General features: G+C 41.8%; 2 protein-coding genes across 2 annotated transcripts; both read left to right on the forward strand.

Moving 5' to 3' along the window:
- Positions 1 to 1044: 1044 nt before the first annotated feature.
- Positions 1045 to 1492, forward strand: LOC119802572 (ubiquitin-conjugating enzyme E2 L3-like). The gene has a single exon (XM_038313575.1). The coding sequence runs from the start codon at positions 1045 to 1047 to the stop codon at positions 1456 to 1458; it is 414 nt and encodes a 137-aa protein (XP_038169503.1). The 3' UTR covers positions 1459 to 1492.
- A 26597-nt stretch (positions 1493 to 28089) lies between these two features.
- Ptar1 (protein prenyltransferase alpha subunit repeat containing 1) lies at positions 28090 to 74399 on the forward strand. Its single transcript, XM_038333865.1, has 7 exons — positions 28090 to 28220; positions 38144 to 38313; positions 48274 to 48340; positions 51054 to 51158; positions 52770 to 52983; positions 63467 to 63756; positions 65657 to 74399. The coding sequence occupies exons 1-7, from the start codon at positions 28135 to 28137 to the stop codon at positions 65997 to 65999; spliced, it is 1275 nt and encodes a 424-aa protein (XP_038189793.1). The 5' UTR covers positions 28090 to 28134; the 3' UTR covers positions 66000 to 74399.
- The last annotated feature ends 69780 nt before the right edge of the window (positions 74400 to 144179 follow it).

Here is a 144179-nt window from a genome sequence, read left to right on the forward strand (position 1 = left end):
GTTTCCCTTACCTGTTTGATTGCTTTTTCTTGTTTTTCTTGTTTTTCTTGGGTATCTTTGAGAGATTTATTTATTTCGTCTACCTTTTTGTTTGTCATCTCCATTTCTTTATGGCAGTTTTTTACCTCCTGTTTAAGGTCCTCTATTATTTTCATAAAGTACTGTTTAATGTCGGTTTCTTCTATATCTTCTGGGGTAGGGTGTTCAATTCTTGTTGTTTCGGGATGTCTGGCTTGTGGTGATGTCATGTTGCCTTTCATGTTGTTGGAGGAGCTCCTGCATTGGCGCCTGCCCATCTCTTCCCCAAAGAACGATGGATCCTCCTGCAGACTGTCAGGTCCCCTTGCAGGCCAAGCAGCTCTCAGACAAAGGCCTACCTTGCTCCGGGCAGTCAAATGAAGGAGGGGACCTCCCACCGGCCTGGGTGCACTCAATTCCAGGTCCCCAGAGCCCAAACAGGCTGAGCTGTGGGATTTTGTGGCCCCAAAGACGGGAGGATGAGGCAGGGGGAGGGGGGGAGGATTCTGGGTGCAAGCTGGGAAGGGACAGGAAGAGAGAGGCAGTATCAGGGGAGAATAACCCCTGCAGGAAGAGCAGGAAGTGTGCTGGTGGCAGGGGGAGTTGTGGAGAGTCGGTGGTCCCTCTCCGGCCGCGGTTCGGGCACTCACTCCTCACTCACCCCAGAGAACGATGGATCCTCCTGCACACTGTCAGGTCCCCTTGCAGGCCAAGCAGCTCTCAGACAAAGGCCTACCTTGCTCCGGGCAGTCAAATGAAGGAGGGGACCTCCCACCGGCCTGGGTGCACTCAATTCCAGGTCCCCAGAGCCCAAACAGGCTGAGCTGTGGGATTTTGTGGCCCCAAAGACGGGAGGATGAGGCAGGGGGAGGGGGGGAGGATTCTGGGTGCAAGCTGGGAAGGGACAGGAAGAGAGAGCAATATTTTCCTTCTGGTTGTCAGTCATTTTCACTGTAATAACTAAGTAATTCATTTTCCTCTTTAAAAATATCCAACAACGGGGAAAGCAGCAGCACCAGATCCAAGATGGCGGCCAGCAGGAGGCTGATGAAGGAGCTTGAAGAGATCCGCAAATGTGGAATGAAAAATTTCCATAGCATCCAGGTTGATGAAGCTAATTTGTTGACTTGGCAAGGGCTTATTGTTCCTGACAACCCTCCATATGACAAGGGGGCCTTCAGAATTGAAATCAACTTTCCAGCAGAGTATCCATTCAAACCACCCAAGATCACATTTAAAACCAAGATCTACCACCCTAACATTGATGAGAAGGGGCAGGTCTGTCTGCCGGTAATTAGTGCTGAAAACTGGAAGCCAGCCACCAAAACCGACCAAGTAATCCAGTCCCTCATAGCACTGGTGAACGACCACCAGCCTGAGCACCCACTCCGGGCTGACCTAGCTGAAGAATACTCTAAGGACCGTAAAAAATTCTGTTAGAATGCTGAAGAGTTTACAAAGAAATATGGGGAAAAGCAACCTGTGGACTAAAATCTGCCATGAGTGATTCCAGCAAGTTTGAGCAGAGCCCCCGAGCAGTGCATTCAGATACCCCACAAAGCAGGACTCTGTGGAAAATTGACACGTGCCACCACCTGGCGTCCACTTGTGGCAGTTACTAACTTTCTACAGTTTTCTTAATCAAAAGTGGTCTAGGTAACCTGTAAAGAAGGATTAAAAAATTCAGATGTTCTAAAAAAAAATCCAACAACAGTATTCATTGGTCTTTTACTGGATACCATTTGTTAATTGATGTATGGGCTGTTCTTATACTAAGAATTCTTATTTATGTCATGTGTATTCCCACATTTTTCCCTTATTTTATTTGTAAATATTTTAGATTTTATTAACATGTAGATAAATAGATATTCTATCAATATGTTTATGTTTTAGGCTTTAGACTTTAATGACATGTTTAGAAAGACTGTCCCATCCTCTGAAATGTGTTATAAATACCCACTAAATATCCCCCAAAGAATCCCAAACTTAGTTTTAAGTAAATGTAGGATTTCTGTATGTGTATTTTAAGATTTAACATTTAACTAATGAAAACTTTCCAAACACCAAACAGAAGTTTGCTTGATGCTCCATTAAAATCAACATGAACAACAATGACTTCCAACAGTGCTTTGCCACATCGGTAAGACCCCTTTCACATTGGTTCACTCCACCTCACCACAAGAAAAGTCCAGGGGAACTGAACGTGATGGGGAAAGCGGCAGGGGGCAGAGCCAAGAATGTGCCAGTTTCATCTCATTGGCCTTCTGTTGCTCAGGGTGTTCCTAGCTGTAAGTGTCACCTGTTGCAGGAAACACGGATACTACCAGAAAATTAACAACTGTGGAAGGAAGGACTGAAGGGAGAAAATAGTAGTCATTGCTCTTTCTCAAAATATGCGCTGGTGAAGAAGTCAGCTCTTAGGACTCTCAAAACAATTAAGTAGAAACACCCACTTAATCGTCACAAATGTAATGTATGAATTCAATGGGAGAGAAAGAATATTCAAAGTGATTTATATCCACATTAACCAGAAATACACACACACACACACACACACACAGAGAGAGAGAGAGAGAGAGAGAGAGAGAGAGAGAGAGAGAGAGAGAGAGAGAGAGAGAGAGAGAGAGATTGGTATTTTTGCTAAATCTGGTGGTTTCAATGAGAATGCCCCCATAGGCTCAGATGTTTGAGTACTTGGTTCCCAGTTGGTGGAACCGTTTGGGATGGATTAGGAGGTGTGTTCATTGTTGCAGGAGGTGTGTCACTGGGGCAGGCTTTGTAAATATCATTTCCTGGCATGACAATGAATACAGCTATAGCTATAGCAGCAGGGAGGTAAACTTCGTGACCTACACAGCCTCCAAGGAACAAGAAGTCCTGGAACACACAGCACAAGAAGAGAAGAGGAAGAGAGAGGACCTTGGCTGCTGAGGAGTCCCTGTCCTACCTCAACCCCCAACACTGAGCATCTTCCCTCACAGTTTCCATCCTAGACCCCCCAGAAGAATGAGAGGGGCTTAGGGAACCCTACTCTCTTGAATACCATCCATAATGTTTGGTGCCCTCCCCAATCTAGAAAATGTAAAGTGAAATCTCTTTCATTCATATTGATAAATATCCATGGGATAATGCTTTTTGTAATTTTTTAACTCAAATTATGTGACAAAAATTAGCATATGTTAAACCAAGTATTGCTGGAAGCATTCCAACTATTATCTTAGTTAATAAGCACAATAAACCCTCAAAATATTACATTCATTTTATACAAGAAGAAACGGAAGCTGTTTTAAGAAGTGATCACAGATTTGTAGAGCCTGTATTTGACACCAGGGCATCTGCCCCCAGAGCCTTCGTTCTGTAGAGCAGCCAACACAGCTGCTTTCATAAGAACTTAGGGAAGCAAACCTCAGTCAGTCGTTTGGTGACATTGAACACCTCACCTTTGCCTGGTGTGAATAATTTAAAAAAATAAAGCATGCTATAATGAGGGGGGTGCAGAGGGATGGAGGGAAGGGAGGCAGAGAGAGAGTAAGAGGGGGTAGGGAAATTAGTAGTGATTCCAGACTACAAAATAACTCATTATGAGTTGTCTGAGCTTTTTCCTAATATGGTTGAGACACAGCTCAATATGATGACTGAGTGACATGCCTGCTGGCTTTACCCAAGGCTGTGACCTAAAGCAAGATACCCTTACATTTATTTGTACAACTGCTCCTCTGCAAACTGCAATACACTAGAAAATTAAGTTACCTCCCTGGACACAGAGAATCAGCCTTGAGCATCCTGTCTAACTCTTCAGCAGACAGGAATATTTACAGATACAAGTTCTCCCATCTCAACAATTTGGAGCCAAGAATGTGAGTCAAAATATTTGACTGATGTGCGTTTCTATTTGTTATTAATACATTTGCTTCTGTTAATACTTCCTTTTCTGAAGGACTAGTCCAGACTGAAGAATGAGCCACTGTTCATGCATGACTCCAGATGGCAAAAAGAACCATGTTCAGGGTAAAACAAAGCCATCTGTGGTGGTCCCTGTTTCCTTCCTGTAGACTGATGCTTCCTTTTTTCTTTTCTTCTTCTTTTTATTTTTGTACTATGATTGAACCTGGGGCCTTGTGTGCTGTAAGAAAGCACAGAGCTATATCTTCAGTCCTAAAATTATCCTTTTAATGGTAAAGAATTAAAACATGTAAACGTATTTCTTCTCCCCTGGCTATCTTCATCAAAACAAACATATGTAACCTACAGAAGTTGTTCATTTATATGTACTTTTTTACTTTTTGATGAATTTTCATGACCACACATCTGATTCTCTTTCAAAGGCAAGATGTAGTGATAGCAAATTATAATTTTAGCAATTCTATATCAATTTCTTTTCATAGAAAAGCTGAGAATCTCCTTGTGGGCTTCAACATAATTTTTCTTCCAACTGATTTCTATGAAGACCTGAAAATGAAGAGTGGAGGATGGAATTATTAATTCCTGGTTCTTTACCAGTGTAGTGGAACTGTCATTGCTGAGAAAAGCTCAGGGGACACAGTTCATACAGAAACTGACACTTGGAAAACCAAGGTTGTAGACAGAAGCTGCTCATTTGTTCCCGGCAGCTTAAACCTGAAATAATCATACAGAAACTATATTATTTAAATCACTGTTTGGCCAATCACTTACGCATATTGCTAACTAGCTCTTACATCTAGAATTAACCTATTTCCATTATTTTATATTTTACCACAAGGGTTGTGGCCTACCAGCAAAATTCCAGCTGGCAGCTTACATCTTTCTCCTTTGTCAGCTCCATGGCTTCTCCTGACTCCACCTTCTTTCTCCCAGCATTCAGTTTAGTCCTCCCCATACTCCTCGCTCTATTACAGGCCCAAACAGCTTCTTTATTAACCAGCGGTATTCGTAGCATACAGAGGGGGATCCCACATCACCTCCCCTTTTCTGTCTAAATAAAAAGGAAGGTTTTAACTTTAACACAGTAAAATTACATATAACAAAACAGGTATCAAGCAAGAATTACAGTTACAATACATATAAATATATATTATATAGTTTATCTTTTATTGTAACTAAGGAAAACTATAATTATAACTATCTATTCTTCAACTCCATCTAAGACCCCAGAAGGATATAATATTACCTAAGTTAACAGGAAGTCCATTATAAGCAACTTCCAAAACTCTAGAATTGACAGAGACATTGCGCTGCCTGAACAGTCACCCAAAGTTCTTCTGTAACATTGGGGTATCCATCTTCAGCCTACGGGCCCATCCAACAGACTTTTCCATGAAGCAGGAAATTTCAAAGACAGTTCTGCCTATATTGGCAGTTTGTCAGTCACTTTCTTCTGTGTCCTGCAGAATGTTTGGCAGACACTTTCATGAAGCAGGAACCCCAAAGGATTATTTCACCTTTATGTAAGTTTAGCAGTTATTTCTCTGTGGATCCTGTGTGTCCAGTTTATATAGCATAACATCAAGCAGTCCAGGCAAGAGTAGTTTCTTGCACAAATGGCTAACTAACTCCATAAGGAGCCTCTTCGATGCCCATCATCCTCTTGAAGTAGATTGGTGCTTCTAGAAGCAGATGTGTCTCATTGTCATGAAAAGTCCTAAGTTATAATATTTTAAATGCCATTTTGGAAGATCTTTGAAAGCTTTGAAGAATCCTTATCTAACTGAAATATGTTTCTATATATCTAGAAAACCTAATTAACATGACTACAAATTTGACCATTAGAGATGATTATCTATTAGCCTATATTTCTTAATTACACATTACATTTTAAATGAACTACACAATCACAATACCTTAATCAAGAGGAGAAATATATATACAACAAAATTGCCCTAAAATTTGTATCAGTAGACCAAGATCCATATCAATACAAATTGTTCATATCTATATCACAAGGCAAAGTGGACAATCACTCAGATTACACTTTAAGGAGTGTGGAAGATGGCTCAGCTAGAAAAATGTTTGATGTATGAGCATGAGGATCTGATTTCAGACCCTCAACACCCAAGAGAAAGGCAGAAGTGCCAGCATATGTCTCTAATTTCAGTACTGGAGAGGCAGAAATATGAGGATCCTTGGAGCTTGCTGGCCAGGCAGTTTAGCCAATCATTGACCTCCAAGTTCAGCAAGAGACCCACTCAAAAAGTAATGTGGAGGGAATGGAGAGATGGTTCACTGTTCTATCAGAAGACACAGGTTTGGTTCCTAGCATTCATATAGTGGCTCAGAGGCATCTCTAATTCCAGTCCCAGGGGATCTAACACCACTTCTGGCCTCTGCTGGCACACACACAGACACACAGACACACACATACACACACACATATGGTGCACATATACACAAGGAGGCACACATGTACACAAATAAAATCTAAAAGATCAGGAAGGTACAATCAAGGAAGGCACTCAACATCAACCTCTTTTTTCCACATTCACACACACACACACACACACACACACACACACACACATAGGTATACCTGCACACTCATGCACACAAAAACACACACACACACAAGCGTGTACACACACATAAATTCTCACACACACAAAAATTAAACTGAATGTTGGGTCAGTGAATGACTAGATGAATTAATGAAGTAGAACTAAGATTCTTTAATCTATCTCCTGACTTCTCTTGGCTCCTGAGAAAACATATTACCTTGTCACTTTGGCAGCCTACGGTACAGGACAAGATTTTTTCCAACTATGCATTCAATAGAGGGTTAATATCCAAAATATATAAAGAACTTAAAAAAAAAACTCTAGGCATCAAGAAACCAAATAACCCAATTTAAAATGGGGTATTTATCTAAATAGAAAAACATCTCAAAAGAGAAAACTCAGATGGCTGAGAAAAAAATTAACAAAATGTTCAACATCCTAAGCCATTAGGGAAATGAAAAACAAAACTACTTTGGGATTTCATCTTACACCTGGCAGAATGCCTAAGATCAATAAAACAAGTGACAGCTTGAGAATGTAGAGGAAGAGGAGAGAACCTTAACCCATAACTGCTGGGACTGCAAACCGGTCCAGCCACTATGGAAATCAGTGTGGCGGTTCCTTAGGAAGATGGGAATCAGTCTACCCCAAGATCTAGCCATACCACACTTGGGCATATATCCAAAAGGCAGTTCTTTCTACCACAGAGATATTTGCTCAACCACATTCATTACTGCTGTGTCCGTAAGACCCAGAAATTAGGGAGCTGGAGAGATGGCTCAGTGGTCAAGAGCACTGACTGCTCTTCCAGAGAACCTGGCTGAGCACCCACATGGGCCACTCATAGCTTTCCGTCACCCTAGTTCCTGTGTGGGAGATCCAACACCCTCACACAAACATGCACGCAGGCAAAACACCAACACACATAAAATAAAAATAAGTAATAACAAGAAATTATAAACAATCCAGATGGCCCTCAGCAGAAGAATGAATAAAGAAAATATGGTAAATTTATACAATGAAATGTTTTATCTGTTAAAAAGTAAAATTCTCAGGTTAATGAATGGAATTATTTAAAACAAAATGAAGCAAAAGCATCCTGCATGAGGTATCCCAGACCATAAAGACAAGAAGAGAGAGACTTGAGGCCCACTCCACGAGATGGAACCCGTAACACACACTGCTTGACTGACCAAGAACCAGAGACTAGTCATCCCAGTAACATAAATAAAATCAATTACTACTGTTAAAAAAAAGTAGCAGTAAAATCACTCTGAATGATTCCACTATACTCATAAATCAGTGCCTATTCATCCATCATCAGAGAAGCTTCCTCCTGTCGCAGATGGGAACCAATACAGAGAAACACAGCCAGACATTACGCAGAGAGTGAGAGACCTTGGAACACAGTCCAAATTGAAATGTTTCCATGAAAACCCTCCTTTCTCAGGGAGCCCACGTGGAAGAGGAAGCAGAGTGTAAGAGCCAGAGGGGATGGAAGTGTGTTTGTTTTCTAATGAAGGACAGACAAGGAGTGGATCTGGATGGGGGGGGGGGACTGGGAGGAATTGAGGGAGGGGAAATAATAACAGGATATATTATGTGAGAAAAAAATCTGCACTCAATAAAAAAAAACAAAATAGAGATAAAGAGACAGAAAAAGAAAAGAAAGAGCATAGAATAGGGTTGACATAAGAATGGCTAAGAATGTCTGAAAATTGATGACAAACACAGACCACAGAAGTGAACCCCAAGTAAGATATCCTCTCTCTCTCTCTCTCTCTCTCTCTCTCTCTCTCTCTCTCTCTCTCTCTCTCTCTCTCTCTCTCTCTCTCTCTCTCCTTTCTCTCTGTCTCTCTCCTTTCACACACACACATGCGCACGCACACACACACACACACGCACACACGTGAGCCCATGCAGGCACACACAGTAGTTATTTCCTATTCAAACTATAGAAGATAAGCAACAGAACATCTTGAACGGAAGTAAGTGGAGTGCCTTATTTGTAAGAGGTGGGAGGCTAAGAAGTGTGTCACACTGCTCTTCTGGAGTGATGCTACAGGAAGACAAGACAGATAGCAATGATACAATTAAAACTTGCCAGCATGGAACTCAGCACCAGTGAAGTGGTCCTTTAGAAAGAGAAGCTTTGTCAGACTAATGGAAATTGGGGCAATTTGTCATTTCGAAAGTTCTTCAGAGGGCAGTAAAATTACACAGACTGAGAACTTGGGTTTGTACAAAGAATGGATGGGTCTTAGATAAAAACATACAAAATTAAAATGAATCATTTTCTTACACTTATCTGAAGGAAAAGTATATTCAAAACAATAATGCCACTATTGTATTTAATAATTATCACTCGTAAATAAGAGAAATGAATAATAGCAATGTTCCAAGACATCAGAGGAAGAAGCTAGGCTATCATTGCTTTGAGATATTTAGACCACTTTTGAAGCCCATTAGCGTTCTTTGGGAGTAAAATTTGGTTAGCTGTAGATGAATATCTTTACAGCCTGGGTGGTACCTAACGCAGTTTAAAGAGGACAGTTGATATGCAGTGTGGTTTGGGTTATATCTATCCCCACACACATTTTTTATGATGAAGCCCTAACTCTCAGCCCATCTGAATTTCAGTGTTTTGAAGAAAGGGCCCTTAAAGAGGTAAGTGAAAATGAGTGCACTGCATGAACTCTGAGCCAACCCGAATGATGCTCTCATGTGAGGAAGAAATTCAGACACAAGGATCCTCGGGACATGTGTGTGTACAGAGAGGAAACTCCAATTGAGGGCCCAGCAAGTGGGTGGCTGCCTGGAACAAAAACGCTTGACTTTGAAGCTTCCAGAAATGTGAGAAAAAAGTACGCTGTTATATCATATATCACACTCAGTTTTCAACAGAAAAGTATAAAGCATGCTAAAAGGAAAGCAAAAACCAAATGAACAAAAAACACAAAGCAAAACAACAGTCTGAAGAAACCCAGCAAACACCAGAGCCACATGCAGTGTGGTTGGGAAAATTGTCTGGAATGAGATGGACGTGGCTACCCAGTAGCCTCATGAGTACACTAAAAAACACTAAGTTACATTCTTTAAAAGGGTGACTTTTTTTGGTTGTGATTTATCCCAAGATTATTTTAAAAGACATATATTTATTGATAATTCTTTCTAGTGTAGTTTCTATACCTCATATGGTCTTCCAGCTTGAGAAAAAAAAACTAATGGATTACAATGAACTTACTAATTTGTAACCAATGAACAATAGATTTTTGTAATTATGGTTCTCTTCTTATTTTTTGCCACCCACAACATTAACAATAAAGAATAATCATGTTTGTTTTTTTCTCAATAAATACACACTTGATATTCTCCTCATGTAAGAAATTGCACTATTTTCCATGATATCAAAATGAATTTGACAACCCCTCCTAACTTAGCAAAAAAAAACAAGGATTTGCATAAACAAGTAACTGTAAAATATGCATGCTGGAGGCAGAGGCAGGCGGATCTCTGAGTTCGAGGCCAGCCTGGTCTACAAGAGCTAGCTCCAGGACAGGCTCTAGAAACTACAGGGAAACCCTGTCTCGAAAAACCAAAAAAAAAAAAAAAAATACCAATGTCCTACTGAGTACAGTGAAGTTCGAGGTCTCAGGAGAACACTTCTAGATGGGGTGATTCAAGAGGGCTTTAAGCTAGAGGTGGCATTTTAGTTGAGGCTTTACTTGTTTACTTGACAAATATTGACGTTCTTTTTTACATTCAAGTTCTGTGCCAGATGCCAGGAGAGGAAAATTTGTATCAAATGTTCTCTCATCACACTATCTGATAAAGACTGGGGGTATGTATGTGAAAACAGATATGTATGTGCATTTATGAAGGTATATATGCATGCATGTATGGCCAAGGTAAAGTGATGGGAACAACTCTGAAAAATAGGTAGATTTCAGCAAAAAGTATAGACCTGTTCAACATCTTCAGAAAACCTTTTAGAAAAAAAGTCCAAGTGACAAAATGTGGACTCTGGGGTCCTTGTGATCAGGCTTCTGACTAAGGTCCTAGGAGACTTCCTCCACGTGTTATTACATTTATACTTCATGTCCTTCATTCCAGTTGTCCTGTGCTTACCACTTTTCCCTCATAAACTATTTAATCTAGCCACGCATCCATTTGAGTATGAATTGACAGTATACTACCTGCAAGGCGAGAAATAGGGAACATAGCATTGACCAGTCTAATAATTCCAACTTCTGTGTTTACATTCTCTAGGACAAAGGTATAGACAACTGCACTATCCTTCTTATTCCATATACACAGATGCCTATGTGTACTAATGAGGGAGTTGAGTCCTTCATTCCTTTAAGGACTTTGGTTGTGTGTACAGGAAATAGCAAGTACTCTTGCCTTGCCACATGTGTGACAGAGGAAGGAAGATAGGCCCTTGTAACCTTCAGGGCCTTGAAGCTTAGTGATGTTCCTAAGCACACCCCAGGATTTCCCCTGAGGAGAAAGGGTAAGTTGCTTCATTTTATGGACTCTGTCACTAAGACGTGCAAACCCATCTGAATTCTGGCTATAACATACTCTCGTGGCATTCTTTGAGTCACTTATTGAGTAAACTATAGTTTTGAATGATTTTTCAGAGCAATTGGAGACTCTGAAGCAGATGTAACTTTGTGCAAGCTGATCTGGATCATGTAACTCAGCACACCAAGCAGCACTTGAAACAGCGGGTCAGAATGTTCACACGGTAGCAAATAAAAATGGCGTAACAATACCCTCAGGAGTTTGGAGAAGCCAGTCTCTGTTGATAAGTATTATTCTTTTGGGGGAAGTGCTGGCCTTGCTCCTGTGCCCTTGGAACTGAAAACCTGAGACATTAGGTGAGCATGTGATTGATCTAAGATGTTACTTGGTTTATGGGGCAACAGCGCTGTAAGCAGGATATACAAGATCACTTCAAGCAGTTTCTGGAGATACAAATAGCGTGTGACTCAGACATCCAAACCACTTACCTCTGCTGTAGTTACATGTCTTTCCCTGTCCTGTTCCTTTCCCTGTCCTGTTCCCTGTAGCAGCATGGAGAATTTCCCAAGACGTGTGACTAAACATGCCTAGTTTCCAAGTAGTTCTTCATACCCAGTTGGTACTGCATTTCAGCATTTTAGCATACTCATGGCCTTAAAGAACCAAGTAGAAAGGAGATTCTCCATGTGAACATTAGAATTTTGTGTCTAGCTGTCCACTCAGATTGGAAGAAGGCATGACCAAGAGAGTTATCTACACTGGTCTATAAATAGCAGGAAATAGTTTGGTTAGCCAGAGACTATGGTAAATGTATGAAAAGTTATATAGAAATTAGTAAAATTTAGAAATTGATAGTGTTTGGGAAAGAAGGATGTCATGATTTGATGAGAATGGTCCCTACAGGCTTATAGTTTTGAATACTTGTCCCCCAGTTGTTGCATCTGTTTGGGAAGGGTTAGGAGTTGTGTCCTTGCTGGAGGAGGAGTGACATTGGGGGTAGGCTTTGAAGCTTCAGAAGATGCCATTTTTTTTCTCTCTCTCCGTTCCCCTTTTCCTTCCCCCACTTCTTCCTCTCCTTCTCTGCCTTGTGCTTAGGAATCAGAATGTAAGTTCTCAGCTTCGCTCTAGCACCATGCTACCTGCTTGCCACCATGACTCCTGCCAGGATAGTCACAGACTCTAACCCTCTGAGACTGTAAGCCCCAGATAAACTCTTTCTTCTCTAAGTTGCCTGGGCCTTGGTGTCTTATCACAGCAATGGAAAGGTAGCTAAGTCAAGAGATAATGAAAAATGTCTTTGCATGTGAATAGATTCTGAGGGTTAGTTTATATGAATTCTGACCAAAAGGTATCCGCTGCAGAAAAAGTTGTCTATGATCACGGGAACAAAATGTTGCACTTATGACTAGAGCCATAATGGATAATAATTATCCAATGGGCTCATGAAGAAAGTATTCAAAAAGATTATACCTATCTTCAAAATTATGGGTTTTACCCCACCCCAGAGTGCTCTAGCTGTTTGCCACCTACTGGTAGGTGGCCAAGCTTTCAGCAGCAACAACCAGGGTATGCCAGCATGCCACTGGACTGGACTTGCTACAACATATCTTCCAAGGTGGGAGCAGCAGCTGGACCTGTCCCTGCTTCAATTTCTTCTTCTCTTAATGAGTCCTCGTGGCATGCCATTAACACTTGTAGGAGGTCATATTATCTAAAGATAACAGAGTCATGCTTTATATCCAACATTCGTTTCTACAATGTGCTCTTCACACTCTCCAGTGGGACTGCTAGGGCTGTTTGACCATTTTAACGTTGTGAAGTTAAAGCCATAACCTTATCTGGCCTGAGATTCCACTTCCTTCCTCTTGGGAGCCAGTTCCCATGTATGGTGTTCTAAGGTCACAACGTTTCAAATATTTTTTCCAGAAGGGTATAGAGTACTAGACCAGGGCTTCTTCAACTTTTTCCATTCGTAATCCCTTTTTTTGCCTGAGAAAATTTTAGTGATTATATATGGAAATAAAACATATGGGACTGGAGGCATGATTCATGAGTTAAGTGAGAGTCTTTACTCTGTGATGAGGACATGCATATAACAAGCCAGATAGCCTCACAAATGCCTGTCTGTGGACCCCCAGACCCAGAATTTCTTGTAAATGACTTGTTTTCCTCTGCTCTGAGAGGCCTGCAGCTGCTCTGAGCATGAGACCTTGATGGTAGGGGAGTGGTTTCTGGTGAGGCCTGCAGCTGAAGGATCCCGAGAGCTGGGGTGTGGCCAGAGCCCTATATAAGCTGCTCCTGAGCACAATAAAGCTGGTATTCTTGTATCAGGCTGACCCGTGTCCCCGTGTCTCTGTCTGTCTGTGTGTGCATGTATGTTCTTAAGTCTCCAGCCTGGTTCCCAGCTCACGTACCGTAGAGCATAGAGCAGACATTGCGTTTTCCACCCGTCATCCCAGCTCCAAGGGGAGGTGAGACTAGAGGATCACCGGGGCTTGGTGGCTTCCAGTCTGGCCAAGATGTGAGCCCAGAGCTCACTGGGAGACCCTGCCTCAAAGCAGAAGTAGACATGACAGAGGAGATCACCCAACACTTTGTTCTGGCCTCCACATAGGCATGGTGTGCACACACCTGCACACAGGGGCATGCACTCACACGCAGGTATCAATATACATGTAAATAAAAACAAATTTTTAGAAAGGAAATATTTACTGGTAACAAATCAAATCTTATATATATATATACACAACTTTATCATTTCTTAAATATGAAAGTAAATTTACATACTAATGAAATTTGTTGTTTTTTCACATAAATAATTAAATCTTGCTGAGGGCTTGTATCATGGTTCAGTGGGTAAAGGCACTGGCTGTACAGATCTGATGACCTGAGTTTAATCTTTAGAATTTATGGTAGAAGAAGAGATTCAACTCCCAGAGTTCATCCCTCGAACTCCACATACGTTATGTATACACACACCCAACAAATAATAATAGTTTTTTAACTCTTTGATAAATATTGATATGAAAATAGTAGAATATCTTCAAGATTTTTCAGGATTGATTGTAGGAGGGGTTTTCCTGTACTGATTCCCTGCTCCCAAATAATTGACACAGAGGCTTAATATACATTATAAATGCTCAGCCAATAGCTTAGGTTTCTCACTAGTCAACTCTTATGTGTAAATTAACCTCATAGTTGTTATCCATGCTTTGTCACATGGCTTGGTACTTTTTTTAGTGCCATCTTGAGTACTAATCTCACTCCCTGCATATGCTGACTGCCCTCTCTCTCTGCCCCTCTTTATCCTAATATCATCAGTTTGATTGTTCTGCCTAACTTTATTCTGCCTTTTTATTAACCAATGAGAGTAATGCATATTCAGAGTGTACAGAAGGATTATTCCACAGCATCTCCCATTTTTGTCTAATTAAAAAGGAAGGTTTTAACTTTAGCGTAGTAAAACTGTATATAACAGTTATCCAGTACAGTTACAATATCTAGTCTATTAAATTTGACAAATTTAAAGGAAATACCCTATTATCTATCTTATCATGGTGAGTCTAGTGTTTTACATCTAATTTATCTTTCTGTGATAACTAAGGAAAACTATAATTTTAACTACCTAGTATTAAACTCCACCAACAACCCCCAAAGGGTGAAATGCTACCTAATTACAGGGACATCAGGCTATCTTGACAATGTCCCAAAGTTCTTCTCTAATGTTGGGGCATCCAACTCTGGCCTACATGTGTAACATATCTGATAGACTCTCCTGTGAAGCAGAGAATTCTGAAGGACTGTTCAATCTTGTCTTGGCAAAGGTTGGCAGTAGCATTTTTTTCACTCTACTTGTCCAGTGTGAACAGTAAATTGTCAACAATGAGACAAGTTTCTTTGCCCATATGGCTAGTTTTTGCTATATAAGAATCAATCTCCATATGGAGTTTCTTTAGTGCCCATCATCTTCTCTGAAGTAGATTGGTGCTTCCAGGAGAAGACATGTCTCACTGTCATGAAAAGTCTTAGTTTATTAAACTATTAAATGCCATATTCTGTAAGTCTTCTAGGTGTTTGATGACCATCTATCTATCTATCTATCTATCTATCTATCTATCTAAATATATCTGGGTCTAGACCTTGACTGTTATACGTGACTATTAATCTGTATTTTTAATTATGCATAACATTTTTAAATGAGTTGCATAAGCACAACCCCAACAAGAGTTGAAACATACATTCAGTATAACAAAATTAACTTTAAATTTGTATCAATATACAAAAATAATATATTTATATTTCATATATATGTATATATGTAAGACTAGTAGTTGTTGTTTTGGTTTAAAGGTAGATCCAATAGTCTACCCTTTTATCCTATCATTTCTATATACCCACCTCTTTCTTTTCAGATAGAGATCCTTGAGTCTAATCTCTTTCGTTCACCTTTTATCATGATAGTTACCAATAACAACCTGTAAGCAACCCCTCTTAAATGATAATAAACATCCATAACCCATTTTTTTTAGATTGTAGGAGTAGTTTTCTAGACTGCTTTGAATTATCTGTGGAGTGTTAACATCTTTGAGAGAACCTTGAAAAAAATCACAATAATTGTTAAGTCTTGCCTGGAGCATGGAGCAGTCTGTGAAACTGGATAATCTCAGCCAACAGCCTTGAAGACTTTTTAGGTGCTGGATTACCTGAACAATCTGTGTTGGGTTTTTTGTTGTTGTTTTTTGCTCTCTCTCTCTCTCTCTCTCTCTCTCTCTCTCTCTCTCTCTCTCTCTCTCTCTCTCTCTCCTGTGTGTGTGTGTGCGTGCGTGCGTGCGTGCGTGCGTGCGTGCGTGCGTGCGTGCGTGCGTGCGTGCGTGCGTGCGTGTGTGTGTGTGTGTGTGTCTGGTCCCCTTGTTCTGAAAATACATAAACTATTGAAGGCAACATAAATATCTGCATTAATACAAGTACAGACTGTGTATTGTACACAGTCAGTCAAAGGTTTTTTGTTTGTTTGTTTTATGCTTGAGCAGGTAAAATATACATCATGTAGTTCTTCCAGGTTTTTCTTTATGCTTGTAGTCAGATTTTTCAGGCGGTCTTCCTCAATCAAATCTAATCCAGATTAATTTGAAATGAATTGTTAGCCTCTCATTTCCTGTGAAAATTAAAAGATAACCTCTCCCCCAAAGCAGCACATCTTTTAACTTAAATTTTGAAGTCAAGATATTTAAAAGATATGTAGGTTAGTTTAATCTAGCAGCTTAATTTTTTTATTTATTTACTTAAATAACATTTTCTTTCATTTATTTTACATATCAACCAGTTTTCCCTCCCTCCTCTCCTCCTGTCCCTTCCTCTTTCCTACCTACCCCCTCCCCATCCACTCCTCCTCCATCCCCATTCAGAAAGGGACAGGTCTCCCATGGGCTTGCACAAAGCATGGTGCATCAAATTGAGGCAGGACAGAGTTCCTCCTTTTAAATCAAGGTGGGGCCAGGAAATCCAGCATGGGGAACAGGTTACCAAAAACCAGCTGAGCATCAGGGAGAGGTCCTGCTCTCATTGTTAGAAGAAGCCTTACTAAAAGACCAAGCTACATGACTGTCATACACATGCAGAGGGCCTTGGCTGATCCCATGCAGGTTCCCTGACAGTTGGTCCAGAGTCCATGACCTCCCCTGAGTGAGCTCAGGTCCACTGTATCTGTGAGTTCCCCAATCATGACCCCCCCCCCAACCTGGCTGGTACAATTCCTCTTCTCTTTCTTCCTCAAGACTCTCAGAGCTCAGCACAGGCTTGTCTGTGGATCTCTGCCTCTGCTTCCACCAGTTACTACATAGAGTATCTCTGATGGCGATTAAGGAAGTTACCAATCTAATCTAGCAGTTTGCAAATAATGAAAGTTTAACTTCTTCCTTTCCAATTCGAATTCCCTTGATCCCCTTATGTTGTCTTATTGCTATTGCTAGAACCTCACGCACCATATTGAAGAGATAAGGAGAGAGTGGACAGCCTTGTCGTGTTCCTGAATTTAGTGGGATGGCCTTGCAGTTTTAATACAGTATCTCTTAGCAGCCCCAAAATTTAAAGACAACACAAAAACATACAGGATCCAGACTCACTGTCTATTTCTCATCTTTACATGGCTTTTTTCTTCTATATTACTTTGCTCCCTTTTTAAGGACTTTATTATTTTAAAACTATATTTTCTTTTTATGACTGTCCACACCTTTCCCTTTCTCTCCCAAGCCTATGTATATTTTTAGACACATTGTAACCCTTTTAGAGTTTTTTTAAAATTTGAATCTGTCCTTTACTGAGCATCTGTAACCTTTTCTGTCTGCATGAGCAAAACTTAGATCATTGAATGTTAGCAGCTGGCTCCTTGGTTCCCTAAGAGTCTAGTCTTATGGCAGTGGTAAAGCCAGCTCTTGGAGCCATGTTTAGTGCCCCAACTCTGAGATGTTTCTGGATCTATGCTATTATCCAGCAGTGTGTCACCTGCCACTCAGAAACATCATTTAAGTGTTTGACAGCAGGGTTTCTCAAATAAGCTGCCTTTTTTTGCCTTTAGCACTGAGCCAGGAAGTGTCTCTTAAAGGGGCTGTGCCTCTGCTCACTGCCAGCAAACAGAGCCCACAGGAGAAAAGACAGTTACCAAGAAGCCATGTCCGACTCCATTTTTGTGTGTTTAAAATCCTTTTTGAAGCTTTGTTGGGTTATATGTGGAAATACCAGTCCTATACTGAAACACCATGTGTAGGCAGAGATTTCCCATCCTGACTGCCTGCTAACCAACACAGAGGCTTAATTTTAATTATAAATGCTCAGTTGATAGCTCAAGTTTGTTACTAGCTTTTACACTTACACTATATTTCTTATCCACGCTTTGCCACATGGCTTGGTATCTTTTTTTTTTAGTACAGTGTGTCCATCTTGCTCTCTCGGTCTGCTGGCCCCTCTTCATCCTCAGTTTGATTGTCCCACTTATAGAACTTTATCCTGCCTTGCTGTAGGCCAATCAGCTTCTTTTTTAATTAATGAGAGTAATGAATATTCACAGTGTACAGAATCAATTGGTTAGTGTTTTAATCTTACAATATTAATGCTGAGAGCTTGGTTTTGCATAAATACATAGTATAAAATGGTAGACATTTATTTACAGACACTTAAGAAATTTTTAGAAATTCTATCCTAATCACAAACCAAATTTTACTTGCCAATTTATTTTTAATGAAACTCAAGTCAGAAATTTCAACATTAATTTTTAAAACCAAACATTGTTGCATAATGTAACACAAAGACAAAGTTGGCATGTATGGAAGAATAATGGCGGGGAAGTATTAAAAGTCTTTGTTTTCCATGATCCAATCATTATGCTCCTGTAAGAGTAGAAAAGTTAATTTCAGAGTACAAATACCACAGTTCATAACATTGACTATTCTGAAATCTGAACTGGGCCATTTCAGACACTGTTGTTGCCTGGTGGGATGGCATGTGCACCGCAGAGAACATGTGTTATATGTTCAGAAACAAGGCCAGAGTGAAATCACACAGTACGCCATGACAAGCACCACCAGAAACACTTTGTGTTCATTACACATTTGACTTTGAATTAATGTTTGGTTATTGTATATTCAGAAACCTACTCTTAAAAAAGTTTTCAGAGCCCCTACATTCAGTTTTGTGATTCTCTATGGAGTTGTGACTCCCTATTTAAGAAGCTGGGCTCCCACAAAGAATACCACAACACAGGACAGGGTAAAGCCACAGCCCTGGACTTCCAGGTTATTTGAGCCTTCAGTTGACTGCATTCTTAGCCACTTTCTGATTGCAATTCCAGAACCCTAACTCACTCTCACCGCAATTGGTCCGGGTAAGGAGGCAGGCCTGTGAGAAATGTTTCTCAAGTCACGAAGCTGAGGTTCTGTTGTTACACACCAATAGACAATGTGATGTATAATCTAACTGAAGCTCCCATTTACAAGAAAAGGACCAAGAGAATAGGCTTCACGAAAGTAGGATTCGCTGCTGGTGATATGTACCTGACACATGAGCAGCTTGCTTAATAAAACAGTGAAATTACCAAAGACCCAGACCGAGATGGACAGCACAGCGTGGCTCGTGGTGGCATCCTCCACGGCAGACAGGCAATCCAAAGCACCATCCAAGACTCAGACTGAGATGGACAGCACAGCGTGGCTCGTGGTGGCACCCTCCACGGCAGACAGGCAATCCAAAGCACCATCCAAGACCCAGACCGAGATGGACAGCACAGCGTGGCTCGTGGTGGCACCCTCCACGGCAGACAGGCAATCCAAAGCACCATCCAAGACCCAGACCGAGATGGACAGCACAGCGTGGCTCGTGGTGGCGCCCTCCACGACAGACAGGCAATCCAAAGCACCATCCAAGACCCAGACCGAGATGGACAGCACAGCGTGGCTCGTGGTGGCACCCTCCATGACAGACAGGCAATCCAAAGCACCATCCAATGCACAATACCATCTTTCCATAACCAGATTCCAGGTGTCTAAGGACCAAGAAGGGCTGACTTCTTTTTCACCACTACTCCTAAAATTGGATAACTCATTTTTTTTTCTCAGCAAACTAAGAGAGATTTTCTATTCTGGATTGTCAACCTGGGACGATTATCACATACTCAGCACCATTGGTCATTTTAACACCCTCCTTTGTAAAACAGTGGGGGCTCCTAGCAAGAGCATGGGATTCTGGAAGCCAAGAGAAGAGATCATTATTCTCCAGGAGGTCACTGCAAGCAGAAGCAGAAGTTTCTAAAGATTCATAAGTTCTTCAGACAGTGTTGTTGGGAGCCCTCTCCCCCGAGTTTCTCAAGGTTTGCAGTATCTTTTGAACAAATTAATAACATTGATTTTATCTCTATAGGCTGAAAGTAGGTGATAGGTTTTCCTGCCTTTTGCTCCTTTAGCTTCCTAATGGTAGGTAAACCTCAAATGATGAGTCTTAAAATAGTCTTACTTAAAATACAGAGTGAATTCTTTTTCTTTGACAGGACCTTAACCAAAATACTTAGGACCCATGAGAGAGTGTGTGTATATATGTGTGTGTGTACGTGTACATGTGAGTGTTTATGGTGCATGCATAGGTGTTATGTATGTATATGCACATGTATGTGAAGAGGTCAGAGGTCAATGTTGGGTGTGGTCCTCCATTGCTCTCCACCTTACTTTTCTAGGCAGGGTCTCTCACTGGACCAGCCTGGCTGTCCGATAAACTCCAGCTCTTGGTTCTCTCTCTACCGTATTCAGCCCCTTTGAGGGCTGAGGCTACACATGAGAGGCACAGTGACTAGGTCTTATGTGGGTGCTGGAGATCTAACTCAGAGTCTCACACTTGTGTGGAGGATGCTTTACTGTCTAAGCCATCCCCATAGGCTACCCCCCCACCCCTGCTATTAATTTTTGTAATTCTCCAAATAGGCCAAACTAATGGTTGGTCCAGAGAACTGTTCACTATAGCATAATAAAGAACACCAAGGGCATAGAGAGAAAGAAAGGGTGGGAGCTGGGTAGTTAGGCTCCATTTTGGTAGTCAGACATCAACCACCCAAATCTGAAATCACTTTATGAACACTCTAAGACTGGAGAGACATAATTTGGCCTCTTTGGATGCTTGAGACGTGCTCAGTAAGCTCCCTTCTTCTCCAGCTTCACATAGTCTTCATACGACTCCTGAAGCCTCTCCACAGCTTCTCACAGTCCGGGTCCTTTCTCCTTTGGTGGGTTTCATCTTAAATCGTATCACCAAGTAGGCTTTTTTGACAGCCCTGTCAAAAGCTATACACTTTTCCACACTGGTATCACATATAACTTGCTTTTTGCCTTTGTGTCATACATTAAAATTTTTATTTACAAACTTGTCTGTTTCTTGACTATAGCTATCTCTTCCTAGGCACATAACAGCCACAGGAGCTGAGCACCTGTTTCTGTCACCATCCGATACCCAGCAGCTACCACAGTGCTTCAGGCTCAGGAACAACTCATAAAACCTATGGAATAACTAAGCAAAAGTGCTTTGAGTCGTGTCTCATACGTCAGCTTTGCCACTGTTTTGGTTTTGGTTTTTTGTTTTCACCCCGAGGACTTGGAGGATGGGACCATAGAAATTACAGAGCTTAAAATCAGTAGATGTCAAGTAGGGGATTCATCTTTGGCATGCTTTCCTAAATCTCACACTGTACATCTCTACAAATGTTATACTACAAGTTGAGAACATAATTCAGCATTTAACAGGGAAAATCAATCATTCTTATAGGTAACTTTGACTTGATCTTAGTGTCGATGCATCTCAGAGGTGATTTAAAATATGGAAATAGGATGAAACAGAAATGAGGTACATTTTTATTACAATAGTTCCTGGGTTTTTTTTTTGCTTGTTTCTTTGTTTGTTTGTTTTTTTGAATGTAGTACACTCTTTACTTTTAGTCAGATACCAAAGACTGTAGTGGTTTGAATAAAAAATGTCTCATGGTCTTTGAAATTTGAAACTTGCTTTGCAGCTGCTGGTGGTGTTTGGGGTGGCTTAAGGGTGCAGTCTTGTTGAAGGAAGGACATCACTGGGAGTGGGCTTTGCGATGAAAAGTCTCACACTACTTCTCATTCTTCATCTCCACTTCCCACATCTAGTTCAAGAGCTCTGAGTTCTCAGCTCCTGTTCCTGCCACCATGCTCCCTCCTTGTTACCATGCCTTCCTTCTGCCATCATGGACTTGTATCCCTCTGGAACATAAATTCTCTCTACCCTAAGTTCCTTTTGATCATGGTGTTTTATCACAGTGACAAGTTACTGAACTTCTACAGTGAAATTAAGCCTCTAGCCACCTTTACAAACAATTCAGTTAAGACTTACGGTTTTCCTCTGTCAGTTTTGTTGAACAAAACTATTTAGTCATTTATTTAAAAGTCATGCAACTAAGAAAAATCCTATGACAATTTGGAATCTTTTATATACGAGAAGCCCGTATTGCATCGCATTGGGAGAGAAACCTTTCTCTCTAGCCATTTCCATGTGCAAGTCTTGGATCGGCTTTTTCTCTCTAGACATTTTTCCTTATTCTTTCCTAATGATTACAGCAGGGGTCCCCCTGAGCCTCTGTGGTAAAAGGGACAAAGCAAAGAAAAAGGGTAATTTGGAACTATCAAACGCCAAGGGAAAAAGAGTCATCTCTTGGCAACAAAACCATTCATGTTCCCAGTGTTCTCACTCTCGTATCTTCATGAATTCTAATGGCAGCATAAATAGGTCTCTTAAAGTCATCATTATTAGCCCCTTGGTAGCATTTACCTACTTTTTCAGGTTAAAAGCACACTCTGTGAGACTGCTTACACTGTAGTGCGATATCCTTTGCACATGTTAAGCTGATTCCAGATTAATAATATTTCACTTAGTCTTCGTTTACTATTATTGTGTTTAATACTGATTGGTGAATAACACTGCTTTCCTTATTTACAGACATAAGCGATCTTTTGTACAGTGGTGCCTCTCTGCTTAAAGATGCTAAAACGTCTATTGTATTTTTATTCCAACAATTGATCTAAAGATGTGTCAACCAAAGAAGATAACAATAGATGGCGTTAGAATTCTCCACCATTTTTGTGGTTTTTTTTTTTTTTTTTTTTTTTTTTTTTGAGATAGGATTTCGCTGTATAGCAGCCCTGGTTGTCCTGGAACTAGCTCTTGTAGACCAGGCTGGCCTCAAACTCACAGAGATCCACTTGCCTTTGCCTGATTGCTTGGATTAAAGGCTTGTGCCACTACTGCCTGGCCATTTTTGTGGCTTTTTAAAAGTATTCCTTATTCATGAAATCTGGTGTTTGAGAAAATAAACTAAAACACTCAAACCAAGGTTATCCACAAAGCATCTCTACATTTCATGTATATGTTTCTAATACTGTAGTTATCTTTCTTCCTTTTCTCTAAAGTCTAGTAAAGCCTATGAAGACAGGTGTTGCTCCCTTTGCTTTGCTTTTTCCATTGATTTTTATTGAGCTCTACATTTTTCTCTGCTCTCCTTCCTGCCTCTCCCCTCCCCTTCAACCCTCTCCCAAGGTCCCCATGCTCCCAATTTACTCATGAGATCTTGTCTTTTTCTACTTCCCATGTAGATTAGATCTATGTATATTTCTCTTAGTGTCCTCATTGTTGTCTAAAGTTCTTTGGGTTGTGATTTGTAAGCTAGTTTACTTTGCTTTATGTTTAAAAACCACTTATGAGTAGGTACATGTGATAATTGTCTTTCTGTATCTGGGTTATCTCACTCTAAATGATGTTTTCTAGCTACATCCATTTTCCTGCAAAATTCAAAATGTCATTTTTTTCTGCTGTGTAGTACTCCATTGTGTAAATATACCACATTTTCCTTATCCATTCTTTGGTCCAGAAGCACTTAGGTTGTTTCCATATTCTGGCTATGACAAACAATGCTGCTATGAACAAGTCCTTGTGACATGTTGAGCATCCTATGGATATATATCCAAAGTGGTATTACTGCGCCTTGAGGAAGGTTGTTTCCTAATTTTCTGAGAAATTGCCACACTGACATCCAAAGTGGCTGTACCAGCTTGCATTCCTACCAGCAATGCGGGAGTGTTCCCTTTACCCCACAACCTCTCCAGCATAAGTTGTCACCATTCCTACAGGTGTAAGATGGAATCTCAGACATGTTTTGCTTTGCATTTCTCTGATGACTAAGGATGTTGAACATCTCCTTAAGTTTCTTTCAGTCATTTTAGATTCCTCTGTTGAGAGTTCTCTGTTTAGGTCTGTACTTTATTTTTTATTGGATTATTTGTTCTTTTGATGACCAATATCTTGAGTTCTTTGTATATCACACCTCTGTCTGATGTGGGGTTAGTGAAGATCTTTTTCCATTCTGTAGGCTTTTTTTGTTGTTGTTGTTTTGTTTTGTTTTGTTGACTGTGTCCTTTGCTTCACAGAGGCTTTTCAGTTTCAGAAGGTCACATTTATTAATTGTTTCTGTCAGTGTCTGTGCTACTGGGGTTATACTTAGGAAGTGGTCTCCTGTGCCAATGCGTTCAAGTGTACTTCCTACTTTATTTTCTATGAGGTTCAGTGTGGCTGGCTTTATGTTGAGGTCTTTGATCCATTTGGACTTGAGTTTTGTGCTTTTCTTGTATTAAAAAAATAGATAATTGATATTTTATATTGTTTGCTGATATTTTGTTCTTCTGATTCTTTGCTGATGAGTTCTTAGACTTTAGATTCCTGGAATAAGGAAGAGGGCCTAGGTTTAACTTATATCACAATGACAATGTTGTTTATCATAAATAAGTATTTAAAACTTGTTAGGGGAGGCTGCTCATTCATTCCCAGCTGCCCAGACCTGAAACAATCACACAGAAACCATATTATTTGCAATACTGTTTGGCCAATAGCTTAAGCTTATTTCTAGCGAGCTCTTACATCCTAAACTAACCCATCTCCATTAATCAGTGCCTCACCACAAGGTCGTGGCCTACCAGCAAAGTTTCAGTAGGCTCCAGTGGAGGCATCTGTTCCCAGCAGTGGCTACATGGCATCTCCTTGACTCCGCCTTCTTTCTCCCAGCATTCAGTTTAAGTTTCCTGCCTACCTCTACTCTGCCCTATCACAGACCAAAAGAACTTCTTTATTCATTAACCAATAAAAGAAACACACATACAGAAGGACTTCCCGCAGCTAAAACTGAACATTTATTCTTAGGCATGGGGGCAATGTTAAGGAGTAAACCCACGGCATCACACACGCTAGGCAAGCACTGTTTCAGTGAGCAGTGTTGCAAACCAACACTCAATTATTTTATTTTTAGACAAGGTATCACTCTATAGCCCAAGATAGATTGGAATTTGCTATATAATCCACTCTGGGCTTGAACTCGCAATCCTTCAGTTCCCTTTTCCGTGTGGGGATTATAAGAATGCAACACCACACCTGGATCAACCCTTACTTGCTGAGGTGATGAAATAAGTTTCCTATGTTAGTAAAAAAAAAAAAAAAAAAAAAAACAGCAATATTATAAGAGCACCTTTAGTACTATATGAGCTTTGTATAATGGTATCACAATGTAGAGGTCAACTCAAAATAGATTGAGTACACAGTACCAGAGTATAATGTAAGTAGAATAATAGAATAAGGACATGACCAGATTTCAAAGTCATCTTCATCTCTTCCCCCAAATCATTAAAAGTAGTCTAGTATCCACTCTTGTTTCTTCTAGGGCCCAACATACACATCGGGACTTTTGTTTTATAGAATTTTGAGTATCTTATAAGTATGTATTGTATATGTCTATTTTTCTTCTTTTCAATTGCATTATGTTCTGTGTGCATGTTCACATGTACTTGCTTGTGCATGCATGTGAGGGTCCCTGGTTGATACTGGGGCTGTTCTTCAATTGCTCCTCCATTGTCTTCTTTGAGGAAGGCTCTCTCATGCAAACCTAGAGCTCACCAATTCAGATAGTCAGGTTAGCCAGCTGGCTTTAAGAATCTTCTGTCTCTACCACCCAGAGTTGGAATTACAGACGGAACACAATTCCCGTGTGTCATTCAGATAGTTCAAGTGCACCAGCCCCTAGAACATATATTTATAGGTCCCACTTATCTCTACTAATTCCATCAAACAGAGATAGCCATGATTAGCCTTTTCAGTTTATAGTCTTCTAGTCTGTTTTAAACAAAAGAAGTCTGTACAAGTCTATTACAGATGTACTGTTTTTTCCAAATAATTTTACTTCTTTTGGATTCAGCTAACAATGTGTGGAGCTTGCTGATAAAGAGGGCCAACTGCATAGTTCTTTAGTTATGATGTCATTTTTTGATGACGAGGTAATATCTTCTTATGGAATTTAGCCATCATTTAGGAGTTTTAGCTGAGTGTGTGTATGTGGCTGTGATACAGGTGTGAGTTGTGGTGTACACAGGCCAGAGGACAAGTCACTGGATTTGCTTTTCCCTCCTCCTCTGCCGACTTCAGGGACAGAACTCGGGTCTTTGGACTTGCATCATTAACATTTCTACTTGCTGAGCCCTCTCCTCGGACCCTCACCATAATCCAACCAATCTTCTATCACTGGGCACTTGAACTATTTGCTATATATTTCATTATTATATATTTGTAGTACCCTCAATATAAATCTTTTTAAAAAAATCTTCTTAAATTTCATCGCACAGTTCTCATATATTATTAATAAGGGCTTGTGATTTTAAATTATAAACGTCTTATGATTTCAGCACTTATTGATAAAATTGAGTTGGATCATCATTTGAACATATTCCAGTTCTAAACATTTAAGTTCTATACATATTAGAGCTGTAATAACTGGGTGAGATTATTTTCAACACTCAGAACCACAAGGCACATAATTCACAGTTTTCATATGCATACAGAGGGTGGAGGAATGACAAATACAGAACCATACAGACATATTGTCTTCCTGGAACATCAGTTTTATTTTGAGATTTGGTGGAATCAAGCTTGGATTTTTCTCTTTAAATGCAAGTACATTAGAAAAATCCTGTTTCTCAGTGTGAGCCTTCAGCTCTGCTCTCAGAAATCAGGACTATTCCCTACTACCACTAAGGGAAGAATCAGGTTCCGACAAGCAAAGGCAGGTATATCAGCTTCCTAAAGCCATCAGAAGACAGCATTATATTACTCTTTAAAAAAAAAATTAAGGTGTGTATGCGTGCGTGCATGTGTCTTCCCACAGAGGCCAGAAGAGGATTGTTAGAGTTACAGGTGGTTTTGCAGTCTAGAAAATAGTATTCTTAGTTGCTGAGCCGCCTCTCCAGCCCCTTTACATACTCTTCCATAGGGCTCTTGAATTATTCTCGGCCCAGAGATCTTAACACACTCTGATCAGTTCACTGCTTCTTCCTAGAACTTATTAGAGAGTAAGTCAGGCTGATTTTTAAAGCATCATCAACAGGTCCAGATGTCTTGCTTTCTACAATTTTGTAGACTTTCTCTTGTTTCTTGATCAGGACGATGACCAATGGTAGTTTGCTTGGTCAAAGTTTTTTTTGAGACAGGGTGTCTCTGTAGCTTTGGAGCCTGTCCAGGAACTAAACCAGCTCTTGTAAACCAGGCTGGCCTTGAACTTACAAAGGACCTCCCGCCTCTGCCTCCCGAGTGCTGGGATTAAAGGCGTGCACCATCACCACCCAGCTCAAAGTTTTGGCTTTTAAAGATCCAAGCGTCACGCAGCCTAACCCGGCAATGATGACCTTGAATTTAACAGCCAGCTGTTTCCACCTCCCAAGTGCTGGGTGGGCTCACAGTTACAGCTGGGCACACCACCTTGTCAGGCAAATATTTTTAAACAGATACAAACTTCAAGTATGGGAAGAACACGCTTGGAACAGAAGGAGAAAGAGGATGAGGAACAGATATATAAACATTTAATCACAACATTTTAAAATCCACATGGAACAGAGTGATTCCCTAAGTTATTTATTTATACTTTATATTCCAAATTAACTCAGCCATCACCAAATACATCAGAAACAAATTGCCAGGGCCTTGCTTATGTATGTATGTATGTAGTATGTATGTATGTATGTATACTCCAAATTGACTCAGCCATCATCAAACATTGTGTAAATCAAGAAAAGTTTATATATTTTTTTTTAAAACGGATCCGGAGGGTAATTTTTTCCCCTTTACATTCTTTTTCTTTGCTTAATGAATTACAAAGCTCTAATTAAAAGGGTTACTTTAAATTTCAGAAACACACGTGGCACAGGGATGCAAAAGGAGGTCAGTAACAGGCCTCCTCCCGGGGTGGGCTGGCGTGGTCCTGTGGTCCGGAGCTCCCTCGGAAAAGGCCCCCCTGGCCCACGCCTGCTCGGGGAGGTGCGGGAGGGACCCTCCTTCCTCCATGCCAAGCGCACCAAAATTTAATCACACTCAAGGAGCAGAGAGTGCCCAACTCAGCAGCGAAGCGGCCCTCCCTGACCCGGAAGTGCTCGGCGGCCTCGGCGAGGACGCGCCTAAACCGGCGCGCGCGCGCCCCCGCGGAACTCCCGCCGGCGGCTGGGCTCTCCCGGAGGCGCGCCGGATCGCGGCGGCCGCCAACATGGCCGAGACGAGCGAGGAGGTGGCGGTGCTGGTGCAGAGGGTGGTGAAGGACATCACCAACGCTTTCCGCAGGAACCCGCACATGTGAGTCGCGCGTCCTGCGCCGCCGGGGTCGTCGGGGGCGGGCCGGTGCCGCGCTCTAGTCCACTCGCGGCTGCCGCTCGGGCCCCACGCGCGCTTCCGACAGGCGGAGCGCGGCTGGGACTGTCGCGCCGGGCCAGCTGGCCGTTACCAGGACGCGTGGCGGGCCGGTGTTGGGAAGCGACCTCCGAGAGCCACGTCGGAGCGTGGAGTTTCCTGCCCTGCCGGGCGCGTCCTGGGAGTTGTGACAACTCTTCTCCCGGCCGCCCTCCGCCTGGGCGCGCTTGCTCCGCGGGCCACCGCTGTGGGTCTCTGTGCCTCGCAGGCGGCTCTCGGTGGCATCCCCTGCGAGACTGTAGAGGGTCACCCACCCCATCAGACTCCCCGCAACCCCCTTTCAGGTTACTAAAGTTGACTGGGGGCTGCTTTGGACTTTTCCCCTCACTTGTCACAAAATTGCAAAGCTAGTCGGATGTAACAATTTTTGAAGGTGACCTGGGTGGATCTCTCCTAAAGCTGTTGCAAACTGGATACTTTTTATCAGAAGCGCGTCGGAAGTTACAGACGAGCATCTTTTGGCATTCTTACCCAGAACTCTTGCCCTCTCTAAGTTCACTGAAGGACTGACATATATCTCCTCCCTTTCCGTTTACTTGTTATTCTCTAGGAAGACACTCTGAAGATTTTCTTTATAGCACTCTACCCTCAACGAATGAGAAGAAAACTACGAAACAGTTACCCACATCAGTAGACAGAAGAATCAGAAAGAAGCAAGAGTGTAGCCCATTTCCCCTTCCCCTCTCTCCTGGGAAAACAAACATGGGAGTCTAGTTTTGTATTATTTTTTTCTTTGAGTCTACAATTTATTTTTAATATTCTTTATCTTTTTTAACTAGAGCACATGGATTATTTTTAAACACTTCGGCCTCCTTCGCTTTTCCGACTAAATGAAAGGCCAAACCTACATTTTAACAAATTGTCCTTTTTCCTCCAAGGTAGTGTTCATAAAGAATTTAGCCGTCCTCGGATGGCCTGCTCCCTTGTGGCAATTAGGGGCTTAAAACTGTACTTCACTAAAGACAAAAGACTGCTGGCCTCAAAAACATACCTGCCAGCTCTGACCGCTCCTAAGTCTTCTTCCTTTCCTCTTTTGACTGTTGACTTGTTTCAGAATGAATGTTTGGAGTGATTTCCTGGCAGTAGCCATAGTGGCTACTGGGCCTTTTAAAGAATGCTTTGAAGTCTTGTGTGTCAGTCTTTGAGGCCCTTTTTGAGAATTCCAGCCACAGTGCGAAGAGACATCCTTAAAAAAAAAGTTGGGCAAATGAAAGGTTTATTTTTCATTTTTTTCTTTTCTTCCAAATGAAATTATAGCAAAGGTTAGAGGTCCAATATAGTAATCACTTTGATTTCTCATCTTCGACGTAGACTAAAATTATATTTGGCAAAACTAAGATTAGGCTAATGGGTTAGGCAGATTGACTCGGTGCCATATGGATCAAGTGTCTGTTTTTCTGGATCACATTTACCATAACTCTTAAAGGGCCCCTTCTTCATATTTTTACTCTGCAGTCTCATTAATATATACTCTATCAAAACTTATCATTATTTGTAAATATTTGGGTCATTTGAGATAAGAAAGTTTAAACTAAGTTGGGCACCTGAAATAATGAGTTATGTAAACTGTGAACATTTAAATAGCTCAGTTCATTATATAGCATTTTCAGTACACATTCCCTACAGTAGAAGTGTCTTCTAGCTATCATCTTTTAAAATGTCTTGTATGTTGGACCTTTCAGAAGTGCCGGTATGTCTTTGCTCAGTCTGGCCTTTTTAGACTCAGAAAAGCTGTTTGTCTAGTTTTTAAATAACCGATGTCTGTCTTTAAGTTAGCATTTAGTAACAGTATTTACAAAAGTTTTTCATTATTTGCCTTTTATTTTCCCTTTTTCTCCAGTGTGAGATAGATTGTTCATTTATTAACATCTACTTGCTTGAATATATTGACTTTGTTTCTGTAGAAATATCTACCTGAAGCAGCCAAAGGTTCAATAAGAACTAAGAATGATGTTTCTATCAGGTATGGATTGGTTTTCCCCTGGCTCCGTGTCTTCTTGGTTTGTAGGGCTAATGAGAATTCAAAGCACTGGAGTTAACCTCGGTCCCTCCACTTCTTGCCAGAACACTTTGCAAAGTGGAAAACACAATACAGATATTGTTTCGTAGGAGACTGGGAATCCTATTGGGTTCCCTGCAATTAGTGGTTTGACCCAGAAATATTTATTACCATGAGGTATAGACTGTGCCTTAATGTGAAAGGCAGCTATCTACTGTACAGCCTAATCAGGCCATCAGGTTAATAGTCTCTTATTCAGCAAATTGATTTGTTTTATTGAATATCTACGTTGATTTGAGGAGCAGTAGGTACCGTATTCACGGTATGAGACAAGAAGTACAAATATAGTTTGCACTGAAGCCAAATTTCTGGTGCGACTGAGCTGTGCATCTGCTTTATTGACCATGTGTAGCTGTGGAACACTTGGAGTGTACTTAATGTGAATGAGAACTGAATTTTTGAGTTAAAGCATAATTATACTCATAATAAGTGAGTACTATGTTGTGTAGTGTGGTCTTAGTGGAGACCTAAGACCTAACCTACATGAACAGTAAATTAACTCTACACTATAGTTCTTAGTGAAGATGTGTTTTGGAAGAGAAGAGAGACTGGGTGTGTCCTAGGGGAGGCAGCTTTTAACGCAAACATCAAAGTCTAGGTAGGACTTAATGTATCAGAAGAAACTGGGAGCAATACATTGATCAAAAGCAGCAAGGTGTGATTGAAAAGATTCTACAGGAATGGGTTATAGAAGTCCTTGACCGTCTGGCCTAAGTGTTGCATTCATGTGTATAGAAAAGAACACTCCCATTTGACTGGCAAAATGCTAGTCTGGGGATAACTGTACCGGGAGCTGAGCATATAGATTAGTGCACAGTTGAGAAAGGATTCCTTAATGGAATTCAGACCAGTCAACACACACTTATAAAAGGAGACAGAAAGGGTAGGAGTGGTATTATGAACAATGATACCCGGGAGACTTTATTTGGATTACAAGGTCAAGATAGTTTTCTCAGATAGAGACACAAGGAAGGATGCCCATCTCATCAGTAGGGAGGCCCCACAGAAAACTGTTAGGTCAGGGAGTAATACTGAAACACAGTTTAAAGTTGCCTACAGGTGGAAGAATATGAAACCACAGAATATAATGGTCTTATACATGTTTTTTACACATTTAAATCATAGTGTAGTTTTTTTAAAAAAATTTTGTTTAGAATTTGAGGCCTGGATTTGAACCTTGTCATTTGCTAATTTGATATACTTAGATAAGACTCTCTTACCTATAAAATGAGGCAAAGATTTCTTTTTTACTGTAAATTATTACATAAACACAGAATGTGGCATGCAATAAACAATAAATGTCAGTTCCTGTCTCCTAAATAATGTCAGTAATAGTTTAAGTAGTACAAAAAGTAATCTTTAAAAATTAGTGAGGAAGCCTATTAGAGCTCTGAAATATCTTCAATATCAGTCAAGTTTTAATTATTAATATGCAAGTGTCAATTTCTGTGGGTATTTTTCTTTTGGTGATTTTAGAAAGAATTTCAGCATATAAAACAAAAATAGCTATTCATTAAAGATGTTTATAAGATTTCTGAATCTGGGCCATTTTCTATTCAGTTATGACACTGTACAGCGTTCATGTTTAGTATTGGGGAAAATGCATCCTGCTTAGAAGCAGAAAAGTAAGCTGTAGATGACAGTTGTTGTTTCTGCAGCTTACAGACAAGAGAAACTGCTGCACGTTGACATCCATGTAATGGGAACCCTGGACTCCATTGGCTGTCCACTGTGAAGTGAGACCCCAAACCCCTGCAGTGAAGGTGCTGATCCATCCCATGTTGCCCGTGGAGTAGTCCGTCACAGCACCTACAGTGAGCCTTGTTGTGCCTGTTTGAGAAGATTAAAACTTGCTGCTCCTGACCTCAGTTTCTTCAAAAACCCCTTAATTTGATCATGCACAGAATATTTACCTGAGCAAATGGTTAAATACAGGACTAGAAACTTAAAATTATGGGGAAAGGAGTTTTGTGGTAGTGAAAGACTCAGGAGCCCCTCATAAAGGCATTTTCAAGAGGAATAATTGGAAATTATCTGACGCTTATAGTTATCTGTAAGCATTTAAAATATCAATTATGTAGGAAATCTTAAATGTTAACGTCTAAGTTTTGTCAAAAGGCTATGTACCATGTGATTTCCCTTTTTTAAAAATACTTGACAAGGGCAAAAAGACATATACTCAAGCATTATTAGCAGATTCAGGCTTTTAGTTTTATTTTTCCTGAGTTTTCTACATTTTGGGTATGAAATTGTAATTTAAGATGGAGACCCTGATTCTTAAGATAGCTGCTAGTAATGCCGACTTCCTGTAATCCCATGAAGCTCAGTGGACCTCATCTGATAAAAGGAGAGATGCAAGAAGAATGAGCTTCCTCCTCTCATTTAAAAATGATTAGAATTCTAAATTGCCTGAAAAAATTAGACAGTAATCTAAAGGAATAGATACAGAAACCTAAATTGAAACATTCTGTTCTGAAGCTTATGGACCACATATCTCTAAAGAAAATGCTGTAATTTTTTAGAAGTAACAAAACACTGTATCTTAGGGTCAAATAACTTGACAAAGGATTAAATTTTTCTCCTTGATCACCTTCCTGGACCTGGGGGGAGTTGGGAGGACCTTGGTCTTAACATAGAGTAGGGAACCCCAATGGCTCCTTGGCCTGAAAAGCGAGGGAGGGAGGGTATGGAGGGAGGGTAGAGGAGGGAAGGAGGAGGAAGAGGGGAGGAGATGAAATTTTTTAAATAAAAAAAAAAGAGTCTGCATTTTCTAAGCAGCTGCCAAAGGTGGGTAGAGTGTCCCCTAAAACTACTAGGAGGCATAGACTGGGACAGAAGTAGTCGATACAGAGGCCATGAAAATATCTGTATGCTAATGAGTTCTTCTCAAAAGAGGAAATAAAATACTCTTCAAGGAAAAAAAAAATTTTTTTTTCTCCTCAGCCTTCTATTGCCCGCTAACCAGGAAGCTTGACATTGACAACCTCAGGCTGTTAAATGAATTGATAACCTTTATCTATGCCTAGCACTTCATAGTTTGCCACATTCTTCACCTTTGGTTTTCATAACAAACAAGAAGATATTATATGTCTATATTTCAGATGAGCGGTCCAGAGGCAAATGACCTAACACACCACACTGGCCATTGGTGGTAGGAGGGAGACTAATTAGTCAGGGGCTGTTATCAAGGCTTTGTCTCTACACTACTGTCTCTTTTCATTCATTTTTCTTCAAAGGTTTACATCCTTATGACTCTTTCATTCTCTTTACATGGAAATAGGTGTCAAGTTTCACTGTATACAGTTTGAAAGCTGAGTACACTCTGGCCCATTTTCTTTACTAGAGATGAAATAGAGTCTACCCATTTTCTAATGGGGAGAATGAGGTCTGCTAAGGCTAAAGTTGCATGTTAGATGACCTGTGCTGTTCTCGGTACAGTGTATTACAAAGAGCAGAGGTGATATTCTCCTGGAATGACCTTTGAAAGCTGTGTAAATGTCAATGAGGAGCAAGGATGACCATTCATTCAAATGCAGTTACTGAGCACTGCTGTCCCCAAGGCCCTTTGTTTTTTGAAAGTTTCTAGGAAGGGTAGCCTGCCACAGTAGTGGGGTGTGTGTGTGTGTGTGTGTGTGTGTGTGTGTGTGTGTGTGTGTTTTATAGATGACTTTGTCCTATAATTTAGGCACTAAATTAGTACTTGGACATTTTATATCTAGTACAACTATAGTGAGCAAAACTTGTTTTTAACATTGTGAGTTTAAAAATCCTCCCAAACTGTATATCCAGAAGCTGGGATTCTTTTATTCTTGCTAATGTAACATTTATGTTTTTAGCTCCTAGAATTCCTTGAAGTGTTACAAGTAGTTATTAGATCTCAGAGAACACAATCTCTTGAGTAAATTGAGGGGTTGGCTTTTTCATTTGGTTTTGCTAATTTTAGGTTATTCATTTTTTTGTTTGTTTGTTTGAGACAGGATCTCACTGTGTAGCCCTGGCTGGCCTGGAATGTACTATGTAGACCAGGCTGGTCTTGATCCTCCTGCCTCTGCCTCTCAAGTGCTGGGATTTAATGAGTTATTTTTCTGTTCTTAGGTTATTTCCTAAAGTGTTCAACTTCTTATAGCACAAATATAAGCACCAGGAAACATCAGAGGTTCATATATTAACCCAGTGATTGGGCATGGCTAGTTGTGCTTACAGTGCTGTAGATGGGTTTGGGTTCTGAGGACTAAGGGCAGATGCAAAGGCATGCTTTGAAAACTTGAGTATTGACTTGAGGTGCTCTCTCAGGATTTTCCCCACAGAGCCTCCTTTGCACTACAGGAAGAACCAAGTGGTAACCTTTTATTGTAGTAGATGTGGACATGCCACAGAGAAATTCTTAGAAATCTGTGGTACTTGGTTTATTCATTTTTACGTTATCAGAAACTAAAAGTATGCAGTATACTCTGAATTGTTTTTCTATGGTGATGGCACTAGTGTAGTGCATCTGTATTAACAGAGACCTCTGAATCTACCTGAGCATGGTGTTTGTAGACCCCAGAGTCTTCTGGAGCTGTGATTACTTTGCAAGGAATTTGAGTGCCTTGTTTATTGACAGATCCCTGAGTCACTAACAAAGTGGTCAGGAGAGACTGGGCTGCCTCTGAGCTGGCCAGTGGAGAGGCTCTTCTGGGCAGGTCTATTTTAGATGTATGTTTCTAACTTGTGGTGACTGGGCTGCCTCTGAGCTGTCCAGTGGAGAGGCTCATCTGGGTGGGTCTGTTTTAAATATATGTTTTTAACAGAAGAGGACTTTCTTACAATCTGTGATTAAACAGGCTTGTCCCATTTTTATATCTATGAGACCTCTGTCTTCTTGCCAAAAGAATTCCAAGGACTTAAAAGGCACTGTCACACATAAATTCTGAAGATCAACTTTTTGTTTATTTTTTCAGTTTATATTGGCAGGGGAAGGGAGACAGCATCCATCTCATGTAGTTCCCACTTGATATATAACCCAGTATGATTTTGAACTTCCAGTTAGGTTACTTTTACACCCCACCCCCTTCTCCCCAGACAGGGTTTCTCTGTGTAGCTCTGGCTATCCTGGAACTCATAGACCAGGCTGGCCTCGAACTCAGAGATTTAACTATCTGCTTCTGCTTCCCATGCCATCCCTGCTTCTGCCTTTCAAGTATGGAGATTGCAGGTGTGTGCCTTTGGGGCATATTGAGGTGGTACTTGGGGTCAAATCCAGGGCTTCGAGAATGTTGTGCAAGCACTCTACTGGTGTAGGAGGTCCTTCTGTTTATATGTTGCTTTCATTGGTTAATCAATAAAGAAACTGCTTGGTTTGTTAGGGCAGAACTTAGGTAGGCAGAGAAGACAGAACTGAATGCTGGAAGAAAGCAGAGTGAGAGAGCTTCCATGGAGCCACCAGGTCAGACATGCTGAATCTTTCCGGGTAAGCCACTGCTACGTGGGTTAAATCAAGATGTGAGAGTTAGCCAATAAGAGGCTAGAGATAATGGGCCAGGCAGTGATTTAATTAATGCAATTTCTGTGTGGTTATTTCAGGTGTAAGCTAGCTGAGCGGTTGGGACCAAAAACAGGGCCCCCACTCTCCTTGCAACACTCTACCTATTGAGCTGCATCTTCAGCCCTGTTCTTCTTCTTTTTTTTTTTTTTTTTTGTGAAGAAGAGATGTGGGACTAGAAAGATGATTCAGTGGTCACACACGTTTGCTGCTCTTTCAAAAGACATTTCAGTTACCAACATTCATGTCATATCCAATGGCTCACAACCACCTGTACTCTAGCTCTAGGGGATCTGGTATCTTCTACTCCCTGGGGTACCATCACATGCAGTCTTTTTTACAAAATGAATAAGCAAATTTTAAAGATAACTTCTAAAAAATCTCTCTCTCTCTCTCTCTCTCTCTCTCTCTCTCTCTCTCTCTTTCTCTCTCTCTCTCTCTCTCTGTGCGTGTGTGTGTGTGTGTGTGTGTGTGTGTGTGTGTGGTGTATGTGGTACTCACATGTGTTTTTGGATGTGGGAACATAGAAAACATAGAAGCCAGATAAGAACATTTGTTATTCAGATCTGTCATTTTTCAGCTTATTCTTGTGAAAAAAGGTCTCTCACTGAACCTATCACTTTATTTTTGGCTAGTATCACTAGCCGGAATTTCTGGCTATTCTCCTGTCTTTGTCCCCAACAGCACTGGGATTTCAGTCAAGTGTGGCCACAGCTTGCTGTACATGGGTGCTGGGGATACTAGCTCATCCTCAGGCCTCTAATTCAGGCATTCTACTTGCAGAGCCTTCTTTCCAGCTCTCTATTATTATTAGAGCCAAGATCAGAAGGTGCTTATTAATCAAGTCTCTGTTTTTAGTGCAGATTTTCAAGTTAAGGTGGATTGACTGACTATATTCTGAAATATATTTTGCATTTTGATATTTTTATAATAAGGATGTTTTTTTAAAAAAATTCAGCAATATAGAGAGGAAAGTTGAACCAAAAATTTCATAGACAAACTTACATTTATTAATAATTTGCTTCTGTTCCACATATTATTATAGCAGGCAAATATAAACACATTGATTTGCATTCTTAAAGCAAAATAATTCTATAAAAATAAAATTCTTCCTCATTTATTACCTTCGTTTCTCAAGAAAAATTCTTGATGTCTTTCCAAGGAAAATTTAATGTATCTAATACATTTTTTTTTTTTTTTTTTTTTTTTTTGGTTTTTTCGAGACAGGGTTTCCCTGTAGTTTCTAAAGCCTGGAACTAGCTCTGTAGACCAGGCTGGCCTCGAACTCAGAGATCCGCCTGCCTCTTCCTCCCGAGTGCTGGGATTAAAGGCGTGCGCCACCACCGCCCGGCTTCTAATACATATTTTAAAGAAATTATATAAACGGCTTTTTCATTGTGTGCATTTTGCTTAGTCCCCATATTCTTGGCAGGTAGATGAGTATGTGCAGACCTGCATCATTACTCAGCGGTTACCACGCTGCTGAGATGTGCTTTCTTTGCCTGCATCATGACCTTAAACGATGGATTGTTTCCTGTCTAGCTGCAATGTAGTGCCTAGGGTAGTGTAACTGCAGGGTCGGGTAGCAGTATGTGCTCTACAATGCTGAAAGGTGTTTTCAGATTACCATCTAAATACAAGCTGAACTTTGACCCCTACCTGTAAGGAGGCTTGCAGTGTACTGTTTTCTCTATACTTCTGCTGTTATCAACAAACTACATTTTAAAAAATTATTTTTTGTTGCCACAGTTCCAGTATATGAGCTTAGTTATTATCCCTACCCCCAAAACAGGTTTTCTCTGTGTAGTCCTAGCTGTCCTGGAACTTGCTTTGTAGACCAGGCCAGCCTTGAACTCCCAGAAATACACCTGTCTCTGCCACTGCTCCCTAGTGCTGGGATTAGAGGCATGTGCACTACCACACCCACCTAAAATTAAACTTATAATTTTTTGTTATTTTTGTTGTTGTTGTTATTGTTTTGAGACAGGGTATCTCCGTGTAACAGCTCTGACTGCCCTGGATCTCACTCTGTAGATCAGGCTGGTCTTGAACTCACAGAGATCCACCTGCCTGTGCCTCGGGAGTACTAGGATTAAAGGTGTGCCGCCACCACCCTCATAATTATATTCTTAAAAAGAAATGTATGGGGTTTTTAAAATACCTTGAGAAATTATAAAAAAATGTAAAAGTCAGTATTATCTTGTTTCTTTTTATATTTTACATATTTAGAGATGAAATTGGCCTGATCCCATGTCCTGAAGCAAGATATAACCGGAGTCCCATAGTCCTGGTCGAGAACAAACTTGGTGTGGAGAGCTGGTGTGTCAAGTTCTTGTTACCATATGTCCACAACAAGCTCCTTTTGTACAGAACAAGAAAGCAATGGCTGAACAAAGATGGTGAGTATGAGCCTGTCTTCCTCCTCTGGGAGGAGCCCTGGCCTGGGGTTTGCCATTCCTGGACTCTGGTTTTTGCTCTCCTCTGCACTGCCTGAGTAGGTGTTCAGCCTCTGTCAAATGAGAAGCTTAGCCTTGATTATTAGTGTTTCTGTTTGTAACCACAATGATTAAAATGGAAGTGTCTCAGGCAGGATTCAAGCAACCTGCTGCAGCCACAGCAGATTTATGTGTTAGTATCCTGAGGTCATTTATAAGATTTTATTTAAGGATGGCATCCTTTAATTAAAATTTTTAAAAAAGTTTGAGCATCACCAAAGAGTTTTCTAGTTCCTATAACTACTTGATTTCTGACCCCTTACCTTAGCATTTTGTGGAGATCGGAACGTTTTTCTGTGGCAGTTCGAAGGAGACAGCTGCTCCTGGTAGCTGAGTGTGAGCCCATCTGTGGCTCTCTGCTGTTTCACTGAATCCCAGTTGCAATCAGGCCTTCTGGATCTTAGTGCCAAAATGAGAAAATGAAAACTCAGAAAGGAAGGAAAGCCTTGGCCTTTGCTTCCCCCGTTGCCCTGCGGCAACTCTTTAGAGTACTGGTGGTCCTTAACAGCCGTCCCACCTGGGCTCTTTAGCCAAGCCAGCGTTTCTTCCAGTCCAGCTCTGGCTGCACAAATTCTCCTTAGCCTTTCAGACTCACTTTGGCTCTCATTTCTGGGCAGTGCTCACCTAAGATCATGTTCTCTTCTGCTTTTGTAAAGCCCTTTCCTCCCCTCGTGCAGCAACATCCGCAGAAGGGCCAGTGCACCTGCCTGGAAGGTGGTTTTCAGCAGACCTTACTTTCTAGACCATTCCAGTCAGCAGCTCAGTAGTCATTACCAAGGAGCTGCTCTTACCAGAAGCTGCTCTGAGGACCATGGGCAGAAAAGGTGAATAGCACATTTCCTTTAGCTAATAAATTTCAAGTTTAGTGTCAGAAAGCCTCTTTAGGAGACGTGTGTCACCAGCTGTATCACGCCGGATTTCCCTGAGTTTTTCTCAGTATTGTCCTTAAAAGACTGTCCAAATAGGTCAATAGTACCTTTTCCTATGTGGACCATGTCATAGTCTGAGCTTAAGAGAAGTGTTTTCTGTTTTCCCTGTGACTTGTTTCATTTGATTGGTCCTCTGATATGTGTTTCTAGTTCACAAGTGCTGTCTAAATTTGGTGTGATGTTAATGGCATGACCTGAGTCTAGGACACACGCTTCAAACAAATGTAAGGGGATTTGGCTTTTGTTAGACCTTCTTTTTTGTTCTGTCACCATGGCATGGGCTTCAGAGAGCCATAGGACTCCAGCAAGTTACATTTAGCCAGATGAAGCTGTATTGTTTTTATCCTGGCGTACAGAAGTGTGACTCGGCCATTCTGGTGGGGCACAACAACTGTGTCAGAGAGAAGACACAGTAGGAGTTTAAAGACCAAGTCTAAGTTGTCTCATAGCATTGTACTTTTCCCATTTGTGTACCTGTGCTCAACCAACCTTTGTCTTGTGGCCATGGAGTCTTCTGTGCATTTCAGGTTCTTGTGGGCACCGTACTGCAGACTATGCCATCTTTTTCACATGACTTCCATCTTTATAGCCCCATAGGACATAGTAATCTAAGGCTTGGGCAGGAAAGGGAGCATAGTTCAGTGCAGCATCACAGACCGCTCAGGTCATATTGTCATATTGTCAGTAAAAGAAGTAAATTGTGCTTTGATGCCAGAAAATGCCAATGTCAAAATATTGTGCCAAATTTATGAACTAAAACGTTTAGGATGCAGCTGAATCTTTCTAAGGAAAGGTAAATTCAAACTTTTTAGGAAAATGCCATTTTTTTGAAACTTTTATTTTCTAGAAACAACTATGTGTATACAAAGAGCCAAAGGTAGAAAGCTGATAATTTAGAGAAGTGTTTCAGTGTCTAATTGATTTGGCCAGAACCCTGCAATAGAGTCCTAACTCATCTTCAAAGGAAGTCAAAGCAGGAACCTGGAAGCAGAAGCTGAAACAGAGCCCATAGAGGAATACTGTTCACTGGCTCGCTCTCCGTGGCTTGCTCAACCTACTTGCTTTTTTTCTTCCTTCCTTCCTTCCTTCATTTTATTCTCTTATATTTTACATCCCAACCAGTTTCCCTCCCTCCTCCCCCCAGTCCCTTCCTCCCAGCTCCCCTCTCCCCCAGATCAGCTCCTCTGCCACTGTTTCCACTCAGAAAGGGCAGGCCTAGGCCTCCCAGGATAGCAGCCAAACCTGGCGTATCATGTTGCAATAAGACTAGGCACATTCCCTCATATTAATAGCATGCTTTCTTATATACCCTGGGACCACCTGCCTAGAGATGGCACTGCCCACAGTGAACAGGTTCCTCCTATGTTAATTACATTTTAGCGAAGTTCACTACAGATTTTCCCACAGGCAACTCTTAGGGAAGCGTTTTCCCCAACTGAGATTCCCTCTTCCCAAATAACTCTAGCTTGTGTCAAAAGGACATGAAATTACCCAGCAAAATAGCATTAAAAGCCCTGAAAGGGCAGAGCTCTATCCAAAGCATTATATATACTTAAGTGTACCCTTCTGCATTTTTTTCTTCCTTGTTTCTTCTTCTGGCAAGACTTCTATTTCTCAGCTGGGCAAATGCTGGTTGATCCCATTGCAGGCTCTTCTGTAATTCATGTCCTTCATGCCACTAACCTGTCACTTCAAACAGCACCTTCCTACATCCCATTTTTTTCCCTCTCAAAAATTTTCTTTAAATTTAAAATACAATTATATCACTTGCATCTTTCTTTCCTCCCTCCAACCCCTCTTATATTATCTTCTTCTAATTGCATTATACCCCCTGCTCAAGTTTGATGGTCTCTTTTTATTATTACACATACATGCATATATTATTACTACATATACATGCATATACATATATAAAAGCCTTTTGAGAAGCACTTTTCTGAAATATATCTATCTGCTCATATCTTATTTCATGATTCTCTCAGAGCCAATTCAATATTGAAATTCTTTAGGTGGTATTCAAGGCCTTTAACCATCTGTTCTGTTCTAAAGCCTGATTGCCAGTGTTACAGCCACTCCATATTTGGCATCAGATTGCAGGTTCCTGGCCCCTAGACTGATATTTATCTACAGTTCCATTTCATTTGGCTTATATGTTTCAAAACCTGTCCTTAACTAGTTGTATAAGTGTTTAAAAGCAGGATAGAGTTTTGAATTTCTGTCCTTATTTGAAAAATCAGTTGGCCTCAGTCTTAAGTTTCTACCTAGCAACAGTAGTCTACAGTTTTCTTAACTGGGCAGGACTGCTGGCTCCTGTAACCTCTTCATGCTCATCAGACACTGAGAATAGTGTCACCTGCAAGTGATCATTGTTTTGCTGCATTTGTGACACTCATTTGACTCCTATAACCATTTGTATTTGTAGTATTTAATCTTTATTCCAGCCACAATCTACACCATTCTGTTCTCAGACTTCATTGCCTGATACTCCCTTATTTTGCCTTTGTGTTGTGGTCATCAGCCTGGTTGCCAGTGTTAGCAGACTGATTCCACACTCATCCCCCAGGAGGCCTTTCTAGCTGTTTCAGGAAGCAGCAGATCTCTGCATTCTGTGGGAGTCCTTTGTTTGGGTGACTTTCATAGTGCTCACTCACCATAGTATACTGTAGTTTGTTACTTAAACATTTTTCCTGCTAGATTGTGGGATTATGGCTCTTACTCAGTACTTTCAAGTGTCAAAGTGTTCCTTGTCCGATTAGCAGGAATTCTTAGCTTAGTCCACCATTCAGGGTCTGTGTACTCTTTAAATAGCTTTAACTTAAGCTATTCCTTATATGCTATTGAATATATTTTGGAAGGAAAGTAGTTTATTATCTTGAATTTATTTAGTTTTAGATGCACAGAAACCATTCTCTGTCAGAAGAGTTGTTAAACCTGGACTATGACTAGAATAGAGTCCAGCTAGGAAAGTTGAACCCGACTCTGGTAGAGTCTGTATGTACTTTTCTTGTTCTAGTTGGAATTTAGCTACTTCCCTGTGTATGATATACCCAGATTAATTTTCTGCCTGTGAGATGGTGATAGATTAGTCATACATTGGAATGTGTATACTAAGCATGTATTTACTATTTGTATCTCAAGAGAGACCTCTTTGATTCCAAGAGTCTGCAGGACATTCAGTAGCTCATGGCTTCTGGGGAAGGCCATAGAGGAAATGGTCTGTAGTCGGTGACATTTAGAGAGTGAAATCATTACAGTCAACTGTTACTGACACATGTTTATCTTTAGAGCTTGGTTCATCTTTCCTGTATAGGACGAAGCCTTTGCCAAAAGTGTGCTAGCATCTGCTTTGCTGGAAGACAGACCTGAAAAGCCAGAGCATCAGCAGTCTGAGGTTAAATTACTTAATCTCTTTCTTCCTTTCTTCTTCCTAAAACGAAGTGCTGACTGAGACCTCAAGATTTTCTTGTGGATCTGATTCTTGCATTTGTAGCCTAGTTACTTTGTCTTGGTTGGCCCATTCCTGCTTCTTACATTATACCACACCCCTCCTCACTTCTTGGCCTAGAGCTTGACTTCTGAATCAGGAAAGATGAGCAGTTTGAGAAGAGGAGAAAACCCGGTTTAATGACAGCTGTCCAGGCTGCTAGTGTCTTAAATCCCAAAATTCTTATATGCTGCTAGGTATCCCTCCGCACAGTGGTCACTGCTCTGCCTAGATTCCTTTACTTCCTACTAGGTGTCCATTCTTAGTGCTTGTAGAACTGACTAGGATGTGCAAACTTCATAATGAAAATTAACATTCAGAATTTAATGTTCACCGTATGTCAGATAACCTGACAGTTCATGCTTTTAATCATTTAACACTTCTGTGAGTAGTTCTATTGTGAACCTCATTTATAATGAGAAAACCCTAAAGCACAATGTGGAAGGAGACTGCTCTTTCGTTTCCCTGCTGCCCAGACCCGAATAATCACAGAAACTATATTAATTATAACACTTTGGTCTGTTAGCTCAGGCTTCTTATTAACTAACTCTTACATCTTAAATTAACCCATTTCTATTAATCTGTGTATCACCACAAGGCTGTGGCTTACCAATGGTAAAGTTCTGGTGTCCTCCTTCGGCAGCTACAAGTCATCTCCTTGACTCCACCTACTCTCTCCCTCTATATCTCTTTCAGCCTGGCTATATTCTGTCCTGCCATAGGCTAAAGCAACTTCTTTATTAACCAATGGTATTAAAACATTCATAGCATACAGAGGGGAATCCTACATCATCTCCCCTGTTCTGTCTAAAAAAAAAGGGAAATTTTTAACTTTAACATAGTAAAATTACATAAAACAGGTGTCAATCAAGAATTACAGTTACAATATTTAATCTATTTGTATTTGGCAAATTAAGGAAAACACTATCATCTATTCTATCTTTGTGAGTCTAAAATTTTATATCTAATTTATCCTTTAGCATAACTAAGGAAAACTATAATTATAACTATCTAGTCTTCAACTCCACCAAAGACCCCATAAGGATATAATATTACCTAAGTAAATAGGAAGTGCATTGTAAGCAACTTCCAAAGTTCTCGAATTGACAGAGACATCTCACTTCTTGGACAGTCAACTAAAATTCTTCTGTAACATTGGGGCATCCATCTTAAGCCTATAGGTCCATTGTATTCAGCAGATTTTTTCCATGAAGCAGAAAATTTGAAGATCTGTTCTGCCTTGTAATGACAAAGTTCATCAGTTGCTTTCTTCTGTGTCCTGCAGAATGCCCAGCAGTTTCATTCATGAAACTGGAACTCTGAAGGACTGTCTCACCTTTAGGCAAGTTCAGCTGTCATTTCTGTGGGTCTTCCATGTTCATTTCATGTAGAATACCATCAAGCAGTCCAGGCAAGAGGAGTTTCTTGCCCAGAAGGCTAGCAAACTTCATAAGGAGCCTCTTCGATGCCCATCATCCTCTTGAAGTAACTGGTGCTGCCAGAAGCAGAGATGTCTCATTATTGAGATAAGCCTAAGTTCTTAGAACCTTTTAAATGCCATATTCTGTAGGTCTTTGGGATGCTGAAGATTATCTATCTAACTGAAATATATCTCTATATATTTAGAAAATCTAACTAATATAATTAAAGGTTTAGTTATTACAGATGACTATTAATCTGTATTTCTTAACTATATATTGCAGTTTTAAGTGAGCTGCACAAACACGATACCTTAAACAAGAGCAGAAATACATATACAATGTAGCAAAACTGACCTTAAATTTACATTAATAGATCAATATCCATATCAATGCCAAGTGTTCATATCTGCCTTTAAATGAAAACAAACATTTATAGACAATCATTTTGGGAATTTGGGCATAGTTTTCTCTAAACTGCTTCATGCTGTTCATTGGGTGAAGTATTTTTAGGATTTATGGAGACCTTTCAGGGAGATGTTGTTTCTTCAAACCACATTAGCCTGGAAGGAATTCACAGGTTCTCAACTTCTGTGTACACAAAAGTAGAACCTCTTTTCTAAAGCAACATATCCTTAGACTCAAATTTTGAAGTTAAGATACCTTTATGTTGATTTAACTTAGCAGCCCCCAGAAACAAATGTCTCTCTGCAGTCAAAAAATTCAAAGAAAACACAAAAATATGCATAATCCAGATGCTCTGCATATTTTCCATCTTTATGTGGCTTATGTTTCCTTACTCCTTTAATCTATGGCTTTTACTGCTTTAATCTGTATTTTATATTCTTTGTAGTCTTTTTAAAGACTTCAATTCTTTTTATAACTGTCTTTACTCTTTTTCCTCTCTCTCCTAAGCTTATGTACATTTTTAAGCATTGTGTCTTGTTTAGAGGTCTTTTATGTTTGAATTTGTTCTACTGTGTATCAAAAATCCTTTTCTGACAAGGAGCGTTTTAAGATGGTAAGCAGTATGGTTGCCGCAGCCCTGGTTGCTGGCTCCACCTCTCTTGGTCTTTCAATATGGCGGAGGTACATTTACCACCAGCTTTGGGACTGCTGGGTAGGAGCTGTGTTCACCACCTCAACTCTGGGAAGCACTGTGCAACACATAAACCCTTTTGGTCTGAGTAAAAGCTAAATCTGCCATGCAGCATGCTACATGGCCTGGAAATATCTCTGTGAATGGCAGCAGGAATCCACCATGCTTTCCTGCCTGTGCACACCTAGCATACACAATCCAGGTGCTTTCCCAGGCATGGGTGCTGAGCAGCAGGCATGCTCTCAGCTACTTCCCTCCTATCCCCTAGCAGGCATACAAGCACCCAGATGTGAAGTGTGTAGCTGGCCATGCAGGTTAGCCCCAAATGTATGGGCGCCATTTCGTAGAAGAAGACTGCTTTCGTTTCCCAGCTGCCCAGACCTGAAAAATCACACAGAAACTATATTAATTACATCACTGTTTGGCCAATTAGCTCAAGATTCTTATTAACTAACTCTTACATCTTAAATTAACTTATTTCTATTAATCTGTGTATTGCTACAAGGCCGTACCTTACCAGTGGTAAGGTTCTGGCATCTGTCTCCTTGAGCATAATGAGACTGATTTACTTGGGTGTTTGTTTTGCCCAGAACTTCCAGGAGGTGGTAAAGCAGGGCTGTGATCCTAGCAGCTGCTGTCTCTAGTAAGGGAAGCACTACAGTGATGAGCCTTCTTTCACAGCCTCTCACGGATGTGTGGGGACCAGTATTGAATGTGTGTGTTTATTAGCTCTGCCTGTGCTGCTGCACAGAGGCTTCTGTCTCACTTTAGGAAGTAGAGGAGGAGAGTTGCATTAAACATACAAACAGATATAACTCTCATTGTATATTTTCTGTACTATAGAAAGAATCAAGGGACCGAGAGCCAGTTTACTTAGGGCGTGGAACAGCTTTTGGGACAATCACTGACATCAAAGAACCCCGCAGCTTCCTTTTCACATATAACCCTTCCCATGTGCTGTAAGTGTGTTCTGGGTACTGATGACTGTCTTCTGAGGTTAGGAATAGAGCCAGTTTCAGTGGGACAGCAATTGCCTCTTTGTGCTGTACTTGTATTGTGCTGCATAGTGTCTCAGAGCGTGCTGTGCTGACATCATACTCTCCACAGTCTGCTGTTCCTTTACCACTGCACTCACAATCCCATGGGCACACTAGGAAGAATTAGTCATAGCTTCTCAGGAAGGCCCCAGGTGGTATATGCCCTTTGTTTGCCCTCTCCAGCAAGAAGATAATCTTATGAAGGGTAAGATGAGGTCTTACTAGAATTATATCAGTTCTTTGAGTCCTGGGACTATTTAATCCTTGCTCATTGTTGATACTTAGAACATTTGTGGAATTAAGTGAGTAGTGATGTTGAGCATTATATTAGTTTCCTTGGCAAACATTAAATTAGTGCCAAAAGCTATTAAAAAAGCAAAAGAAAAAGGATATGAATTAGATTTTTTTTTTATATCACAGCAAGCTTGAACATAGGAACTTGCAGTAGGAAAAATGTGGGTCAGAAGTCAGTGTGTGTAGTTCCTGCTTTTCAGTTTTTGAATGTTCAAAGTTATCCATAGCAGTAGAATCATAAATGCTGAACAAATGCTAATCTTATGTCATAATAGAATAGTAGTTAACTGGGCCATTTATAAGTATATACATGAGATAGCTATGTGTTTTCTCTTATGTTCGAAGTTTACCTTGTACTAAGTACTTCAAATGCTTCATTTATCTCTATAGCCAGACACTTCATGTGCAGTATAATTGATATGATCAAAGTGTCAGGTATTAACCTTGTGACATACTAGTTGGTTAAAACTCCAGATCTCAGGACTGGAGAGATGCCTCAGTGGTTAAGAGCACAGACCACTCTTCCACGGGACCTGGGTTTGATTCCCTGCACCCACATGGTGACTCATAACTTTAACTCCAGTTCCAGGGGATCTGATGACCAATTCTGGCCTCTGCAGGCACCGGGCACACAAGTGGTGCACAGACATAACACAGACAAAGCATCCATATACATAAAATAAAAATAATCTTTAGAAAGCCTGAAAGTTTCATTTTCCTGCTGTAAAGTTGAACAGAAATGACTTGGCTCACGTCTCTGAGAATGCATTGAACTAATGTGAATAGAGCATTTAGTGTTATACTGCCTCCCGCAGTGCCGCAGAAGGTGTAATGACAACTTCTATATTATATTCACGTGGTATTTAATATCACTGGTGCCATTACCTACTTTACAAATATGTCTCTAGATCGGTAATAGCAATTCTAAGATTCTCTCCAATTTTACTAACAAGAAAGTATCCAGATTTCATCAATTTAGTTTTTTTTTAAAAAGCAGGTTTATAGAGTTTATTTGTATCCATGTGTAGTGAGTATGAATAACCTATCCTCAATGAAGTAAAAATAGTAAAGAAAAATGAAAACTGAAGTATGACTTATATGACATTTATAATACATATGATGTATTTTCTGGAAAATAGAACAGTAAGTCTTTAAAAACAATTACTGTACTTTTATCATGTGCAGAAGAAAGGGAACTTTTTGCAGCAGAACATAAATTGGTTTAGGGGTGATTTTTCTCTCCTATTTTCTGAAAATTTCCTAGTTAGTGCTTGAGACATCTAGTAGAATTAAATGAATGGTGATTTCAAAATTATTTCTTAATGCAAATTAGATTACTGTCAGATTTCCTAAAAGAATGGAAGATAAATTATTCTCTATGGGCATACTGTAAAGTTGTTAACTTTACAATAATTGTACAGATCCCAAATAGAAGACAATCCTGAGGATAACAGACCCAGCACTGCCGCCTTAGGAGAGCATGTTTCTTATTGAAGTTAATACGGCCTGGATACAGGTTGTAATGAGAGTGGACAAGGACCCTCGAAGAAAGCAGGCTTTGACAAGCAAGACTGTGCTCCTAACGTGGCTTTTTTTATTTTAGAATTGATAGATGTCACCTGCACCCTGCTACTTCTCAACCCAGACTTCACCACCGCATGGAATGTGAGGTATGCCATGTTCTTCAGTGGTAAAGGGAAGCTTGCCCAGACTTCTGAAGGCATAGAGCCCTGTGACCTTGTTAACTACTTGAAAATGAAATATAAACCATTTGTCCATAGCATCCAGTGTTTGCTTCTTATACAAATTCTTTATAATATCTCCATGACAGTTCTAACACATGTACTGTACCCCTTATAACTGTCTTTTCTGTAAGCATTTTTCCCTAAAATATAGATTGTCCTGCTGAATTATAGTATACTGTTTGACGCTTGCTTTGTTTTCCTCCCTTATGTGGGGATTACAGGCATTTCATATGATTGGTTGAACTACTAGGCATTGCTTGGGAGTTGAGCTGCACTGTAGTGAAGGGAGGTACGTGGGATAAGGATTTAAGGCCCAGACTTGTGGTCTTCATTTACCATAACCATTGTGATGCTGCGAGACAGCCACTTAAAATGTCTGACATTCAGGGCTTGGAAGAATGATTGCATTTGATTAACTCAGACAAGAACGTTTTTTATTGAAGAGTTTTTTGTTTTGCTTTGTTTTGTTTTGTTTTGTTTTTCAGTTAAATGACCCAAATGTGTATATGAGCTCCTATCAACTGGTATTCATTAGACTAAAACAGGTTCTCTTGAAGGAAAGTAGGCTGTGATTGATAAGGAAAAGTGAAGTCTGTTGAAGGTTCTCAATTATTTTAAAATTTCCCACAGGATAGGGCCATACAAATTATAATTCTTTATCACTAGAGATGATTTAAATCATATTTTGCTTAACTTTCTGTGTGTTTTAAACAAGGTCACATTATACTGAATTTTATATTTATAATTGATTTTTAAGAATTTTGGTAACTTCCATCATAGACATTTTTTTGAGATGTCTATGATTAATAGTGATGGTTCTGATGCTCTGAGCATGTTCCTACACCTCTCTGGACTTCACTCATCCCATCTGTTGAATTAGGATATTTGATTGAGCCGTATGAAACTGTCTGGTCCTAGTCAAAGGAACTGTAGAAATGGCTTACTGGAGAAATGGCTGAGTCAAAGGCCAAGGCAGTAGTCTACAAAATGGGCCTAGAACATCTGAGAGCGAGAATGTAAGGAAAGAACCTTTAAAAATAAAATGCAGTTGGAGCTGTTGAAGGGTACAGGGACCAACTGAGAGAACTTCTGGAAGTAGAAACTGGAATAGCATTCAGTCCTCTCTGCATACCCTGGGAAGATGCATTCCAAGGCCCTGTGCCTTCAGACCTGCGGAGTGACTGCTCACTGTAGATAGCACGGCACACTGGACAGAGGATTCACATCCCGAATCATGCAACATGAGATTTCATCAGATGCCCAGAGCTACTTGTCATTTAAGATTTAGAAATTGTTTCTGGAATTTTCCATTTAAAATGTTCAAACCATAGTTAACTGTTGTCTTAGTTAGGTTTTTATTGCTGCGATAAAACACCATGACTCAAATCAGGTCAGAGAGGAAAGCATTATTTCAGCTTAGAAGTCTCTCTCAGTCCTCACTGAGGGCAGTCAGGGCAAGAGCTCAAGGAAGGAACTTGGAGGCAGGGACTAAAGCACAAGAAATGGAAGAACACCGCTTTTGGCTTGCTTCCCATGGCTTGCTCAGCCTTTCTTACTCAGGACCTGGATAGCACAACCCACAGTAGACTGGGCCCTGCCATAGCAATCATTAGTCAAGAAAAATCCCACAGTCTTGCCCATAGGCCAAGTTTATGGTGGCATTTTTCTCAGATAAGATACCTCCTCCCAGATGATCCTAGCTTTTGCCAAGTTGACAAAAACTAACCAGCATGATAATAAACTGTGGCAGTGGTTGGTTTTGTGTTCTGGGACAAGAACTGGAGATTTGCATATCTATTGAGTTACAGATGGTGTCAGCGAGATGATTTGAGACACACACCCCAAGCCCCGCCATTCCAGCAGTGCTTCCCTCCCCAAGATTGCACCAAGATTGCAGATACCTACTGTGGTGCCTGGTTTTTGTTGTTGTTGTGGGGTTTTTGTTTGTTTGTTTTATTTTAAAACAATCTCTTCTAATTTTACATACCAATCCCAGTTTTTATCCCCTGCCCTGCACCTTCCTCCCACCCAACGCCCCAGAGTAGGTAAGGCTTTCCATGTTCCCATGGGGAGTCAACAAAGTCTTTGAGGCAGGACCAAGGCCCTCCCCCCTATTTCTAGGCTGTGAGCAAGGTATCCCTCCAAAGAGAATGGGCTTCAGAAAGCCAGTTCAAGTACTAGGAATAAGTCCTGGTCCCACTGCCAGTGGCCCCATAGACTTCCCCAGCCATACAACTGCCACCCACATTCAGGGGGCCTAGTTTGGTCCTATGTAAGTTCTCCTGCTGTCAGTCTGGAGTTAGTGAGCTCCCACAAGCTCAAGTCAGGTGTTTCTGTGGGTATCCCCATCATGGCCTTCACCCCTTTGCTCACATGATCACTCCTCCCTCTCTCCAACTGCACTCTGGGAGCTCAGCCCAGTGCTCTGCTGTGGCACCTATTTCTATGTGACTTCTGGGGATCCAGCTCAAGCCCTCCCACTTACGCAGCAAGCACTTCGCTGGCTGAACTGTTCCCTAAGCCTCTCTTTTTTGTTGTCCATTCTTTAATAAGTCTTGGTGATTAACCATGAGATTTTATTAAAAGCAATAAAAATGATTGAATATAAAATTAATACTTTTTTCCCCTTTTGTTACAGGAAAGAGCTCATCCTTTCTGGCACTTTAAGTCCAATTAAGGATCTACATCTGGGAAAATTGGCCTTAACTAAGTTTCCTAAGAGTCCAGAGACATGGATTCACAGGTATGATTGACAGGTAGTTGTGTATCCCTGTTCAGTATTCAAGATCCCAGCTTATGAAACACTGTTGTGTTTATTCAGAAGTTGAATTCTAAAGTCACATTACTTACACTTGATTCTAAGAATGATTAGTTGTTACCTGAGTATCCATGGTACCAAGTTTGAGTTTTCACATTATAAAATGTGAGCAATAATTATACTTGAGCCACAGAATTTGTAGTTGAGTGCTCCTGAAGAGCCGTATACAAGCCCTACTACAGTGCCCTGTACATAGTAATTGCTCAGTAACGTCTGTTTTCGCCCATCTGTAGCAGTTTCGGAAATTGTATTTAGATGCTTAACTATAATACATGGTCTTGTGTTCCTAGTTAAAAATAAATTTAAATTTTAAAGGAGGCTAAGGGTAATTGAGGTGATTGGTGTATGGGCTAAGTGAAAAACTATTAAAATCACAGTGCAAGGAGCATTTCTAGGGTGAGAACCTGAGGCAGTGAGAATACAGGTACAACTCTGGAAATTCTTATTGGAAAGCAGGCTTGTCTGAGATCTCACGTAACTCTGCTCACCTGTCTAAATGCAGTGGTGTAGCCTACTGCCATGGTGGTCATAGGAAGTTACTCTCAGGAAGGTTGTCCCAATTACACCTCTAACATTTCTCAATTGTGAACATTGTCGGGGTCCTACACGGGCTTAAGGTGTCATGACTGTAACCTTTGCCTTTGGCTACCATTATAAGTTGGCTTTTAACAAACCATGGTCAGTTGTATTTTCTTCCTTACCAGAAACTGGCATGGTTTGCCCCAGAAAGCCGCTGGTATTGAGGTGGCAGTGGGGGCTGATGCCAGTAGGCTGATAGTAAATACGCATCTCAGTATTGAGGGTTTGTGATTTAGAAACAAATGTGTTTTGTTGTGAAACTTGTTTAAAAACAAAATGAATTTTCTTACTCACCTTTGGGTTGGGAATTTCTTAGTCTGAAAGTATGTCCATAAAAATATAAACTGATTAGAAATCCTTTCTGTTGCTTTTGACTGAAATGTATGGTATACGTAGACAAAAGGAGAGTCTGTGACTGAGGACATTTAAACCTTGATTCTTCAATGTCTTTTCTTTCCTTCTACATTTTATGCTGTAATATCAAAATTCTGCTTAATGGAAGCAATCAAAATGAAACTTTGTTTGCAACAAATGCAGATGAGGCACACACATATAATTTAAGATACGAGTCTGCTCCCTCATGCCATAATCCACAGCCCGCCCTGTGCCTAACCCACCACGCACACGCAGACTGCTCCCTGTAGATTCCCTGACCAAGGAGATTTTGGGAGTTGTCATTTTGGAGCTAATGACCTCTTTTTGATAGATTTTAGAGTTTTAGAAAAGTTTCTCTTTCCTGTTTGTCATATTCATGTCCCTTCTGACTCGTATTCCTAAGCTGAATTGAATTCCAGAACACAGTAGTAGCAGGTCCCTTGATCAACATCCCCATACCCGAGCTTATAGATAACTATTATTTTGCATCTCTGTATGTGGAAACTAAGAACAAGGAAAATGAATTGTTTTCCTCTCTCACTTGTATTCTTTCCTCCTCTTTCCCCCATGCCATATTAACAGGCGCTGGGTGCTGCAGCAGTTAAGTCAGGAAACTTCCTTGCCTTCTTCTGTGGCCAAAGGAAACTTAGGAACAGTTCCTGCAGAGAGGACACAGCGAATACTACAGGAAGAAATGGAAGTCTGTGGTGAGGCAGCAGGAAGATATCCCAGCAACTATAATGCCTGGTCCCATCGCATCTGGGTTTTACAGAATGTGGCCAAGCTGGATCTCAAGGTAGGACTGTTATTCTTTCCCCATGGCTAACCCTGACAATCCACCCTTTAGATCTTTGTAGTAATTTATCCCTGAAAGTCATGTTCCAGCAGCCCCAGAGGATCAAGAAAGTTTTGTTTTCCAGAGAAATCCTCATAATTACAGAAGGGTTTACATTCCCCACTAGTGGAGCTTAGAATGCTGGTAAGGGAAATACATTGCTAGACCAAAGGCATGGAGAGCCAAATAGGAAGAGTCAGTACAACTCATTAAGATTATTAAACTGCTTATAATTGAAATTATTCATGATGTTCTCTACAGGCATTCTTTATATCCTTCACTTTTAGAAAGGAAAGGAGAGAGCAGGGATAGACTTGGCAGAACTGTAACTCACCTTGGGATTGCTAAGATGTCAGAATGACATCTATGACACCCAGGCCTATGATGTCAGAATGACAGTAGGATCTGCACATAAGTTCTTTTCCTTAAGTTCAGCATGGCACTCACAGCCTATCTTTTCTTCTTTTTTTCTTTATAAATGGGGAGTGGGAGTATTTTTCCAGAGTATTTTGAGGCTTAGCCTTCACCCCAGTTGAATCAGTTAGGACATGTAGTGCTCATCCATCAGAGAGACAGCCCCCCAAGTTCCTTTCTCTGTTTCAAAATTATTGCCATTTTTTCTTTACTGTTTATGGTATTAGGATTCCATAAGAAAATTTGGTGCTGTTCTAAAAGCTGCCCAGGGTTGAGGCAATGAAAAGAGGTGAAGTTGAAGGTCAGCGGGCCCAGTGGTGATTTAAGCTCCCAGAGAGCCTCCTGCAGTTGTGACCTACCAGCGGTGTCCTCTTCTCTTCCCAGTTCCCCTTTCTTCCTTGTGTCCTAGTGAGGAATCCTCCAGGGTAAATACATGTAGTGTGGGGCTGCAGGCAGGCCTGCTTTTCATCCTGCCCAGCTCCGGGCCACCGGCTAGCTTATACCCTGCCCGGCTCCTGGCCGCCAGGCTCCTACATGGCTAGCTTTACACCCGAAATAATTACACGAAAACTGTATTCTTTTAAACACTGCCTGGCTCATTAGTTCCAGCCTCTTATTAGCTAATTCTCACATCTCTTGCTTTAACCCATATCTAATAATCTGTGTAACACCACGAGCGGTGTCTTACCGGGAAAGATTCAGCACGTCTGACCTGGTGGCTGGCTTCATCGCATCTGGCATCTCTCTGAGGACGCATCTGGCATCTCTCTGAGGAGAGGCACGGCATCTGACTGAGCCATCTACCTCACTTCCTTCTTCCTGTTCTGTCTACTCCACACACCTAAGGGCTGGCCAAGGCAGTTTATTAGCCAATGAGAATCCTCCATCAAATACAGTTGTCACTTACAGGGGGATTCAAGCCAACTCTTACAGAGAAGTAGATCTCTCCTTTTCTGTTCATACAGCAGGGTTTCGGGGGGGGGGGTCCCCAAAGGAGTCGGCAAAGCAGAGGCTTAGAGTCAGATCAGCCTGAGTTCCTATTTGAGCCCTACATGGAAAGTAACTCTTTGAAATTTTATTTTTAAAATAAGGGCTCTATTTATTGTTTACCTTGAGGCCAGTGTGAGGATTGCCTGAGTTATTATGCTGTGAGTACTGGGTTTCTTTCATACAGGTTTCTTTCTCTGTCCTCCCACCAGTAAAAGGGGAAATGAGCAGCTGGTGTGCTTGATTGGCTCTGTGTGGCGCATTCATGAGAAATGCTTTAGCTACCATTTAGCTGTCATTCCTAGCAGCTGCCTTGGGTCCTGGGCTGGTAGTAAGGATCTCGAGCTTTACCCTCCTGCAGCTCTAGTGTGGAGAGCCACCCACAGTTAGTCAGAAAGTAGTGGAGGGGTGGGGGAGCTCAAGGTCCGGTTGGGAGGACCACGAAAGGTGAGTTTAGAGATGTACTGGTCCTGTGGAGCGTGTCAGGGATATGGAGTACTGCGGCTCCTCCCTCTGCTCTATAGCATGAGAGTGGGGTGGAGCCCTGGGGGAGAATTGGCCAGTGAGATGAAGTGTTTGTGGAAGCCTTCCTGCTGGCCCCGACCTTTCAAGGCTATCCTCATAATATCAGAGACATGGGCCAAGGTGAAATTCCTGGTTGAGACCATCTTTTGTTAAATATATAGCTAATTGATGAGGTTTTGACTCAGCTGCCTGGATCTCCTTCTGAGCTCACGTCCAGTTGCTCCTCCCTGAGCTGCCCTTAGGAAGACTTGTGGGCTTTCCCATCACCGACACCATTGCACTAGCACTTCTTCCCCTTTTTCTGTTTTCAGTAAAATGTACTGAATTTTTTATTTTTATTTTTTAATCCTCTTTCTGTTGTTATAAGCCTTTGGGTCCAACTGGAACATGCTCTGTGCCTTGTCTCTGAGAGGAAGTAGTTAACCAAAGCACCATCTGTCTAGACCAACTTAGAAATGTGTATAAGTTTGAGTGTGATGGTGCACACTTGTAATCACGGCTACTCAGAAGCTTGGGCAGGAAGAGCACGCATGATGCAGTCGGGGCTACATAGCGAGTTTAAAGATGATATGGATGGGGACATTAGTGAAATCTCATCTCAAAATAGAAGTGAGTGGGTTAGAGAAGAGATAGCTGAGTGGATCAGCACCAGACTCAAGCACTAGTTCAGGGGTGGGGAGACATTTTAAAAGGAAAGTAGATAAAATGGGCTAGCATTATTTCAAGGGTAGAAAGTTGAAAATAGTATCTTAAAGCGCGAGATATCCAGTACTGCCAAGAAGATGACACTGATCTCTGTAAGTCTTAATAAAAGGCAGTGGGATCACATTCAGATTTTAAAGTAGGTAGAGTCATGGTAGTTGTGTTTCTGGACGTCATCTTAAACAGTAGCAGAGACAATGTGTATGGTATGGTAGGTAAAGGTGTAACTCAGTGATCGTACAGACCTAATTTTTATTCTAACTGTTCTACCAATTTGCTATTTAGCCTCAAGGAAGCTACCCAGCCTCTCTAACCACATGTCCCTGCCTATGAAAGGAGTATGATGTAATTCCTCAGCAGCTGCCCTGCAGGTTGTCCGGTGGAGTGATGTGCATTGAACAGAAGGATCCACATAGAGTGGTAGTCATCATGCTCTTCCCTACTACTCAGTAAACACTGCCGTTAAATATGAAAGCATTTATAATTGTAAAAATTAGAAAGACTTGCTCGCTGATGTGAGGGAGTCATTAACATTACAGTCCATCACATGATGGAGTACTTTAGTCTACTTAAGATCATACTTTATTAGATTATTTAAACAAAAATGTTTACAGTAGGTTATTGGCATAAAAGTAAATACAGTGTAAACTTTACACAGTTTTAGGATGTTGGCGTTTAATGAAACAAAATACTTTTGAGTGGTTGGATGGAGTCTGGAATGTAATTAATGTTTCCCAGGTGTTCGTCTGTACACATAGTGTTGTTATGGTTTGGTTTTTTGTTTCTTTGTTTTTAGTAAATAAGCATAATAGTGTTTTGGTCTAAAGATAAGTTAGAGAGTAACAGATGATTAATGGTGCTATGGGATAGAAACATGATGTTTTTCTTTATGTTTTATGTTTCTGTGCTTAAATAAACATACTTTTATGTGTTTAATAATTTTAAAAATTATTTTTGAAGGGGAATAGAATAGTATAGATGAACAAAGTTTATTGTGAGTAGCCAATTAAAAGTTGATTATCATTTAACTGAAAAATCGAGATGTACAAATGTCTGATAAAGACACAAAAGACATTTGACATCATCCACAAAGGAAAAATGCGCATCATAGCCACGACGAGTGAAACACTGCTCATACTGACTAGAATGGCGATAGCAACGGCGGTGTGCAGAGGGCACTGAGGATAGGGGAGGCCATAATATGGCTAGTAGGAATGTAATCTAGGGCCATCACTTTGGAAAACAGCTTCACATGAGAAAGAGAGAAAAACATAGAGTTACTGTATATAGGAGGGGCCAGGTAGAGTTAAAACCAGTAGATTTTATTCTTGGGAGGAAAGGATGGCTATTAATGCTCCCACCATCCTATTATGGAAAATTGGAGGCATGTTCATACTAAATCCTGAGTGAGAAAGTTCATAGCCTCAAACTGTTGACTATTCAAATGTGTACCATATGAGAAAAAGAAAATCAAAGGTGACGCCTTGATAAAATGCACTGTTGACCATAATAATGGAATGAGATACTGGAATGCTGTGTGATGTAGATGAATCTCAAGACAATTAAAAGTAATCAGATTCCAAATCATACCATATCATTCCATTGTCCTAGTAAGTTCAGATGGCCAAATTTTATTGAATGCCTGAGACTAGGGAGGGAATGGGAAGTGAATCCCCATTTATGCAGGGGCATGTATATAAAAGCATTTGAAATTAGCAATAATGTCTACATAGTTCTAAATATACTAAAAATATTAATTTATTTTTCAATTTCAAAGCTTGGTTTTGAAGTTGATTAGAAAACAGCTAAGAAATTAAACAGACACTATGCCATTATATATTTAACTATGTTGAATAATTAAAACATAGAAAATACTTTATTTTAATATATATATATATATAAATATATAAACTCCAGAAATAAATCATATATATATAAGTATGTAAAAGTTCCATTAATAACCATTAAATATGGCATGCCACATAGAAGAAAAGAATCTTTGCTCAGTTTGTGCTGACTAGAAAAAGTTAACTTTTTAAAAAATAATTTAGGTCTGTTTATATTTAAACTGAATTGTAAATGGATTTTTTAATATGAGAGGAAAATAGAGACCTGGGGGTTGGTATGCTAGGTAAAACATACCATGTAAATATTGTATGATTTCACTTTTCTGTGGAATGTAAAAAGCTTGAATTGATTGGAAGCAGAGTAGAGTGGCAGTTGGAAAGTTGAGGGTGGGACAAAGACAGGAAGTAGCTGGTCACAGTTAGGAAGAGTAAATAAGCCCCAGAGATCTCACACAGCGCAGTGGCCAGGAGTCTGATATCCTATGTAGGGTCCGAAGTGTGTGCTCTGTGGGGAAGAGCACTCACTGCTCTAGTAGAGGACTGGCGTTTGGTCCCTGCACCCATGTGGTGACTCACAGCTGCCTCTAATACCAGTTCCTGGGGCCCCGACACACTCTTCTGACCTCCCCATCACGGAGCACACACTTGGTGTGCATCTGTACAGTCTGACACAAACATAAGTGCAGACTAGACCCCAGCCCCATCCAACAGGTAAACTAAAAATTTCTAAATTTCTAAAACTGATTGGGCATGCACAGAGTTGTATGTGTAAGAATATCACTCCGCTGTGAATAGAAACGGGCATAGCTGTGCACTCGACCTGAGGATAGGATGGGGTGCTGTGCAGTCGTGCAGTACTGAAAGGCGCTCTTGCAGAAGGCTCAGCGCTTTGGCAGTGACCTGTCAGCTGCCTTTCTTGTTATTGTGACCAGATACCTGACAAGAAGAGACATGTGGAAGGAGGGTTTTACTCATAGTTCTGAGGGCATGTAGTCCACCATGGAGGAGAAAGCATGGCAGCAGGAGCATCAGGCAGCTGGCCACATTGTGTCCTCAGTCAGGAAACAGAGCCAGGTGAATGCTGCTTTTCAGATCACTTTCTTTTTTTTCATATGAAAAAATGAACTAAATTTACTTTTCATTTTACATATCAATCCCACTTCCCCTTCTCCTGCCCTCCACCTCCCCCCTGCCTATCCCCCATCCACTCAGAGGGGGTAAGGTCTTCCTTGGGGAGTCAACAAGGTCTGGGATACCAACTTGAGGCAGGACCAAACCCCTCCCTGCCATCAATGCTGAGCAAGGTATCCCACCATAGGGAGTGGGCTCCAAAAAGCCAGTTCATGCACCTGGGATAAATCCTGGTGCAACTGCCACCCTCCCCACAACAGATCAAGCCGCATAACTGTCACCCACATTCAGAGGGTCCATTTTGGTCTCATACATGTTCCCCAGCTGTCAGTCCATAGTCCATGAGCTCCCCCTACCTAGCTCAGGCCAGCTGTCTCTGGTTTTCCCCATCATGCTCTTGATCCCCATTGTTCATATGATCCCTCCTCCCTCTCTTCAACTGATGGAACTCCAGGAGCTCAGCCCAGTGCTTGGCTGTGGGTCACTGCATCTGCTTCCATCAGTTCCTGGATGTAGATTCTATGATGACAGTTAGGATAGTCACTAATCTGATTAAAGAGGAAGGCCCTTTCAGGCACCCTCTCCAGTGTTACTAAGAGTCTTAGCTGGGGTCATCCTTGTGAATTCCTGAAAATTTCTCTAACGCCAGGCTTCTCCCTAACTCCATAATGGCTCCCTCTATCAAGATATCTTGAAAGATATCTCTTTCATTTCAGCTTGCTTTCTTAGGTCTGGGACCCAACCCACAGGATAGTTCTGCTCACATTCAGGATGGGTCTGCCCTTAGTTAAATCATTATGGAAATACCCACAATAGCAAATCCAGAAGTGTATTTCCACACTGATTGTAAATCCAACTATGTCAGTGAAGATTAGCCATTACTAATGTGGTTATAACTTAAGCAGAGTAGAATCAGTTCAGAAGTCATCTCCTTGTAGGTTAATATGTGCTGTTTTTTCCTGTTCCTCCATATTATTACTGTTCATAGTTGTGGTGGCATTTCATTTGTATTTTAATAAATAAAGCTTGCCTGGTCAGAGAGTAAAACAGCCCCACCGGTCAGCCTCACAGACCAGGCAGTGGTGACACACACCTCTAATCCCAGCAGCCACACTAGTTGTCCTACAAAGTGGGCGGTGCATGCCTTTAATTCCAGCCCTAGAGAGGATTATAAAATAGGAGGAAACAGCTCTCAGTCACAGTCTGATTCTGAGATTCCTGGAGGTAGGATCGCCATTTCTGACTGAGGTAGAGGTAAAGGCCAGTGGCTGGCTGTTTTGCTTTTCTGACCTTTAGGTTGAACTCCAATTTCTCTCTTTGAGTTTTTATTAATCACGTTTCACATAATCATTTTTACCACGGAATAAACTGGGTTTACTTCATCTTGTAACTCTCAGGTCACACTGTCACCAATGAAACAGGGCAGGAAGTCAGGCAGGAACCTGGAGGCAGGAACTGAAGCAGAGGCCATGAGGAGCACGGGTTTGCTCCTCATCGCTGTTTACCACCCAGGACCACTTGCCCAGAGGTGGCACTGCCTCCCATGGGATGGGCCCCCCCACATCAGTCATTAATCAAGACCAGTACCCCACTTGTCTATGGGCCAGTCTTAGGGAAGAATTTTCTCAGTTAAGACTCATTCTTCTTAAGTGACTCCAGCTTGTGTCACATTGCAGAACCTAGCCAGGGCCATCACTTGTGTAACCGGAGACAGTTATTAGAAATGTGTATGACTACTGGCATGTGTGTTCTCAGTATTTCATTTTAAACCAGCCAACCCCTCTGTTCTGTTTGTTTATTCACCTTTTATGTGGACGCTGGAAAAGAATAAGGACAAGGAAGGTATATTCAAAAAAGTTTCATTTTGTCAGTACCTGACACAAGTCAGTCCTTTGTGTTTTTAAAGTCACTTAAAAGTAATTGCTATATTTGTTTTTAAATCATTGCCTGCATACCCTTTTATTCTAATTTTTTAAAGGAAAAAACATAAATCAAAAAAATGCTCTGAAGTTCCTTGTTTCTTCTTTGACTTAATATGCATCTTAATAGAACAAAAGAAGAGTTAGGGTTTCTGTTTTTCCTTTAAAAAGTTTTAATCTGGGATATACTCATGCACATGTGTGAATGTAGAGGCCAGATGCTGATTTAGGGTCTTTCGGTTGCTTTCCACCACCACCTCCCCCCTCCCCCCTGTCTCCCTCCCTCTCCTCCCTCTCTCCCTCTCTCCCTTCTTCCCTCCCTCCCTCTCCCCTTCTCTCTCTTTCCCTTTTTCTCCCCCCCCCCCCGCATGTGTTGTATACATGTGAGTGGATAGATAATGCAAGCACATGTCTTCTTCTCTTGCTCTGAATCTTGGTACCTGGCTGCAGGATCTGCCGCTGTACTGGAAACTCATGTGAGTGGATAGATAATGCAAGCACATGTCTTCTTCTCTTGCTCTGAATCTTGGTACCTGGCTGCAGGATCTGCCGCTGTACTGGAAACTCACCATTCTGGGTGCTGGCTGGCCAGTGAGTTCTTGGCATCTTCTTGTTTCTGACCCCCAGTGCTGGGGTTATAGGCATGTGCAGCCATGCCTCACTTTATTCATGGGAACTGGGAATTTGAACTCGGGTCCTCATGTTTGTGGAACTAATGCTTTTGCCATGGAGACATGGACCCAGCCACTTCCTTTTTGAGATAGTCTCTCACTGGACCTGGAGCTTACTGAAGTGGCTAGACTAACCAACAAACAAACCTCAGAGATCCTCCAGTCTCTGTCTCCCTAACACAGGGATTGCCGATGTGTGCCCGGTGCCTAGCTTTTCTGTGGGTGCTAGAGATCTGAACTCAAGCCCTCACACTTGTATGACAAGCACTTCTCTCATGGAGCCATCTCCTCAGCCCCTTTAAGATGGTTTTTAAAATAATTAAAGTGATCTTTATTGAAAAAAATTCATTTATGTATTTCTTTTGTCTCAATGTTAAATAACAAATAAGCTTTTTTTAAAATTGAGAAATATCTAGTCAGCACAACATGATTTTCCATGTTGCTATATACATTCAGTTTAGGTAGCTCTGGTATTTTCAGTCCATATTGAGAAGCCAGACCAGCTTCCACCGATGACTCACACTGTCCTACAGACAGTGGTCCAGTTCATCATCATAATAATAACCTTTAAATGATATTATTCAGATACAAGCTCAAGTAGAAATGACTCTGGTTTTGTTCACTCTGAAACCAAATTTTTTCTTGCAGACTTGCCAGCTATAGCTTTGTAAATAAACTTAGTGGCAGTGATTGAACCCATTAGAAGTTAAGGATCCAGCTCCCAGAGGCTGATGCAGAAGGATCATGAATTCTAGGCAAGCCTGAACTACATCACCAGACCCTGTCTCAACAAAAATTCAAAAAGAAAAAGAATTTAAATGAGACATGACAAACTTTAAAATGGTAGACTTTGCCCATCCAGACTGGGAATCCTAGTCCTTGATACTTGCCACTGCCTTCATTCATTCATGAAGCATTTACATATCTGCTCTGTTGCTAGCAAGCAGAAGAGAATGGAAACATCAAGTTTGTATCCTGTACAAATTTATTGTTGTATTAAAAATCAAATATCCTTACAATTTAATGATAATGAAAACACATGCAACAGTTCTTTCTGTAAAAATGTACACGTATTGTGAGGCTTCTGAAAGGAAATATTTCTTCTGAAAAAGAAAAGGTATGTGAGACGCGGGGAGAGGATCTCGGTACAGGAAAAGCATTTGCTGGAAACTTTAAAGCAGGTAGAGGTCATTTGGTGCATTCTCCCTGCTTTAAACTTTCCAGCAAATGCTTTTCCTGTACCGAGATCCTCTCCCCGACTCACATACGCAGTGGTGCACACTGCCTCTGTTGCTCTCTGCTCACAAGTGCATGGCCCTTTCCTTGGCTTGTCTGACAATCGTCTGTAGAAGCCAGGGATGGTGACTCACACCTGTCATCCCACCACTTAGGAAGCTGAGCAGAAGGATCACTGCTAGTCTGGGGCCAGTCTGGGCTACATAGTGACTTCCAGAAAGTCCAAGTTACAGAGTGAGACCCTGTCTCAAAACAAAACCAAACCCCAACAACTCCCCCGATGGAACATGTCAGGTTGTGATGGTATGTTTCATTGATGATAGCCACCTGTCCAAACCAGTGCCAAATAATACTGCTTCACAAATCAACTTTTAGCATTCCTTTTGAAATTCATTAGTTTGTAGTATTATGTTTTAAATACTTTAGAACCTAATTATATCTCATCCACTCAGTACCATCAGTTTGAGGCAAAGGGTGACAATTAAGGCCCTTGGGAAATTCTAGTTTTTGTACATCATAGTTTGTGCTTAGCCCTAAGAATTCAGAAGTGGGAACAAACAGACACAGTGTGTGCATTTATGTCATTTCTTGTGGAAAGCATTTGGAATCCCTTACTGAAAGTATAGTGCATATTTATATGAGTAGGATGAAAGTTTTAAATGTAATAAGAATCAAAATCACCTCTTAACTGATGTTGTATATTCCCCTTCCCCAATAGTATTACTTATAACTACCCAGAAATTCATTAATTTTGGTTTTCTTTGTTGGCCATTCACAGTGTGATAAGGTAAAATGAAAGAATGTAAGTCCTTAAACTCTATTCTCAAAAAAAAAAAAAAATTCTCACTTTATAAGGGACAAGGGAGGCTCACATTTATTCAGCTTCCAAGGGGATAGCAGGTGGGACTTTGTATTCAGAGATTGGTGACAGTGAATCAGCAAGAGCACAGGTGGTAGTGCAGAAAGAAGGCCTTTGTAAACGCTCTTCTCACTTCCCTTTTCTTCCTTCAAGATCCTTCTTGATGAGCTATCTTCTACGAAACACTGGGCGTCCATGCACGTTTCAGACCACAGTGGATTTCACTATCGCCAGTTTTTGTTAAAATCTTTGATTAGCCAGACTGCAATGGACACTTCTGCACTGCAGCAAAACTCTTTGAAAGATGAGCCAAAAGATGAAGAAGCAGCAGCTTCAGCAGAGGAACCAAGGATAGATCTTACCCAGCTCCTAGAAGAAGAAGTGGAATTCTGCACAGATCTTATTGATTCCTATCCAGGACATGAAACCCTTTGGTGCCATAGGTAAGAGAGAGAAATCCACATCCTGTGATGAACTGGCTGCAGAACCTGTTATATCTGACTTCTATCTGTGAACGTGAATATGGCTCCCTGGTTTCCTGATTAAGGAAAGGGCTTTTGTTCAGCATCTCATCACCATTGTTAATATGAGGTTTCTCACATGCAGCTTTGCCTGTGGTTTAGATTCACACTTAAGTACACAATAGAATGACTTGTGTTACTTCCAAAATAGTATAGAAACAAAACAAAACAAAACATAAAAATGTTTCATGACTCTTTGTAGATCCTGGCAATTAACGTATCAGGGATGTAATACTGCCATGTGTTTTTAAGAAAAGTAAAACCTTTTAGATCATTTTGATGCAGTTAGGATTGAGACTAATGATTAGACCATGAATATCAGGTAAGCTTTATCTTTTTCCCTACTCTCAGGATCTGCACATTAATTATCTAAGTATAATAATAATCAGAAAGGCCAACAATTTTATTGACCTGGGATTTGAGAACATTTGATACTATAAATTTCATGCTGGAATGAAGTCCAGGCGAGTTAACACTTTGCTTCATTTATTTTGGATCTTTATCTATTTGGAAGTGTCTCCAACTTTATAAATCTAAATTCTACTTCAGACCACAGGATTCAGTCTATAAACAAAAGACTTGTCTGTGCTAGGTAAGGATAAGGATTGTAAAATATATTTCCTGAGTTACTGAGTCCCCACCCCGTTCTCCAGTCTAGTCTTTCTCCTGGACTGCTTAGCTGGTCTGTTAGCTATAGTCCACACTGAGTACACTCAGAAGGCAGACATTATCTTTCATTTTTCTTGAACTTTCATGAATAGACAATGGTCTTTTTCACATAAAGTCTTAAGACTGTTGTGCTAGCGACTTTGTTGCTCTGTTGGACCTCATTTTCGCAGTAGCAAGGCACAGAGAATTAAGACATTGATAGTAAGACATATTAAGACCTTAGCCCTTGAGTGAATGATGAGATGTAATAACTTAGAACCTCATATGTCATGTTATAGTTTGTGTAGCAGATGTGTGTACCGTTTGGAGATTATGCAGAGCAGTTTTTGTTTTAACAAGCAATTCCAGGTGATAACTGCTCTTCAGAGATTCAAAACAGAAGTGTCGTCTTTTATGTGCTTTGCTCAGAGTCTAGCATAGCTCTGCTGAATACTGATATGGAAGACGAAAGCAGAGGTTTAAGAGAAAGCTTAATTAAATAAGACCAACTGCCACAGGTGTGTTCTTCAAGCTTTAAAAAAGACCAGGGACTGGTGGGATGGCTCAGTGAGTAAAAGGCGCCTGCCAACTAGCCTGATGGCATGAGTCCCATCCCTACAACTTGGAGCATAGAGCTTGGTGAAAAGAGAGAACTGACTTCTGTACCCACACATACCACACACACACACACACACACACACACACACACACACGTGCGCGCACATGCGTGTGCATAAATAAATGCAATAAAAATGTCTTCAGAAAGAACTAGATAGAGGCTATGAACTATGCCTCTAGTATGGATGAATTGTTTAATGTACCTTTTTTCTGATTACTTCAAAAATTCTAAATAAAGTTGGTATTTTGTTTTGTATGATTATTTATGGATATATTCAGCTTTTACTGTTTCTAATTCATGTTAGAATAGAACTGAAAACACTGAGTTGAGTAAATGTTTATTGGGAAGTCTTTACAGCAATACTATTTTCTCACAAACCAGTAGCGAGGATTGAAGCCCTGATCTTTTAAGTCGTTTTTCTCTTCCCCCACACAGCTCTGGATTATGAACTGGGTGTTAACTAATACTTTGTACTTTTAAATTATCGACTTCTTTTGCCTAGAAATCTTGATTTTTGTGATGATGTTCTTTCTTCCACCCCATCCCTCATCACAGGCGGCATATTTTCTACCTTCAGCATCACTTAAATGGCAAGTGTCCTCTCAACTTGACTCACCTGTCACCTGCAGACTGCTCTGGGGGTACTTTGAATGACTTGCACCTGATTCCAGCAAGCCCTCAACTATCTCAGGCAATGGAAGTGGACGGACTGAATGACTCTAGCAAACAAGGCTATTCCCAGGAAACCAAACGCCTGAAGCGGACCCCAGCTCCAGACTCTCTAGGCCTAGAGATGGAGCACAGGTTTATTGATAAAGTATTATCCACTTGTCGGAATGTAGAGCAAGCCAGGTATGCTAATGCATACAGGAAATGGCTGGTGACTTTAAGTCAGTGAAAGGTGTGGATTCATCCTAAGAAATCCCCTTTTAGTGCAATATTGCTTTCCTTTCTCAATGCCATAGCTGCATGGACTGACTGGCTAACTCTGGATTCTTCATCTACAGCTTAAAGTCTGTAAGAAACATTTTGTTTTATTTATTTTGCTCAGAGCTGGCATTCCTTTGGGTACAAAATAACTGTATAGTTCCTTCTTGCTAAACAGTGAGTCTTAAAGTTTTCCTGTTTGATTCCATGCCCTTTATTTTAATATTTGGGCTTTTCATTTGGTTCTTGAGATTGGTTCACGTACCTTTACCCACCTCAGTTCAGTTGCTACATAAGCAGTTCCTTTAAAAATTGAAATTTTAAGTTGCAGTTCAGCTTAGGAATATTCATAGATGTGCAAAAGGACTTGCTCTAATTGCAGTTTTGAGAATAAAATGGCTAGATGGATGGATATGTGCAAATGTAAGCCAATTCTTTTTCAAGAATGTTCTCCAGTTACCGACTAAGAGAACCAAAGCCAGGAGTGTTAGGATTTATATAGAAAAAATGCTTCCGATGTAATCTATTTTTTAAATGATTATTTAAAAGAAACTAAACTAATTTAAGAGTTTATGTAATTGTAGTACTGGAAAATTATTTTTATTACTAGTTTTGATAGATTGTTTTTACCTCATATTTGGTATATGCCAAAACAGTAAGTCAGCCCTTATAAAATAAATTCTTTTTTAAAAAAACCCAGAAATGCCATTTTTAGTTATTACTACTTTTTCCTTCTAAAGTTACTCAAGAAAAGTGGGAGAAAACTACATATAAATGTAGTCCTTTCTTTATAAAATTTAAGTTTCTAAGACTATACTGGATAAACTGCAGTTTTTGTCAAGTGGCTAGTCGGAGTTTACTGGCAAAATCTAGGGAGGAAGGCTAGTTTTAAGCATTAGTTCAATTTTTACTTTTAAAGTTAAACAAAACACTTTGATACTAAATTCATCAGGGATAAGTACCAAAGTCCACATTATAGCTATATCTCAATAACAAGGGCTGTGTTTTTCAGGTTGGTGAAGCGGGGTGGGAATGGGTCTAATACCGTCTCTGTCTCTCTTACTATATCCACCCCTTGGGATGAGCCGTGATTCCTCTGTGTGCATCCCTTCTCCTTATCTTACCAGTCCACTCCCTGCTTTCCATCGTTCACTGTTCCATATTCTTTTCTTGTGTGTCTCTTTTTCAGGGATGCCCACTGAAGCTATTATCTTTCCTATGTCAGTGAATTTAATACCTAGCTATAAACACAGGAACTATGAATAAAAGGTGCCCCTCTCATAGTCCCTCCTTTTAATGGTTGTCTTGATTAGGGTTTCTATTGCTATGACGAAAGTAAAAGCAACTTGGAGAGGAAAAGGTTTATTTCGCCTACACTTCCAGGTAACAGTCCATCACTGAGAGAATTCAGGGCAGTACTCAAGCAGGGCAGGAACCTATAGGTAGGAGCTGATGCAGAGGCCATGGAGGAGTGCTGCTTACTGACTTAACTCTCCATAGTTTGCTCATTTGGCTTTCTTTTAGCACTCAGGACTGCCAGCCCATAAAGTGGCACCGCTCACAGTGATCTGGGCCCTCCCTCATCAATCACTAATTAAGAAATTCCTTTGTAGGTTTGTTTATGGCCTGATCTTATGGAGGCATATTCTCAACTGAGGTTTTCTCTTAGACGACTCTCGCTTGTATCAAATTGACATAAAACTAAGGCAGCACAATGGTGGAAGCTGTCTCTTATCCCATATATGTGCAAAACGTAAGCAGTGACGGCAGAAACAAGCGCCGCCGTCATGTTTTGCATGGTCTCTCACTCTTGGTGCTGTGTGGTGTAGGTGGAGGACAGAGGGAAAGGCGAACTGCTCGTGTCACTCTGGTGGGAACTTGTCCTTGAGTTAGGCACTCTGTATTAAGATGCTAGGGCATCATGGTATTATTGGGTGGCAGACTGCTGAGCTGAATGAGGAGGCGCTTAGGATACTAGAAAAAAAATATTCTGCTGGCCCCAGTAGATAGAGCTTACTTTCTTGGGGCAAAGTTATGTATACCATTTTATAGTATTTAGATGATAAAAATACTCAACGTTGTTAACATAATTCCACAGCCTTCTATTTACAAAGCATAGTTTGAATCATCAGATACCTCAAGTTCTACATGGGTCTCTATAGGAAAACAATTACATGTTGTTTAACTTCCCTGAGATTGAGTAGAAATGACAGCAGTTATTGCTGCCGAACCCTGTCTTTACCCGGTATTACCTTTCTCGACAGCATCCTTTTTAGTTTCCGAAGTAATATGGCTTACATTTGATGTTGTTTGTCAGGCCATGAGCATAGGCTATGCTGTATGAACATCTGCTAACTTTTTTTATAGTGTCCCATTTCTTTTTATATCTTCTACTCAGCTTCTTGGTCATCTTTGGTGTTAGCCGCCTTCTTATGTCCTCTAAGGCTCAGCCCACCCCTTCCTGAAGCTGTGGAGTCCTCTAATATACCGTGGTTTCTTCTTCCTAATAAAGTAGAAAGTAGGTAGCAAAAATACAGATATCTAAAAGATACTGTTTCTGTGTGGCTTTTGCTACATTATGTCTGAAATTAGCATTTTCAAGAGTTTGTTCACAGGACTTAGGATTTCCCTGTACGTTTTCTCTGTTTGGCATTTACCCTCTCTAGCAAGCTACTGTGTCTTTGACCAAATGAACTAACGCCATAGAAAGAATCCGTATAATGTAGGGTTTGTTTAGACACATTCTTCTGTACATATGTTGCTGTTAAAACAAACAGTTAGTTTAGACTGAGACGTTTCATCTGCTCTCACCACAACCCCACCCTACCCTTTTTAAGGCTGTGTATTTTGGTAATTGTATTTCCAGGTTATATCATATGCCTTGCACATAATAAGGACTTAATAACTTTTTTAAGTTGACTAATTCACTCTTTGAAGAAGGGAAAGATTGATCATAAATGATGGAATAATGATCAGGAAATTAATGAGTTATAAGTTAGTGATGTGGGCTACCTTTGTTAATACTTAAGGAGAGCTCTCACATGTAAAATTAGTGAGATTTAGATTTGCTGTCTTCATTACCTTGTTTAGGCTTGTTAACTCTCAGCCATGAGATGGAGCTCTAGAATTCTGAATTCTCTTAGCTGTTTGTCTACACTAAAGACTCTCAGTGTCAATAAGATCCACTTGGTAAGATTACTGTTTTCTTTCACTAAATGATGTTGAAGAGCAGACCTTGCATACAGAGCCAGGGGCACATTTGAGCAGATGGCATAATGCTTGGATTTAGAGACTTGTTGATCTGCATTTGTATGTGAGTCATCCTGATCCCCAACTTGAACTGTGGGCCTTCTAGGTACTCCTGGAACCTGCATGAGCCATTTTTTAAGACTAAGGATTTTATATCCGTTACTATCCCATATTACTTCTAAAGAAATTCTGGGCCAGACATTTCTTACTCTTGGGGCACAGTTCTAACTTAAGCTATATGCTTCATTAATTCTTTTCCCTTTGTTTTTGCTGGTGCTCAGGCTCACATTTGTTAATCAGTCGTAGAGTTAAATGTGTACAGATTATCACCAAAAGCCACTTAGAGTTTCAAATAAGGGCTAAGTAACATACAACGTAGAAGCAAGCTTTTGAGTTTATATGCAGCAGTCTGTAGAAAGCATGTGTGGTAGACATAGTCATTTAGCTAATGTTCAGATTCTCTCAGTTCCGTGTGTGTGTGTGTGTGTGTGTGTGTGTGTGTGTGTGTGTAGAACTTGTTACAAATTGTCCATCTTGCAGTTTCTCTTACACAGCACAAGGTGGTGTCTGACATGGGCCAAATGTAACTTAGGCATGGAACCACCACCATACAGGCATCTCAGTTGGCTCCCTAAGTTAGGGGCGATTCAGTTGTAAAATGAAGAATCCTTTTTTTCCCCTAGAAAGCTTCTTGGGTTTACTATTATTTTGCTATTAGAAATTTTTTAAATGCTTGATTTAAAAATTTTTTAATATTGTAAAAACCATATCTTTTGTCTTAAATAAAACTGCAAACCCTAGCAATATGTATGCTCCTCCACTCCCAACACACGTGGTCTGTAATGAGCGTCTACTTATTAAAGCAGCGTGTGGGGGTACGAGGAAACTTCAGGAAACTCAGTTTCATAGAAACAGTGAGTAAGAAAAAGCCGCCCCAAGAATTCCACATATTGTCACATAGTGTCTTTTTAAAAATAACTGTATAATATCTTAACTTGAGTGCCTTTCTTACTTCAGTGTGGGTTACAAGGTTATCTTATACTGAACTCTGTGTTTAGCTAGTAAACAGGATAGAAATTTTATCAGACAGCCCATTATAATGCAATGAGATACTGACTCGAGAAGATAGGATCTTGTGATTTATATTTCATTATTGGCACCCTACAAAGAATCCCAAGACTTAGAATTTGTTCTTTCCCTTTGTCAACTAACATTTTGAGTTTTGGAGGCATCATAACTACAGGGCCACGTGCACACAATTAAACCTGTGCATTCTGTGCTTGAAGGGAAGCAGGCAGCACACCAGTGCACCTCACAGCAGGTGGCTGTCCCCAGTGACCCTTTGCCTTATTCGGAAGAGCCTTCAATAGCACTTGCTAACACCAAAAGAAAAGTGGTAAATGCTAAAATGAAATTTCAAATTTTATGTATTTGTGTAGGGAAGGGGACGGTAGGACCATCATATTTCATGATAGCAAATAAATTTTCTTTATAGTAAAAATTCCAAAGTGCTTTGCAGAGCATTCTTGAATAATATATCTCTAATTATGTTGTGTTCATAACTGATGCAGGAACAAATGTCTCCTGTGTGGATTTAGGGTGTGAGGGGAATTCTCAGGCTCTCAGCTGTGACTTCTTTACCTTCTCAGGCCATCCCTGTTACTACAGAACCGCCAGAGACTATTGGCTCACAAACCCAGGGCAGTTGATTTGATCTGTGCTTTCCGAACAAGAGCATAGCCATAAAGCTGGCCCTGACATTTAGTAGTTGGTTGTTGTTCCTCAGGGTGTAGAAGATTTCATCAATTAGAACAAAATATTATATTCTGTGGCCAAAAAGAAAATGCAAAATATGCTAAATACATTGCTAGCTATTGAGCGTTAGTATGCAAAAGCTAATACATGCTGTCTTGCTGTTTGTCCTGTAGTTGTATTGTGAATGTTACCATAAATGTTGCCCATTAAGAGAATTTCTGTGTTATATTTCCAATTTGGGGGAAGTGGAGAACATTATATTTTGTTTCAGTTGACTTTCTCAGCCTTTAAAAATCATATTGAGGAAAATAATTACTATTGTTTTGCAAATTGACAGCTGTTTTGCTTCCTAAGACTTCTTTTTCCCTGCATATGTGAGATGTAAGATGCAGACATGTTCAGAATATCGCATACTGCCTTCATGTTATAGGAAACTAGCATGTCAGACTGGTAAATATTGGAGAGGAATATTAACATATCTCTCTCTTAATCATTGTTCACATTCTTAGTTTTGGGTAAAGTATGCTACTTTGTATGAGAAATACATTATGAAATTTAAATATGTAAGGAAAGATTGTATAACATTGCAGCCAGAGTTGAGGATCTTTTTAGGTTTCTAAACACACATACACACATCTAAAGAGATCTGGAGCCTAGGTCTACATGATTTTATCCCATTAATTTTTATATTTGCTCAAAGTATTCTTATTTAAGGTAATTATCCCAATAGACAGCTTGCTCTAGCAAAGTTGGAAACTGACTTAAGTGTCCACTTGCCCTATCTAAATTTTGTGAAAACTGTTTGATTAGGAGTTTGGTAGTTTATAAACCATGTTATTCTGCTTTTCTTCCATCTCCTTAAGGAATCAGCCTTTATTTCATGCCTAGCAGTCACTCTCCTCAAAGCACTGCTCATGTTTATAAAGTGACGAATAATACAAATGATGTTTTGGTGTTTTGGTTTTTTTTTTTTTTAATGTGCCATGGGGAAGTATATTAACATCAATTCACACAACTCGCCCCTGGAAGCATTCATTCATTTATTCCCATATTTAATGTCATGTATTTGAAGCAGGCAGCTTTTTGTTGGTTAAAGAAGTGGTACAGATGAGAAGTACTTAGTCAGCTATTGCTCTACCATCAAACTAAGAGCTCTCACCAGGGAGACTGTTGCCATCTCTTCACTGAAGAATACATTTGTAGAGCCATGTGTTGGACACTGGAAAATGTTATTACATAACATGAATTATTACACTTGTTTGTTTAGGTGCAATTAGAGACATAATAAAAATATTGTTTAACAGAACCATAGTATGAAGACAGGAGTTATAAAAAGCTGAAGCAGTAGCATGTTGTGCAAGACACATTTAATAAATGTCTTTAAATATTGGCGGTTAAACTCTTTTAAAGAGAGCTTGTGGCCACCTTCTACAGCCCCCGTATGTAATAGCATATCCTGCACTTCCCAGCAGAGGCCCCTTATTCCACCCCAATTCTCAGTTCCTTTCCTGTGTCTTAAAAGTGATAATGATAAAATAGGAAGTTGGGCTGGGTGACTTCATATAATTTTCTCAGAATATGTTGGACATGAGGAAGAAAATTTTATCAATGATACTGTAGTTTGAGGACCTATTCTGAGTTGACCTGATGCAAAAGATTTAAACAAATATTCCTACCTGAACTGTGAGGAAGCAAGTGTGTAGTGTAAGTCTAAATGGCTTTGCCTTCGGTGGGTGAGCTTGCTGACGTGTGACTGTCGCTGGCTGATGTCAGCTCTACTTTTGGTGTGTTTTGTTCTAGGAGAGTAATAGGGTGTACACTATACTAGATCACAGTACTGCTTCTGAGCCGGAAACAAACAAAAGATGAGGTATTATAAGTACGCCAAATAGTTATCTACTATTACAGAAACAAAGAGAAAGACTTTAAAAGTACAGCAATGTCTTTTTTTAAACTTGGGGTTTTGTATGCTAGTTCATTGCATCGTTTAACATTATAACACTGAGGGACCTTCACTGAAGAAAAGGATCTCAGATAGTATATTCTACTATTAGTTTACATTGCTTGTAGATTTTCCAAAAAGAGCATCCAATAGACTGCAGTTAACAGTGGACGCACTGCTCTGACTCATGGTGCAGCATCGGATCCTGGGCATTAAGCATTGGTTAGGCCAACTCGTTTTCTTGGAGACAGTGTCTTCACTGATAGTACTTCCTGTGCTATCCCAGTCTGCATGGAAGTTCCTTTAGCTCTTATGTATCCACAGTTTTAAAAGGATTAGATCTCTTGTGAATTCTTTACAGTTAAAATGTATACCCTGGAGGGGAATAAGAATAAATTTTATAAAAAGGTATGTGCAAAGTACACTTGTGGTATTTGGGAGTTTAGTATCCCAGACTGATTAAATTATGTTAAATTCTAAAGCTATCACTTGGACTTTTGGCTAAGATTAAATGTAAATTCTAAGAGTAACATAATCATGTATTGTTTATGACTGTGGTATTCAATGGAAATGTAATATGAACCAAAACGAAATTATAATTTTCTAGTAGCAATGTTTAAGAAGTGTAATTAACTTTAATAAAAATATATCTTATTTAACTTAATCTATTAAAATACTATTTCAGCATATAATCATTATAACAAAACTAAGGAGCTAGCCGTCTCCTTTCTTCTCTGTATATTAGCCTTCACAGTTCAGTGCGTCTGGCCGTGGGTCAGGTCCTCGGGCTCCACGTGTGGCTAGGTGCTGCTGCATCAGCAGTGCAGAGTTCCGGGGCGCAGCGCACGCATCTGTTTAAATGTGGAGGTGACAAGTAGACATGACCTTTCAGTACTTTATGGATTATGTAGGATATTTAGAAAGATATCTGATGGAGTTTTCCTTCATCTTAATTTAAGTCTGCTCTAGAAATTGGATCAACCTGATCCAGTTTGCCAAGCATTTTTTTAAAGAGGAGGAATCCTGTGCCATGTGGAATACCATAGTCACTGTCGTGGGTACTGATGGTACGGTTTCAGTCTTCATTACAGTCCATCCTGTTCCTTAAAAACAATAGCTTAGGTTGCATGCTTACTGTGTATCTGTACCTGTTTGTTTTCTATTATTCTTGTTGTATAATGATGTATATTAACCAGCAGCCCTAGGATTCTAATCTATGCAGCCGTCTTCTGGAACATAATGGTGTGCTTACTAAATTATGATAAGTGGCAGAGAAATAGGATGAACCATTTCTTTTCCCATTAGATTTGTTCTTTTAACATGGAGCCATGTACCAAACTAGCTGTAAATTACTGTATTTCTGTAGACTATGGAAATGGTGTTGTCTTGCTGATGTCTAAGTAAACTTTACCTCTCCTAAAACAAGTGCCACGTGTGATTGATCTCTGTGCTTGGTAAACTTGGCAGCGTCAATCTGCCAAGACATCCAGTTGAAATGCTCTGATTGTGTTAGGTGGGTGATGTATATAGTCTGAATGAAACCAAGAACTGATTATGTAATACAAATAATAGAACATTAAAATAATAGGATTAAAAAAATCAAACTTAGAGAAATTACATAATTGTCTTTCAAATATATTAACAGTGACAGATTGACATAGGAAGTCATTATGACCATATATATGTATACACACACATATATATATTATATCTTCAAATGAAGATAAAGTGAGACATTGCTAGTGTTGCACCCTATCTTGTCTCTGTATACTATAAATTAGAAATTACTTACACTTGATGAAGAACCCAATAGATGGACCTAGAAAAGTAGGCAGTGAAGTAAATACTATATGTACTCAGATTTTAAATATTTCAGAAGGGTGTTTTATGTTGAAGGGCATTGTTAACAGCAAAGGTTATGTTAGTAATGATATACTATTAATTATGCATATTTTGTATAGGAAACAGGCTGTGGAGGATTCTTTGATTTTTGTTTTTTCAATCATTCCAAAGAGCTATAAACTACTTAAAAATGCAGGGTGTTTATTTGTTTGTTTTAACTGTTATGATAATGAAACTTATTTTTGTTTTTGTTTTTTTTGTTGTTGTTGTTGTTTGTTTTTCAAGACAGTTTCTCTTTATATCTCTGGCTGCCCTGGAATCTGCTTTGTAGACTAGGTTGACCTTGAACTCACAGAGATCTGCCTGCCTCTGCCTCCCTGAGTGCTAGGATTAAAGGCGTGCGCCACCACCACCCAGCTGGAAGGTAACTTCTTAAAGACAGTCTTAACATAGACTAATAGGCAGATTGTATGACTATGACAAAATTAGTATTAGAAAGGGTGCTTCTGTGGGAAATCATACTGTTTAACAGCATGTTTCTCCAAGTGCAAGACTAGCCCTAGTAACAGATGTGGCCTGCACACTGGCCAGCTAAGTTAATGTAAGGGTCCTTGGCCATTGGCCTGAACTTAGCAGACACAACATTTTCCTAGAACTTACAGGCATGGCACTGTGTTATTTTAGAAAGATGCAAGTGGCACAGCACTTGTCTCCTAGGCACTCCTCCTAAGCCAGGCTGGGCACCAGCTTTAAGCAACAGTGTTCTTGCATGAGAGACACCCTATTGCTTGCCCTCTCTTCTAGGCTTTAGAAGAAAGCAATGATTAGCCTGTGTGCTTCTACAGGATGATTCTTCAGTAATATTAGCTTCTGGGATAGAATCTACGTTTAGTAACAAAACACTCATATTCACGGAAAGCTTACATTGTATGCTTCATATTCCTCTCAGAGTAATTACATACTGAAAGGTTGACCTCCTGTCTCGAGAGCTAATGGGCTGTCATGTTTTGGTGTTTTGTTAAGTTGCTAGTGATCTCAGTAGACACAATTTGGAAAGACTATTAGAAGGTCATTAAAGAAATGGGGTTGGTAAAGCTTCAATAACCCACTTGTTTTATTTTGTAATTTTACCATCTACTTAGATCCCTGGGGGAAAATAATCTCCAATTCTCTGGACACATCTGATTTGCATCCGTTATTTGATGTAAGTCTTTATTAATTCAGTGATGCCATAGGGAAAAGGGTGGAAGCATTCTGTATAACACTTACTAGAGTAGGAAGTTACAAAGCCCAGCATCAGGTTGAGGAAATTGCTCTTTTTCTACATACTTACAAAAATAGAATGCATAGTTGGACAGGAAGGGTCTCATACTTTAACTTTTGGAGTAAACTATAAGCTGTCTATAAAGTAAGATACTCATTTTTTTTTTTTTTTTTTTTTTTTGGTTTTTTCGAGACAGGGTTTCTCTGCAGCTTTAGAGCCTGTCCCGGAACTAGCTCTTGTAGACCAGGCTGGTCTCGAACTCACAGAGATCCGCCTGCCTCTGCCTCCCGAGTGCTGGGATTAAGATACTCATTTTTTAAACAAATTTAAAAATTTATTTCCAGTCATTACAGAACTAACTTGCTGAACAAGACTAAAATTATGTTGAGGAAAAGGAGAATTGTTTTAAGTAGAGTAAGGAAGAAATCCAACTTAAACCAGAACACTGACGGAAAAGGTCTTCAGAGTGGCTTAAGAAAAAGGATTAAAGGAAAAAAACACCTTCAGAAAGCAACATTGAAATTATCAATGTGCCCAATGAAATTAATAATGTAGAATTATAAAAAAGAAGTTGAGGACTGTAGGTATACATACAAGCAAATACACCCATGTGTGCAGACATGTGCACACACATGCACACACACCCATGTGTGCACAGACACATGCACACACACATGCGCACAGTTCTATTCATGTAAAGCCTTAAGAATAGATGCTGACGTTTAAGAAGAGGGCAAGGAGAAATGGGTTGGAAAGGTGGCTTGATGACAGAACTCACCGAGCTTGATTCCCAGTGTAGGACAACTACAGCCCAGCAGGATCCATGCACTCATGTGCACATAGCCTCCAGCCTTACACACATACATGTAATTAGAAATAAAATTTTAAATTCCTGAAGATAGTAGAAGCCTGACCAAGCCTGGAACAAGATGAGAAACAGAGAAGTTGCTGGCTGGTTTTTGTGTCCTACGCATACATTGATAATGGCTTCGCAGACATACTGATACATAGATAGCACTTTTCTGATGAAGTAAGAGAAAATACTGACAAAATTAGGCTACCATACTCAAGATTAAACAACATAGAAACTATCTTTCCAGTGTTTTGCTCTACAGATGCAGTACCATACCAGCTCCAATGGATTTTTTTTCACAGACATTGGCAGGTATATGGAAATATGAATATGTTCACTATCTTGATTGTGGTATTGGTTTCTACAAGTATATAAATTTGTAAGGACATACTGACTGTGTATTGTGAATATGTTTGGTTCCATTTATTATATGTCAGTTGTACCATAAAACGTAAACACAATATAAATATTCTATTGATAATGGTTTGTGTAAAGTAGGTACTGCATTAACAACTATGTTTACAAATGTAAATAGCAATAAAAAAGATTGAGTATAGCTGTAACACTTTTCTAAGGATTTTATTGTTTATATGTGTGTTTTGCCTGCATGTATGTATGTGTACTGCATGTGTGTATTATCCCATGGCTGGCGGATTTGGAGCTGGGATTACAGATGGTTAAGCCACCTTGTGGATGTTAGGAACGGAATCTGGCTCCTCTGAAGGAGCAGCAATTGCTCTGCCATTGACCGATCTTTCCATCCCCCAGCTGAAAGTTTCCCATTAGAGAGAGAGCTCACTGTAAATTCTCAATAATTAAACTATGTTGGCATAAGGATACTAGGTAAAAAGACTAGTGGAACAAAACAAGAGTCCAGAAATAGCCTGCAGACATGCGGTTAGTTTTCTCCTGGCCAAGGCACCAAGCCATGTTATTAGGCAAGTTAAAGGATAACTATTGCTGTGTCCTTATGGAAAGGGGATCTTTTTTTTTTTTTTTTTGGTTTTTTTCGAGACAGGATTTCCCTGTAGTTTCTAGAGCCTGTCCTGGAACTAGCTCTTGTAGACCAGGCTGGCCTCGAACTCAGAGATCTGCCTGCCTCTGCCTCCCGAGTGCTGGGATTAAAGGCGTGCGCCACCACCGCCCGGCTGGAAAGGGGATCTTTAATGACCACCTTGATAAAGACAACTTTAAAGAACCATGATGTGGAACAAACAACCAAGTCCAAAAAACCATAAAGAAATAAGAAGTAGATCTGCTTTTCTGCAGAGACATGCTTCTTCCCACCTTCATGCTGCCCCAGATCCTAAGAACCTACATGCGAATCTAAGAGCGACTGTACATGGCATGTGTATCAGCTACTGCTGCTGTGTAGACACCACAACCAAGACAACATCTAGAAGAGTAGATTTCTGACATAGAGCTCCGGACAGAGTGGTAAAGGCTGTTGGCAAGCTGCTCTCAAGTCCTGCCAATTCAAAGCCAAACTTCATTTTTTTGATAGTTTTGTTTGTTTCATTTTGTTGGTTTTGGGTTTGGTTTGGTTTGGCTGATACGAGCTCCCTTTGTAGTCCAGGCTGGTGTGCCAGACCATGCCTAGTGTTCATTTAACTATTTTTTTTTTTAATGAAACCAAAACCTAAGTCAGCAATTCCAATAACAATTCTTTTCAATCCAATGTTTTGACACAATACTAAGACTATAAAGGTATAATTCTTGCATGCTGGAGAATGATAATAAGGAAATATTAAACTTCATTGTTTTCTGTAACTGTTGTTTCTATAAGAGCAGAGAACTGTGTGGATAACAAAAGGCACAGGGAACTCCATTTTGAGCTGTGGTGCTTGAGGCAACACTGGTCAACTCTATGTTATGTCAATGATGGCCACTGCATTGCAAAGCTGTGATTCAGACCCGAGTCTAGGGGCGTTGTTTAATGAAACCGGCCAAGCTTTGCCAGGAACACAGGACTCATTACTTGTTTGATTTTGATTTGACTGTTGCATATTCTGAAGCCTTTCACTGTTATGACTCCCATAGTTACATAAACCCATAAGGGATTGGCACCCATAGTGTAAGAGAGGCCACATACAAAGATCAACTTACACATTTTAGGGATTTAAATGAATCACCTGGACACTACTAAAGTGGAGATCCATAACCCTAAAATCACAGACAACCAAAGTAAAAACAGACCAATGGGACTGGATACAGCTAAAGTGCTTGTCAGCAAAGGAACCAATGGAGTGAGGATACTGACTACAGAATAGAAATGTCACACAGATCTCACCACCAAGATGATGCTATTACAAAGTCGAGTCTTTGAGAGATAATTGTCAAGTGTGTTCTCCAGTTCTGCTCTCATAATCCAGATAGTGCTAGTACGAACAGGCTTGAGGAAATCTGGTGGTCTTTATAGCATATGTAGATCCTGCCAAATCAACAGTCACTATTAACCGTTGCTACTCCATTCACCCTTTAAGTTCACATCCAAGCACGTCACTTTTAAGCCATAGTCTTCCACCTCTTGTACCATTTTTCAGTGCAAGGTGCATTTGGTCCAACTTCAAACTATATGGAAAGTCTGTAGTAGTTCTAATTCAAAAATCCAAAGGCCAATTGCCATCCAGAACTCAAGGCAATCTCTTCACTCATAAACAAGTTACATGCTTCCAATATATCAAGACACTGAAGTTGACACTAGGTATCACAACATGAAATCTGAGAAGCACAGAACAGAGTAGAATGAAGTCGCAGTGAGGGCATGGGAGCAGTAACGGGGACATTGTCAAAGGATATAAATTGTCAATTGGGAAGAATGAGTTGAGAAATGCTGAAGAAAACCCAAACTGAAGTGATAAACTAAATAAATCAAATTAAAAGCCTCAGTGAAAAGCCTCACCAACAGAATGGATCATGTGGGAAAAAGTGAGTTAGAAGGCAAAATTAATTGGATCATCAGTAAAAGTCAATGAGAAGTTTAAAATAATGTCTGAAGAGAACATGGGAGAGCTTTGGGATAACACCTGGTTTTTTAACAGAAACATTTAAAAGCAGAAGGATCTGGGAAAATGTATTCCAGGCTTTGACTTCAAATTATCCAGATTCAGGGTGGGTCTTCAACCTCAAATAATCCAACCAAGCCAAAAATAAAAAAAAAAAAAATCTCTTACAGGAATACCCAGATGCTTGACTACAGATGTAGTCAAATTGATGATGGCTACAAGTCACAACATTATACAACAATTACTCAGCCATCTTTTCATGAGATCAGCTCATCAGAGCCAAAGGCATTGTTGCAGGTTTAAACCAACATGCAAGACATTTTGGAATTATTACCTTATGAATAAAGTGGCTGTTTCTTGCTGTATAATTTCTCACTGTAGCTATTCTTCTGTTGCAAATTTAGGATTTATCTCCCACAAGTCAATGCTATTTGAGCTATGTGTAAAGACACACAGTCAAGAACCCTGCTTCCTGCTACCAGGTATTTCCTCCTCTCTCCTATGTAAACATAGAGATCTGCCTTTTTATAATTATCTTTATTGGCAGGCATTTGGTCAGTGTTTAGGGTCCAGGAAAAAAAGCATTCCATTTAAGACATTCCCAGATATACAAGGACAGAATTACTACATGCCCAAAGCTATTAATTCATAGATGCTCACATAGGACATAAAATACTAAATGCCGAAAGCTATTAATTCATAGCTGTTCACATAGATAGAAAAAATAACCATGCTCTGGTTTTACCTCACAGATAAGAAAAGTGATGACTTCAACTAACCTTGCATTAAAAGATTCCTAACTCCTCATCTTACCTTCACCTCAGTTCACTGGTCACTTTAGTTCAGCTTTACTGCTTGTGTCTTACACTCAGGAAAAAATAATTAACTATCTCCCCACAGCCTGGAGGAAAACAAACCTCCACTAGAGCCCCTGATAAACATCAAGCCCACCCCATACATGATCTTAAGCAAAGATGTAAACTTCAGATCCAAAAGGCCTTTAGAACTTGCTAACATTTGACAAAACTACTAATGGACCAAGGACCATAAACTTCCCTTGTCTGTTTACATAGGTTGCCTGGTTACTTATGCCTGCAAGGTTTTGTGGGTCCTCACAGCTGGATAAGAACAAAGAGAGTTAGCCGGGCGGTGGTGGCGTACGCCTTTAATCCCAGCACTCGGGAGGCAGAGGCAGGCGGATCTCTGTGAGTTCAAGGCCAGCCTGGTCTACAAGAGCTAGTTCCAGGACAGGCTCTAAAAAAAAAAAAAAAAAAAAAAAAAAAAAAAAGCTGCAGAGAAACCCTGTCTCGAAAAACCAAAAAAAAGAAAAAAAAAAAAAAGAACAAAGAGAGTTAACAGAAGTAGAAACAGAAAGAAGCTGGAGCAGAAGTTAGAGCAGAGGTGTCCCATAAATTAGCAGAGGAGGAGGGGGAGGGGGAGGAGGAGGAAGAGGAGGGAGGGAGGGAGGGAGGGAGGGAGAGAGAGAGAGACAGAGAGAGAGAGAAGAGAGGAGAGAATTGGAATTAGAGTTGAGACAGAATTAGAGCTAAGAAGTTACAGACAGGACAGAAGAATTAGAATGGAGAACAAGAAAAAAGAATAAAAAGACATGGATAGAAAGAACATGTTATGAGTAGACTTCTTAACCCTCAGATTTTAGTTCCTTTCCCTTATTGTGGCATCTCTTTTTTTGAACCCTGAGAGGAAGCCTTCAAAGCCAGACTTTTAAGGTTTCCAATAGGTGACCAAGATTAGCCATTAAAATTTCAGTGCTTGTCAAAATAATCACACCTTCTTATGCCAAGTTTAATTTCCAAATAACCAAGTCATAATTATGCCTAACATCGTATAGTTATCCCACATATAACTTCTAATGCAATTATCCCACCTTGGGCCCCTAAGCAAGAACATCAGCTCTCCTGAGGGAAACTTCTGAAGAACCAGGTACTACATGGATCAATTAGTCTTTCAACCTTGTGCCCAGGTCACATGGATATAAGGTTGTATAAACATCAGGACTACTGCAGATACCCACCAGAGTTTCCTCTGCTATCACCCTTGCCAAGCATAGTTTACTATCTTTCTGGTCCTAGTGTGTGTGTTCATGTCTACCTCTCCTCTATGGCAGATGAGACTGGCCAGTAGGGTGCCCTCAGTGGACTGGAGAGGCCTCAGGATACCCCCTCCAAAATATCACGAATGTTAATCCATTATGCCCAACAAAACTATCTACTAAAATTGAATAAGAAATAAAAACTTCCCATTATAAAACAAATTAAGAAAATTTATGACCATCAAGCCAGCTCCACAGAGACTGCTTTAGTTCTGAAGAGAAGGATAAGAGGTCACAGGGAATAAGCAATGTCATAATAATTAATGAAAAGAGATTTAAGAAAACACAAAAATTAAAATGTGATAAAAAACATACACATCTTTCAACATAACCTTAAATAGTGATGGATTCAATCCCTTAATAAAAGGACACAGAACAGCAGATTATATTAGAAAACAGAATTTTGTTGTAGTTATTGTCAAAACATAAAGCAAGATTCCGATGGAGGAGTGTCTATGTGTTACTTTCATTATTAATAAAGAAAACTGCCTTGGCCCTTTAAGAGATAGAAAATTAGGTAGGCGGAGAAGACAGAACAGAATGCTGGGAAAGAGAGGGGAGATGCCATAGGCAGTCGCCATGTTTCTCCTCTCCGAGATGGACGCAGGTTAAGATCTCTCCTGGTAAGTGATCCACCTCGTGGTGCTACACAGATTACTAAATATGGGTTAAAGCAAGATATGAGAATCAACCAATAAGAAGCTACAGATAAAGAGCCAGGCAGTATTTAAATGAATACAGTTTCCGTGTAATTATTTTGGGTAAAGCTAGCCAGGTGGCGGGACACAGCCCGCTGCTCCATCTACAAGATTCAACAAATCTAAGAAATAGAAATAACATCCTGAATTCTCTTAAACCACAGAGGAATAAAGCTAGATATCAATTAAAAACTAAAGAAAGTACACAAACTCATTGAGACTAAACAAGAAACAATGATAATTAGGTTAAGGAAGAAAAAAGAAAAATTAAAAATTCCTAGAATTGAATGATAAAGCACAGTGTGCTCAAATCTCTGGGACACGATGAAGGCAGTCCTAAGAGGAAAGTTTATAACACTAAGTGCCTACATAAAAACTTGGAGACTTCTTAAATTAATGACTTAATTATACACCTGGGGGAAACAAAACTAAACCACACTCCCAAACAGTAGACAGGAAGCGATAATCAAAGTCCAAACTGACATCAATGAAATAGAAATGAAAGAAAAAAGGAATCAGTAAAATGGAGAGTTGGTTCATTGAAAAGATTAGCAAGATTGACAAAAGTTCAGCCAAACAAGCCAAAAGAAAGAGAAGACCCCAGTAAATAAACTCATAAATGAAAAGTGAGACATCACAACAGACACAGAAAATTTAGAGAATATAAGGATATACTGTGGAGGCCAAAAAATGCAGGCCCATTTCCGCCTTATCTGAGAGTCAGAGAGTTTGAAGACTAACAGGCTTAATTGCACCTTCAAATTCAGGAGGCTGTTGCCTGTCTCTTTTGAAGTTAAGATAGCTCAGTGCCCTTCTGATGGGTGGTCAGGATAGGCAGATGTGCTTCTGATCCTTTCTTTTGTAACTATGAGGTCACCTAGGGAAGGGCAGTCTTCAGCATACACGACCTAGAGTAAGTGACTTAGGGCACCTCAGCTACCTGGATGACAGAATGCTGAGGATTTGATGTCTCAGAGTGATAAGGTCCCAGACTATGTGAGTTATTCTTTGTATCATGTTAATAAAATCTTTTGTTATCTTCTCCCCCAGTTTACATTGGGTATAAAAACTATGGAAAAATAAACACAGGTGATTTCCAGGTTTCAGTAATCCCTGGAATACCCTCCCAGTACTGACTTATAGTTTCTGTCTTGTTGTTCTACACATCTGTTGAGGCCAGTCCTCAACAACTTTAAAAGTCTATACTCTAATATTGTTAAATCTAAATGAGATGGATGAACTTTTAGAAATATATTGTCTACCAAAGTTAAACCAAGATGAAGTAGATTATTTAAATGGATGCATAATGACCAATGAGATAGAGGCACTAATGAAAATAATCTCGAAACTAATAAAAAAAAACCTGGGGTCTGATGGATGCAGCAGCACAAGGTTCTATCAGACCTTCAAGAGCTAACACCAATACTCCCAAAATAATTCCATAAGAGAGGAAAGGAAGAAATGCTTCCAAGCTCTTTTTAATGACGCCTTAATACTAAAACTAGATAAAGACATTACAAAAAAGAATTATAAACAATTTTCCTGATGACAACAAACACAAAAATCTCTCAATAAAATACTGCAAAGTGAATTCAAGAACAAATCCTGAAGATAATTTACCATAATCAAGTCAGCTTCATTCCAGAGATGCGGGGATGGTTCAACATATAAAAAATCAATAAATCTGTAAATGTAATCCACCACATAAACTCAAGAGCATAAACCATATAATCATCTTACTAGATGGGGAAAAGGTCTTTGACAAAACCCAACATCCCTTCATTATCAAAGTTCTGGAGACTTTAGGGATATGGGGTGACATAGCTCAACATAGTATAGGTAATATACAAGAAATTAAATCAGGAACAAGGAGGACTCCTACTCTCTAAACTCCTGTTTAATATTGCGTTTGAAGTCTTAGCTAGAGTAGTAAGATAAAAGAAGCAGTCAGTGGAGATACCAATAGGAAAGGAAGTAGTCAAAGTATATCCAAGAAATTTAATTCAAAAGATAAAGGATGCTAAAGACTCAACCAGTAAACAGATACAAGTTATAAATACATTCAGCAAAATAGCTGGGTAAAAAATACATAAAACTCAGTAGCCTTCTTATACACCAACAAACATACCTAGAATGAAATCAGGGAAAGGATCATATTCTCAATAGCCTCATAAAAATATATCTTGGGATAAATGGAACTAAAGAAGTGAAAAGCTTGTGCAATGAAAACTTTAGTACAATACAAAAGAAATTGAGGGAGATACCAGTATATGGAAAGACCTCCCCAGTCATAAATTGATAGGATTAATTTTGTGAAAACACCTACTAAAAGCAGCTACAGATTCCATGCAATCTCCATCAAAATTCCAACATAGCTCTTCACAGAAATTGAAAAAATAATCTCAAGATTCATATGAAAACACAGAGAACCAGGACAGTCAAAACAACCCTGAATAATGAAAACCCTGGCAAAGATATCACCATCCTCAATTTCAAGACATACTACAGAGCTATAGTAATAAAAACAGCTTGGCTCTAACATACACACCAACCAATGGAATGCAATTGAGAACTTGGGTATAAGCTCACACCCCTACTGTCACCAGCTATTGTTTGCTCTTGGGTTTTGTTTGTTTTAACAAAGAGGCCAAAAATGAACATTGGAGAAAAGACATGATTCGTCTTCATTGAATTATGCTGGACAAACTGCATGTCTGCACGTAGAAGAGTGAAACTTGGTCTTTATCTCTCCCTTTGTACAGAACAACTACATATGGTTCAAGGACCTCGGTGTAAGGCCTGATGGCTTGAATCTGACAGAATAGAAAGTAGGTTATGCTTCAAATTATAGGCACAGGGGAGAGCTTTCTGAACAGGACCCCAGAAGGGCAGACATTAAGACTAATGATGGACAAGAGACCTCATGAAACTAAAATGCTCCTATATTGCAAAGAACTCCATCATTTGAATGAAGAGGTAGCCTACAGAATGGAATTAACTTTCTACCACCTATACATATGAAAGAGAAATGATGTCTAGAATACACAAAGAGAAAAAACAAAATTTAAATACCAGGAAAACAAATAATTAATAATGGGCATGTAATTAAACAAAGTCCTCAAAAGGAGAAATGCAAATGGCAAAGAAAATAAAATGGTTTAAAAATGTTCTACTTCCTCAGGCATCAGGAAACTGCAAACTAAAGCTGCTTTAGATTTCATCCTACTTCAGTCAGAATGACTGAGAATATTTTAAAAGACAACAAACGCAGCCGGGCGGTGGTGGCGCACGCCTTTAATCCCAGCACTTGGGAGGCAGAGGCAGGCGGATCTCTGCGAGTTCGAGGCCAGCCTGGTCTACAAGAGCTAGTTCCAGGACAGGCTCTAAAACTACAGTGAAACCCTGTCTCGAAAAACCAAAAAAAAAAAAAAAAAAAAAAAAAAAAAAAAAAAAAAAAAAAAAAAAAAGACAACAAACGCTGGCATGGATGTGGGGAAGGAACATTTATTCACTGTTGGGTGGGATTGCAAACTAGGGCAGCCACTGTCAAAGTCTGTATGAAGGTTCCTAGAAAAGCTAGGAAAGAGCTAACATATGGTCCAACAAAACCACTCTTGGGCATATACACAAAGAATTCTATATCCTACTGCTAATATGCTTGCTCATCCGTGTTTGTTGCTGCTCTATTCACAATAGCATGAAAATGGAAACAGCCTGCATGTCTATCAAATGAAAATGTATTGTATTACACAATGGAATATTGTTCATCTTAAGAAGAAATCCGACCTTTTGTTGAGGAAAGAAAAACATGATTCACTACAGTTTCTTCATGACAATTTTTGTTTTTGTTTTCTTTTTTAATGACTGCTTCTATGTAAGAATAATTAATACTTATTATAAAAGTTTCAAGTACTATAACTATATAATGGAGAAAGTGACTATCACGTTAGCTGGGTATAGGACTCCAATTTTGGGGGATGCATAACATTTTAAAAATAGCTATCAAGGCTGGGGAAATAGCACAGTCAGAAAAGGGCTTGTCTTCCAAATATGTAGATCTGAGTTTGACCACTTTAAACTCATGCAAATAAGGAGAGAGAGAGAGAGAGAGAGAGAGAGAGAGAGAGAGAGAGACAGAGAGAGAGAGAGAAATAGATATAGACACACATTTTTAATCCTAGTGCTGGGGAAGATAAGACAGGCAGATCCCTGGGGCTCACTGATCACCATCCTAGCCTATTTGGCAAGTTTTATGTCACTAAGAGACCGTGTTTCAAAAAATTTTTTACTGTGTTTGAGGAACAACACACAAGGTTGTTGTCTGGTCTCTACATGTGTGTATGCACACATGCATGAACACCTGCACAAACAGGAACACAAACACGATGATGAGGATGATGATGATGATGATGATGATGATGATGATGAGGAGGAGGAGGAGGAGGAGGAGGATGGGATTAATTTAAACATCCTGTTTTTTTAACTTGAGCTTTTAATTAACAGTATACAGTAGTCAGTTTTCATTGTAAGAATACATCTGTGTTATAGTATTCCTGTTTCACATATTATAGTTTGTTTAACCAAATTTCTTTTGCTAGCCATTTGTGTTACTAATTCCTCATTGTCAGCAATACTATATGGAATATTTGCTTGTACCCTTGAGTGTTTGTGTAACACCTCCACAGGTTGAATATTTTACAATCAGCACATTGCTCTTACCTGCCTTTGCCTACTTCCCTGGGGCTGGAATTGGGGTGTTGCTGAGCTGGCTTATGTTGTCTATAATGGCCACTACTCCACAATGAGGGCACCTGGCTCTTTATATCCTCAGCAATATGGAGTGTTACCAAGTTTCATTTTGTTTGGACCAATTTAAAACACAACACTGCATTGTTTTCTTTGCTATTTTGTCATTGAAAAGGTTGAGTGGGCATCTTTTCTTCAGCCTGATGGCTGATTGCCTTTCTTCTAGAAATTGACCATAGTCCTCTGGTATCTATGTTTCTATTTGCTTATCTCATTAGCTGTTCTTTTTATGGGCAGGAAGGGATATAGCCCTTTGTTATGTTGAATGTGTATAATTTTCTAAGATCTTACTTTTTGTTTTCATTTTAGTAGAAAATTTTTTAATTTTAATGTCATATATATATGAAGAAATGATTTTTCCATTTCAAGATTATAAATAATATCCACTCCCCTTTTTTTAAAAAAAAAGTCTACGATTTTACTATTTTGCCTTGTGTTTGTTTGATTTTGGAAACAAGGTGTGCTGTGGAATAATCCTTCTGTACTCTGTGGAAATGTGTTTCTCTCATTGTTAATAAAAAGCTGACTGGCCAATAGTTAGGCAAGATTGTTGGGGCAGAGAGAATTCTGGGAAGAAGAGGGGCAGAGACAGAGGAGCCTCTAGCTAGAGGAAACAGGACCTGTAGAAAATGAGGTAACAAGCCATGAGCTACATGGTAGGACTTAGATAAGAAATATGGGTTCATTTAAGTTGTAAGAGCCAGTTAATTAATAAACCTGAGCTATCAGCTGAGCATTTATAATTAATAAGAAGTTTCTGTATGGTTATTTGGGAACTGGCTGGCAGGAGCCAGCTGGTGGGTCAGGGCTCACTGCCCAGACGCAGGAGAACTCTCCCTACAAAGGTGTTGCTACACAGCCTCACCTGGCCTCAGCTTCACAGCCCTCTTGTCTTGCCTCTATAGTGCTAATATTAGATGCTTAAGTCACCATAAGCAGCTTATTTTTTTCTTTTTGAAGGTCCTTGACTGTATTTTGTTGTAAGAATTAAGAGATAGATCTATCTAGCCTTTTCACAAATGGCTTATTAGCTGGCCTGTTACCACATAGTCAGTAATCCACCTACTTCTTACCAAGTTGAAATGCCATATATGTGTGTATTTGTAATATATTCTTATACTGCTATGAAGTATGGTTATTGTTTAAAAAACTGACTGTCCAATAGTAGGGCAAGAAGAGACTGTATGAGACAGCCTGGCACAGAGAGAATGATGGGATGAGGAAGGGCAGAGTTAGGGGAGTCAAGAGAGACAGCAAGCAAGCAAGTAGGTTATGTAAAAAAAAATGAGGTAATAAGCCCTGAGCCCCGTAGCAAAGCATACATGGAAATATGGGTTGATTTAAGTGTGAAAATTAGCTAGTAACAGCCCTGAGGTATCAACTGAGCGTTTATAATTCATATTCAGTCTCCGAGTCAGTTTTTTGGAACTGGGCCTTCAGAGAAGAAAATATTCACTTACAATATCACCTTTTGTGTCTGAAATTTATTTACCTCTGCTATGGAACCAGATGGTAACCCTTTAAAAATTGTGTGTGTGTGTGTGTGTGTGTGTGTGTGTGTGTGCGCGCGCGCACATACTTGTGCACATGAGTTTGTGCTCACACTTAATGTACATGATATGTGGGAAGGCACCTGAGGAGGCCAGAAGAAAGCATTGGATCCCCTGTAACTGCAGTTACAAAGGCAGTTGTGAGTTGCTAGGTGGGTGTTGGGAGCAAAAGCCAGACCCTCCGCAAGACCAGTTAAGTTCTCTAGACCCCCAAGCCATCCATCTCTCTCCTCTCTCTTTCTGTCTCTCCCTCTCCCCTTCCTGTTCTCTCTCTCCCCCCTCTCTGCTCTGTCTCTGCCCCCCCCTCTCTCTCTCTCTCACACACACACACACACACACGAGTATGTGTGACCATCCTTATGCTAGAGAACCAAGAAGCTGCTGTCCTGGAACTGGACATCTCTCTACTGCATGTAAACTTCTCCCCTACTTTATTTTTAAAATGAATCATATCTTAACATGGCTAACATATCTTAACAGTGTCCTTCTCAAGCCCACATAAACATTATCTACCATTCTTCATCCTGATTTTTTAAATTAATAATGTTCATGTCTTAATGTCCTTGATCAGTGAATTCACCATGATAGTTGGACAGACTTGTATCCCGAGAGTGCCGTACATAATCCAGATTGATCAAATCAATCTAAAACTACAGAACTTTTCAAAGGCACAGTGAATATAAATAGATGTTTCAATTCATATTAAGAAGTGAGCAAGAATCTTGTTTTCAGCTGGGAGATGGTGGTGCACACCTTTAATTCCAGCACTAGGGAGAGAGAGGCAGACGGATCTCAGTGAGTTTGAGGCCAGCCTGGTCTATAGAGTGAGTTTCAGGATACCCAGGACTGTTATACAGAGAAACCCTGTCTCAAAAAAATCAAAAGAAGAAGAAGGATGAGGAGGAAGAAAAGGAAGAGGAGGAAGGAAGAGGAGCAGAAGGAAGAGGAAGAGGGGAAGAAGGAGGAGGAGGAGGAGGAGGAAGAAGAAGAAGAAGAAGAAGAAGAAGAAGAAGAAGAAGAAGAAGAAGAAGAAGAAGAAGAAGAAGAAGAAGAAGAAGAAGAAGAAGAATCTTGTTTTCCAGCCAGTGTCTAGATTACAAGGAAAACATTCAACATAAAAAAAAAAACACATTTCAGCTTCAGCTTAAGGAAAAATGACGGATGACTGAAGTTCCCACAGTTCCTTCTGTGCACATTTTCTGCAGTCCACTTCCTGCCATATCACATGTGTGGAAGACTTTTCTGTATTTTCATTTACTTTAATATGGAGGAAAGAAATCAGCCTGTGTCTCATAATCTAAGGATGCTAATGAGATCCCCTGTCGCACCCAGAAAGACTCCATTCTGTGCATTTCTACATGACTCACATTGCCATGTCTCACTTGGCCATTAATGTCCAGAGTCCACAATACTTTTTAATTATTTATTTCTTATTATTAGGGTGCTATATGTATGATTGTGTGTGTGTGAGATGTATGTGAATGTAAACATGCACATGCCATGTCATGCGTATAGAGGTCAGAGGAATTTTAGGATCCATCCCCCCCCCCCACTGTGGCTTCTGGGGACATCTACCTTGGGCTGTCTGGCTTACACTACACATGCCTCTACCACGCAGTATTTTACTGGCCCTAAAGTACTTTTGATGAGCCACAAAAGTGATTTTTATTCCTCTTTAAATTAGAAGAAAAAAGAAAGTAGAAGTTTAGGCCAAATAAAATGTTTTATCATATAATATTCTATATTCCTCATTATACCAACAGTTTTAAACATGTAATACAGCCTTGCCGAGCCCTCAGAATCTTTCTTGCAGAGGCACACTGCTAAGTGTGGGAGATTCTCCCTATTTCCCATCTCACAAATAAAGTCCATAAAAGCCTCACAAACATAAAAACCCGAACCTAGACAATTCAGTTGACATCTAGAATCTGAATATTGTCTGAAAAGCTTTTCTTGTATATAGCAACCGCTGTTTTCCTCTGAAACCAATAATCCATGGAAGAACCTAGGGAAAACTTGATTTATTACTGTATAATAAGTCAACATTGACCCCCACAAAGCATCCATAGGGAAAAAAATGTCTCAGTACAGCTTAAAAATAACACACTGTAAGAACCACAAGGGGTTCCTCTTTGTTCTGTGCACAAAAAGGTAAAATGTATACTAGCTACTTCTTGAGAAACATGCTAACAACACAGCCCTCCCTGTCAAGAAAGCCTCACTGCTTCACAGATTTGAGATTTGTGCTACACAGCTCAGTGAGACTCATTCCAATTTTATTTCCTCAATCAGTTCATAGCACCATGAGGATGAGAATAATCCCCAAAGGGCAAGGACGGGTAGAAAGCCACTTCCCCGATCTCACGACATGCAATTCCTTAACCTATCAGACATGGTTACAAGTGACTGAAAATCTGTCAGCACTCAAAAGGTTTCTTGGTTCCGTCTCTGCTCCTGCACCTCCCCACCTATCTCATTTGCAGTGCTTGGCTGCATGGGGGCTAAGATGAAAGTGTGCATTGAAAATGCAATCCATAGCAAAGTGGACCTAACCTAGAAGCATCTCCATGGAGAGACTCAATAAGATAGGAGTTGGAGGTAGTAGTAGAAGGGAGATAAATTCTGAGGAATAGAAGTATAAATTGTGCGTACGTGTTTGTGTTGTATGTCTGTGTGTCTATGAGTGTGGCATGCATATGTTTGAATGTGTGTTGCATGTATATATAGTATATTTGTATTGTGTATGTTCTGTAAATGTGTATATAAGTGTGTTGTGTGTATAGGACTATATGTGTTGTGTGCATGTCTGTATGTGTGCATGTACGTATTAGTGGGTTGTGTGTATATGTTGTATATGCATATTGTGTTTGTGTGTATGTGTTGTATGTGAATATGTATGTGTTTGTGTGTATGGATGTGTATTTATATATTGTATATGTGTATCATATGTGTATGTGTTTATGTATATATGTGCATGTATGTGTGCATATGTTGTGTATATATGTTATATGTGTATATTGTGTATATGTGTTATATATGTGTATTGTGTATATGTGTTATGTGCATGTGTGTCCTAAGTTATTAAGACATTTAAAATGCCATATTCTGTAGTCTTTGGAAGATATGAAGTATTCCTATCTAACTGAAATATATGTCTATATATCTAGAAAATCTAACTAACATGACTACAAGCTTGACTATTATCAATTATTATTCATTAACAACCTATATTTCCTAATTATATATTACATTCTTAAATGAACTATACAATCACAATACCTCAATCATTATTAGATATACATATACATATAACAAAATTGACCTTAAATTTAAATCACTAAAGAAAATCCATATCAATGCAAGTTATTCATATCTATATCATATCTCAGTTGGTAGAGCATGGGACTCTTAATGTCAGGGTCATGGGTTCAAGCCCCACATTGGGCGCCATTCTGTAGTGAGGAGCTGCGGGCAGGCCTGTTTTTCATTTTGCCCAGCTCCCACACAGCTAGCTTTTCACCCGAAATAACAACACACAAATTGTATTCTTTTATACACTGCCTGGCCCATAAGTTTCAGCCTCTTACTCACATCTTGACTAACCCATACCTAATAATCTATGTAACACCATGAGTGGTGTCTTACCGGGAAGGATGCAGCATGTCTAACCTGGTGGTTGGCTTTATGGCGACTGGCTCAGAGAGGAGAGGCAGGGCAATTGTCTGAGCCATCTACCTCACTTCCTTTTTCCTGTTTTGTGAACTCCACCCACCTAAGGGCTGGCCAAGGCAGTTTGTTTATTAGCCAATGAGACTCCTCCATCACTGCTGAGATAAAATGCCCAATGAAATCAACTGCGGGGAGGGTTTATTTCGGCTCACAGTTGTAGTGTTGGGACAGAGAAGTCAGGCAGCAGGAGACAGCTGGTCACGCTGCACACACAGCCAGGAAGGAGAGTGACGGCACAGGCACTCAGCTGCTCTCTCTAGTCCCCAGCTCCAGATCCACCCACCCAGCCTGTAGTGATGAGCTGTGGGCCAGCTTCCCGCCGCCCGGCTAGCTTTACCCAAAATAACAACACACAAATTGTATTCTTTTAAACACTGCCTGGCCCATTATTTCTAGCCTCTTATTGTCTAATTCTCACATCTCTTGCTTTAACCCATATCTAATAATCTGTGTAACACCACGAATGGTGTCTTACCGGGAAAGATTCAGCATGTCTGACCTGATGGCTGGCTTTATCGCATCTGTCTCCCTGAGGAGAGGCACGGCAGTCTAGCTCAGAGAGCCGAGTCATGGCGATTTATTAACTTAGGAGAGGCATGGCATCTGACTGAGCCATCTACCTCACTTCCTTCTTCCTGTTCTGTCTACTCCACCCACCTAAGGGCTGACCAAGGTAGTTTCTTTATTAATTAACCAATGAAATCAACTCAAACAGAAGACCTTCCCACATCACCAGCCATGGGACCACTCACATTGGGAGCACTCTTCTCACTTCTGCCAGCCTCATCAAGAGAATTCTTTACAGTATGCCCAGAGGCCGAGACTCTAGATAGTCCCTCAGAATGTTTGCAGGTTTGTCTCCATGGTAATTCCAGATTCAGTGATGATGGCAACCAATAGCAACCATCACAATGAAAGAGAGAGATGGAGAAAGGGCAGAGAGACAGGGGAGACAGGGGAGACACAGGGAAAGACAGGAGAGAGAGAGAGATGGAGAGATCTTCCTTGGCTCTCAGAGGAGATGAAGGTCTGTAAACATTGCCCGTATACTACTTACCATTAATGCTTTCTCAGAATCTTTCACTTCTAAGTCAATAGAAGCCAGAAACCATTGGACCTAATAAAAAATAATTGGGAAATTATTTTTAAAACAAAATCATTTTGATCACTTTGAATGACCAAATGGGATAATTAGAATGCTAACTAGTGAGTCCATAAGCCACACAATATTTGAGGATGTTTCAGAACAGGATCCAGCAAGGGATACAATGGGCACTAAGCTACTACTATCTTGCAAGGCTCAGGAACTATTTTGAGAGGTGACACCATGGCACTTGGGATAAAGTCCCCCCCACACACACACATGACTAGAGCAGTGATTTTAGCATGCTTTGGTATCTCAGCATCGCCCCAGAAACAGCACCAATGAGCTCTTCTGTCAAAAACGATCAATGGTGTCCTATTTTTTCTTTATTTCTCTACAAACTACTAAAAGAGGGGGAAAAATTGCTACTAAAATTCTCCTCCTGCAATTTTAAATTTTGATCCTGGACATATTCCTTATGGTGTTTAGTACTGCTATTCATTTTCCTGTTTTCTCTTGTGCATATGTGTGGTGTGTATATGTTCATCCCAATCTGTGCAGGTGTGCAGACAGCTCTGGGTATACACGCAGATAAAGACCAACGGTCAGTGTCCAGTGTCTTTATGGTTCCTCACCTTCCTTTGTTTCTCCACCAGGTCTCTCAGTGAATCCTGAGGTCATCTATTTGGGTAGGTGAGACAGTCAGTGAGCTCAAGAGATGGCCTGTCTCCCCTCTCTCAGCACTGAGATCACAGACATCCGCTACTGTACTCTTGACCTTAGCTTTATGTGGATGCTGTGGGCGGACACTCAGGCCCTCGTGCTTGTGCGCCAGACACTTTACTGAGCCTTCTTCCCTGGCCCCTTCAGTGCCTTTCGTGAGATGACGATAAGGCTCTCATCTGAACGCAGACAGGGGCCGACAAAAGGATGAAAGCACTGAGCACTTAATTTCACAGCTCCTTATTCTGAAGGAAATGTACCCTGGACTGTACTGTTATATTTTATAGTGAACACAAGGCCATATTTTCTTCTAGTAAAGTTGTCCCTGGTTTGTAAGAGGTATTAAATATCTCAATATTTTATGGTACTCCAACGAGATGGGCATAATATCCAGGTACTTTATAACTGAAATAAATTTGGAAACAACCAAGAGTTTAAGCAAGTGTGAAGCAGAAAGAGCAACCAACCTGATAACCTCTTGTCGCCTTATGTCCCAGGGTCCTGTGAGCCTACGAGGGCTGCAGACAAATGCCCAGATGACGCAGTGAGAGCAGCATTATTCTGATTCGTTTTACATGTGCAAAAATCTGTGGGAGCAGGGGTGAGCGTGGGGGCAGGGATCTCTTCTATGTCACCATGTTGGGAAGACTGACAAAAAAGCATGGTTGTTACAAAGTCCCATTCCAAATCCTGGCCTGAGGTCTGGGTGTAAATGGAGGACTTTCCAAGTCCAGGTCACTGTCATGGCTCCGGTCTCTCCCGCATGCTGCTCTGGGGAGCTGTTGCCACTGAGTGAAATCTCTCCACAGGAGATAAGTCTCCCCTGTTGGCTGACACCAGGCCTCAGTCTTTGCCTTCTGCCAGCACTCATTAGGAGCAGGGGAGTCCCAATTTCCTGGGGGACTACTGTTTCAGCAGTCTGATAGCCAAAGGAAAGGGTACAGGCATCTCTGTACACTATTCCCATTGCTGTCAGACTGCCTACATGAAAATGATTTCTTGAAGTACGTGGCATTTAAAATAAATCTTAGAGGCTTATTAAATTGGGAAAATTCTTTAGCATATGAAATGTCTCCGTAGTAATTTTTATGACATTAATTTTATACCAGAATTTTCATATATACATAGTGTCTTAAAATATCTTACATGCTGCACTCCAGTCAGGGAAGGAGGTAGGCTTACTGCAGACCTTGACTCCCCCAATACAAAGAGGAAATAACCCTACCATCTTGGTGAATTCTTATTGTATTAGCATTTTGATATCTTTTATTCTGTGTATTTGTTAAATGCCATGATCATTCATCTAAAGATTTTTGTTTTTGTTTTCCTTTTGGTTTTATTATGTTTCTTATTTCCAGAGACAGGGTCTCACTGTGTATCCCAGGCTCGCTTCCATCTTACTGGGCAGAACCCACGATCCTGCAGAGATGAACCACTGCCCATGCTCAGCTGCTAGGTTTGATGATCAGAGTTTTGTTGTTGCTGTTGCTGTCATTGTTAAAATGTGAATGGAAACATTTTTATGTTGTTCTAAACATAATCTGTGAATTTGGTGGATTTTTGTTTTGCTTTATGGGAGATGGCCATGCTATGTGGCCCCTGCTGCCTGTGACTCGGGCTCCTCTTGACTCAGTCTCCTGAAAGCTGGGATTATAGGTATGCAGCACCATGATGGAGGAGAATTATCTGTCTATGTTTCTTTCATTGGTTAATTAATAAAGAAAACTGCCTTGGCCCTTTAAGAACAGAAAATTAGGTAGGTGGAGTAGACAGAACAGAATTGTGGGAACAAGGAAGTAGAGTTGGGGAGACGCTTCAGGCAGTCGCGTGGTGAGTCTCCATGCTGTTCCTCTCCGAGATGGACGCAGGTTAAGATCTCTCCTGGTAAGGCACACCTCGTGGTGCTACCCAGATTACTAAATATGGGTTAAAGGAAGATGTAAGAATTAACCAATAAGAGGCTGAAACTATGGGCCAAGCAGTGTTTTAAAAGAATACAGTTTCCGTGTAATTATTCTGGTGTAAAGTTAGCCGGCAGCCGGGTGGCGGGACGCAGCCCCGCCGCTTCTCACTACAGCACCATACCCAACTGTGCACCTGTAAAGTCTGGATAATATCACACTGGTCCCTGTAACGATTTCAGTTGGTGTTCCAGTTCACTTGTGGCTTTATGACAGTTAGCTTCCACTGCCAGCTCGATAGGGCATCTGTGAGGCACACTTTTGAGTGTGTCTGTTAAGGTGATTAACTGAGCAGGAAAATCCCTGAAGTAGGCAGCATCGTGGGCTGAGGGTCCACAGTGAATCAGAAGGGGAAAGGGGAAGCAAAGCAAGCAGAGCACCAGCATTCATGTCTGCTTCCTGACTGTGGACACAATGTGACCAGGCACCTCCCACTTGTACTGCTGCGACAAGACTGTGTCACTTCAAACTGTGAGCCACCATAAGCTGGTCCTTCCCCCAAACTGTCCCTTGACAGGTGTTTCATCCCAGAAAGGTAATGCAGACCTCAGGCCTCCGCTTCTGCCTTTCCCTATGACAGGTAGTGGTGTGCAGAGAAGTTGAGGCTTCGTTCCCTTCTGGCTTTTCTCTTCTGATAGCTAGGTTTTGTTCTTGCCACTCCCAGTCAACCAAGTGACTTGCAAGACTCGGAGCTGATAGGCCAAGGTTAGTCGATGCTGTCTATCTTGGGGATTGGTTTGTGTTTGTGCATAAAACCACGTCTTAAAATCTGCCATCTTCTGGTGACATTCTTCTCTCAGAAACATCACTTTGGAAGTGGATTTACTCCACAGAGCACGGGGGCATCTCCTAGTCTGTCAGCTAAACACAGTTACGATACAAAATTATGGTTGGAATCATAGTGAGCACCTTGGATGTGAGTCACTGAGTCTGACCTTCTTGGGGATTACAGACGACACGTGATGCTGTGTGTCCAGGGCAGGACTTCCACCCAGAGGAAAGTCTGATGAAACAAGAACTGGCATATAAGGGCAAGTCTGTGGATGCTTAGGATGCATATAGTCCATAATTTTATTTTATTCGTGCATTTTAAGTGCTTTGACAAAAATATCTATTTTGTACAGTAACTAGACAGTTTGCTGAACTATCAAATACTAGCAAAACTAAAGTCAGGGGAAAGTACATTACCAAGGGTTATTCTGTGATGTCCTGTATATAGTCCCAGCTTTTAAGACCCAAACTCAAAGACTATGACAGGAAGACACTAGTCACCTGAAGACATCAAAATCAAGGGACGTCAGAAGAGGTGTGCACAGTTTGGGCTATCTAGAACCACATCAAACCCCAAAAGATATGCTCACATAACTGTGGGGCTCTAATGAAGTTATTGAGTCCCATAACCTCAAGGTGTCCGCTGTCAACAAGAAACCCAAGCAAGCAAAATATTCTAAGTGGTAAGTAGTACTCAGACGGTAAGACAGCTGGGCTCAGGGCATGCTGGTGGAGCAGGGAGCCTCAGGAATGGTCCTGGACAGACTTGCTATTCAGGAGCCACGGGGAGATACTCCTGGATTTCTGAAATGTGAGGCTTTAAGTTGGCATGCACAGACTTGTGACCCACAAGCAGCAGGGGATAAGGCTTTAACTTGGGCCCAAGTCCCTTGGCACCCTGACTACCTATTGTGACCTGCTACAATGGCTGGCAGTTTGCCAGTATTTTATATACTGCCCTTTGAAGCAGGGAACAGCAGTTTTGACTTGTGTTAATAGCAGAAGATGGGTACAAATATTGGAAGTCCTTTTAAGAGTATCAATAATAACATGCCAGTAATGCAGACCCAGGGAATCTATAGATAACACGAAAGGAAAGGTATAATATAAATGCCACATAGGCCCATACATTTCCTACACTGAACTACAAGTGTGGTTTTGAGCTTCCTGCTGAATGAGGCACAGGGACGCCATCCAGAGGGAACAAGGATATCAACGTTTTTCATTGAAGATTCCCATACATAAACACTTGACAAATAATTGCCAGTCACTTTGCTGGCAAAGTGATTTTACACATTTGCGTTAACCTGAACCAAGGCCCTGTGATATAAGACTGAGGGTAAAGTATTAGTCAAGCAAACACCATCTCTATCACTCAGAGTTTGGTGAGAATATCACACACCGGAGAAAAAAAATTAAAGAAATGAGCTGGCAAACCAAATGGTAGCCAGCTAATGCACCTTGTTGTAGTTGGTTCTCTTGAAACTGCTATGACAAAATGCCCGACAAAAGTGACTTAAGGAAGGAAGCCTGCCTTGCCGTGGGAACAGGCATGGCAGCCAGCATCCTGTGGTGGCTGGTCATGATGAGCCCATTCTGAGGAGGCAGCATGAGGAGCGCAATGCCTGCTCCGTTTCTCCTTTGTATCCAGTCTAGAGCGGGTCTGTGTAAAGGTGCCGCCCACATTTAGGGTGGGTCTTCCTGCTCAGTCAAATCAATCTAGAAATTTCCCCAGAGAGGATCTCTTAAGTGATTCTAGAGCTGTCAGGATGACAAAGATTTAACCACCACTGCATCAAAATGAGCCGTTCACCAAGGAGCTATCTATACTCTATTTAACCCAACGCTTAACGAGATAAGCACAGTAAATCTGCAATAAGGAAACAGAAACAATTACAGAAATGTATTCTGAAATTGCCCCCAAAAGGGATACAGATGAAAGCAAAGGCAAAAACTAACAGAACTGTGAGCTTGAAGACACACCCAATCCAAGAAGCACTCACCAAGTCAGGCAGGGCAGGGGATTGGACCTGACTTGGTGTTTTCCTGCCCTAAACTCTCTCTCTCTCACTCTCTCTCTCTCTCTCTCTCTCTCTCTCTCTCTCTCTCTCTCTCTCTCTCTCTCTCTCTCTCTCTCTCTCTCTCTCTCTCTCTCTCTCTCTCTCTCTCTCCTCTCTCTCGTCCCCTCTCTGTCTCCCCCTCTCTCTCCTCTCCCCTCTCCTCCCCTCCCCCTCCCTCTCCACAGAGCTGCTTCAGGTACCTATCACCCCGCTTGCTCTTGCCTGATCTGATCAACCCCAACTCTCAACACCCTCTACTGCCCTTTTTTTGCCTCAAGAAGTAAAAGCTGTTGACTGCCCTGCTAGAGGCCGCTGTGCTCAGGCCTGCCTGGGGAGATCCTCACACCTTCCCTTCCTTCTAACTGATCTCCTGGAAAGGCTTTTTCCTCGGGCACCTCAGTCAACATCAGATTCCCCCTGCACGTCGTCGGCAGATGGAAAGCTCACAGTTGCTCACGGCTGTGTAACATTTTCCCCAGGGTGCTATGAGTTCTGGAGAGACCAGGACCCCATCTGGCTTTCACCCGTGAGAGTATCGTTACTGACCAAGCGAGTAGATAATGAAGGTTACAGGACAAACAACAATAGTACATCCTTCTAGTATACGACCGTTTTCTAAAAGATACATAGGGGACAGGAGAAGTTACGGTCTTTGTTAAAGCAGAGAAAATCATTATGAAGTAGAATGTGAAACTCATATGAATTTTAAAGCTAAAAAGAATTCTAGAATGCTTCAGGCTACACCCGTAGATATTTCTGGGAGTACAGTGCTCAATATGGAAACACCGTGCAGTGATAGGCTCATGTCTCCTGAGGTCGGATAAGCAAGGCTTTTCATCTTCGTGTCACTGGATGAGAATATGTGTACAAAGAGGGCCTGGAAAATTAAAAGGTTTCAGGGGAATAGGACACCTAATTCTTAAACTGAGAACTCTGTCCGAAAGAGAGGGAACGATGTAGCTACCACACCGCCTATTACACGTGAGGCTAGCGCCAGAACCCAGCCTCCACCGCACCCCCCGGGGAGCCAGTCCAGTTTTTCATTAAGGCACAGACGGCACCTGCCACCCGGTCCCTGATGGAAAGGGTCCCCACCCTCCTGAGATCCCAGGCATATGTCGAGCGCATCAGCGGGGCAGGACTGGAAGATTGAAGCTCCTAGCAACCGGCACCGAGAAGCCAAGAGGACCATTTCCCGACCCCGCCTTCCAGACGCTTTCAGGGTGGAGCGGGACTGGGCAGCGCCCCCAGTGGGCGGCCAGGCGGCCAGGCGGCCGCCTGGTGCCGCTCGAGCCCACGCGGGCGCCCCCTAGCGGTCACACGCCGCCTTGCGAGCCTTTCGGCGGCGCCGCGGGGTTTCAGACCCTGAAAGCGGGAATCACTAACAAGACACGCGCAGCCGTCCACGAGTCTGCTCAACTCCGTGTCCTAAGTGTGGCCAGATTCCACACGCAGAGGTCGGGCCCGGGATGCGCGTTAGGGACCTGGGACTGGGGACGGTTGAGGTTCCCGTGGGTCCCCGCGGGAGGCAGCCACGTAGTCCCCTCCAGGATCCCGGCCACGAGAGGGAGGGACTCGCGCTCTGGATGCAGGCGCGGCCACGGCGAGGGGCGCGGACACTTCGCACGCTCACGCGCGCTCGAGCAGGACTCCTGCGCCGCCGCGTCGGTCCCGCGCCGCGCGCACACGCGGGTGGGCGTGGGAGGCAGGGGCGCTGCTGCACGCGGCGTGCGCGCGCTCCCCCTGCCGTCCGTCGCAGCCGCCCGGCCCCGGCGCGCGTCACGAGGGCGAGCGGGCGGCGAGCAGGGGGTGGGGCCGCGGCCGGAGGGGCCCGAGCGGCTGCCGAGCTAGAGCCGGAGTCGGGCGCGGGCGGCTGCGGTCCCGGTGGCGGCGGGGGAAGATGGTGGCGCTGGAGGCGGGAGCGACTGGAGAGCAGCTTTATTCCCAGGCTTGGCACGGTTGCTGTCACTAGCGCCGCCTGCTCCCGCGGGCCCGCGGACCCAGCTGTCAGGCAAGGTACCACCGCCAGGGCGGGCTGGGTGAGTGCGGGGCGTCCAACACCCGGACGGAGCCCGGTTGCTCTCGGAAGGGCAATCCCGAGAGCGAGGGGAGCTGCGTGGAACAATAGTGCGGATGAACAGGGACTGCAGGCTACATCCAGGGGGCAATGCCTGGAGCCAGCGAGGCGGGGGAAGGGTGTGTACCAGAGAGATGCCAGGCGTCCGGTGCGCGCTGAGATACCCGGCTTTGAGAAGAGCGGGCCTGATGACAGTCATGGCAGGAGCGTGTGTGTGTGTGTGTGTGTGTGTGTGTGTGTGTGTGTGTGTGTGTGTGTGTGTGTGTGTGTGTGATAGCAGTGGGGATGGAGGTGGTGGATCCGAGGTGTAGGGGATGACATTTCCAGGAATCCCCGCTAGGATCCCTCCTCTCTGGCTGACTGATGATGGAAACCGCGAGGTGGGCAGGATGCACTTGGTGTGTGAAGTGTGGAGGGAAGCAGTAGGGTAAGGCCGGGTTTGTAAAACCCCATGTAAGAGTGAGTAGCGTGCAATTGGATCCACGCTTCCCAAACTGCGCCCCACATCCAGCGATCTGCTTTTCCTGACTTTGATGCCAGCAGCTAACACTGTGGGACAGTGTTGGTTATTTCGACCCTGCAAGTCCGAGCACATACAGTTTCTGTTCTGCTTCTGGTCTTGGGTGTAGGGATTCTCGCTTCCCCTTTCCTGACCTCCTAACTCGGGGATGTGGAAGTGAGCATTTTGCGGTGAGGTACAAGGGAGGAAAACGGGATGATGGTTACACCTTTTGAGACTGCGGGTGTCCCTGGTTCTGAAGGGAGCACTCCTGATACTTCCTAGCCCCTCCTCAGTCGGATCCCTGACTGCCTGACTCTGCAATTTCTATTGTTTATCTCTTGTCTAACCTAAAAAGAGGGGTGTTTAATGGTCATCTTCCTCTCCCCTTCCCACAACTTTTATCGCCAGACTCTCTTCCACGTTGCCATACTGAAAACCTCTTTGCTGATGGGAGGGTAGTCTTTGTGTTGCTTCTTTTAAAATGAATTCTGGAGGTGTGTAAGGGGTGGGGTGGGGGCTTTAAAAATAAATGAAAGAGATTGGGAGGGCGGTATAAACGAGGAAAAAGCCCATAGCGAGAGATGTCTTACGCTCTCTTGGGCGTTTCTCCTTGGGAAACGGGATACTTAATTTCTGCTAGTATACACTCTCAGTTTTCACAATGGTTAGAAGGTCCATTTAGGAACTGAAATCTCCAGAGACCTATGGCGATAAGATCTCGGGTCAGTGAAGTCCCCGCTTTCCTTCCCAGTGCTGCTCACTCGGAGGAAATTTGGCAAATGTCCGGCTCTCCGGTGATGTCTAGGAATCCGGACACCAAAAAGCACCCAGAGTCTATGCAGGCTTAAATTTCTCTGCGTAATAAAGATAGGGTTGGATAAAAAGAGAGGAATTGAGAAGGCATATTCATGTGTGTCCACTGCAGCCTGATTCCCCTGGACTCTATTTCTCCTGCAGTATCCATAGGAGCAAATGCACCTTCATGCTAATAGTTCAGTTCTTATTGAAATTGCTTGAGTGGATTAGCCTGCTTAGAACACATTTTACCATCCCTTAAATTCTCCTGAATTGCTGTCAGAACCCAACGAGGCTGCCCTGGGCCACTTTGAAAAGCCTATAATAATCAAGTCTGTACAAATAAACGTACAACACATTAAGACCAAAGATTTCTCTTTTTGTTCTTAAATTTTTTAAAAATTTTGGTCTTTGGCCAAAGGTTGCATTATCCTATTGATAAAATTGAAAATAATAAAACTAAGGCCATCCACATAAGAGTTTTGCTTTTCATTTATTGTTTTTAAAAATTAATAATGATACATGGACCAGGTGCCCCGGAAGCTGTCAATATAAAGTAAATTGCCCTATGTCCTTCAAGTCAGTCCTTCTACAATTTTAACATGATGTTTTTGGATCTCACCCAAGGTTTAAAGGGGGATTTATAAAAATGAATTTTGAATCTTAGTTCTTTATTTTCTTGTTGCTTTGGCCATATTTCTTTCTGATGGATGTAAAAGTCATTTAAGAGGTTTTGGTTTCTTTATAACAAAACAAAAGTTACCATAGCTGTATTTGCAAGTAAAACATATATGTAAATTTCTTATAAGAAAGCTAAGAGTATTAGAAATTACCAAGGTAAATAATAACCTGATTAGAGAAAGAATTACACAGCAGCACAATGGATAACTTGAGAATTTCTGATTTCTTTTCTCATGTAGATGAGATGGTTTTTCAAACGTCATGCCCTGCTTTTCTAACGTTTGGTCTGGCGAGGTTAAAGGTACAGCTTAAATCTGTAATTCAGGTTGGTAAATGGCCGTACCCATCCCTGCAGGCTTCTGCCAGCCATTTTTTGTGCATGGATGCCCTTTCTTTCCTTAAAGTAGCTCTAATGTTTTTCTCTTCTATTATGAGCTTCTTTTTAAAAGTTTGATTTTTTTCAGAAGATTCATAAGTCAAGGACATTTGAAAATTGACCTGTGGGGCCGAAAGAAATAAATGATGGTGCCACGGGGAAATTGGGCTTTTATGCTACAAGGAAGAAGAAATCCAGAGAACAGCAAGCAGTGCAAACAGTCTTGTCTTTTAATAAGTTGGGTGGTGAATGAGAAGGTGCTACATCACAGGGATGGCACAGCAGAGGGAGGGCACCTACTTCCTCAGCCTGGGCTATAAATCAGTTCGGAGAGAGGGAGAGGGAAGTGGGAGGCTACATTGATAAAGTCTTAAGATGGTGGGCCACACCAGGGGGAGCATGACTCCTGAGATGGAAGCAGGGAACTAAGATGGAAGAAACAGGAGGGCATGTCAAGACGAGGAGTAGAATGGCAAAAACTTGTGGCACTGTGGAAAACGGGCGTGAGTGAGCGAGCGGTCATCGCCTGGCAAGGAGGCTCCTCTATGTTTGAGTTTGTAGAGGGAGCAACAAACCCTACACAACTAGGCTTTGACCGCTACTTAACTTTTGCAATAGTGAGCATCCAGTACTGATAATTCTCCATGGAAACGATGCTTCCTTTTGAAATTGCCTGAATTGTCTGAAACCCCATTTGCAAGCTTTGCCATGAGCACTTTCTCTTGTGGGTCTTTGAGTTAAATAAATAGGGCTTCTGATAAAACAATGGAGAAAAACAAGGTTTTCTTCTTAAAGGTAAACTTTTCTTATATATTACAGCAAGGTAACGGCCTTTACAGTGAAATGTAAAGTTGATTTCAAAACTCAAATATAGCACCTTACCCAACACAACACCCCTCGTACGTATTCAATAGATCTTTGTCACATGAATTTATGAGTAAATTAATTTGTTTTAGTGACTTATATATAGTCCCCGAGATCTGAAATTTCAGAATTTATTGCTACAATGGATGTCCAATGAGTTGAAATCTATGACCTGTAGATAATAGATAATATTCATACCTGATACATACACTGATCTTGAAAATTGAGGACATTGTTTTCTGCAAGATACCGATGCTTGCTTGAGATCCTTGAGTATGACGATTCCAGACAAGATTATACAACTTTATTCATAGCTAATGATAATTTTGGGGTTCTAATGATGACGTTTGCTTGTGCTTCTAACAAATCTTTATCAAACACCCTCTCTGGGTAAGGCTCACTGAAAGGGTAGAAGTGGGATAGGGACTGGGAAGAGTCCCTAGCACCACAGAGCTTGCAGTGGGAGGAGCCTACAGTGAAGCAAATAGGTGACACTATGTGTCATGTACGAATAAGAATAAAATGCTGGGAGAGGGACTAGGCAGGTGACACTATGTGTCATGTACAAATAAGAATAAAATGCTGGGAGAGGGACCAGGCAGGTGGCTCAGTGGTTAAAGTGCCTTCCTGTGCAGGCAGAAGGACCAAGGCTTGGATTCCCAGACCCTAGCGTATGTCAGGTGGGTGTGGCAGCCAGCCTGTTATTCCAGCTTCAGAAGACAGAGAGTTTCCCAGAGCATCCAGAGAGATGAGCCACAACAGCAGCCTCTGGGATTGATTAAGAGACCTTGCCTCAAAACAACAGGGTAGAAAAGCAGGACAATTCCAACATCCATCTAAAGCAGCCCCGTGCGTGCACATGCAAGCATGCATACATGTACATACATGTCAAATACATAAACACATGAAAGAAAAGAAGGGGAAGGAGAATAAACCAGGGAAGGCGATACAGCGGGACAAGGTAGGGGGTGATATCATATTGACTAGCCAGAGAAGACTATAAACAGACAGAGCTGGAAACGGGGAGGGGCTGAGCTGTATAAATGTCTGTGGGAAGGGCTGGAGGTGGGACATGCTTTGCAAGGGCAGCAGGGAAGCTCGGTGGAGTTCTGTGGTTTACCTGGGACATATGGCGCCCCACCCGATTGAAGGAGTCACCACTTAGAGAAGCATATGCTTTGCCTTTCAGTATTAAATCTGTCATCCACAAGGCTCAGTCACCATGTACCAACTGTACTGACCTGAGAAGCAATACTGGGCTTCTGAGACGGTACATGTTCTCAGCCAAACATGTTAATACTAAAAACCCTGGAGAGCGACTGTGGGTAGCGATCACATGCTAGTCTGCCAGAAGCCGTCCCTCTGCTTAGAGCATTCTAGGGTTGAATCCTCTTTAAATGTGGTGTTCTCATCTTTTGCTTCCACACTTCAAGTCCTATTTGAAAGTGTGAGGGCTTCCAGGCTAGACCTCTGTTTTGTTCTAGTGGCTAGACCCCATAACCCACAGGACAGCTCTTTGCATTCATAGGCGATCAGTAAGTGCTCACTCCTAGTCCTTGAATAATGAGTCCAATGATTTTCACAACCCACATATAAGGGATGAGGGTAGGACTTTTTTTTAGTTTGCTTTCTGCAGACAGCTAGCTGCTTTCCAAAGCAGGACAGAAGTCACCATAAGCTACTGAGGTCACATATATTTAGACCCTGGAACAAGGACTTGAGTCCAGAGAGTTTCTTTGGAAGACAAGTCCAAGAAATACAAATTGAGAGTGAAGAACACAAGACAAAGAGAAGAAACAAGCCGGGAAGAGATGAGTTAATCAGACGGTCACTGCTTTGAGCAATTGATCTATAGACCACAACTTAGAATTACACAGCAAAGGATGGGGTCCAGAGTTGTGTTCCCATCAGGAAGCCCCCAGCGTTTTCAAGCTGCTGGTATAAGCCTGGGCACTGGTCAGAAGCACTGGAGAAAGCCTCCAGGCAGAGAAGCAGACAGAATGAACTGGCCAGAAAGCAGTGTATGGAGCATGGTCAATCAAAGTTATAGATAAACTCAGAAGTGGCCCGAGAAGGCCCCGAGCCTCTGTTCCATAGGGCACAGAGACACCATAAGGAATTTTGTTCGACAGATTAAGAATTGGCATGACAGCAATTATTGGTATTTTAATACAGAGATTTAAATTACCGCCACAGCTGCCCATATTCCATTCACTCATAAGCCAGCCATTGACGGCTCTAAGTACTGGAGATGCGCATCATTCTTGAATCTCATGTGGGACGTGTTCTTGGTTATAAGGTGGTCTCATGTGCTCCAAAAAAGAAGGTTTTGGAAAAGGTTTCACAGCCATTTGACTATGTGCATATTTGAGCAATATATGCAAATAGCGAAGCATCTTCCTGTACCCAATGTGTTTACCTGCATGTATCTAAAGTTGTATATGTAAAACTGATCATTTGGAAATGGGGTATCTACTCTCAAGTAATATGAAATCATTTATTCTCCTAAGCCTTCAACTTCTGTGCTCACTGGTCTTGTCAATGTGACACAAACCAGTGTCACCTGGGGAGAGAGAAGCATCTGATTGGCCTGTGGGTATGTCTGTGAGGCATTTTCTCCATTAATGCTTGATTAGGGAGGGTCCAGCTTACTGTGGGCAGTGTCAGCCCTGGGCAAGCACCGGGGCTGTATAAGAAAGCAGGCTGAGCAAGCCAGTGAGTAGTGTTCCTCCATGGCCTCTGCTTCCGTTCCTGCCTCGGGAGTCCTGCCCTGCCTTCCTTTGGTGATAAACTGTGGCATGGTGGTGTAAGCCAAGTAAAGCTTTTCTTCTCACAAGTAGGTCTGGTCACTGTTTTACCCACAGCAGCAGGAAACAAACTAGGGCAGCGTCTGAGCGTGCCATCAGGAGACTACTTTGTGTCTCTCCATTTCCTTCCTTCTTGGGATATGATGACACTGCTTGGGTTTCTGTGAAATCCGCCACCGTGAACTCGGCTCTCAATCCTAGAACACAAGAGCATCTCTTTCTTCTTCCTACAGGAGTGCCAGGATGTCCCAACCCATGTTTCCCCACGGTTGTATACAGATATCCAGTAGAGGGAATTAGCGGCTCCTCCTAGGAACATCTCCTTAAGTCCCCATTAAATCTCGGTCTCCTTTCCTCTTGGATACAGTTGTTTATGGTATTTTAATTGCATGGTCTTCCTAAGCAGCCCTGTCTTGTATCGACTGGAGCTGTTTCCAGCTGTCTTCTCCGGATAGTCGTCAGGCCGTCCCTGGAACCCTGTCGCCTCTCATGCAGCCTGCAGTCCGGCAGCTTATCTGTTGTTGACACAGTCTCACCCTTTAAATTCGGTTGTCATCACCTCTGCACTAATGACTCGCTCGCTTTTCAATGCCAGTTGTCTCACAGGTAAGAGGCTTTTGGTTTCTGACAATCAGACGGAAATAGTTAAGAGAAAGCTCTGCAAAATGGGGGAACATCGTAGGCACTCAAACAGAAAGCGGGTTTTTTTTTTTCCTTCCCTTAAATGTATTTTTGGGTTATTTTTGAAATGGCCGTTTCATTTTATTTTGGTGTCTGTGAAGTGACCATAAGATATTGTCAAGGTACAATTGTGGCAAAGTTAACTCTGCCTGCCAGGTTTCTCCAGAAGTTTCCTCTGCTGTTCTATAGTGTACGAATTAGTGAACACTCGCTGTGGAAAATAACACTGTTTTGCTTCATAAAGGAGCCAATTGTTCATCCTTCCAAAGAATGTCATGATCTCCGTGCCTGACTTTATCTCACGGGCAATTTTGTATCTATGAAGAGTTATTTAAAGAAGCATAATTGACAAGGGATACCTAAGTAGCATCCCTCTTTCCCCACAAACAGTAGCACTATTTTGGAGACAGGATGTTGCCCTAGCTGCCTTTGAACTAGCCATCCTTCTGTCTCAGTCTACCTTAGTAGCTAGGGTTGCAGTTCCATCGGGCCAATCAAAGTTTTAGCATATTTTTAAAGCAGGGGGAAGTTTGTCCCTTAAAGACATCCCATTTAACAAGAATAATTACCTCCCAACTTTTCTATTTGATGAGTTGAGATTATTACACTAGACTTTACTGCAGTGGTTCCCATTTGGTTGTAATGGAATCTTACATGATTTTTTTTTTTTTTGGCCATGATTCTTAACAAGAATACAATAGCATAGCACTATGTAAATGATTGTGTGTGAATGCACATACACACACCACTGAAACACGCATGTGCAGCAATATCTGTCTTCTGTTGTGTGTGATGTACACTGTTTTCAGCCCTGTATTGCTCTATTTTTTTCGTGTTTGCCAACACAGTAAACTAATTTCAGCACTGATGGGTCCTGACATGCAGTGTAAAACACATTGCCCATTATATTAAACCAGCCAGAAGAGTACTTATTTTTCTATAATATGAAATAATTTCATGTCTGAAGGGTTTTTTCCATTTGTTTTAAATAATTAACATATTGGGTGTTTGGTGGTGTGGCTTTAGATGTCACAGCACTCAAAGGGAAACTTCATTTTTGAGTTTATATTTCATTTTCAAAAGAAAAAATTATGCAAAGTATTGAAAAGTATGCTAAATGGAATGAGGCTGGCTGGTTCCTAGTTAAATCTGGTGGCTTAATGAGAGCACGACCCCAAGAGTGTGGGCTGCATGCCTTTCTCCTCATGGGTCTTTCCTGACCCCCTCCTTGGGAGCCCCTCCCCAGGCCTGCCTCCCTGTAGTGCCTGGCTGTTCAGTCCAGATGCTTAATTCTAATTTTAGTTTGCTGTATTTTGTCTAGTTTGTGGAAATAGTTTTTATATTCACTTTTCTTCCAAATGACCTGGAAATACAAGAATCTTTTTGCCTGAGCTGACACCGGGGGACGTTTTGTTCTGCAGGAGATGGAAGTTAGTCCATAAATGAAGGTTTCCATAGTGACGGGCTGAACAAAACCTAACTGAATCTCTGTGCGTTGCTGAGGATTGAACACAGAGCTTCATGAGTGCTAGGCAAGCATCCTACCAATGAGCTGCATTCCCAGCTCAAGGCTGCATTCAAGTATGACTGCAGAATGTATGGCTGTCTGGTTGTGTAATGGACATACATATCAGATGCTTCTCTGCAATCTCAGTGTGTCCCAGAGCAATGACTACAAATTAACACAAAAGAGTGCCAGGTGTTGTGGTATTACACACCAGCCACGTGCCTAACTCAAGTGTGCCTCCTAATGGTTTAACAACTTCAAACCTGCATCAGCAGAAAAATTATAGCTGAGATGAACTTTGAGACCCACAGTGGTTTCCTCACAAACCAAAAGACAAGGCAAAGGGAACTTCCCTGAGGTCCATGCATAGCTCCCAAGTCCCCATAGACCCGGTCCCCAAGTCTCTTCTGTCACAACAGTGTCTCACTTTCTCTGATCAAGCTGGACTCTTGTTTTTGATGCCCTCTGTGTTTGTGTGTGTGTGTGAAAGTGTATGTGAGTGTGAGAACGTGTGTGAGCATGTGTAAGTGTTGTGATCCTGTGTGAGTGTGCAAGTGTGTGAAAGAGTATGTAAGTGTATGTAAAAGTGTGAGAGTATGTGGAAAAGTGTATGTGGGTGTGTATATATGTGTAAGTATGATAATGTGTGATTATGTAAGTGTGAGAGGTTATGTGAGTGTCTGAAAGAGTGAGAGTGTGTATGAGTGTGTAAGTATTGAATGAGAATGTGAGTGTGATCATGTGTGTACAAGTGTGTAAGAGTCTGAGTGTGATATGCGTGTCAGTGTGTGAGAGTATGTGTGTATTGCATGGACACCTCTCTGGTCTGGATACCATGGACTTGAAAAGACTCAAGACAAGTCAGAATATGGTGCCAGCATAAGCTACCAGCCATGAACATGGCTGCACCTCAGCTTCTTCAGCTTCCAAAGAGCAGGAGTGAAACATGGTCTTCCCCCTGCTTCCTACAGTGCCATTGGGGAAGTGAGACCCAAAAGGCTAAAGTAAGGTAAACACAACTCTTTCTGCATAATGATGCTAAGCGAAACTGACTCCTAGTCCTTAGCATGCCTCCTCTACACCAGCCAGCGCGTGGCAGACTTTTCTGTCGAGAACCAGGGAGTCAGTAGGTTCCGTGTGTCACATAGTCTCTGCCACGGTTTCTCAGCACTGCCGCCATAGCACAGAAGCAGCCCTCGACACGGTGAAGGCCAGAGAGCATAGCTGTGTTCTGACAAGTGTACTCAAGGATGCTGGAATTTCATAAGATTTTCACATGTCAGAAAAGTTTAATGCTCTTATTTTTTTTCCAGTTGTCTAAAAAATAGACCTGTTCAGGGCCGGGCAATTGGGTAGGCTTGTCTCATGTACCTGTTTGCTGACCCATGGCCTGGGTTTTCATAGAGCTCTGCTTCACTTTAGAGTCCACTAGGTATGGTCCTGCCCCCTCTGTGCACACAGCGCACCTGTGCACACACACTTCCAGTGAGTGTTCCTTCATTAAATGGCAGGAAGAGAACCTTGTTTGTCTGTGTATCCTGTTTATCTGTCTAAGAAAGAAATTCTTCCTTGTCTCTAACAAACCTTTGGGAGTGACTGAGTTAACATTTCGTGATTAAATTTAGGGGCTCTGAGATTCCCGCTTTAAAGTTTTACCCCCTCTTCGATTTACCATAAAAGGAAAAGAATGTCAGGGAAGAAAGAAGGGAAAACAAACAGACAAATGAAAACCAAGCCAGTATTTCAGCAGGAAAGGGGTTTGTCGGAGAGCAACCACCGTGGCCAGTGCCTGCTTCCACCCCTGGGCTTCCTGTCACACGGGCAGCCCTGCAGCGCTTCTGGGCTTCGCTGGTCAGCAGCTCTGCTTTGGACTGTGATTTCCTCAAAATTGGACACAGGACCAGAATCCCACGCTTGCTACACATAAAGAGAACCTAATAGATTGTACTTACCTTTTGTGTGTACCCAGGAATCACGTGCATTTTCTCTCTGGAGAGCAGAGGCTTGACCTTAGCTTCTGTCTTCCTTAAGAATAGTCTTGATTCCAAGCTTGGAAATTGGATTATTGGGATGTATATGAATTCTAGGGCATCTTCTCAAAACGGGGTGTGCAAACACTGGATGATAAAGTTGTAGTTGCATGTGTTTCCAGCATCTTGTGTTAAAAACAGATTCTCCCAGCTTATGGTGAGGTTGTATCCTGATAAACCTACTATAAATTGAAAATAAGTAGAAAATGCATTCAATACTCTTAACCTACTGAACACCCTGTCCTAGTAACATACTTCACTGTAGAGCATAGCTGCTGTCCTCATACTGTCTGGTCGGGAGCTTCAGCTCCACGTCACTTCCCAGCACCCCGAGAGTATGCCATCCACATGTCGGCTCATGAAAAGATGTATACGCACAGTCTGAAAAGTGTGCTTCCTACCAAATGAGTATAAATTGTGTCATCACGAAGAGAGAATCATAAATCTAACTATTGTAATGTAGAGACCGTTTGTGTATAACTCTATGATAAGGCATTTTTTTTTATGTGCATGCATGTGTGTGTATGTGTGTTGCATGCATGTATTTAAGGGGTTGGAAGGGAGGACTATACTAGATAGTTGAGTTCAAAATCATTAATAGTATGAATTTCTGATTTAAAATTATTAAGGAAAAGAACAATGAAGTCAGTTTTCAAGTAGGTGCTCTATCTTAGCCTGCCAAAACACTCATTTACTGTAACTTGGGAAAATGCATGGTATGTGTAAAATGAATTGTAAAGTGCGCTTTTGACTTGGCATGCGTTGCGATTGCTGTGGCAGATGATGTCTTAAAGACAGAATGTTAAGCGGGTGTTAGAAGTGTGTGTTCCACGGTAGTGATGTGAGATCGCTAAAGCCTGCTTGGGGAAGAGCAGAGGGCGAAAGGCTTAGGATCCTGTTCCTATTATGTCTAAGCTGTTCCACGTGAGACACAACATAGTGCCTACCAGCTGTGCAAAGACTGCTTGCAAAATTACTCTTAGTGAATGAATGCAGAGGGGTGGGGTACTAGGGGAGGGCAGGCTCGGAAATCACTGGGTGGTGGTGGGTAGCTAATTATCCATCTGTCGCCAGCATCTCATGCGGAAAGAGGCTCCCCTTGTGCACATGGAGAATGTGCTTATGAAGGTGAGTGATTTGGGCGTCATTTATGTGTTATCTGTGCATTGTACTGGCCAAGTGAGACTCCCGTCCCTTACCACACCCCTCACTTTCCTCCTCCGAGCTGCCAAATGACAGTGGGCTTAGTTAGATCTCATTGTTTACTTTGATGGCTCTCTTCTATGCTGAAGGCTTTTAGCCAATGTCTGGCTGTCCCTGGTTGTCCATTTTCAGGGCCCTGACACCAAAGCTGTCCAGAAGATCTACAGTAGCTGCTGGGGACTGGGTGTTGCCGGTCAGACTGTAGAAGCAGACACAGAAGGGAGTTTGTGTGTCCCTGGGCTGCTTTACTAAGGAGCCTGCTTACTAAACTGGGAAGGGAAGAAAAGAAGGCAGGTCGAGGTGTGACCTCAAAGTGCCTTGTAGGGTGACCTCACAAGGGGTTCAGGGTGGCACTCCACTTCAGCATTTAACTGCTACACCAGGGAGGTTTCTGGTTCCTACTCCATGCCTGTCAGACATTGGTAAAGGGTTCCAGTCTGTCATAAGAAAGAACTCTGCATGCTGCTGCTTCAGGTGACAAGTATGTCACAAAGGCCCAGGGAGCTGACTGAACTTGCTCCATGGATCCTGTTTGTAGAATTTTCTACATGCTATTCTTTGATAGGCTCGTAGCACTCAGTTCTACAGTCTCACCATTCTAAAAAAAAAAAAAGTGTTGAAATCCCTGGTTTGTGAATTTTCTCTTGTATTCTCTTTGTAGGATTTATAGCTGATCTGCATCTTATACTCATTAAAGTGGGTTCTTGAGAGGAAAAGGATAAATAAATTTAAACATATTAACGTATAAATTTAAATATAGTAGAGAGTAGAAATATCCGGTGTCTACTTTGTTGAGTTTTTGCAAATCTAAAACCTATATAATTAGCACTTGGATCGTGACCTATTTGCCATCTTCAATGAACACCACCCAGAACAAAAGCGAAAGGGGGACTTTACAACCTCAGTAGAAAACTAGGTTGCTTGCATGCTTAAAATTCTATATTCCGAGGGCAAGAAAGAAGCTCCACAGGTTTAGAACTCTTGATCTTTCGGATGACCAGTTAGTTTACGAGCACCAGTGTAAGGCAACTCACAACGGCCTGCAGTTCCAGGGGAATCTGATGTCCTCTTCTGACCTCCTTGGGTAGCCGCACTCAACTTAACCCATACATAGACACACACCAATTATTTTTTAAAAGATGTATTTATTATGAATACAGTGTTCTTCCTGCATGTATGTGTATAGGCCAGAAGAGGGCACCAGAGCTCATTATAGGTGGTTGTGAGGTACCATGTGGTTCCTGGGAATTTAACTCAAGACCTCTGGAAGAACAGCAGGTGCTTTAACGGATGAGCCATCTCTCCAGCCCTCACACACCTATTCTTTAAAAAAAAAAAAAAAAACAATTTAAAAATCTTTGTAAAAAAATATCCCTGTACTTTCATGAAAACGGGCCCAGTAATTGGTAATTAGCCAATCTAAGCATTACAAGGACACCACTGCATTGGTCAAAACAAATAACTCTAAGCTATTGTGGTCATTAGATGGGTAGCAGGATCCGGGGGTAGGATTCTATCTTAGGACTAGGCGAGGCTGCTTCTCTCTTACCCTGGTTTTGCATATCAACATCAGACATGAGCCAACGGGCTTCTAGAGCCAACTGGAACGGCGGGAACTACCTCCCATGGGGTCACACCACTCTTCATCTGTGCAACTGAACCATAATCAGACAGCTAAGCAGTCTCTTTGGCGGAACAAGAGGGCTCTGCCTTACTGTTTAAGAGGTCTCAGAGACACTGCCCTCTGTCCAGAACAGGACAACTGGGCGATGGATTGCTAGGGGACACAAGGCAGTGTCTCAAGCTCTTCTCGACCCCTCTGTACCACGTCCAGATGTGGTTGGTTTCTCTTTGCTAGAATAAAGACTTGGGCAAGTACCTTGTGTTTCCCTGTTCTTAAGTGGCAAGGTCAATTAAGTCAAATTCAGACTATCAGTCATGGAATACAATCTAGTAGAACAAGAGAAATTCAAAACTCCCACCTAATCTTAACTAAATATTATAGCATTGTTTGAATATAGTAGAGAGTAGAAATATAAGGTGTCTTTGTTGAATTTTTGCATATCTAAAACCTATGTAATTAGCACTTGGATCAAGATCTAGAACAGAGCCCCAGAAGCCACCTCAGGCCCCTTCTCAATCACAGTTACTTCCCCCCAAAGATAGGCCCCATTGTGACCTCTGTCACCTAAGCACAATTTTCATATAAAAAAGTCTTGTTTAGTACATAGCATCTTTGCCTATCTTTGTTTAATATTCCTTTAGAAATCCAGCTGTTCTGTGTACCAGTTGTTTCTTCTCTTTGCAGCTTACCCATTCTTTTCTTAAGGACACAAATATTGCTCCATTGTGAACATTCAGGTACATTTATATTGGTGCATATACATACTGAATTTTGTAGGTTGCATGTCGAGGAGCAGAAGTGTGGGTTATAATATAAGTATGTATTGATCTTAGGAGATCTTTGCCGAATAGTTTTCCATAGTTGTGGCGGCCGGTTTACAACCCCCAGCTGCAGTTCACGGCTCCATGTCTGCCGTAGCTCCTAGCATCCTGTGTGAACTTAGCACCGGAAGGTCTGCTCAGGATGTGGCAAACTTGTCAAGATTTAAACCCGCTCTCCCAGCTCGGGCAGGCTGCTCCTGTGGGGCCATTACAACCAGAGGAAGCGCACACCCTGTTCCCTTGGCAGTAGAAAGGCTCTACTCCCAACACAGTCCTAATGCTATCCTTGCCCAGATAGGGCTGAGTAGCCTTTGTTTTCGGACAGCAAGAATCAGAAGCCAGCTTTAAGAGGCCTTGCTGACCTCCTGGAGTTTGTCTTGAAGGCTTCTTTTCCTGCTGTTTTAGTCTCCTGAGGATGCTCTAACAAGATACCTCAGACTGGGAAGCTTCAGCTTCTCTTGTATTCTCCCAGACTGGTGGCCAGGAGTCCAGGTCTGAAGGTGGGGCATCTGAGTTCTCTGGAAGCGTCTTTGGCTTGCAGATGGCCGCCTTCTTGCTGTGTCCGTGCGTACCTTTCCTGCCTGTGAATCCCTGGCAGCTCTTCCACATGAGCCACACCACCCTCATTGCTCCATTTGCCTTCATTGCCTTTACCAGGACATCTATACTCATGTTAGGAGTTCTGGCTTCAGCAAATGACCTTTGCGGGTTACACAGTTCAGTCCATAATACTTGACTTTGTGTGTTTGTGTGTGGATCACTCTGCCAACTCTCCAGAAACATATGGAATAGGGCAAGAGAAACTAATTTTACGTTCATGTACAGTTAGTCATGGTTTAAATTATTATTTGAGAGTATTTTTATAACAAGTAAAACACATACATAAAGAGATTAATGAATTTTGCACATGTATAGATTAATGTAACTACTCCACAGATCAAGATACACAATAGAACATTGCTTACATCCTATAAGAGTTTCTCTTGCTCCTTCCTAGTCTGTACTTGTTTCCTCCTCGCTGGGATAAGCAGTACTGTGACTTCTGACCCCTGCTGATGATTCCTGAACGTCATATAAAGACAATACTTGTGCTAGTCAACTTTTCCTCACTAGAGCCAAATACCCGAGACAATCATCTTACAAAGGAAAAAGGGCTTATCTGGGCCCATGGTTTTGGAGGTTTCTGACCACGTTCAACTACAGTGTTGCTTTGAGCCTGGGGCAAGTGCTATCACGGCAGAAGTGGGTGTGAGAGCCAACGCTCACCTCAAGGCCAGGAGAAACAAATCAGAGAGCAAGGAGGAACCTGGGTCTTAGAATTTGTTTTGAGGGCTTGCCCCCAATTACTTAAAAATCTCCCATCTGGACCCCAATCTTAAACATTCTATCCCTTCCGAATACCAAGCCATCAACTCCTGAGTCTTTGGGAGGGGTTCAAGATCAATCTACAATAATCATATACACCAATAATACATTTTTGATCAGTATCATTTCCCATAACATAACTTCTTTTAGCTCCATCCATATTACTGTATACATTAGTCGTCTGCTTATTCCTTAGCCATAGAGATAGTCATATGTCTACGGGAAACATTTACTCCAGTGGTTTTTAAGTTTTTATAAGTACCTTTTGGGTTGACATAGTGTGTGTGTGTGTGTGTGTGTGTGTGTGTGTGTGTGTGTGTGTGCACGAATGCCAAGTAAGTGACCTATCACTAAGCAACAGCCTTATACTTGGGTGGTTGTGGGTATATGTGCTCTGCTTTTGTACAGTGACTTGTTGAGTTTGGTTGATTTATTGGTGAAACACACCTACCTGAATTTGATTTGTTCTTTATGTAGCAAAGGTAAGCGAGGCCCTATGCATGTAGATTCACTGGATATGAACAGGTTATTATGCATATTTGAGGAATGTTTTTTGTCACACTCTGTTAAGCCAACAACCATCCCCTAGCAGGCATTTTGTTTGTTTTATCTGAATAAACAAGGTTATCCATTCAGAATATTTTCATTAAAACAGTTTTATGTGAAAGGAAACAAGCCTGTGGATATTTCAGTTTTGACACTTTAGCTTTAAACTTTGACTTCTGTTGTGACCAAGATATAACCATTCAAGCCAGAATGCTCTGAAGGCTCCTTTGGAAAACACACCCAGTAGTGTTGAAAAGGCAGGTGACCACGTGCTGCTGGCAGTGGGCAGCGTGAGACCCTGCTCAGAGCAGATAGCACACATCCACTCACTCTGACCTCATGGCAGCTCCGCAGGATATGCTGCCTTCACAAACCTCCTCTGACAGGTGAAGACAGCGGAGTGAAGCTCAGAGAGGCTAGCTGACCTGCTCCAGGTGGGAGAGCCAGTGCACAACAGAGCCAGGATTCGCACGCAACTCTAGAGTCTGCGCACATAGAACCAACAAACCGTACTGCTGTCTAACTCAGTCTCTTAAGCCTTTTGCTTATGCGTGGGGCGGAGGTCCTGGGGAAGAACATGTCTTTCTCATTTGGGGGTGTTTCTCGACTTTAGCCCGAAGCAGCCGAAGTCTTCATTATTGCTTTACTGGAGTCCTTTAGGCGGTTGTTTGAAGGACGCCATCCTGCTGTCACTGTCTTCAGAAACCACATCCAGACAGCACTGTCCCTCCCCCATGTGCTCTAGGAGGTCACGCTAGGGAATTCTGTGAGAGGAAGACATTATTCCTCCAGGACCTTGGAGACCCAGAAAAGCCAACTTTTAAGTGGCATGGCCACTTACTCATGGCTGTGTGTCTGGGAGGCATGACAGCGCCATCATGTGACAGGGAGGTCCATCCTGGGCCACCTGTCTGTGAAGGTGACTTGGGCAGAGAAGAAAGCCAGCAGCAAGACCTTGGGAAGGAAGAGAGTGTCTTCAAGGGACAGTGAGGGTTTTTTGGCTGCAGACTGATCTCCAGGGTACCCTAAGGATTCCCTTTATTGTGCAAACAGCAGGAAGCCATTTTAGCATTTCAAGTAAAGACCTGCTCAGATCTGTTATTTTCTCAGAACCCAGACTGGAAAGGGGCTGAAAGAGAAAACACAGTTCTAATTTTACCGAGTGAAAAGTTGCTGTTCATTCAGAGGCTGCTCCAGAAGTGAGGGGGGTTGTAAAACGTGCTGGAGTGAAGCCCACTGGGCGCAGGAGGCCAGGGAATGATGGACAGCGAGCCAGAGGACGGACTCCCAGGTTTCAGCCACTAAACAGGAGGCAACATTTTAAAAAATTCATTAGTTAAGAGGGTAGGAAGTAAAGACTATGTTCAGGTGAGTATGAGGCCCCCAGAAAAGAGTGTGTTAGGTTCTTGGACATATGATCTAAAACTCCAAGGGCCATTACACATCAGTGGGTTTTTTAATTAAGTATCACAGGTTTAGAAATTAAACTCATGAACCCACACAGATGTTTTGAGCTTTGGGAGATCAAGTTCTCTCAAAAGACAGCATGGAGGAGCTGGAGAGATTACTCCGTGGATAAGATCACTGGCTCCAGAAGACCCAGGTTTGATTTTCAGCACCTATGGTAGCTCACAACGTCCTGTGGCCCCAGTTCCAGCGGATTCAATACCTTCTGGCCTTTGTGTACACAGACACATATATACACATAGAATTAAAACAACAAGAAAGAGCTGTGTATGGTGGTACATTCTGTAATCCCAGAAATGGAGAGCCTGCAGCAATAGGATCACCCAAGGCCAGTCTGAGCTTCATACTGAGAAGCAGAAAAAACACAAACAACTAAGCAAAACTCTAGCAGCATGGCTGAGAGCTGAAGCAGGCTACCAGGAGGGAGGGGATCTGGACTTGCCCTGTTCAAGGGCACATGACTCTAGGGGAAGGGGACTGCCTTGAAGTTCTCAGACTGCATGCCTTTGTAATGGCTGGTGTTCTATGCCCTCAACATTGAAACCCTCCTCGTGGTTTAAAACTGTCACCATTGCACGGTGAACAGATAAGTTGAGAAGAGAAATGGCTGAGCAGGTGCGCTTTCCTGGTCTGTAAGTATTTGATGTTTTTACTGTTTATCTAGGTGGGCGGTGCGTGTAGACACGTGTAAGCGCGTGTTTCCATGTGAACCTGGATAGCAGTGAAGTTTGCGGCCTCCCGCGCTGATTGACTAGAAAAGCAACTTCAGGGCAGACCTTTCCCTGCGCAGGGCAGTTTAATCAAGTGCTCCTGGTCCGTCCGACCCAGTCTCCTGAGCGGTCTCATTCCCTACACTTTTCTCATCTCCCTTTTGCTTTCTCCCAATCACCACTCCTGGTGAGAAACACAGAGGCCAGAAGCCCCCGGGCCAGCAACTGGGATGTAGCTGGAAGGAAGGGTTGAGCACTCTGCTCCCTTCCTGCCGGGTGACAAGCCTCCAGCAGTCGAGTACCTGAGAACCTTGCAGTCCTGGCCTGTGAGCACTGCCTCTAGCAGCCCCACCCTGGTACCCCAGTACCAGCCATCAAAGCCCAGGCATGCTCCACACCTCGTTCAGAAAGGGCTACCGAAGCCTCACCCCTCACTCAGCACTGTTTGTTGGGTTTCCTGGAAAACAATTCTGCAAGAATGGTTTAGGGGAGTATTGTAGAGAGCCCAGTAAAGGTTTCCATTTTGTGTGCTCAGCCCTTACGTTACTGTAGCATGTAGTCTGGTGCTTTCTGGAAGCCACTTTAACTTGGTGAGTTTGTCTTTCTGTTTAATGGCATGAGTGTCTGAAATTACTGCTTTTGTGACCTTGAATTATAACCTAAGAATAATTTTGAGGAGGACACAGTCAGGAAATGCAAGAAAGAAGGGGCTGGCTTTGGTTGTTGGCCACCCTGAAAGCTGCCAAATGAATAATATCTGGCATTTGCCTGGCTCCATTGTTTTTAAATGTTTTAAAGCATTTGCCATATCCGGCTACCTTGTAAAATGCTAATACTCTTTTAGGAGGACCCATGTGTCTTTTTGGATTGATTTTAAGAGTTTTAAATTGATTTTAAGATTGATTTCTAAAACTTCCTTTATCTGAGAGATATAAGAGCAGAAGACTAACTGTGCATTCTGTGTGCTAGGACTGACTGACTTCCCATATACTTCATGAAGAAAAACATTAAGCAATGATAAGCTGTCTATGGTTGAACACTGCTTTCTGGAAGAAAAAGAAAACTACCCTGTAATAACCATTAAAAAGCCACACTGTTAATGACACCTCTGGCCTGCACATCAGGCTTTTATTTGGTGGCTGAGGTTCTGGGCTGCTGATACTAAGGCACTGGATCATTCTAGAGGGGTCTGACTGTTAGGGAATGGTGAGTTTTCTCTAGAGGCAGTGCAGAGAGACTGCACACAGGGTTGACATATAGCAGGGAGCTGTGTGTTTCCTCCCCCTTTCCCGACAGTCTAGGAGAGTATGAGCCCATCTATGTCCTAGGACCTACTCAGGAAGGCACTGAGGAGCCTAAGGACATAGCGTCTGTCACAGATTCCTGGGTTCAGAAGCCACCTCAGCTTCCCGCTAATCCCAGAACAGACTCAACTTCCAGCCACTTGGGCTTCTTCTCTCTCCAGCCTGTTTCATAGTTCTCAACAGACATTCCTACTTCTGCTGTACAAACCGACCGCACTCTCTGATACCCCCCGACCCCGGTCCTCTGTTCTCAGTCTGAGGAATCCTGGTAGTAACGTAGGGGATACAGCAGTTCTTCCTCGAATGAAGGCCGCTCTCTTGAAGGGAAACAGATCATAAACAAACTAGCAAGCCAATACATACGACCACGTTATGTCTTTACAGTGATGGATCAAATCCAAGGCAGAGTGATGGCAAACACTGTGACTGACAAGGGGAGGCCATCTTAGATATGGTCGTCAGAGAAGGCCCCATAAAGTGAGGGAGCAAGCCCTGTGAATATCTATGGGAAGAGCCTTCTAGGCAGGGGCAGCAGGAAGTACAAAGGTGTGCATGCAGGAATACGCTTGGGGAGGAAGATCGTGGGTGTATGAAGCGGTAGTCCGCAGTCAGCTCCAGGTGGGCTTCCTAAGTCAGGGAGTGACCACTTCTCTGCACCGTCTTCGCTCCGTGAACACGATCTTCCAAGTGAACTCACTTGCTCACTGGACACTGGGCCTTCCAACATGAGCCCTGGGTATGTAGCCGAATGGATGTCATGATCAATCAGTTGGACTGATTCTCCTGAGAGCATGGATATAAAGACTTGATGAAGTAGTTAGAAGACCAGCTAGGCAGGCGGGCTTTAGCTTATGTGCAGAGGAACAGTGAGGAGATATGAGACAGAAAGGGAAGGAAACAGATACAAGAGCATGGGCCTGAGGAGGACAGGACAGATTGCTGGGTCCCAGTCCCAAGTCATCCTGAAGCCCCTTTGTGTTCTCACTACTCAAATGGCAACACATAACCATCTACACTCCAGCAAGGGGGTCTAACGTTCTCTTCTGGCCTCCGCAGGTGCATGTATAATGCACAGACATACATGCAGAGAAAACACTAATATGTAGAAAATAAAATATGACTAAATTGAAATAGAAAAGATTCATATTACCCCGAAAAGATTCTTGTGTCCCTTAGCCATTCCTGAAGCCCCAAGGCCCACCTCCCCTCAGTCTGCGGCAGCACTCATGGGCTTTCTGTGCTTACAAAATTGCATTTTTTATGGAATTTCATATGAATCGGATCTCATAATATGTAATCTTTTGTACCTACCTTATTTTTTTTCATTCAGCCTGATACTTAGAGATTAAATCCCTGTTGTGCACGTCTACGGTTTGTTCTTTTTATTGCTAAATGTATTCCATTACCACAGGTTTTTAAGCCATTCATCACTTGATGTGTATCTTGGCTATTCCTCTCTTTTACTACTAAAAGAAGAAAGCTACTAACTTATGGTCGTGGGTCTAAACATTCGGTTTCAACCTCTGCGTTTAAGAGCAAGAGATAAGAAGAAGACAAAGGAACGAAGCAGAAGTGAGAGGCAGAAGTCATTACAGATGCTCATCATAGAGCCAGTGCATGCTCGATTCTGTAACCAGCTGCGTTAGACTAGAGGTGTGTGTGTAGGTGGAGGGAGAAACGTAGAGCGAATACAGAGGAGGGAGAGAGTGAGACGGGGAGAAAGACATACAGAATGAAGGAGGGCTACAGAGGAATTGGAGAACTGTAGACAGGCGATAAACCTAATGTCTTCGGGCCAGGTTAGCAGGTTAGCCGGGTTAGCAGCCTGAAGACCCAGGGAGGTATGCAAGCTTGGGTTCGGTGGTGTCTGCTGGTGGAATGCCTTCTCGCTCAGGAGTCAGGATTTATTTCATTAAAGCTGTCAGCTGCTTGCCTGAGGCTCGCCTGCATCATGGGGGTAATCTGATTTACTCAGCTTCAACCATTAAATGTTAATCTCATAAAAAAAAATCTTCACGGATATATTGAGAATGTCTGGTCAAATATCTAGGTGTCTGTATGTCTTTTACCACACACTGCATTGTATTTATAACAAAAATGCCAAATCATTTTCTATGTAGCAACCGGCTATTGTGTGTTTTCTTTAGTAAAGTGTCCATTTAAGTAGTTTGCTTTTCTTTTTAGTGGCTTGTTTATCTTATTGGCTTGCAAAAGTTGTTTACATGATGCAGGTGCAAGTCCATCGCTGTGCACGGCTGTGCAGCTATCATTCCTTCTATCACCTGTCTTATTTTCTTAAGTCTTTAGAAGGATGGATGTTTCTAAATTTTGAAAAACTCAAAGCAGTCGGTTGTGTTTCCTCCCCTTCCCCGGCAGTCCAGAAGAGTGTGAGGCCATCTATGTCCTAGGACCTACTCAGGAAGGCACTGAGGAGCCTAAGGACATCGAGTCTGTCACAGATTCCTGGGTTCCTGGGTGTCTGGAGTGATTATAACTCCATTCTCACTTCTCTTCCTGCCACGATTTAAATGTTCCCTCCAGCACTCACACAGGAATGGGGCCTTTGAAGGACAACTGGGGTTGGATAAAGTCACTAGAGAGGTGCCCATATTGTGGGACTGGTGACTGTCAGCTTTTGCTTTCACACTGTGAGCATCTTCATGCAGTATTTAAGCTGTTGTTGCTTAACCCCAAACCAGACACCTTTCCCCTCTGCTTTCTTCTAGAGTCTTTAGGGCCGTGTCTTTCGCACGCAGGTCTCTCTGACCCATTTCAGGTTAATTTCTGAATATAGTAAGAAGAGGACATCAAAGTTCTTTTGTCTTTTTTTCCTTTTCTCTTAACTCCCCCTCCTTTTCTTTCCTCCCTTCTTTCTCAGACTAGGGATTGAATTTAGGGCTTTTACACATGCTAGGCAAGCACTTTACCACTGGACTGTGCCCCAACCTCTTTATCCTCCATAAGTAAGGAACTGGTTGTTCCAGTGTCAGGTTTTTTTTTTTTTTTTAATATTCATCCCCCCATTGAATTATCTAAGCACTCTCCTGTAAATCAACGTCTCCTATCTGGCAAGTTATCTCTGAACGCTATTTTTGTTCTGTTGACCTAGCGTCGGTCTTGGGTTAATGTCACACTGCATCTTTGCTGTAAGTCCTAAATCCAGCGCGTCTCTGTCTGTGCTTTATAATAAAGTCTTTAACATTTCCACACAACTTTTAGAACCCGCATACCAATTTCTATAGGAAACACCGTTGGGATTTGTCTGCTACTATAAGGAATCTGTAGATCCTTTGGGCATGACTGGCATGTAACACTATTGAGTCTTCCGATCCATAGAGGCAGATCCTCCAGCATACTACTTCTCCCTTAATCCCTTTACCAATGGTTTATCATTACCACCGCACTTACTCTGTGAAATTAATCTGTAAGTGTGTGAGTTTGGATGTTTCCATTTTAACTCCAACTTCTAGTCATTGTGGTATATAAAACAACGCAACTGATAATTTTGTATTGGCCATATATTTTGTAACATTGCTAAACCCAGGAGCTTTATAACTTACCTATGTTGCTAGGAATTTTCAAAATAGATGATCATGTCATCAGCATATAACACATTTTACTTCTTTATTTCTTTATTCCTGTCTATCACACTGGCTAAGACCGCCAGTACTGAATAGAAGTAATAAAAATAAGTGGTTCTTCACTGTTAAGTGCTGTGTTAGCTGTAGGGCTTCTATTTGCTGCCCTTTGTCAAGGCCAGTCTATTTCTAGTTCTCTGAGAGTTTTTATTACAGATGTGAGTGGAATTTGGTGAAACGATATTTTTTTGCATGCATTGAGATGATTGTGTGGCTTTTTAAACTGGGTACATAGCTCTAGGCAAGTTCCTTCCTCTCGTTCACAATTAAGGGATAATAATAGTTTCACTGTGCCCGTTATATAACACGGGTGATGTCCAGTGTAGAATCTCATACTCAGAAGCAAATTTTAATTGGTGGGTCTTCACAACAGCACTATATACATTAAGTAATTTTAAAGTTTCTTAAATATAAACTTATATTATGAAACAAGCCATTGAAAATTATATGAATCCCAATAATTATAAATTTCTACTAAGGGATGGCCTGCCTGTGTCCCAGATGAGCATCGTTGCAGTAAGTTATCCAAATCTGCTTTATTTTCCAAACACGAGAGCTCACACAGTACTTCGTGATTTCCAAATAAGAAACTGTGTTTTAAAATTGTAATTGCTTCCAAGTAACTTTCCAGACAACTCCTTGGTTTACTCCCTGTGTGTGTGATGATATCAGGAATTGTATGTACACATGTGTACAAAGTAGATGCTATCAAATCTGGGTAAGGCTTGCTGTAATTCATGTTTTTCTTTCATCTGTCTCTTCCCTTTGTAATTTATTCAGAAAATAAAATGAAGTTTCTTTTCCTTGGAAGATGCCTTAGAACCTGGGTTTGTGGTTGCTCCTTCCACAAGAGGCACAGGTAGCATCCCTCTGGTCTTTGTATTCTATGTAAACTGGAAGGAAGAGGTAGATATTTCATTGACTTCTTCTTGTATCATTTTGGGGGAGATAATTTCAATTTTCTTTTCAATTGTTATTTTATTGGGAGCTTTTAAAATGATGGCACACAAATTTTTACCATTTTTGTATGTATCGGTTGAACACTTATCCTATAAAGAGACACTTATTCTTGTCGATATCTAGTTACTCTGAAGTATAATTCACACGGGCAAGGCAGAGCAAACGCAAGCCCTCTGTCTCTGTGTTTCCTGGTTTGCAAAGTGAGGAGTTGATTTGTTAGCACCAGTGAGCCAGCAAGGAAGAACAGTCGCCATGGACTGCAGTGCTGGGAATCTGAACACACTCGTGCTTCCATTCATGCGGGGCTGGCCAGCAGAGCCTGTTCTTTCAGTGTTCCTTGAAAAACTCCTGATGGTCTGTGATGGTCCCTTGCTTCTCGTGTCAAATGGCCCAGGGTCATCTTCACCTGTTCCGCTTCAGACCTGAAATCAGCCACGCCCCCAAGCACTCTAGTTCCGTATGTATTCAAAGATGGCACATTTCGTGGCTTAGCCTGATCCTTCTCGTTCACATTCAAAGTTCCCACAGGCTCATGCAAACTCATTTGAGAATCGATGGATGAATACAGTACCATAAAATGTCTTCTGTCACCAATTCTCCATGCAAAATGGAAGCTTTTGTACTTAGAACTAATAGAATAATGTAAAGTAAATAAAAGCAGCAGAGACTTGGATTGTGGTGGGAATGGAAGCCTCTGTAAATTCCCGTTTAGTTCTCAGGCTCTTGATAACAACGCGAACCCTCCAGCTTGAGAAGCCCCAGCTTAGTCCATAGCTCTATGCTGCTCTCCAGTAACTTGGTCAAGTTTCACTCCCTATGTGTTTCTCACTGACCTTCTGAACATGCGCTGAGATATCTAAAGGCAAAATGTTCTTCCTATCCTTCCTTAGACCTCCCCAAGCTTACCTTTTCTTATGTGAATTTTAATCATTTCCATGTGTCCCATCAGCTTCAAATCTGAACGATGCCCTCATGTAAGCATGCACAGACCAACATGCACATACACACTTGCACACTCACAAGCCAGCTGTTAATCTCATAAACACAGGGGACGTGAGGGCCAGGGGCAAGGTCTTCATTATTCACTTGACAGAGTATTCACTTGAGTGTTGTGTCCATGAAGCCAGATTCCCTAGTGCGTTCCAAATTTGATTGTCTGCCCAGAAATCGGATTTGTATGCAGCGATTCAGAACCATGTCTCTTGAGTAAACAAAATTACAGCTCATCAGTTGTTTTGTGCTTGGGAAGTAGGGACACCCTTGCTTCAGGTTGCTGAGGCTCCGTGTGGATACGGCAAGAGGCATTTGTTGGTAATGGCACCAGTCCTGAATCACGTGCCGTAATTAAACAGGGACGTTGGCCCAGCTCACCCGATTTCCCTCGCCTTCCCTATGTTGTATTCCTTTTGCCTTTTTCTTCTGTTGAGCATCTCCAGTATGGCTCCATGTTTAGACATTGCCCACATTTTACCAAATTGTAACGTCAGTACTCCTTGTTCATAGTTTTGATTTTTAAAAATATTAAAACAGTTGAAGAGCTTGTGTGCTTGGCTGCCGGTGTTTGGGGTTCTTAATTAAATTCTCGGGAAACCTTGTATAAGACAATCAGTTTCTCTGCGTGAGATCACACCACAACTGCTTCTTCGCCCAAGCTTGCCCTGCTGGGTTACGAAAGAGTGCTGTCCCCTTTCTTTCTGTGAGCTGATGGATTGCCACTAAAGCAGCTCACAGACACCTATGGAATCATGGTCTCATATGGATTATGACCTAAAGGTGCAATTAATGATTAGCTCAGACTGTGAGGCTGAAATCTCGTGCTGGTGTCACCTTCTAAAATTACTCCGCTGGTGGAATTAAGTGTTGCCACCCTAGGGCCTACAGTGCCCCCAAGGGCCTGATTGCCAGCAGGATGCCTCTCTAACTCCAGTTCCTCCAGGCTAGCTTGGACAAGATGAGGTAGCACTGAGGATGCTTGCCTTTGAGCTTGTTCTCCAGGGCAAGGTTTCAAGTGCCTCGCAGATTGAATTGGGTGGAGAGGCAACTGAACATCTGAGAGTTCGTGGATCGGCAGATCCTCTGATCCCGACCATTGTCAGAGGAAAGGGCATTTGCATGACCAGGTCAGTGAAGCCAGTGGGTGCAGAGACCTTCACTTTGCCCTCTGTGTGAGCTACCCTGCTCTGGTGGGAGACAAATTTGAAGCGGTGTGCTTCGCAGAGATTCCTGTCTGGTTCCGCTCTTCACTTTTCACTAGAATAAAGTGCTCGAGGTGCCACCTTGCCATCATTTTTTTTTTTCAACAATCACATGTTTTGAACAAACACATTTGACCTGTGTTGTATTTCAGCCTGGGTCCTAGCAGGAAACGTCCTCCTTTACAAGAGTCTAATGAAAAGACCATCTGACATAGAATGTATCGAAAGGAACAGAATGAGTTAGAAAGCATCCTGGGGCCTGCAACAGACTTCACTTCCGCTCTGTCTGATCAGGACCAGGAAATGGAGAACTAGAGGCTGCTAAGCCAGAGTCAAAGCTCAGGGAAAAGATAGCAACTGTGGTACCCAGCCGGCTGGGAGCCAAGGCACAAACACCCAGAACTTACTTTTCTTCCTCCTTCCTCGCTTGGTGTTCCCATTGACTGAAGCCCTCAGAAGCCAGAGCGGAGGTAGTTCACCGGTGGGAAGGCCAGCCTTGTGGAGCACAGACTAGGACAGCAGTCAGTGCGGACGCAGAAGGAAAATATCCAACAGTGTCGACTTCCCTTAGTATACACACACAGAGGGTGATTTACACAGGGGAATGGCAAGAAAGGAAAAGGAGGATGCCTGATATCAAATCACTGAGCGGGCTTGAAGGGTGCGCTCCAGTGAGGGCAGGAGCAGTGGTGGCAGCAGCTGTCAGCATAGTTGTCACCTCCCTGTTTATTAGGTGCTGACTTCGTGCCAAGTACCATTCTAAGTATTTCATCTGTATTCACTCTCTTGATTTTCCAAACTAGCCCATGAGATGTGGTGTAAGAAGCCCCGCATTACAGAAGCATAGGGAACGGGATTCTCAGTGGCCAAGTTAAGGCCAAGTTACAAGCTCCAAAGCTAGATGACTCCCCATCCCGTCTCTCCATAAAGAAAAAGCACATAAAATGTGGCTGAGGAGTGAGACTTTGCAGTTCCACAAAGATTAATACTTATTTTTGGTTGTTACCTCAAAGGGCAACTTCAGATGTTTGGTGTATTTGAAATCTCTTCTCATGGGGAAGAATTTTAGGCCAGATTTATAAAGCAGAGTCAACTAAGTTGCTTACGGGTCATTCGCAATGACCCTGCCCACAAGTTTAAAAGTATCTTTCCCCATTTATGTTACTTTTCTTTCTCCTGTTGTTCAGACAGGAGATGTTTTCCTGAGCTTCGGAGGTTATCTGTTAAGTCCTAGGCGTTGGTTGGAGACCTTGTGAATGGTAAATAATTTTCATATTCATAATAGCCTCACAAGACAGCTATTAAAATCTCTTTTTTGCAGGTGATGGGATTAAGACCTGGAGATGTGGCATGTTATCAGAGGTCATGTCATTAGGAAGTGCAAGCTCTGGCAGGTCTCCACCACTGTGTTCCCTGTGGACTAAAGGAATGTTCCCATGCCAAAGTCAGAAAGGCTGTTAGATAAACCTCCAGTGTGTCAAACCCCTAAGTATATATTCATATTGACATCTATATTCATTCATGGATCATTTCCAAAATGGGTAGTTGAGGAGCATCCAGGAATGGCAGGAGAAAGTGAGGATGGCAGTGCTGACTGGGGAGGAAATCGCTTCCAGAAAGTAAGCGTGGCCATCTCTGCCAGCGGCAACAGAACGTTCGGTGAGCAGAGGCCGCGTGTCCCTTGCCTTTGGCTGTGTAGAGACCATTGGTAGCTTTCAAGAGAGGTGTTGGGCAGATACTCAATGAAGGTGAGGTAAAGAGTAGGTGGAGGGGTCAGGCAAGGGGCTGCATTGTCTAGATTCATTGATTGGGGCATCAGGAGGAGAAAGAAAACGAGTGGTAACCAGAAGTGGGAGAGAGTTAAGAGCATGTGTTTGAAACTCGAGTGGTATCTAGAGTTCAGTAGCTTAGCAGAGAAGCAACTGAGGATCCGGGCAGCTTAGATGGCCTGGCCCTGCTCCTGGCGCAGGTCCTGGTGCTTGATCACCATGCCCTCTCACTCAGGTTTTCTTTCTAGACCTCTGTGCCACATGGTCTGATGCTGGGACCTTTGTGTTTACAGTGCCCACTCCTGAGAATGTTCTACTTGCAGGTCCAAGTACATTTAGATGCTTGTGGGCACTGTAATCTCAGCTGAAGTTTTATTTTCTCAGAAAGGACTTTCCTGGCTACTTCATCTAGAGCATCCCCTCCAACTCTATACGCCTCTCTACCTCTTGAATCAATGGTCCCTGCTTCATAGACCATTTCCTCCCTCAGATCTGCTCAGATGGCACCTCATTGGTGCTTGGCCTGAATACCCCATTTCCCATTGTGACCCACTGCCCTGCCACAACACTTCCAGGCACCTTCCCTCTCAGTGTCTGCTTACATTTTTTTAATGTAGAGCACGCTAGTTTTCATCACAGCATATAACCCAGTGCTCATTATAATTATGTACCTGTCCCTTCACAGATAAGGTGTGATCTCCGTGACGGTGGGCATCCCTGCCTTCTTTGTTTGTTGACATAATTCAGGCTCCACAGCACTGCCTGGCAGGGTGTAGGACCTCACTTATATATTTGTTTGAAATAGCCTAACTTGAGTCTCAGAAATCACCTTAATCTGTGGTTTGCCTCCTTGTTCATTATCTGGAGTGCAGCAGGGGCCTATAACAGGAAGGTCACTTGTTTGTCCCGGCTGCCCAGAACCGAAATAATCACACAGAAACCATATTCATTAAAACACTGCTTGGCCCATTAGCTCTAGCTTCTTATTGGCTAACTCTTATATTAATTTAACCCATTTCTATTAATCTGTATATTGCCACGTGGCAGTTGCTTACCAGGTAAAATTCCCAGTGTCTGTCTCTGGTGGCTCCATGGTGTCTCTCTGACTCTGCCTTCTTTCTCTCAGCGTGCCATTTATCATCCCCCCTCACCGTGGGCCTAGCTCTGTTCCCCTACAGCTCTGCTATAGGCCCAAAGCATTTCCTTTATTAACCAATGAAAGCAACACATAGACAGAAGGACCTCCTACACCAGGGGCCTACTAGTTTTACATGATGTCCCAGTACACAATAGCTACATGAACACATGCTGTGTGATTGGTGACTTCATCCCCTAATGTGACCAAATACCCAGCCTTTGACCCTTTGACTTGCCTCAGGCACAGATGATTGAAAGTTCTCAGCTTGGACTATCAGTTCACAGATCTCTGTCATGCCTCACCCCTATAGAAATTTCTAGGACAGCAACATCCCCAGTAACACAAAACATGACGCTTACTTCATCTTATGCAGCTTGACGTTCTTATACAGATGACTTTGTGCCCATCCTTAGTGCCTTTGGATGCTTTAGAAATCATTGTTCAAAACTACAAGCTTACTCATGATTCATTAGCATTAAAAAGAAACTTAGAAACTATTTGTATCTATAGGATGTACCATGGTTAATATTGGAAATAGTCTGATGTTAATATCTTTTGTCTGATCATTGTAGGAAGTAAGACTTCAGCTAAATTCTCCAAATATTAGCTGATCTTGGCATTGGTCAACTGTGTCAATGGCATTGAAGAAGTGATGAAGTGTACCAACAGAATCCTGAACGCACACTGAATATGTTTCAAAGTCAGAATTAATTTCAGTTCTGATTTTCGTCTGCTTTGTAGTAGGGGCCACATGTTTCTAAAGTTGCTGTTTATGTAGTTTTTTTAAACTAATGTGGTTAACTTTTTCAAAAAAGCTATGAAATTTTGGGATTATAGGGGATGTAATTAATAGAGGAGTAAATTAATACACAAAGGATCATAGCCCTGCTCAGGTAGCGTCAAGGTAGAAGATCTTGTGAGGTGGCTTCTTCGTTTTAATTTACTTCTAATCAAGAACCCTTCTAGGAGCCCATGGCTAAAGAGACCATGGAATCTCGCTTGCAAGATGTCAGCAGGTGAAGACAAATTGATTGTCTCTCGCTCTTCTTCATTTCCAATGACTTCAAGTGAAGCTCCTTAGAAGCTTCCTGTTTGGTGTAATAAGATTTGGGGACATGTCACTACAGTCGCTATTTTTCATTATCTGCTTCAGAAGTTGCTCTGGTTAACACACTTGCCATCCTAGAACTCAGAGCATCTAAGAAGCTAACAGACATTTGGAGCATTCCACAGGGCTCAGACGGCTCTGTGTTACGCTTTCTAAATGTGTCTTCCTATGATTTATTTCTTCAAAAATTTTTTTTAAAAGAGGGCAATTGACAAGGAGTCCTTCAGAGAGACTTAGGCTGACTGGCTCAGTGTAAGGACAGACAGGACCCTCGTTTCTTCTCTCAGTGTATGGTTTTCTGTTCCTGCATAGCATGCCACTGTGTATTTAGCCGCTTAAAATAACACATCTCTGGCCACACATTTGCCATGGGGCAGAAAGCTGGGCCTAGACCAGGATGTCACACAGCTGCAGTCAGGCGCTTTCCTGCGCATGCTCCAGTCAGCTGCAGTCAGGTGCTTTCCTGCGCTTGTTCCAGTCTGCACAGGAAGGCTCTGCTTCCACGCTCGCTCAGGGTCTGTCTTAGTAACTGTGACTGCCTCTGAGGATTCAGCCTCTTGCTGTTTATAGACCAGGATCTACCCGCGGTTTCTCGCTATGTGGCTGTCTCAATAAGGCCACTTATAGGAGGAAAGGGGAGTCTCTGGGGTCACCGTGGGGTTCTGCTCCACTACTCAAGTGTTCCATACTCCCAGCAGGTCTGATCTTTGGTTATCATATTACATCTTTTCCTAAGGAAGCAATGACAGAAGACAAGGCACTGACTGGGCCTCTTTTTGGTTCCTAGGTACACGACTAATTTATGTTCCACAATTGTTTCTATTGTGACTCCCTCAGGGTTCTTCAGGGTGTGGTGAGAGATCCTGAGGGTATCAGAGGGAAACAGAGACTGCACTGCGCTAGAGGAAGGGAGAGTTTGGCTAGCTGGCATCCATGCTTCATGTGGCAGTAACCGTATTTCTGCTCGGCTTCTCATTATGCCACCCAGGAAAGCCATTTAGGTTATAACAACAAATTAACACGCAGATGGTCCACACTCTGTTGAAAGGGCCCTACAGTTAGGGGAAGCTCGTCCCACCCACAATTTCATGCTTTTTGCTATAAAATTAGAGTGTCTGCCTTCTCATGTGAGCCTGGAGAGGAAAGGCATATCCCCTGAGAGCTAGTTAATGGAAGAATTGTTTTTCAGAGTCTGACTGAGAGAGAATGAAGGACAAACAGAAACCCTAGGGTGAGTGTTACTGTACTGCACTATAACAAACCTAAAGGCAGTGGCATCTGATAATTTAAAGGGGAAAACAGAAAGAAAAAAATTACAGTGACACTTTCCAGAATTTTTAGCAGTATTATTTTTTTGAGACATCTAAAATTCTCTAAAATTTAGCGTCCATGCGTGTATAATTACAGTGTAGCCCATTCCTGTTTGTGTTCTTACCAATGGCTGGCTTTTATGGCATTTTGAGAAAGGCCCACAGACAGCGTTAGTTTTATTCAGAATAAAGAATAGGTCGGTAGTGTGTCACACTGATTGAAAGGCACTTGGGAACACTGACAGGCAGAATTATGGAGGGAGAAATTACAAAAGTAAAAGCATTGTTTGAAATAACCATGCTGAATTTGTCCAAGTCTCCCCCCACCTCCCCATAAGTACTGTTTTTTCTCCCACTGGCATCAGGATTATAAGCTTTGGGGATGTACGGGCTGGCATTAATAGGTAAATATATGAGGAGAGATACCACTGGCTCTTATGGTTAGCAGCATGCCTTGGGACATGAATATAAAATCATAATAATTCTTTCTTCTCTTAGATTTTGGAAAGGTCATATGCCAATTCCATTCTCTCCAGGAGGCTTGGCCAAGTGCTATGAGTAAATTCATACTCACAGACTGAAGTGCCGGGTGCCTCTCAGAATTGTGCTGCCAAGGAACAGCTGTGCCACTTTCCTAGTCTGGGTTTCTCAGGTGCTGTCTGTGCAGTGTGGCTCATAGCACATTGTCGCTCTCTTGCGTGTTATGTGCACATCTGTGCCTCCTCTACTGTAAAGGGAGGGGGATTGCATATTCAAATGGAGAAATCGTGATTAAAAAACTAAATTTTTAGTTATAATTTCCCCACCATTGTCTTTTATACCATTCTTTAATAGTACCAATAACTTCTAATGTACATTTTTCAAATAATAGTATTTCCCATGTACTTGATGTTTCCAGAGCTTTATAAACCAAATCTAAGTCAGCATAGCTGTCCTTACCTTCGGGCCAATGCTCATGGCTGAAGTCCGGCTTGTCTGTAGCTGCCCTTACCTTATGGCTAGTGCTCATGGCTGAAGTCCGGCTTCTCTTCAGCTTAGCCTCATGCTAGGCAGGATGCACCTGTTCCCTGATGCCCTTTTAGCTCCTGAAGTATATTTCGAACCCCCCACTTATTTGAGAACAATACTACACACTAAATACTTGAATAATTGTTTCAAATGACCTGTACAAGTTGCTCTTCGACCAGACCCAGAATAACATTTCAACGGTAATGTTTGAGTCTCCCCAAGAAACTTCAGGAAAATTCAGTAAAAGCTTTCCAGATGACTGGTTCGTGTCAGATACACCAACCCAATAATGTACTTAGAAATGAATCTGCTCAACTTATTCTCAAAGAGTCACTTAGGCACCCATGAAACCCAAGCCTGGTGGCATGCATTGCAGCCTTGCACATTCAAGGTGACTGTGTGCACTGACTGAGCCAAAACTTTTCATAGCCGGGGATCTTGCTCTGACTCATTATCACAGAAAACAAATGAATGTGTGAACTATGAGTTAATTAAATTAGACCTGGCAAAGGACCGTGATTTAAATTAGCTGGGTCTGTGAGTGACACACTTCTGAACCTAAATACTTGAGTCTTAAGATTTTTTTTCCAAGATGTAGCATTCATCAGACACCTTCAGGGTTTCCCTTATTCACTAGCCTGTGGGCTTCCTGTGTGCCAGTCATAGCTCTAGACTGGAAATGTCTCAGTGATCAGCAGAGGCAAGTACTAGAAGGTAAGGCACAAATACTCCACTTAACAGCAATGAAGAAAAGTATAGATTCGTTTTAAAAATCAGAAACTGGAAATCAGTCCTGTGTAGATAATCAGTCAGGTTGTCAGGATCAAGGGGGAGGGTCAGGAACTTTAGGTGGAGAAGCCTGGGAGGGTTTCATTGGAAAACGCTACTTTGAATGAGATCCCAGCATCTGGAGGGATGGACTGTGGGGCAGGTGAAGGAAGAAGACATTCCAGAAGTTTGTGCTGGTGCACTCGTGGTGTGTTCAAGGATGGGTCAAAGCTTTTGTGGCAGCGATGTATCAGGAAAGAGAAAGATGGTCTAAAATAAAGGCCAGCCTTTGTGTGGCTTACAGAGAAACCTGAGTTTAAGTGCTGATATAACCAAAAGATCCCCGAAATGTGGCGTGGAAGCCAGAGGCCTCGGAGGCTTCTGCTGGGCCTTGATTCTTTTCTTGTAGCTCTGAGTATAACAAGGGCTGGCTGTGACCTGCTTTTTCCTTTCCGATGGGAATTTGACATACTTTTTCTGTATTGTTGCTGGCTATCTGCTATCTAAGTGTCTGTATTTGTGAAAAACTGTAAATCATGCTTGGCTCTTTGAGACCTTTGATCACATTTTGGCCACACTGCTATAAGTTTTTGTGAAGACTGATGAAGTGTCTTTGAAATTTGACTTTAGCAGATTGCGTTCTAAAACTCAGAATGTGTTTAGTCTTCCGATGAGGCAGGTCTAGTTGGATGAGAGTGTGAACCAGGTCCTTGGAACTTTCTGAACATCTCACCTGGGCTCTGTGGGGTCATTGTAGGGACAGGGACTGAGCTGGGTGTCCGTGCTCTCCCAGAAAAATGTTCCTCACGAGCACTTTCAGAGTAATTACTAAAAGTAATTAATAGTGACAGAAGCGTTTCCAAGTCAAATGCATTTTTCCATCTGGGTCCCTGCTCTGCTTTGACTAGAGGGTGTGGCAGAGCGCAGATGAATATCTTGGCTCTGGAAGCCTGGTGGGTACTTCAGTCCCAAGCTTATCCCTGCCCACCTTGTGATGCACTCTGAACTCTCGTCTTAATGCCTGTAGTATTATAAATTCATGCTGCTCTTTATTAAATTTAGAAAATGTTTATTTTCATTGAGAGCTGGCTCAGACTGCGCAGTAATTCTGCTTTGGTCCTCTGGGAGCTTTCAGGCATATCATATCCAGAATCCTTCAGAAGCAGGTTGCTAATATATCCTAAATATGGGTTATAGATGAGTGAAAATGAAAAGAAAGGATTATGGTAATTTATGTTTTATATTTTATCTTCCCTTACATTTCTAAAAATACATCCATACCTCCCTTGTGTGTATCCACATGACAGAGATTGCAAGAGGTCTCGAGATACCCCACATAGAGGCACCAACACAATTCAGACATCGACGACCTACTCACGAGCACAGGCAGCCACAACAAAAGTGCCCACCAGTCCTCTTCAGACCTTACAAACAGTGTAGATTACATTCCCCAACCATAAGGCTAACCATTTTTCTGAGTTAACTTTGTATCCAGCTACTTTGCTGAAAGTGTTTATCAGCTATAGGAATTCCCCAGTAGAATTTTTAGGGTCACTTTTGTATGCTATTATATCATCTGCAAATAAAGAGACCCTGACTTCTTTCCCATTTGCATCCCCTTGATCTCCTTCAGTTGTCTTATTGCTGCAGCTAAGACTTTAAGTACTGCATTGAATAGGTGTAGAGAGAGTGGGCAGCCTTGTCTTGTTCCTGATTTCAGAGGAATTGCTTTGAGTTTGTCGCCATTTAATTTGTTGTTGGCTGTAGGCTTGCTGTAAAGTGCCTTTCTCACAGAGACTGAAGCAGAAAGCACAGGTCCAACACGGGTCTAACACGGGTCTGCACCAGGTCCCCAGCATGCATATCATACATAACCTTCAGCTTAGTATTTTATGGGACTCCTGAGTGTGTAAACGAATGGGTCTCTGATTCTTGTGCCTGCTCCTGGGATCTTTTCCTTCTGTTGAATTGCCTTGTCTAACCTCTGTGTGATGGGTTTTGTTTTATCTTATTATATTTTCTTTCATTTCATGTTTGGTTATTACCTCATAGCTGCCTATTCTTTTCTAATGAGAGACAGAAGGGAAGTGGATCCAAAGGGGAAGGGGAAGGGGAGTGGAACAGGGAGGAGTAGAGGGAGAGCAAACTGTACTCAGGATGTATGAGAAAAGAATCTATTTTCAATAAAAGGGAAATATTTTTTTAAAGAGGCTAACCATGTGCTTGCTAGAACACAGGTTCCTGTGACCCCACCAAACCTCCTACATCAGACTATTCAGCTTTAAGGGCCAGGAACCTGTGTTTAAAGGCCACCTCTCCCTGGCTGACTTACATGGATTTAAATGGTTAATGTGTGGGATAAAGAACAGGTATGTCCTTTGTGAAGTGTTGCATTTCTAGTTGGTCAAGAAAGGCAAAGAAAGACCTAGTAAAGGAGTCTAGGAGCAGAGCCAAAACAAAGTGGTCCAAAAGGGAAGTTCAGGACAAGAAAGCTACACAGGACAAGCTCTGTAAGGAAGTCCCCAACTATAGGCTTATTGCTCCAGCTGTGGTCTCTGAGAGACTGCAGATGCCAGGTTCCTTGCCCAGAGCAGCTCTTCAGGGCTGACCAAGCTGGCTTCAAAGCACAGAGCCCAAGAAATTTACACTAGACACACAAAGGTTGGAGATGCCCTGGCTGCTGGCAAGGGTGCATGATGGGTTCAATCAACTGTATGTTTGGAGAAATAGAACTTTATTAAATCAAAAAAAAAGAAAAAGAAAAAAACAGATAGGTTTTTTAAAAGTCAGTCTTTAACTGAATTTTAAAGTCAAGAAAGATTTTGTGTGATTTGTCCTTGTCCTGCCCTGAATGTGTCTTTCCCTCTACAACTTCAGGCTTGCTCTTTGCTGCCATTGAGGCACCTTTTGAGACTAGAATGAGACTATTTAAGGGCTGAACATGCCCCTCTCCCATAGGACTTGTGCTTTGAAGAGATGTTCTTAAAAGGCATTTGGGGATGAGTAAAAGGAGAGCCCCTGTAAACTATCAGATCACCCCATGTTATCTATTTCATGTGGCCTCTAGCTAGTTTTGGTTACTTGAAAACCAGAGAAAATGGACACACAGGGCATCTAAGCATCCCTGAAAAGGTGCATTTGAAAACTTAATAACTTAATATTAATTGCATAACAGCAGGTTTTTGGATGAAGCTCTCCAAGGTACTCTTGAACATGCTATTTTCCAGACATTTTCATTAGAGTTTGGCTATTTGAGACAAAGACCATGTCTGATACTGCTCCGTGGCGATAGAGCTTGGGCCTTATCTTTGTAGCAGGAGCTGTGCCTCTGCCAAGGGAGTGGACAGTTGAGTCATGAGGTCATTGTTCCGTCTGTAGCTGCTTGTGCTGTTCACAAAGACAACACTGCTGTTTCTAGGGGCTGTGATTGCCAACATCACCGTGGACAAGGAGCTGCTTTTTAGAAGGTTTTTAGAGTTGGGAAATATTGTCTCCCAGGCTGATACCTTTAGGGAAGATCTTTAGCATGGCGCGAATCTCGGATAGCTGTTCTTGGGCACGTGGATGTATATATTACAACGTTGTCAGAGGCTTCTCAAAGTGAAGAAACATAATGTGGGCTTTGTTTCCCCCAGCACTCGCCTGTGCAGGCTTGTTACCAAGTGACCTCACAGGTCAGAGACATCGTGCAGCAGCGTTTGTCACTGCAAATGCAGCACTCCTGAAACCTAGCTGCAAACCACATGTAGATTCTAATCCTTAGTCAGCCCCGGGCATTAAGCCCAGGTGCAGCATCTGTGTCTTTGCTTCCCTTGCATGCTGAAGATATGTAGGATGTGTGACCTTTTCCTTGCCTCTATTAGGCAAATGGGCTAATTGTATTGGGTCTTTGATGCATCATCTTTGACAAAAAGGGAAAGGATTGAATCAGTGAATCCAACACACACATATTAATCCATATTCTTTGGACATAGCCCAAAGCAGCAGAGACATAGTCTGAGTGGAGGGCCTGGAGATGTGGACTTTTTAAAAGTGCCCCTGATGTTTCAGGCATTTCTCTGTTTTGGTATCCAGTCTATCAAATGATCTGTGAGACCATTTCAGCATTGATGGAACAAGGGACAATATCTACCCCAGTCTTCAGGCTTCTGTGGAATAATAGGACATGCTTTGTTGCCAATCATAGCCACTATTGGGTTCCAATTAATTACTTCACTTCTGCCAAATGTCACAGCTTATTCACTAGTAGAAAGCAAATTAATGATCATAGGCCATTTGCCTGAGGAGGCTGCTGGGCCTTATTCATGCATTTTGTTCCTGTTTTGTTCATGGAGAAGAATTATAATGAGGATCTAATACTCTTTGTCTAAGTGATGGATGGAGTTCCTATGAACTTATTTAACTCACATAACATCATGATGGGGTTATTCTTACATCTATTTCATGGGCGTGGAAAGTGGGGTACAAACAGACAAAGAGCTTGCCCATGGTCCCACAGCTGATAAGTAGCAGGGCCAGAACTTAAACCTGAACCACGCAACACAAGACCTGGGCCGTCAGCCTCTATCCTATTTGGTTTGTTGTTTGCCACTTCCTCCAGAGTTGAAGGGGGGGTGGAATGGCTCCAGCTGGTCAGCAGGGCAACCGCCCGTCTGTTGCACTGGTTGAGTTCAAGGCACGTTGTGGGCATGTGAAATACTTGGGTCTCACACTCGAAGGAGAAAGCCTGGCTGGAAGGGCAGATTGAGAAGAAACAGAACAGAACGTGGGTAGCACTGGGTGAGTCAAGTATAGAGTGCCAGGAGCATGGAAAGAAGCCATGGCAGTGGCCTCTCTCCTGGGCCAAAAGTCAGGGAAGGGCAAAAGAAAAGTCAGAGAACAAGAGGAGAGTCAGGAAACAGCAAGAACAGATTTTTCTCCAAGTAAGGCGAGACCAGCAGCATCAGGAAGTGCTGTGTGGGTCTGTGGAAACCAAGAGAGGAGACAGAGACCTAACCGCTGTGGCACTGCTAAAGGAAAGCATTCCTAGCATTTCCTAGCATTCAAATACAGTGGGTGACAAGGGGCCAGACAGGTGAAGGCAGTGTATTTAATTCTATTCCTGTGTAATGCATTAACTGGGAGGCTAACACTATCAAAACCCCTCTCCCATCACAATGACTAGATGGCCAGGCGGGTGACTCTGCTGTCCCCAGAGACCTTTGAAGTCAGTCCCCGCCTCAGCACTGTCTGTCTGTGCCTGTCTGTGCTCCGCCATAGCTCAGGATGCTCTTCCTTTCTGGGCCTGGCTACTGTTTGCCTGTACAACTGCTAGGGCAGCCAGACCGGCCAGGCCTGCTCACTCTCATTTCCGTGTGGTAACGCAGTGGGTTTAAATGACTAGGGCAGGGCCCTGTCCCAGCTTTCTGACTCCAGGGTGATTCCCAGCTAGGCACACAAGGAAGAAGTAGCTATGAATTGGCTTATCATCTCTAGCGACAAGCTCCCTGCCCCACTGCCAGCTGGGTACTCCCCACCTTTCGGTGGGGGCCAGAATTGGAGATAGGGTTTCTCTGTGTAGCCCTGGCTGTCCTAGAACTCGCTACGTAGACCAGGCTGGCTTTGAACTCACAGAGATCCCCTGCCTCTGCCTCCCGAGTGCTGGGATTGAAGGCGTGCGCTGCCACCATTTATTACCCAGCAACCACCCACCTTCTGATCACATCCTTTTCACCTACTCCTTACCTGACTCAGCACTGGCAATGCCAGTGTACAAGGGGAATGAGTAAAATTGATGTCAGGCTTTGTCTTGGATTATAGGATAATGGTTTTTAATGCACTAACCAGACCATTCTCAGGGGAAGCTGAAGGGCTGACTGCAAGCCCTAGCTCCGCAAGATAGGAAGAGGCAGTTTTGTAGCTAGGGCCAAGCTTTGCAGAAGACAGGCAGGGCTTTGAGACCAAGATATCAAGGGAAGGCCTCCTACTGGAGCACTTAATTGTCGGTTTGGGGTATTGGGAATCCTTTTTCTCCTGATGCTCTAGATTAGATTTCAGAAAAACTCTTCACACAGAAATGCAGAAAAAAAAAGTTGTAGGTTCATAAGAAAATTTGCTTTTCTGTACAGACATTAAATAGAAATTTTGCTTTTATGTAATTAGGCAGATCACAGTCTATGTGAGAGTGTGAGTTTGTGTGTGTGTGTGTGTGTGTGTGTGTGTGTGTGCATGACTGTGCTGTAAAATTTCCATAGACCCTGTTGATATGAACAAGTAGGTCAGGACACATCCATTCAAATCCAGAACTGAAGTGAAAGCATTTCTGGCTTGACCTTTTCCTAAAGCACACTCTATTGTGTAAGCAAGGAAGCAAGCTTCTCACAGGTTACACACAGGCAAGTGGGGAAGGGGGCTGATTTGATAACTGTGAGACTGTTCTTGTCCTCACTGGGGTGATGTAAATATGGCGTCTTGCCTTTGCTTGCCCTCTAAGGATGGGAGAATCCATGTCTTTCAGCATCCACTTTGAGTGCAAGAAGGAGGGGGCTATCAGCCTGGTCTTTGTGACAAAGAAGACAAAGACCCAAAGAAAGTCAGCCACTTGTCCAAGGTCACACAGCCAATACAACTGAGGGCTGAACTAGCAAACATGTCAATAGTATCTGTGAACCTTCTGCTTATTCCCTAATGTACTGAGATCTTTCCAGTTACTTCCATACTTTCCTCAGCTTTCAGGAGTTATTATTGTAAAATCACTTGAAGAATGTACATTTCTAAAGTAATGTTCATATGCCATAAGTGTAATTTCTCTTCTTGTGACTATATATGTGTGTGTGTTATATGTACATATGATATACATATATAGTGAACTTATGTGTGCTGGGGGCATATTCTATGGTACTTGTGTAGAGACTAGAGGGCAACTTTATGGAGTTCATCCCTTCTTTTGGTTCTGGGGCTCAAGCTCAGGTTACCAGACTTGCATGGTCAACAGTTTTACCCGCTAAGCCCATCTCACTGCCTTGGCTTTTAAATCTATATGTCCCTTCACCACTGGATAAATACCTTGATTTCTGGATGTAAGCTTTAAATCTATATGTCCCTTCACCACTGGATAAATACCTTGATTTCTGGATGTAAGCTTTAAATTTCCTTTAGGTTGCCTCAAAACACCAAAAGCAATGCTTGATTCAGTAAATGTTGGTGGATGTTGTTTCATGATCTACTCTTCTGCCAAGAGCTTCCTTCCATATGCAAGATACCTGGGTGGCTGCTTTGCAGACCACGTGGTGGTTTCTTCACACTGTCTGAGGGTGGGCATTGTTCTTGTGCTGGAGGTTGGAACTGTGGAAGGCTGACTTACCCCAGATCCACAGCAGGGAGTCTCCAGGGTTAGAACATGAGCTCTGATCTTCTGGCTCCACCATACTCACAAGGTTTCCTCTAGGTGGTAACTTTCAAACAAACAAACAAACCAACAAACAAATAAATAGAGGAAAAAGGGAAGGAAGGAAGGAAGGAAGGAAGGAAGGAAGGAAGGAAGGAAGGAAGGAAGGAAGGAAGTTCAAGGCCTATGAGACGGCTCATTAGGTAAAGGTGTTGCTCTCAAACTTGCCAACCCAAGTTCAGTTCCCAAGATCCATGTGGTGGACAAAGAGGACCAACTTCCTATAAGCTGTCCCTAACCTTCAAATACATGTGTGTATGTGGCACAGACAGGCAGGCAGGCAGGCAGACAGACAGACAGACAGACAGATGGACGGACGGACGGACGGACAGATGGAGTAATAAAAGGCTGAAAATGCTTAGCCATGAATTTCTGTTGATGACTCTTATACCCCAGACCCTCTTGTGACAGCCCAGGGAGCCATGCATCTTCTTCTCCACCAGTTCTGCCCATTACACTGGCTTGGTGGTCCTTGTCCCAGCTCCCTGATTTGTCATGGCTGGTGATTCTGACTTCCACTGTGTCTCTCTCCGTAGGAAACTCCATGTCCTTCCACCTGCAGCTGTTGCCCAGGCATGTATCTTAACCCCTCCAAGGCACCGAGCATCCTCGTCGTGCTAACCATTTAGTCGCTGTAGAACCTAGAATACAATCCTTGTGCACAGAAGGATTACATCAAGCCTTGAGTCAAGGGAAACAAGTGGTTCCGGGACAGACAGCTGGTGTCAACTCAGTGGCTCATGACATTGGCTCTTCAAGAGTCGGAAGAGAGATATGGTAATGCCCCACAAAACTAGCATCTGCCACTGTGTGCCTGTTGAAGAGCTGGGCCCTATTTCCCTTGTACGGCCCTATAATAAAGTGGCAAGTCTAGGAGTGATATGTACACAAATCACTTTCCTCAATTATCCAACCATGAAGCAAGATCCCTACTGAGTGATTGTTCGGTCATGATGCTAACTGTTCCCACACAGCATTCGAGACAGACATTACCCAGAACTTAAGGCTGACATTTAAGAAAATGTATTTGCTCCACCTGGGTTGCTCTACTGTGTGTGTGTAAACATGTGAGCATGTGTGCGTGTGTGTGTGTGTGTGTGTGGATGCGTGTATCCACACATGTGAGTTAGTAGGGCACCTGGAGCTCAGGACCTCAGTTTTGCTAGGCATAAGTATGTCAGTAAGCAGTAGACTGAATCCTCTGATTGCTAAGAGAACAAGATAGAGAAGGAAGTATGATGGCGCAGCCAGTGTGAAAGTATTCAGTGCCACTGAGTTGCATCCTAAAGATGGCTATGATAGTAAATTCTCAATTGTGTATATTTTACTACCTTTTTTTTTGAAAGCACTATCTGTATGTGTTTCTTGTGCTTTTTCTTTGGCTCTTTTTTCCTGTTTGTTTTGCCCTATTCTGGTTTGTTTTTATTTTTTTTTTATTTTTTGTTATTTTAAATGCCTATTTGTAAGCTGGGCGGTGGTGGCGCACGCCTTTAATCCCAGCACTCGGGAGGCAGAGGCAGGTGGATCTCTGTGAGTTCGAGACCAGCCTGGTCTACAGAGCTAGTTCCAGGACAGGCTCTAAAAGCTGCAGAGAAACCCTGTCTCGAAAAAAACAAACAAAAAAAATAATAAAATAAATGCCTATTTGTTTTCCAATGAGAAAGAGAAAGAAAGGGTGTGGATTTGGGGTGGGATGAACCGGATATGGGAGGGGTTCAGGGAGAGGAAACCGTAATCAGAATATATTGTATGGAAAAACAAAACTATTTTTAATTAAAAACCTGAACTATTTAGTGCCGCTACTTTCATGGCGAGGAGGAGGGGCATGTTGAGGTTTGGAGGATGGTGGAGTGGTAACTCAGTCCCCACTTATTCTCTCTCTCTCTCTCTCTCTCTCTCTCTCTCTCTCTCTGTGTGTGTGTGTGTGTGTGTGTGTGTGTGTGTGTGTGTAATCACATTTCGCCAAGTCTACAGCAAATACGTACCGTGATCTGCGGGGAATTATCAGGAAGCTGAATTTCTGACTCTACAGTGGAGCAGTGTGGAGCAGGGCTCACAGGCGCTTG

The sequence above is a fragment of the Arvicola amphibius genome, chromosome 1 (genome assembly GCF_903992535.2).
Source record: "Arvicola amphibius chromosome 1, mArvAmp1.2, whole genome shotgun sequence".
Lineage (NCBI taxonomy): Eukaryota > Metazoa > Chordata > Mammalia > Rodentia > Cricetidae > Arvicola > Arvicola amphibius.

Bases quoted from the DNA above. Each gene is read 5' to 3' on its own strand.
- Ptar1 (XM_038333865.1), top strand. From the start codon at position 28,135: ATGGCCGAGACGAGCGAGGAGGTGGCGGTGCTGGTGCAGAGGGTGGTG. The intron at 52,984-63,466 runs GTAGGACTGTTA...TCTTCCTTCAAG, and splicing joins TGGCCAAGCTGGATCTCAAG to ATCCTTCTTGATGAGCTATC. The intron at 63,757-65,656 runs GTAAGAGAGAGA...CCCTCATCACAG, and splicing joins GAAACCCTTTGGTGCCATAG to GCGGCATATTTTCTACCTTC.
- LOC119802572 (XM_038313575.1), top strand. From the start codon at position 1,045: ATGGCGGCCAGCAGGAGGCTGATGAAGGAGCTTGAAGAGATCCGCAAA.